The following is a 143,842-nucleotide window of genomic DNA, read 5'->3' on the forward strand; positions in this document are numbered from 1 at the left end:
CTCAGCTGTTACCTTTCCCACCTTGTCTTTCACTTACAGAGTCAACATAACTGGGTCCCCATGTGATCCTGGATGATGGGAACATGGACCGTCCTCTGTAGGGTCAAGGAGCCATTCAGTAGCTCTTTGTGGGGTGAGGTGGGAGTTTAACAAGGGTGGGTATCTCTTAAAGAGAGCCTGACCTGAAGGGACTGAATCTCCCATTTCTGTGGCCCCATAATTGGCTTTGGGGGGTGCCAGGGGGGCAATTAAAAAGCCCATGAGAAACAAGCACAAGGCCTTTTGGATTATTCAGCTGCTGCTTTAGAAGAATGTGACTAGGCCTCACACCCGTGCATTTGTAATTGGGATGGGGGGCGGGGAGATATCTTGATGATGTTCCCTTCCCGCGCCCTGCCCCGCCCCAGCAGCTGAAGGTCTCTGGGCTTCCCCCCTCAGCTGACATTTGTGTGGGGCTATACCCCATGGTGCAGCAGAGATGGGAAGTAGGGGAGGGACAGAGAAAGGGGAGCAGGGAACAAATGGAAGGACATACAGCAAAGGTGGGGAAAGGCCGGGTGGATGGGTGAGATTAACAGGCCCAAGTCTTTCTGTCATCCCTAGGGCCCAGCGTCTTCTTGGCGGGGCTGGAAATTCGATTGTTCCCCAGCCACGAAGCACAAGGTCACAACTGCCCAACTGGGAGGTAGCCCAAGGAGCCAGGAAAGGCCTGTAACCTCCACAGTCCAGGCCCCTGGTTTGCTCCATAGTCCTGACACCATATCCCGTAAGCCCCAACCGCACCCCCAGCTTCTGCTTGTTTTCTTTCCGTTCCCTTCCCAAGCTTCTCCTGCGAATGACATAATACTGACTACGCTCTAAGGAATTAACCCGGGACAAGAGCCTTTCTCTGAATCCTCTCCAGCCTCTGCTGAGGCCCTTGGAAAGGGCAAGACAGCAAGTGAAAAGGAGTGAGGCTAGGTGGCTTGTTGTAGAGGATGCTGCTGCTGCTTCAGATGCGCTAATCTCCTCGCTAGTCTGCTGTGTCTTTACCTCCGTACAGCCGTATCCCAGGCCTTTCGCAAAAGGCCACGATACAAGCCAGAGACCTCATTCCTCGTGTGCCCAGGGCTCCCATTAAACCCCATGGAAGCATTGGGCACCTGGGGGGTGGGGGAGGAGACAGGGATGGGACGCGGTATAAAGGGCCAGCATGGCTGGTTTCGACAGACAGTTGCGGCAAATATATTTTTCCCATGGCACATCCTACATCCCAAACCTTTATCCCCTGGGGGAAGCTGCTCTTTCTTGCATTGGCTGGTGTCGGTGAGTCCTGTTTATTTGGTGCATGAAGGATATGATTTTGGACTTTGTACTTGTATTATTGTATTATTTATTGTCAATAAAAGACACTACGGGTTAATCCTGAAAGCACAGTTGCCCCAGTGGCTGATCATTTTTGTTCCATGATGTGTTGCACTAACCCCAGGCAGCACCCCTACTAGGCTCTATTAAGCCCATTTTGCAGATGGGGAAATTGAGGTACAGCCGTGGGTTAACTTCCAGGGGAATTGTGGGCACTCAGCCCCTCTGCAAATTAGGTCCAAGGTGTGTCTTGGGGGTAACTAAAAAAAAAGAAACTGGGACTGGAATTCTAAATGTGCTAAAAGGAATCTGATGTTGTGCTAGGCCTGCTCGCTCCATGACGAGATTTCAGAGCTGGCTTTGAGGGTGCTGGCTTTGATGCCAGGGGATTATTTATATGCATGTTTTGTGGGGCATTTATTAAGGGAGCTAAGAGGAAGAGCACAAGTACAGTTGCCAATGCTCCAGGATTGTCCAGGAGTTGCCAGAGAATTAAAGAGGAATCTTTAATTAAAGAAGAGGTCATGTGATGAAACCTCCAGGAAGACGTCCAACCAAAACTGGCAACCCTAAGCACAAATAAATATTGGACAAGGGCCTTCGAGAGCTCTCGCAGTTTGACTCAGTTCTGAGCAGCCGGACTCTTTGCTGTTCCAGCCCTGGCCTCAGACACACTCAACTCGGCCAAATACACACCTTATTCCTAACCCACAATTCCTATCCTCTTGCTGTGCAAGTCCTGAGCTCATACACATCGCAGCTTAGCCAAATACACACCTTAATCCGGACCTTCCGCTGTTTGCTTGCTTTTCCAGTTCTGCCACTCGCATTTGCCAATATGCCTCATTCCTGACCTGGAATACCCCCCCGCTATCCCATTCCTGGGCTTTCACCACAACAGCTTTGCCAATGCCCCTCCATCCTGACCCACAGCCCCTCTGCTATTCCAGCCCCCCCCACACACACACAACTGTGCCACTGCCCCTCAATCCTAACCCACAATTCCCTCCTGCCCCCACTAGCCCACATGGCTCTGCCAATGCCTCTCCATCCTGACCCACAGCCCCTCTGCTATTCCAGCCCCTCCCACACACACACACACAACTGTGCCACTGCCCCTCAATCCTATCCCACAATTCCCTCCTGCCCCCACTAGCCCACATGGCTCTGCAAATATCCCTCCATCCTGACCCACAGCCCCTCTGCTATTCCAGCTCCACACACACAGCTATGCCACTGACCCTCAGTCCTGACCTAGAATTCCCTCCTGCCCCTGCTTGTCCACACAGCTATGCCAATGCCTCTCCATCCTGACCCACAATTCCCTCCTGCCCCCGCTAGCCCACACAGCTCTGCCAACGTCCCTCCATCCTGACCCACAGCCCTTCTGCTATTCCAGACCTGTGTTGACCAATATATGATGGGCTAATTATATATATATCTCACATTATCAATATGCATTAGTCACACCATGTATACTAATATGCATTAAGCATACAATATTAATATAACATTATATTGTATATATATTTCTAGCAGTTGCATGGCCTATGTCTTTCTATAATCCTATGCAGTTTAGTTGTAGCCATGTCGGTCCCGGGCTATTTAAAAGAGAAAGGGGGTGAGATAATCTCTTTTATTGGACCAGCTTCTGCTGGTGAGAGAGACAAGCTTTCAAGCCACATGGGGCCAAGTTCTTCTTCTATAATCCTTTTCACTTATACTCTCTAGCTCATAACACTTTGCAAAGCTGAAGGCAATAATGGCATTAGAAAATAAGAAACATATCAAAGACAAAAGACATGAATGTTCTATCCCGATACAAGATGGGGAGGTACCTTCACAAAATTAGTACCTGGAGTGCTGGTCTCCAAAACAAAAGTAAACAAAGGTACAGAACAAGTTTAGGAAATGGTCCAAACTGATGGGCTAGATTTTATGGGATGTTCAAAGAGTTTTGTAACTTGTAAAACCATCCACTCAATACTCCAAGCTGAAATGTGGAACTCCGGCAGCATGGCTTCCATGTGTGGTGAATTTAACAACACTGCATGAGATGGCTTTCCAGAAACTGGTGTCATACTGCTTTCTTCCTGGACCGCACTATCATTGACTTTGATACAGATTATTTGGCCTCTGGAGACTGTATATTTCATATATCGGGGGTAGCCGTGTTAGTCTGTATCCACAAAAACAACAAGGAGTCCAGTGGAACTTAAAAACTAACAGATTTATTTGGGCGAAAGTTTTGCGTCTGAAGAAGTAAGGTTTTTTGCCCACGAAAGCCTAGGCCCAAATAAATCTGCTAGCCTTTAAGGTGCCACCGAGCTCCTTGTTGGTTTTGTATATTTCATAATGAACCAAAGTGCAGTCACACAGTTCACTATGCAATTTACCAGCACCTGGCTACCCACACACACACAGATCTGCCACTGTACTTCATTGCTGATTTTCAGCAACTCCTGCTGTTCCAGTCCAAGGCTCCCTAACACACAACTGAGCTGATCTGTCTCCATCCTCGCCACAAGCAAACCCCTCCTGCTATTCAGGCTTCACAGCATACCCCATTCTGATACCAGATACCTGTACATTTCCAAGGCCTCACTGGGCTGATCATGACAGGGCCATGGATATGATGCTCAATCAGGGTTAGACTGGTGGTGGGCAGATTTCCGGATGGAAGGCGCAAAATGTGGACAATGCTAATGTTCTGCTCATCACAAGAGCTTCTCCTCACGGCTCTAGTGAATTACACTGACCAGAAGGGGCCAGATCCCCTTTGTGTGGGTCTTTCACACCAGTGCAAATCATGACCATTCTGATCCAGCAGCGCTTTATACCCACTGGTGGAAGTGACTACGTCAAGGCGCAGGGCACCGTGACCCACAGGCCAGGCAATTCTGAGATGTTTGACAAGTGCTCACCATGAGGAGCAGCATGGTCCAGCATTAGGAGAGCTGGATTCTGTTCTTGTACAGGAGGGGAAACTGAGGCACAGTGACTGGCCCAAGGTCAAGGCAGTAGCGGAGGTGAGAATCATAGACTATAAAGCCAGGAGGGGCCATTGTGATCACCTTGTCTGCTCCCTGTATAACACAGACCACAGGACTTCCCTGAATTAATTCCTGTTTGAACTATTGAAGTGGTTCCCAAACTCTCCTCTGCTAAGGACCCCTTTCACATCTAAATAAATGTCCCAGACCCCTTTCATTTCTGGTACTACTAGAATACCAGCCCCACCCCACTCTACCAGCACAGAATATCAGGGTTGGAAGGGTCATCAGGAGATCATCTAGTCCAACCTCTTGTGCAAAGTAGGACAATCCCCAGACAGATTTTTGCCCCATATCCCTAAATGACCCTCTCAAGGACTGAACTCACAACCCTGAGTTTAAGCAGGCCAATGCTCAAACCATTGAGCTATCCCTCCCCCTGCATGGTGTGGAGGCGACCATTTTGAGAAAATGGCGTCCTCCATGTGGCAAAACTGCCAGAACACCCTTTTGGGTGGATGCTGGCCCTGGCTCAAGGCCATGACCTCCACGTAACCATGGCAGACCCCCCACGGATCCACTGAACTCGAGCCCTCACTGAGGAGAGCCTACACCGCCAGCAACAATGAACTAATTAGCTCCTCTGGTTCCTGAGCAAGCCCTAGTCGTGTGGGCTGTGCTCATAAACCACATGGAGGGGTCAACCATGCCACACACTGGTGCCAGCTTGCAGTGTGGTCAAGGACTAACGCCGCCTTCTGACCTGAAGGCCTCATCTACCATATAGCTAGAACCATGGTAAATGTAACAAGGCAACGGGTCTTTCTGCAGCCTGGCAACTCCCATGCTGGCATTTGGGGGGGGGTGCAGCTCCCCAACTTAGTTAAAACCATTGTGCCTGGAGACAGGACCAAGCGGCGGTCCGATTGTGCTCCTTGCTTTGCTAGAGCACTATTAATGCACAGGGGTGGAGCGAGGCTGTGAACGTAGCCTCCGGGACTCAAAACACGGATGGTCTAGTCCCAGCTCTGCTCCTATACTACTGCATGACTTTGTGTAGGTCACGGCCCTGCTCTGTGCCTCAGTTTTCCCTGTCTGTAAAATGGGGATAATGATGCTGATCTCCTAGAGTAAAGTGCTTTGAGAGCTACTGATGCAAAATCCAACATAAGAACCAGCTGTTGCTATTAATATAACCAGGTTGCCCAACAGGGTACTTATTACAGGGTTGATTAAACTCAGAGCCGTGACCCAAAAGTGAAAGATCAACCATCACTATCCTGAGAAATCACCTGTCACCCCCCAGCACAGAAACTGATATAGCTAAATTCTATCTCCCGGGCCACATGATCTTCCTTCAGTTAAGCCACTGGGGTAATATTAAAATGTGGGTGCTGATGTTTATGAGGATGGCTACGCACACCCTAGAATTCAGCCAATGGGAGGGACAGACTGCAACCCACACAGTCTTGCTACGTGACTGTGGGCAGGTCGCGTCCTCTCTCTGTGACTCAGTTTCCCTATCTCTGTAATGATATTCTCCCTTTCGGCAAAGCACTTTGAGCTCAATGGATGGAGAACGTGACCGTGATCAGCAGCATTACAATACCCAACCACGATCAAGGCGTCATTGTGCTGGGCACCGTACAGACAAGGTGAGAGACAGTCCCTGCCCCTCAGAGCTGACAATCGAAATAGATAAAACAGGAAAGGGATGGGAGAAAAAGCGACTTGCTCAGGTAACCCCACAGGTCAGAGAGAGAGCTGGGACCAGCACTGAGATCTTCTGAGTCCCAGTATGGTGTCAGCCATTAGACCCACCCCGCCTCGCTGTACAAACGCTAAGCGGTATTATGATGAGACTCACCAAATTTTGATTACGCCCGTGACGTCAGAGCTTGTTTACATGGGAGACAAAGTGAATTAACCTAAACCCAATGGAGGCCGTTTTGATTCTGAACGACGGCATCCGCAGCCACACCAGGGTTTAACGGCTCTGCTGTAAAGGCATCTCTTTAGTTAATTCAGACCACACTGGATCTTTGTCTCTGCGGCTTCAGAATCAAAGTAGCTCCATAGAGCCACTCAGAAAAATTACTGCAGTCCTTCAGGTCTGTCTGTTGAACGCAGCCTCGCTCCCTTCTGGGCAATAGGGCTCGACATGTCCTTTATTCGCATACCATTGTGCAAATGGCTCTGGCAATTTAGCAATTAGGCAGCAGAGCCAGTTCCAGGGCCAAATCTAGCAGCTGGGAGAATGACTGTGGGCGAGGTAGGGGCCTGGAATTCATCAGTCAGCCGGGGGGGGGGGGGGGGGGAAAGCTGGAGGAAGCATGCATCCCCTACCATTTTATCAGCTAGCCTCCCAGAATGGCTGCTTAAAGTCCCCCTGCCTCGGGGGAGTTGTCTGCACTTCCAAAGCCGCCTAGGGCACCCTCTAGGCCGCACAGTGGCAACAGACACAGCCCTGTCTGGGGTTTGTAGCCCATGCTAATGGAATACCTAGTGCAGTGGGCCTCAGGTTGAGAACCACAGAGCATCCCTCCAATCCACACACAGACCCCTATGCCCAGCGCCTCCCACCACAGAGTGGGGTCAAGAGTAGAGCCCTGGGTGGGGCCAGGTAGCAGCACCCACCCCACAGGCCGGCCAGTCTGGACCCCAGAGCCCTGCCACACAGGGCGAGCCAGCCTGGACCCCACAGCCAGGCAGCCAGGAACCTGCGGCCCGGTGGCCTTTAGCATGTAGCTGGTATCTACAATGCGGGGGCACAAACCGCATGTAGATCGGGCTATCTCCCCCCAACCCCCCAAAAAGTCATCCTCTTTTCTAGGCGTTAACCCTGTGCCTTCCCATTAACACACATAATAAAAGGAGGCTGATCCACCAATCCCATGATCTCATCACACACATATGGATGAAAGGGTTGCCACATCCTCCTCATCTCTGCTTCTCCCTTGCGCCTTTCAGAAACAAGGGTGGACGGGCTGGTTTTCTAACCATTCCTTCAGAGCTTTGTTCGGGCGCTGCTCAGTTCCTAGTTACCGTGCTGCCCCTGTGGGCGGTTTTCGATTCTGGTGAATGACAGACGGATAATGAACCCAAGGCAGCTGTCGGGAGGTAAGCACCTGAAGTAGTTACAGCACCTTCCTCATCTGAAATCTCTTTACATAAGTGGAATCAACACCTGGAACGATACTTAATACCGTGCATTTCTACAGAGCTTTTCAGAGGAGGAGACCACATGGAATAGGGTGGCCTTGAAGGTAAAGGCACTGCTCTAATCACTGGACTCCCTTTCCCCTCCTGGAGCCAGGAATCCTGACTCCCAGACCCCTGCTCTAGCCAGTAGAACCGACTCCCCTCCCAGAGCAAGGCATGAAATGCAAGATTCCTGAGTCACCAGCTCAGCCTCTCTCACCACTTATCCCTCGCAGAACCGGGAACAGAACCCAGGAGTCCTGACCCCAGTCCTATGATTTACCATGCTGTGGAAATACCAAATGCGATCCCAACTCCACCTTCTAGAGACAGCTGCTGTCAAAGAAACACCAAGTGGTGAAGTGGGGGTGGAGAAAGCCCTCCGTCCTACATTTGCAGCAGCATGCTCCAAATATCAAAGCCAAAACCTCCATCCTGGGTGTGAGCCGTACTCAGCGATGATTCAAATAATCCCACGATAAGAGCCAGTAGCTTGCGTCAGCAGAATATAAACCAGAACCTGGAATGGAAACATGTAGGCAAAGCCAAGTACTTGGGAGCCTCCGTGGAGATGAGTAAGGAAATCAACCCCCTTGGGGGCGACGAGTCTCATCGCCCCCAAGTCATGGGTGAAGCAGGACTCACTATCTCCTGTTTAATCTGCGTGGGCCAGGAGCTGCCAGGTCTCTCAAGCTCAGAATTTGGGAAAGCAGAGTCTGGTCTGTCCCGACATGCTGGAGAAATGATAGAGATACAGGATGGAGGGAGAAGCCTTTGCCAGCTCATCCTGAAGAAAAGGGGAGACAGTTGCCCTCCACAAAACAAAACAAAACAAAAAAAACACCCCACACAACAGATCTCCAGGACAGCTTTTAATCCACTCATAAAACGCCACCTTCTTGCCTACACATCTGCTATCTGCTGGAGGTGGGCCCCCACAGCTGCAACAGTACGATCAACCTCCTGGCCTTCCCCAAAAGGCTGGGGCATAGTATCCTGAGTGGAGCTAGAGAAAGTCAGGTTTGAGGAGGGACCTAGGCTGCTGGGCACTAAGGGCCAGGCTGCAGAATGTCCTTCCTGTACTGTTAACTCAAAGTGGCCCACCCTCTTCCCCAGCACAAGGGAGATCAGCTGCACTGCAATTGGGTGCTGCAAAGGGTGTTGTGTGTGTTTTCACTGCATAGCTAACTCTCAGCATGTAACCCTGACCTCAGCAGGTTTAATGAAGATGTCTCTCTTCCCAATGACCCTGCTTAGATTAGACAAATAGAGCTTTTCATAGAATATCAGCATTGGAAGGGACCTCAGAAGGTCATCTAGTCCAACCCCCTGCTCTAAACAGGACCAATCCCCAGACACATTTTTTACCCCAGATCCCTAAACAGCCCCCTCAAGGATTGAGCTCACAACCCTAGGTTTAGCAGGCCAATATTCAAACCACTGAGCTATCCCTTCCCCCAATGGAAGCCACATGCCTAATTCCCATAGGTCCATTTGAGAATCCCATCCCTAGCTCAGACCATATCATTCTTCTACAGGGCCTGCAACAAGGGGTTACCTTTGGGAAGGTACTTCCCACCTTCCCAAAGCATCTGGCACCAGCTGTTGCCAGCTCTGGTGATTTTATTGCAAGACTTGCAATATTTGGTCCTTTCCTTAAAGTCCCAGTTACCGGAGTAGGGCTGCCAACTTGCCTGTATCATCCTGGAGTCTCCAAGAATTAAAGATGAATCTTTAATTAAAGAGGATATGTGACAAAACCTCCAGGAATACGCCCAACCAAAATTGGCAACTCTATGGACAGACCTGGAGTCGTTTGCATACCTGAGCATCTCAGCTGTCGTTTTAAATGAAAAAACAGGGTTCCCAACCTTCACAGTTGGGAGAGATCAGTCTGAAAATGTGACCTCCATGGGCTATGACACCAGAAGACAAGAACACCACTGTTGTTGGGTTTTTTTAAACTCATGACTGTTAAGCCAATCCTGTGATTTTTTGGAGGCCTGACTGATGATTTTTCAATGCTAAGGGCCGGCAATGTTGCACCCCTGCCAGCAGAGGTGCTCAGACCTGCAACCAGCCAGGAATCTCCCTGGCACACGAAACCACCAACGCAGTCTTGACCTGTTATTTGGGGATTGTGGGCTGGGTGACACTCCGCTCCCATTGTTACCTTCCAGTCTCATAAAACTCTGCTCCTAGCTGGGTTGCTAGGAGGAAGGAGCAGTGGAGTGAGCCCCGTGATGGGTGTTGTCATGGTTCATACCACAGACGGTCTTAGCACCTGTTTCTCTTAGAGCCTGTTGTCTCAGTAGCCTACCCTCCCACTCTCCTCCTACCAGGCCTAAAGCTACTGCTGTGTCATTTGCTTATGAGCTACCCAGGAAACAGCTCACATGCTGTCATTTGCACCTCAACAGACACACTTCCTGTTATTAGAGTAGATTACACTGCAAAGCTAGAGCACTCTGTGTGTGCCTATTGAATGCGTAATTTGTATTAGGGTAGCACTTACAGGTCACCAACCCCAGTATGGCTAGAGGACCACATTCTCACCGATGCAGAAACATTCACATACTTGGGCAGCATCATCAGCCAGGACGGTGGAACAAGCCAGGACATCCGGAACCAAATCAATAAAGCCAGGAACACCTTCAGGAGCTTAAACTCCATCTGGAAATCATCAAAATACAACATCGAAACCAAACTCTAGATTAATCAGAGCTGTGTACTTTCAACACTACTTTATAGTGCAGAATGCTGGGGAATGAGAAAGTATGACATGTCCAAACTGTCTTCAGTTCATACAACCCACCTCAGAAAAATCCTCAGTATCTTTTGGTCCAGAACAATCTCAGCCCAAGAACTATTGACACAGTGCAGCCAAGAGGATCTCAGTACCATCATTGCCAGGAGGCATTGGAGATGGTCATGTGCTTCAGATGGAACCTGATTTCATCACCAGAGTAGCAATAAGATGGACACCTGAAGGCAAGCGAAAACGAGGCCGCCCGAAAACAACAAGGCGAAGAGCTGTGGAAGCCGAGCTGAAAAACCTGGGGCATAGATAGGGAACCATTGAAAGACTTGCCAGAAACAGACAGGAGTGGAGGAGCTTCATTGCTGCCCTAAACACCAGATGCATAATAGGAACATGATGATGATATAGTGCAGACCAAGATTAGGGCTCCATGGGGCTGGGTACTGTACAGACACACAGGGAACCATCTTCACTAAAGAGATAACTCGGGTGATCGACCCCCAGGTTAGCCTAGCCCTGGTATGAACAGCCACATTGCAAAGCCCTACCTGAGTCACTGGGGCTACTTCCGGGGTCATAGCCCTGGGGTCTTTGGGCTGAAGTGAACTGAGCCATGCTATATTTTTTTCCAGTGAATTATGGGAAAATTTATCTGTCCTTCTGTACACACAGTGGATTTGGGGGAATGCACTGGAGAGCTAGCAGCCCTGGCATGGTTTGTTAGCCTATGTCCACACTGCAAAATGGATGGGTTACCAGCCCAAATGAAAGCCTCGCTCGGGATTTAGCCAGGAAGGACCAGCTAGGTCAGGTGTAAAGCACCATTAAACTCGGATGACAGGGTTGTATGTGTGGACAGGAGGGGGAGTTAAGGGCAACACCCAGTTTAAATGTGCAGTGAACACATGGCCATGGGAAGAGCAAGTCCCTGTCCCAAAGACCTTGGAATCTAGGAGACAAAGCATGAGTGGGGAAACAGAGGCACAGAGACTGATCATAGGCCTCACAGCAGGCTAGGTAAACCCAGGAATAGAATGCAGGTCTCCCAATTCCCAGCTTAGTGCCCTATGGACTGTGCCATCCAGCCTGCGCATTTAGCACTTTGTCCTGCTAGCTGGATTAGTAGAACTTCTTAAATTCATGTCTGGTTACTGGACACTGGACACAGAAATCCAGAAACAACCCCCCCCCCATGCCACTGCTCAGAGCTGAGATCTTAGTTTAACCGGAGGGAAGGATGGTACAGAAGGCTATCTTTGGGTGTACACTCCCGCCCTCTGCTGTGACGAATGCACGAGTAGAGAAGTCAGCATTAATAAAAGCAAAGTAAACTAAGAAAACTATTGCCACAACAGTGGATTTAGCATTCATGGCGCCGATATAAAAAGGGACCCCCCAGTGCCTGGTCTGTGACAGCTGTCTTCCCTTTACCATCAATGCTGAAGTCACATCTCAGCCACTTCAGGGATGGATGGTGGCCTAGATGAGCTCCCCAGTGCACGTCTTCTGTCCACACGCTGGGCACATGTTAGCATCATGGGTGCTGTCACTCCCCTGCAATGATCAGAAAGGCAAAGCCCTGAGTCTTACGTTTTCCTATGTTCTAAAATTGTTGGTGTTTTGATTTACTTACAGCCTGGCCCTGCGTGTCTCCCAGCAGATGCTTGGTTCCTTTGACACCCACTGAGCTCAAAGGGCCCAGAGAGCACCCAGCACAGTGCTGGATCAAACCCTTAATCTTTGAGCTAAAACCTACTCTGCTAACACCCCTGCCACTGTCCTCCAGGACCCAAGCCCTCTGCTGCCCATTTGTGGCTAATCCTGCTTGACAATGACTTGCACACAGCCCTGGTGCAGCTCTAGGGTTACATAATGGACCCTTGTGTAGCCAGGAGGTATCAGCAATAAAAAGAGGAAAACAATCACAGCTCCTACTGACAAGGAACGTATTGTTCTACAAAGGTGAGTCAAAAGCCATTGAGTTTTTCCAAGGTATTGTACTTCCTGGCACGATTACTGTAAACAGCAAGCTAGCTACTAGCTTGATGCCAAGCAGACAGGGGCCAGGACGGATGCAGGATGCCAAGTCATATAGTTAAATAGGTGGGGAGTCCAAATATCCTGTAACTAATCCAGGGCTTCCTAGATGTCCTGTTGTGGATATTTGTAACTTCATGGGAGCGGCAGGGACAGAACTTGGACCCTTCTACCCCAAAGAGCAAGAACCATAGAGAGGGCGAACCAGGGCTTAAATTCTCATAGAGCATTTAGTAGAGCCACCCACAGGAGGCACCAGGGCTTGGAGCTTCTGCCACACAGCTTTGAAAATATTTACCAGAGCTCCACTCTGAACAGCTCCGGCTGAATGTAAGCCCTGGGGTGAACCAGGGGCCAGGACACTACTCTGAAAGGTCTGGCCCCAACAGTGCACTTTATGGCAGTGCTCAGGGGCGAGGGCAGAGTCGCCTCTTGCCTCAACCCCCAAAATGGGGAGGGATGCTGGAGGTGGAAGTACCAGGAGAACCCCCTACTGTGATGAGGAAGCACCCAAAGAGTTGTCAAAGGGATCAATGGCATGCAGGTGACTGCGCTGGGCTGTTACCCAGCTGGGAACCTTGGAGGTAATTTGACTAATGAAGCTGCAGCCTGGTTACAACCCACACCACATGTCCTTGCCTTCTTCCATGCAGTGAGCACACGCCCCTGCTAACTGAGGTGGGGAAAAGCAGCACTAGCCAGCTAGCAGGGGCCTAACTCTGCTTCCATTGGAAGCAAGTATTGACTTCCATGGGAGATGAGGTAGGCTAATGTTGACCACTTTAGGTAGCCCATCCCACAGGATGTATGACAAGAGGTGGTTGGGAAATGCTGGGAGGGGAAGTGACAAAGAACAGCGTATGTAAGTACATGTGTGAGAGAGAGAGAAAAAAAACCAAGACTGCAATGGAAAGACCAGAACATTTCAATATTTTCAGTTTAGGCTTGGGAGATTTGGCCTTTTGATGAAAACCCCAAAAGTTATTAAAAGCTTTAAAAAAAAAAAAACACAACACCAACTTCCCTAGCTCCATTTCTGCCCTCTGAAATGTCCCAATTTCTCATTTCATCCATCAAAAAGTTTGTTATGTTCTTAAAAATTAAGAAAGGCCACACTGGGTCAGACAGATGGCCGATCTAGGCCAGTATTCCGTCTCTGACAACGGCTGGTATCAGATTCTTCAGAGGGAGTGAATAGAACAGGGCAATTATTGAGTGATCCATCCCCTGTCAGCCAGTCCCAGCTTCTGACAGTGAGAAGTTTAGTGCCATCTGGATCATGGGCTTGCATCCCTGCCCATTGCGGCTAATAACCATTGATGGACCTAGCCTCCATGAACTTACCTAATTCTTTTTTTAATCCAATTGTACTTTTGGCCTTCCCAACAGCCCCCGGCAATGAGTTCCACAAGTTGACTGCACACTGAGTGAAGAAGTACTTCCTTTTGTTTTAAACCTGCTGCCTATTAATTTCATCTGGTGACCCCTGGTTCTTGTGTTATGTGAAGAAGTAAACAAACACTTCCTCCTTCACTTTCTCAACACCACTCATGATTTTATAGAGTTCTATCACATGCCCCCGTAGTTCTCTCTTTTCTAAGACGAGCAGTCCCAGTCTTTTCAATTGCTCCTCCTATGGAAGTTGTTCCATACCTCTAATCATGGTAGTTGCCTCTCTCTGTACTTTTTCCAATTCTAATAGATCTTCTTTGAGATGGAGTGAAGAGCCCTGCCCGTGGTATTCAATCTGTGGGCCTACCATGGATTTATATTGTGGCATGATGATATTTTCTCTTATTGTCTATCCCTTTCCTAACATTAGCAGCTTTTTTGGGACTAGTGCCGCATATTGAGCAGATGTTTTCAGAGAACTATTCACAATAACTCCAAGACCAGCTCATATAGACCCCATCATCTTAGATGTATAGTTGGGATTAAATTTTCCGAAGTACATTACTTTGTATTTGTCACATTCAATTTCAAACCATCAGGAATATGTTCCAAGCAGGCTGGAAGAGTGAGTGCATGCACATTGTATCACAACAGGCAAAGCATTGCACAATATTTGTAACCACCTAGGACTTCTCTGCACATAGTGACTGTCCCTATGGAATTTAGATCCTCCTGCTCCAAAAGCACTGTTAACAGAGCTAAAGGAGACTCTCCATTCTTAGTCATACAGGGCATATGATACCCACATCTGAACAGCTCAGATGCTGTTCAGCAGAGGGCAGTGAGGCACAATTAACATTCTCAAAGTGCTTTAAGAGAGAAGGTACTACAGCGAGCCAATCAGAAGGAGTTATTTGAATCTCTATTGTTTAATGCTGGTTTAAAAAAAAATTATGCGTGATAAACGTTGTTGTCTCAAGTGGCTAGTCAAAGTTCAGGGCTTTGGTGGTGGTGGTCCAGATGGGAGCAAACATTGATGGTAGCCAGCTATTTCTTTTGAAGCAGTGTTGTTTGTTTAAAAGGAATGTACAAAGTCCCATGCCTCTGAATGCAGAAGGAAGAAAGAACAATTTTTTAGACCCAAAAGCTCCGCTGTTCTTACAGGCAGGTTGCTGTTGGCTTTTCTTACCTCTCTCTCTGTTCTTGTCTATACAGATAATGAAGTCAGACTACCGGACATTACCCAAGCTGTTCTTTTACTGAAAACAAAATTATAAACAGTGTCTTGTAATCAACTCCTTCAGAACGCTAAGTTGTCGGATGAGATTCCGACCTCCAAGAAATATGCACACTTTATACAGATATTTTACATACACACACAAAAGCTAGCTAAGCGACACATTTAAAAAAATATATATTGTTTGTTGTCTTTTGTTTAACGATTTGGTAGCTCTGAAAAACGTTGCCATAAAAGTGTCCCAAATTTTGACTTTGAAAATATGGCCCCCTTACCTGTCTACTTAAAGAGAACTTGTAAGATTATTTGTAATTGCACCATCTAGTGGCTTCTAATATTCAAAATTTTTATTAACGCCAATGTTAAAAATTATATTAGTACACAGGTTAAGAAAAAAGCGACAGAGTCCTGTGGCACCTTATAGGCTAACAGATGTATTGGAGCATAAGCTTTTGTGGGTGAATACATGCGTCTGACGAAGTGGGTAGTGGAAATTTCCAGAGGCAGGTATAAATATACAAGCAAGAATCAGTCTAGAGATAATGAGGTTAGTTCAATGTGTTTGTACATCTGGGTACATCTGGGTCTTAGATTATCCAATAAAGTCATAAGATACATACACTGCATGATCAGCAATAACCCAAATTTAGGTGAATAAATTTAAGAATACAATTTAGATATCAGCATCCAAGCATTCGGGTATATCACTCACGAAAAGGTATACAGAGAGTTGGTCATGGAAAGCGAATATAGCAATGAGTGAAGATTGTCCCTCGGTAATTGAGAATTTAGGGTAAGTTGTCCATTTCGAAAATACAATCCACAAGGAAAGAATTTCAGTTACTTTCCCCAGCTGCACTACCAGCTCCTTCCTCCTGGTATTGCCAATGTCCAGTGATGTGTTCTATGTAGATGTCCCTAGACTGCCTGATGGTATCTGACACCATGAGTTGTGGCATCAGCTGAGCGTAGCGTTGACCGATTCCACATTCCCGCAACACTCACTCATTACTGGGGTCCCATGCGCCCAGGGCTCCAATGATCAACATGTGTGTCTGAACCTGGTAACCCTTAGCTCTCAAGGTGTCAGCCAGAGGGGTGTGTTTCTCCACCTTTCGAGTTTGGGTGTTGCGGAAGGCCAGGGTCCTGTTCTCGAAGGGCACTGTCGTGTCCACCATCATGATCTTCTTCAGGTCCTTGTTGGTGATGACAATGTCCAGTCACAGTTGGCTGTCAGTTCCAGGGATAGTGGAGTTCACAGCAACCTTCCCTATTGGTGGTGGGATGGCTCTGACCAGGCAATCTCGGATGTCATTGTATTGCAGCTGCCAGCTCTGGAATGGGACTTCCAGTACACAGGGCGTGGGGCAAACACCCAGCTGCATGGAATTCAGTTCATCTCCCTAATTACAAATTAGCTAACGATGGCAGGGCTGAATCAACTCTGCCAGAATGCAAACATGGGGCACAAAAAGGTAGCATATTTCAAAACTGCTGTTTCCTAGTTAGCCTCCCCAAAGGTTCACAAAAAAGGCAGATGCAGAAGCCCCTAGCTGAAGCAAAAATGGCTTCATAACAAGGCAACGGAACCTAAAAGCATAAATTATTGCCTAATTGCAGGAGTACAACCACACCTAATTGCTGTATTTGCATGTCTGAGGAATTACGATTTATCTCTGCAGAGATAAATCATACGTCTCCTTTTACTGAGGGTTGGACCAGAACTAGAAACCAGTTCAAACTCTTAAAAATGTCTTTGCTAGGTAATTTTCTACAATTCTAAAAAAAAAAAATGATAATCACTAGGACATCCTGGCAAAAAGTGGAATATTATAAGGACAAAAGTTAAACAAGAGTGCCACAGTTTTTGATCTAGAGACAGAGAATTTTTACCCCTGCTATAAAATTCTACAGTAGAAGTAGATTCTATAAGTAGGCCAGGCAGAATTTGATTATTATAATTATGATTGATAGTAGCAATGTTTATTTTTAAAGCCTTTTTTCTGGCTTTGTCTATTTCGGTGTTCACAGTAGCAGGAACTTATGGGGGGTTGGACAATTATTTAATGACAGTAGTCGTTGAGATGCAAAAAGTTAAAGCTTTATCACCATTATAACACAAATTGTCAACGTCACAGGTCAAACTATCCAAAGTCAGTAGCCTTAAAAATCAAACGCCAATAAGCTCTCAAGTAGCATCTTTCTTTCTTTGCCTATCTGAATTTTGATTACTGTTGAAGGGAAAAAAAATCTCCTTTCATTGGTTTCTGTGTGTAGTCAAATCAATATTTACTGACATTAACCAATAAAAATCTAAACCTTCAAAACCTACCTCTAAATGGATTCTGGACAGGATATGTCAAAAGGAGCTGGTCAAAATTTTCCAAATTTTAATCGTGGGATGAAATTTTTCATTGAAATTTCATCAGAAGGGGGTGGGGTTGGAGCAGAAAACCAGGGAAAGATTTCAGCTATTATTTTTTTCTCCCTTGTTTTTCAGTCAGCTATCAAGCTGGGGTAAATTTTTTAAAGGCTTCAGGGCCAGATTTTCAAAGGCACCTAAAGATGCAGAGTGATGGCTTGTGAGTTTTACAGAAGCACTTAAGTTATATACCTAACTCCTATTGACTTTTAACGGGAATTAGGTGCCTAACCTACTTAGGTGCTTTTGTGACTCCTACTGGACACCAGCTGCATCTTTAGGTGCCTAAATACTTTTAGTATCCTAAGTCACTTGGGGCCCAATTTCCAATCTCATTTTCAAAAAGTGAGTTTAGGCACTTATTTTTCTCCATGGGGGAAAACTGACAAGAATCGCATTTGCAGAATAAATTGTTTAGCAATGGCTGTTTCAACTAAACAGCAGAAGGCTGTGCTGGATCTTCTTTAGAAGGTTTTAAAAACATCTGATGTGCCAGAACATGACAGAACTCAGACAACACTTTTTTGTTGCTCAAAGTGATGTCACTTTTGAAAATTTTAACCTCTAATTAAAACAAAATATTGAAATTATGGTGAACATTTTTGCTGACTTTTTTGGATTTTGGCCAGAACAAAGAAAGGAAGGCGAAATTTTCAACAATGTTAACTCTCCCCCCCCCTCCTCCCCCATTTTTCTACTAGATCTTCTGTCAGCCTCCCACAAATAATTGTTATGAGCTGGGTAAAACCTTGTTGTGGGTTGGCTTAAAGCCTCACTGAGCTTGGAGTAACATCTATCGAGGTTGATGGGTGTGAACTCACCTGTCAATTAACATAGATGGGGCTTATGTTTACAGTTAAGGTAAAAGGTATGTGTGAACTCGCCCAGGAGCTTTTGGGCTGGGTATTATTTTGGGTACAGCTGTGGGGGAGTGTGAAAGAACACACGTTCTTTTCACTCCACACACTGGATTCTGTTCTCAGTAAACACAAAGCAAATACTATCTGGTTTAGTGACCTGTCATCCCAGGAGATGTCCCCCAACATACATAATGTCATTTTCTTAAAATAGCCTATTAAAATCTCCCAGATTGCTTTCAATAGTCACCGGGGGAATCAATGCCAATTCCAGCAGCCTCCAGGCCAATCCCAGAGGGTTGGCTACCCTATCAAAAACAAACAGCTCATTGTCAATCCTGTCCAGGAACCAGCAGGTTTTGATTTATGATGAAGAGACTGGTGTAATTCCCACACATGTAGACATAGTGAAGCTAGCTTTACTCTAGATAACTCGGGTACCAAGAGCAGCGAAGCTGTGGCATCCTGGGCTAGCTACCCATGCACAAGCCCACCAAGGAGCCTGGGGACACAAATGAGTGGCTAATTCATGCTTCAGAATCTTCACTGCTATTGGTCCCTTAGCTAGCCAGATCCATCTACCCCTGCTGCCACCACGGCTCCAATTACAGTTTAGACATAGCCTAAGTGATAAGATAGTACCCTAACCACTAGACCATCCTTCCTCACTACCTTCTACTGCCAATCCCCATCACCTGCTCTCATCTGAGGATCGTGGGTGGGTGGGGAGGTTCCTCTCCTATACCAGTCACGGAGACCAAGCTGTTAAAGGCAGTACGGCCCCTAAAGGGAAAGGCACAGATTAAGCACACAGGATGAACTAGTGCTGACAGAATCTACATACATCAGTCATAATATTCACCACACAACCCCTCCTCTGGCTGAAGAGGTCACCGCTGAAAGGCTTTGCTGCTGAAGAGACTATCAGGGATACACATAGCAACCAGAGCCTGCAACAGGGCAGCCTAGAGGATTCAGGGGGCCTGGGGTAAAGAAGGGAGCTGCGACACTTATACTCACCCGGTGGCGGTCCAGGTCTTCGGAGACATTTCAGCAGCAGGGGGCCCTTCAGTCGCTCCGCGTCTTCTGCAGCACTGAAGGGCCCCTCTGCTGCTGAAATGCTGCCCAAGACACGGAGCAACTGAATGGCCCCCAGCCGCCGAAATACGGGCCAAAGACCCGGACCGCTGCGGGGCCAAAGACCCGGACCGCTGCAGGGACTGTGGAGTGGGGCAAATTGCCCCACTTGCCCCCCACACCCCCCCGGGCAGCCCTGGCCTGCAACGAAACGAGGAAGCCAAGAACCACAATCATGTGTCTGGGTGACCAGATGTCCCGATTTCATAGGGATAGTCCTGATTTTGGGGGCTTTTTCTTATATAGGCTCCTATTACCCCCCAATCACTGTTCCAATGTTTCACACTTGCTGTCTGGTCACTCCAGCTCCACCTGCTGCAAATGCTCTGCAATGAATGTGACTCAGTTCCTTACAGCGGCTGGGCAGGTGAGATCTGGGCTGAACTGTCAGCTCTGATCTGTTCAAACAAGACAGGCTGGGAGAAGGTCCAGTTTAAATCCCAACTGGTACATGTGCTGACCCCTCTGAAGGCCAGCTTACCTAGTTACGCCTGCTCTGGGGTATACCATAAGAGGCACAAGCAGGGGTTGTGTGCTCTAATGGTTATGGGGGAATTAGGAATCTGGATTCCATTCCCAGGTTTGGGATCTAGTATTTAGAGCAGGAATCAGGATCCCTGGCTCTGAAAGGGAGTGTTTCTCCCAGTGTTTAGAACCAATCTATGTCTGCTCAGTATTACTGCTGTGCTGGGGAGACACCCAGTGGTGAAAGAAGATGGCACCATAACCCTCCAAAAATTAGACTACATGTGGAGTGGAAAAAGGATCTTCTCCAAGGAAACATGTAGTACCTGTGAAATAGCTCCTCCCCTCCCATAAGTGTCTCTCTCCCCAGTGTTGCTAACTTTCACAATTTGCTCATGATTCTCACAATATTTGGTGTTTTACTTAAAGCTCCAGCTCCCAGAGCCATGGGATTTGGTGGGACTCGCAGCTTTCCTCTGAAAAAACTAAAGGCTAGTTTCTAGCCCCAGCAATGGCAAAGACTGAAAACAAGACCTGAGTACACCTTATTATTATGATTTACCTTCAAGTGTCAGAAACCAGCCACAAAACAAATTGAACCCCTGAAATATATGTATTCAAATCTAAAGATTTGTTTAAAGCAAACTCATGATTTTTTAATGTTTGGGGTTAGCGATACCACATGACACTCCACGTCATGATCTCACTGCCCTGACTCCTTTCCAACCATGCATGTGCCAGGGTTTCTTACTGTTCTAGCCAGCAGAGGTGACAACATCTATAGTTAAGTTAGTCTAACATTTTCCACCCTAAGACCCTATTTTCAGTTGTTTATAACTTTGTCACATTTTAATCAGTTTAGCCGAAGTTTTCCAGGCTGGGTGTCTGCCTCAGGCTGAATTATTTTATCTTTTAAAAAAAAGTTTCAAACTACCACATTCCAGATGTTTCCCAGGATGAGGTCAGGGAAAGTTACATTATTTCACCCATGGCAATAAAAAAAGATTTTCACAACTGTTGTGTGGAGAAGCTCCAGCCCCTCCATGCAATACAATGAGAGAAGTCACCACCTGAGCGCCCCCTGGCAGCAGAATGCAGTATTACAACTCCCCTCCCCTCCCACCATCTCCCTCCTTTGGCTCCCCATGGCCTGTTCTGGCAACTTGGCCGTCCAGCCAAATCACTATCAGTTTGCTCCCCATCCTGGAGTTTAGGGGCGGTAAATAAAAAGGTCCACAAAAAAATCTTCATGTCCAGCATAAACCAAAATAATCTCCTGCCCTGCCTGGGCTCAATGAAAAGTCAGTGACTGCTGACTCGCTGGTTTCTTCCCCATGGAGAGTCCAAACTGAGTCAATGTGGAATGGACACCCATTGCTTCCAGCCAGTCATAGTCCAGCGGCTCTCAAGGGCTGCCCTCGCCCAGTCCGTCTGGCTTCCTGGAGCACACGTTGCTCCCCTGACTTGTCTTAGGGCCCTTTGCAGCTCTCTGCTACTTCCTTCCTTGCTACTGTGCAAAGAACGCTCAATCCACCCAGCATCCTTTTACCTGAGCCAATTAATTCATGCAACCTAGCGAACTGATATCATCTAAGGAATTGGCTGCTGAGCCAGCAAAGATGTGGCTGGCCGAGCCTGGCCATCTTTAAAGGCCTAACCAACCTCTGACAGGCAAGGGAGCACCCTCCGTGTCAGGAATGTGTTTTTTGCTGTTCCCCTTGGAAAGCTGCTCAAATTGGACCAAGGGATAAGACGCTGAGGGAAAAAATATTCAGTTTGCACATGCTCAGTAGAAAATTGTTGGAGCTCAGCAGCTACATTTTCTGAAGTTTCCATCTGCACAGAGCATGCGCCATTCCCTCACAGCTCCTATATGCCAACCAGCTTGCACGTGAACTGCCATCGCAGGGCGGCTGGGCTGGACTTCCTCTACAATTGCTATTCTTGGCACCAGTACAATGGTCCCTCACCGCCCCAGCAGAAGCATGCATAGTCAGTTGTGCCCGAATGTCAAATCCAGAGCTTGGCAGACGACTTAGAAGAGCAAAATGCTTCCCTGCCAGGAAAGGAAGGGCTGAGATTTCAGACTCAACTGTGTTAAAAGCCACCCATTTTGACCCAGGGCTAACTATTCATTTTGGATCCAAGCCATTTTTTTTTCATTGATTGATGCCTTTCAGGAAATTTAAAACACTGCACCTCTTGGACAATATACGCCCTAAATCAGTATTTCCCGACCGGTTGGATGAGGCGTTCTTATAGTTCATGAAAATCTTTTTTGTTACAGTAAAATTCACATTTTTGATCATTACTAGAGCATCCGTCTCATTCTGCAGCTAGAAGAATCATGAGGAACCCTCATATTTTTAGAAATACTGGCTGAAACTGGATTTGGTCCCCATACCTAGTAACTGACACAGCTGATGTCTGGAGTTCCTTACAAGGTCGTGAGATCATTACATTATGTCATAACAATGTCCCTGCAAACTAAATTGGGTAGCATTAATATGGAGTGACGTGCTAGAGATCAGTACAATTTGGACCTGTTTTCCAAAGGTTGAGCTAATTAATCTATTATTGCCTTGCTTTTGTGATGTCAAAAGCTTTCTTTTAAAACCATGATTATACCTAATTAGCAGACGACTCTTCTAGTCCGGCACCCATTTGAACCACAGTGATATTTGGACAGTGATATTAAAAAAACCCTCTTTGGTGGAAAGATAATTACTTGGCTGCAATAGGACTGTTCCGAGACTGAAGAATGGGAACGGCAGAGAAGTTAAAAATTGGAGCCATAGTATCTGTGTCGATACCAAAAGTTATAGGAATCAGACTGGGTTGAGCAGTCTGAGAAGAATGAATGAATGAAGCAATTCTGCAACAGAACAGGAAGTAGGAGATTTTCATAAGTGCTGAGGGCTGTTCCCAGCGAAGTAAATGGTCAAACTCCCACAGCCGGATTCTAATCTCATTTATACTAAGAAGTTGTCTACATGACAAGTTACTCTCAGCAAGCTATTGTATAAATCTATTGTAACATCCTGTGTGGAAACTGCAACAGTGCACATAAAGTCCCGGAGCGCACCTTGATGCATATAGCAGATTCACATCCTGGCTTGCCACGCAGTGACTTGCCATGTAAACAAGTCCTAAGGCCCCTTTATACCTCTCTGGTATTGTGAAGGGGCTTCAGTATTGCTGTAGTGGGTGTGGCTGCCCCATAGCACCACCTACTGGCCAAGCATGGTGGGCACTCCCTTGCCTCAGTTTCCCTCCCCTAGGTGAGTCTCCTCAGCTCTCAACAACCCAATCTGTGCTGGAACTATGGCTTAGCCCTCTGGCACCAGACTAGAAAGTGAGATTATATGGCCTGCATTGTGCAGGAGGTCAGACTAGATGATCATAATGGTCCCTTATGACCTTAAGATCTATGAGTCTATGAGTCCCAACAAGCAAAAATAGTTCTTCTGCTCTTTGGAGCTTCTCTTCAGCTCATCCCCTGGCCCTGCTCCCAGCCCCTTCCTGGTCTACCTTTGAAAGTATTTATGGCTGGGACAGAGCACGCAGCCTGGTTCCCCAGCGTATTATTCTCAGTCCCTTTCTGTGCTCTGTATCCTTCCCCACTCCAGTTAGAGCCCTATCTGCAACTCCACTCTCAGATGACTTCTTATGCTTTATGGGGAAGCATCCTCTCCCGTATACCTTCACGCCACTTCACACTTACCCTGCTCTATATCCTTAGAAAACACAAACCTCAACCAAGCTTTTCTAGTGTGACTCTACCTTCCTGATACACCCACTAAACCCCTCATAGTACATTCCGTCACCTTAAAGCCTCTAAATTCTTCACAAAGAATCTGCCTTTCCTGGAAACACTCCCTACATTCCCACAGCAAGTGGGCAGCTGTTGCTTTAACCTTACACGCATTCCACAACCCACTGTGGTGTCTAGTCAACAGCTAGAAATGATTCTTCACAACACAGTGGCCAGTTAGCAAGTCTATATAGGAGTCCTTCACTCCTCCTGTCAGAGCTTTAGAGTTGCACGTTACCCTCTATTTTGGGGGGCATACTTCATAGAATTTTCTTCCTCTTCCCTCCTTAGTTCGTAATTCTTGCCGTTTCTCTTTTAACTCTTTCCTTGCTAAACTTTGAAATTCCTGCTTATCCAGAGGAATCAGTTTGTTTGGCAATTTTGAGTAGTCGGGGGGAAAAATAATTGATTTAGAGTCAGACCAAAAAGGGAAATATTGAAATTTCTGGCAAGTCAAAGACAAGAAAAAAAAATCATTTCTGGTCAAATGAAATGTTTTGTTATAGCAATATCAAACCATTTTGTTTTGATTTTGGACATTTGTAGTTTATTAAATTTAAATTCAAGTTCATTTTAAAACAAAAATCAAAAAGTTTCATTTTCAAATATTTAGACGAAACATTCTGATGTTTTTGTTTGTTTTTCCTGCAATGAACAATCGTTCCCCCCCCGTCCCCGCAAGTAAACAAATTCCAGCAATTTGGCAAAAGTCAACAGAAATGTCTCGTGAATTTTTGTATTGCTGAATCTTGCATTTTGATGGGGGAGGGAGAAGGGGGGAAAAGGAAAGTTCCAGCCAAAATTTCTAGCCATTTCCACACATGATTACATGCCGGTAGTTTATATAAAGAGCACCATCTACTGGTAAAAAAAGGTATGTAACCCAGTCCATAGATTTGGAGGACCAATAAAGTTGGACTCCAGTTTACACAGCTCTAAAGAGGTGGTGAAAATTCTAATTCCCATTGGAGTTCTACCATTCAAATATTTGCTCCAGAACAGCATTGTAATCAACATGGGACTGGGAGATCAGGGAAATGAGACAAAAAGGGCCTCCGACGGGCCCAGATCTTAGGGAAAGAGGGTGTAGAGTCGAGTCCCAGGCTGACCTAGGTCGCAGGGGCTAATGGGAAATCTCCAGCAGTTCCAGGCAACAGAAATTCTCCATCAGTGTTTAATGCTAGAGCTGAAAACTCTCAGACAGAGGTCTCTCCGCCCTTGCTTTCCCCAAGAGGAAACCTACAGCTGCCTCACTCCCTTCAAAGCCAGGGGACAGCTCCTTCAAATGGCAACAAGGAAGAGCATTCCAGGATGCAATGCAGGCACCGACACCTACTTTCTGCCTAGGGTATTGGTATCTCCCAGCAGCTCCCTTGACTCACAGGGGGAGGGATAGCTCATTGAGGGGAGCATTTGGCCTGCTAAACCCAGGGTTATACATTCAATCCTTGAGGGGGCCATTTAGGGATGGGGGGCGGAAATGTGTCTGGGGATTGGTCCTGCTTGGAGCAGGAGGTTGGACTAGATGACCTCCCGAGGTCCCTTCCAACCCTGATATTCTTCGATTCCTGGATAGGGGATGAATAACCTGACAGCATAAAGGGCTGCAGAGGGGGTGTAAAGTTGCTCCCAGTTACCCCACCACCTGAACAGGTTTCCTGCTGGAGGAGGTTAAAAGGATTTGCAGCAAATGTTGCCTGTGCAGAATTTTTCACTGCAAAGACTAGTGCAGCATTCACACATCGGCAGGGAGCCCTGGGGCAGAGGCCATATGACATAATAGTGCCCTGGCAGGGGGCTGGACTGGATGACTCTAGCAGTTGTCCTTCTCTAGCTTCACTGATATAGAAATTATTAGAACAATTTTCACAGAAGGAATTTGAATCAGCATCGTTCCATCAAAATCCGAGTGATGCCAGTTTACACCAGCCAAGCATCTAGCCTGTTGTTTCAGGGGAAGTTAGAGGTGGCCAAAATAGGGCTTGGGGTGGAAGGTCCATCCTCAACAGACAAGTTCAGTCCAGGACTTTAATTTAAGCAAGTCATTGTAAGACAGTGAGATTCCTCATTCCTTCATATATAAACTCATGAGCCAGGAAGGACCCCTACACGTTGTGTCAAATCCATCTTACAATTATTTGAGATTCATGGCTGATCTTCCAGAGATCAAGGAAGATTGTCAATTTAAGTATTTTTGGCCCACAATGGGGCAGGTTTCTTTGGCACCCTGGCTCTTTTCTTTTCACTTGAGCAGAAAGGTGTTTGGAACAGAAACCCTGCAGGCTCAGAAATCATGTCTCCACATAAGATGTGTTGTGACAATAAGGGATTGGTTAACTACAAGGGAAAAATTGATAGGTAGCTTGATTGGTCCGAGCACTGTGAAAAACACGTTGCTGAAGGCGTACGTAAAAAAAAAAAAAAAAAAAAGCGGCAACAGATCCACTTAAAAAAAAAACACCATGTAATGATTCATAATGACCCATGCAACTAAAAACAGGAGTACCAGTGACCCACCTGTCATCTTTTAGCATCCTGCTAACAAGCTTAAAAGCACCTGTGAGAAGCAGAGTTTAGCCACAACCGGTTTGTACAAGGAAAACAAGATTCTGATTTTAGGAGAACATTGGTTCTTGTGCAAGGTAAGCCTTTTCCCTCTTCTCAGTATCCAGTTTCAGCACTTTGAAGAAGTAAAGTGAGGGTGATGTATCTGATGGTAGGGAAAAGATTAAAAATTCTAAATTATTCATGAAACTAGGGAGTTTTTAACTATATAGCAAATAATCATTTGGATTTTGACTAACCTTCTCAGGAAGTGGTCTGATTTACTTCAGTGATGTGTTATTGTCCTAGAAGTGACCAGCTAAAGGAAGATATGGGGATAATAAGCAATTTCAAACGTTTGGGGCTGGAAGTACGGGTCCAAGGGGTGCTGCTACACCCCCTGGCTTGAAGTGGATTCCATCATATATAGGGTTTATAATTTGGTTCATTGACTCTCAGCAACTCCCCCACCCATAAAAATTGTTCCAGCACCCCAGTTTCAAATCTTTGAACCATTATTATTTAGATCTTCTAAAGGGGGTGTGTGTGTGTGTGTGTGTGTGTATTATATATGTAAAAAAAATACACTAAAGATTGAGGTGCTCAGCTGGCTGCTATGGTAATGAGGACCATATAGACAGGAGTGCAGGGTAAGATTTATTACCTTAAAAACAAGTCTTTGAAATATACAGCTGTTTTCTTGTAATCATGTACTTTTGATTAACCATTATATATGCCTATAGGTAATCAGGTCCTAGGATCTAATTTTCCACCCATCAAAATGCTGGAAATGCATTGTTAAATTACTTGTGTTGTTATTCATCCAGCTAAGGCTGGATGTAGTCTGTTGGCAAATTGTAACCTTGGGTGTTATTGTCTTGTACAGAAGGCCAAATGAAAAGCATACAGTGGCTCTACCTATATGGACTAGTAATCGTGGTGTTGATCCCAGCCAGCTGGCAGATTGTCCTCAACGATTTGTCCAATGAGTCTAGGTAAGGTACATTTGAGACTGACAAGTACACTGTGGGTTGGTGGTACTGGGCTGAAGCAGGTGGAGAGATCACAAATGCGACCCATCAGATACAGCTTAATAATGTTAATTACTCTGTTTTATTTGGCTTTGCTGCCAGGCGATGGTACAGCATATTTCGATGTGCAGCAGATGAAAACGAGAATAAGATGATGAGGTATATTAGGAAAGGAACAGAGAATATGCACCATATTATTAGGCGCTGCAGTATCATCTAGGAGCCCTAGTGATCATAGGATGGGAAAGGACCTCGCAAAGTCATCTAGTCCAGTCCCCTGCACTCATGGCATGGGGTTAAGTATTATCTAGATCATTTTTGACAAGTGTTGGTCCCATCTGCTCTTAAAAATCTCCAGTTACAGATATTCCACAACCTCCGTAGACAAATTTATTCCAGTGTTCAACAATCCTGACAGTTAGGACATTTTTCCTAACGTCTGAACCTAAACCTCCCTTGCTGCAATTTAAGCCCGTTGCTTCTTGTTCTAGACTCAGAGGTTAAGGAAAACTCTCTCTCTCTCTCCCTCCTCCTTGTAACAATCTTTAATGTACCTGAAAACTGTTCTCATGTCCTCCTACAGTCACCTCCAGACTAAACAAACCCATTTGTTTCAATCTTCCCTCACAGATTATGTTTTCTAGACCTTTAATCATTTTGGTTGCTCTTCTCTGGACTTTCTCCAGTTTGTCCACCTCTTTTCTGAAATACGTCACCCAGAACTGGACACAATACTCCAGCTGAGGCCTAATCAGAGCGGAAGAATTACTTTTCGTGTCTTGCTTACAACACTCCTGTCCTGCTAATACATCCCAGAACGATGTTTGCTTTTTTCACAACCGTGTTACCCTGACTCATTTAGCTTGTGATCTTCTATGACCCACAGATTCTCTTCTGCAATACTCCTTCCTAGGTAGTTATTTCCCATTTTGTATGTGCACAGCTGATTGTTCCTTCTGAAGTGGAGTACTTTACATTTGTCCTTATTGAATTCCATCCTATTTACTTCAGACCATTTCAAAATTTTAATCCTATCCTCCAAAAGGACTTGCAACCCCTCCACAGCTTGATATTGTCCTGATGAACCAGGGCCACGTTGTGCTAGCACTGTATAGATTTGGTCCTGTAAGACACTGAGCATACAGTGCCGGGTCCTGTTGTAGATTATGTGGGTAACTTTAAGAGGCAGTGGGTCCTAGTGGGTAGAGCACTGGACAGGGATTTAGGAGAGCTGGGTTGCTCCTAGCTCTGCCACTGGGGTACCTTGGGCAAATCACTTCACTTCCCCGTATCTCAGTTTCCCCATCTGTAAAATGTGGATATGATGCTGCCCCCCCCTTTATAAAGCACTTTGAGATCTACAGTAGACACATGCTAAAGAAAAGCAATGTATTATTATTAATGGTATATAGTGTAGCTCTGCATAAGCAATGCATGTTTTGGTATTATGGCAGCACCTACAGGCTCAGGCCAAGATCAGGGCCTTGTTACACTAGATCAGGGGTCGGCAACCTTTCAGAAGTGCTGTGCCAAGTCTTCATTTATTCACTCTAATTTAAGGTTTCGCTTGCCAGTAATACATTTTAACATTTTTAGAATGTCTCTTTCTCTAAGTCTATAATATATAACTAAACTATTGTTGTATGTAAAATAAATAAGGTTTTTAAAGTGTTTAAGAAGCTTAATTTAAAATTAAATTAAAATGCAGTGCTCCCCGGACCAGTGGGCAGGACCTGGGCAGTGTGAGTGCCGCTGAAAATCAGCTTGTGTGCCGCCTTCAGCACATGTGCCATAGGTTGCCTACCCCTGCACTAGATACTGTCCAGATAGGGATTGCCTGGGCCCTGGAGAATTTGGGCCTAGTCTACACTGGGGGAGGAGGAGGTGCGCAAATCGATCTAAGATCTCGTAGCTGAAGTCGATGCATCTTAGATTGACTTATTTCGTGTCCTCGCGGCGCGGGATCGACGGCTGCCGCTCCCCCGTCAACTCTGCTTCCACTTCTCATCCTGGTGGAGTTCCGGAGTTATCGGGGGAGCGCATTCGAGGATCGATGTAGACACGATACATCGATCCCCAATGGATTGATCTGGAGGGTGGTGTAGACATACCTTTAGTCTAAACACACACACAGGACAAAAGGGATGGGACTTACCTACAGTTACATTGTCATAGCAAGTCAGTGGCAAGGCAGGGAACAGAATTCATGCCTGCCGACACAGCGTGCTATCCACAGGACCCTGTATCCATCCCACTGCAGCACCCTCCTTCACGTTTCCCATCCCTCTCTCTCAAACAGATGGCAATCTTTTGAATCGAAAAGTGCTCAGAGTTTTACTTCCAACATCAAGCGGCATTCTGAAGGCACCTTCACCAGCGATTTTACCAGATATTTGGACAAGATGAAGGCCAAGGATTTTGTGCACTGGCTTATCAACACGAAACGTTACAGGTAGACAAGTGGAATATGGCTGAACTAGTAGAACAGAGACATGGTTCTAGGCAGACTCCTGAGAACTTAGCAACTTAAGGATCGTAAGAAGGCGGCCTATGACTACTAGAAAGATTTCGGTCGAGGCCATTTCATAGTGGAAAATTGTAGGTTTTGACAAAATGAATTTTTTCATGCAAGTATTGGCTCTCTGTGGGAAATTCTGATCTTTTGTCAAAAAGCCAAAACACCCAACTACTGAAATAATTTGGCCAAAAAACAAAATATTTTGGCCCAAACCAGAAAAATGGGTCAGTTGGTGGCCGAAAGTTGTTCAGGATTCAAAATTTCCACCCAACAAAATTTGAAAATTTTCTGTGGAAATGTTTAGACAGGGGCAGGGGGGAAAATCTACATGCTTGTTTGTCAACCTTTTCTGTGGAAATTTTCTAGTGGGATGGGGAGTGGGTCAGATTCCCACAGAGAGGAGTCAAGGCTGGATTCTTTAGGACAAACTCTGGGATATGTACTCTGCAGCTGGAAGCATGCCTCCTAGGCCAGGCAGACAAGACTAGTTCTGTTCAAACTACTGCACTAAAAATAGGAACAGGGACATTGCAGCAAGGGCTGTGGCATGGACTAGCCACTCAACTACAAGCTCACCTGACCCCCTGCGTGTATTTTGGGTGGCTATCCCACGCCATAATCTCCACACTAGCTCGAGCAGAGGTAGCACAACCATCTACCCAGGCTGAAAGACCTGCGTCAAGCTGCAGTGTAGACCTACCGTGAAGACAGGGCCTCTGAGGGTACCAGAATCCCTCTCTGATCACCCAAATGGCAACAGCCCAGGCCAAGCCAACCCAAAGTGGTCTGGGCAGCTCTGGGAGGCAGGCACATGGGCACAGGTGTCTTGGGCGAAAGAATGAGAACAGAAGTCAATGAGGGGCAGTTTTTAAGGGGGGGGGTGGGAGAGTTTCCAAGAGATCAGGTAGAAGATGAGGCATAAATGAAAAAATAATGTCTTTTGCTCTTTAATGATGCAGTATACCAAGGAATGAGGGTTGAATGGTTTTTTTGCACAGCTAGTACATTCACAGATGGGTTTTCCTTATTTTTTACAGCTCTACAAAGAGGTCCATAAAAGGAGACCACGACACCATCTCCTTCCCTTCTGACCACTCACTATTTAGGTAATTCAGATACACTTTGAATTTCCAAACGTCTACTTTTCACAAACTGCTCCTATAGCTAGGTTGTCCTGATGTCTGGATCTGACAACATGAGCTAAAGAACCAGTACATGAGCTCCAGATCAGTAGCAAAGGGATGGGGCAGAGAACATTGTGTAATCAAAGTCAAAATGTTTCATGCGACCGTATCAATTCCAAAGATATTTTCCCCAGTAATTGACATGATTCAAAATTGCAATGGCCTATTTTGTTGGGACTGTCCTGGTTTGTTGCTCTCTGATTAATTTTAATATTGTAGCTAATAACAGAGTTCTACATTATCAAAGCAAAAATGTTTCAATGAGGGGTTTCGGTGTTTCCAAACTGAAATTATTTGGCATTTCTGTTCTGCAGAAAAAATATGACATTTCAATTTTTCCATCCCAATTTGGGACCAAACAAGTGTCAGAAATGCCATTTGTGAGCAGCTCCCATACCAAGCAATTCTATTCAAATCAGCAGCAGATACTGAACTAGGGAACATGAGAACATAAGAATGGCCATACTGGGTCAGACCAAAGGTCTATCTAGCCCAGTATCTGTCTACCCCATTCCTTACCCATCCTGGCTAATAGCCATTAACGGACTTAACCTCCATGAATTTGTCCAGTTCTCTTTTAAACGCTGTTATAGTCCTAGCATTCACAACCTCCTCAGGCAAGGAATTCCACAAGTTGACTGTGCTGTGTGAAGAAGAACTTCCTTATATTTGTTTTAAACCTGCTGCCTATTAATCTCATTTGGTGGCCCCTAGTTCTTGTATTATGGGAACAAGTAAATAACTTTTCCTTATCCACTTTCTCCACATCACTCATGATTTTATATACCTCTATCATATCCCCCCTCAGTCTCCTCTTTTCCAAGCTGAAGAGTCCTAGCCTCTTTAATTTTTCCTCATATGGGACCCTCTCCAAACCCCTAATCATTTTAGTTGCCCTTTTCTGAACCTTTTCTAGTGCCAGTATATCTTTTTTGAGACGAGGAGTCCACATCTGCACGCAGTATTCGAGATGTGGGCGTACTATAGATTTATATAAGGGCAAATATACTCAATCTTATTCTCTACCCCCTTTTTATTGATTCCTAACATCCTGTTTGCTTTTTTGACCACCTCTGACACTGCGTGGACATCTTCAGAGAACTATCCACGATGACTCCAAGATCTTTTTCCTGACTCGTTGTAGCTAAATTAGCCCCCATCATATTGTATGTATAGCTGGAGTTATTTTTTCCCCAACGTGCATTACTTTACATTTATCCACATTAAATTTCATTTGCCATTTTGTTGCCCAATCACTTAGTTTTGGGAGATCTTTTTGAAGTTCTTCACAGTCTGCTTTGGTCTTGACTGTCTTGAGCAGTTTAGTATCATCTGCAAACTTTGCCACCTTGCAGAGCAGAAAGCATGGGCTCCTACCTTCTGAGCTAGAAGACCCACTGCCTAGCAGCCCCATAGACCTATGTATGTGGTCTAACCAGTAGAGCTGGACATGGTGTTAATGTTGGACAGTCAATCTACCAAGTCAAAACCATTCATGAAACTAATTCAGTGCTAGACTGTGGTAAGGGTGTAGACAGACTGCCCAGAGCAGAGCCGGACTCAGTATTACTTTAGTCTGTGGTGTCTCCTGGCTGGCTGGCTGAGTGGGGAAAGTCATACATGGCACAGAGCATTTTCCCCTCTGTGTTGGCCAACGTGTTTGATGGGGCAGAGTCAAAGCTCCATTGCTTCCTGCCCTTGCCAAGCCGATTGCTGCCCACTGGCAAAGGAAGGGTAGTAGAAGGCTGACAACACTGCTCTATGGGTAGCAACACCAACAGGCTGCACAGGAGAAAAAGAGGGAGCTTTATGCACCGTTACTCCCCTGTGCTGATGCATGTGGAGGGGCAGCATCTCCACGAATAAAGACAAAAACCAAAACAGTTGTGAGTTGATTGTGAACAGTTTGCAAACAGAAAGAGAAGATGACTTGTCTTTCTATCCCAGTGAATAGATTGGTAGCAAACAGTACATGTTAACCAGACCATGCCTAATGCATTGACCCAGCAACTACTGATTTAGGAGGAAATCTATACCTATTTTAATCCCAACAGTACAGCCATCCATTGCAGTCCCAGGAATCGCTGAATAGCAGCGGCTAACATGACTGGCAATATAAACCTGTTTCACTGCCCTATATTCCTGAGCTCCCATGGTGTTCTGTGTGTTTGTTTCTTAGGTCCGATTAGCCACCAGACCAAGAAATCAGCCTTGTGGAAGGATATTCCCACAGCTGTCTAGTGGATCTAGTCACCTCTGACAACGATCAAAGGATTCCTCAATGAAACTGAATTATACTACGTGTTCATTGCTCCCCAGCTATTGTCATGACAAGGTAGAGTGAAATATCCAACCTCTGTGACTAATGAGGTCAGCACGCCCTGTTAAAAAATGGATTCGTTTCGACCCTTTACGCCGCGGTTTTAGTGTTGTCTGTGGGCTGCTTCTCTGGCACCAGCATTTTTGTATGTTCTCATAAATGACAATAAAGCCGTGGTAAATGAAGCTTTTTGTTTTCCCCAAGACAAGATCTGCCATATTTTAGAGAAAGTCATCCTGATCATTTTCCAATTCGCACCATTAGTGAAAAATCTACCAAACAGCATCCAAGGGCCCAGGATAGTTAAGGTTCCAACTCACAAACACATTGAAGCTTGTGCTAAACAGTAACACAGGCCTGTGTGAGAAAGGACTTTGATCTGAGACATCCATTGCTCTATAGAACAGCTGGGGTCTTGGTCTGTGATGGGTGCTTCATATAACGCGAACAGGAAAAGGCTGGCAGTTCTAAGTATAACTCAGCCTGTCGGACTCAGATTAGAAAGGACACCTGCAAGCCCCGAAGCATGCAGTTAGAGAAAATTAAATAGCCAGGCCTTGCTCTTATACAAGATGACTTTTCACTCAAAGCACTTTACAGAGGTGGTAAGTATCATTCTCTCTATTGGGAAACTGAGGCAGAGGCAGGTTGAGTTACCCATGATTACCCAACGGCCTAGCCAGGAACAGAACACAGTTCTCAGGGATCCCTATGCCAGGTTCTAGCCACAAAACCAGGGCTGTGCTCTGCCCTAAAACCAGTGTTTGAGCACATTCTTAACTTTAAGCAGCTGCTTGAGTCCCATTTAAGCCCATTGGATTTCAGCAAGCACTTCACCAAGTCAAGGCATTAGCTCAATTTGGACATCTCTTTGGACTTCACTGGGGTCAGGGACACGTGGTCAAAGGTGGAGCACAGCTGTTTGCTTTATGCATTTCAAAGCCAATTTAGTTGTTCCTATTTCCACCCCCCTCCCAGGGTACACTCACCCCAGATAGCACCTCCTCCTGGCCACTCTAGGGATTAGCTCTTTCCAGGTCCAAGTCCCCATTCCACTGTTCGTAGCATTCCCTGCTGCTGACTCAACCGGTTCACTCTTCAGGACTTGATCCTCCAGTCAAGTCACTATGAGTTTCCCCTTCCAGGGGACCAAAGTCTTTTCTTACCAGCAGTCTTCTCATTCATTACCCCTATGGAGCCACTTCCCCAGGGCTGGTAGAGGAGCCCAGGCTCACTCTCAGCTCCAGGTTCCAGGCCAGGGACCCTATGATTGGCAACTCTAGGATCCTGCTGCTCTTTTCCTGGACTTCCTCCTACAGCTTCTGGCTTCCCCCTTCCCTAGGTGCTTCTGCTCCAGCCCCCACCTCTCAGCACGTAACTGCAAATCATTCAATTCTCCCACACCACCTAACTCCCAGGGAATAACTGCAGGCTACTTCCCTACAGACCCTTTCTTCTGCTAGCCTTTTCCTCCTCAGCTGAGCACCTTCAGCCTTACTTTGGCCACCTAATTCCCCTCAGCTGTGGCCTTGGCTGGTTAATAGGCCTCTTCTCAGCCTCATTAACCCCTTCCAGGCACAGGTGCTGGAACTCGGGGTGCTGCCGCACCCCCTGGTTTGACATGGTTTCCATCCTATCCAGGGTTTACAGTTTGGTCTAATGGTTCTCAGCACCCCCACTATACAAATTGTTCCAGCCTCTTGCTTCTGGGCTGTTGTGGGGTGAACACCCTCCCCACACACACACACAAAAAAAACCGGCTGGATCTGCATTAGGGTTTGTAGAACTGTTAGTTGTTTGGTAGCACTCGCTGGCAAAGAAAGGAGATTCTCATCACTGAATCTTGACTCCATTAAAGGTGGCTCGCCCCTTTCTGAAGGGGAGGGAAAAGAAGGGAATATAAAATTGAAATAAAATGCCTCTCCTGAGCGGCTCCATAGAATAAAATGCAGGAATGTTGCTATTAGAACTCAACAGCCATGCTCTGTAGCTGTCATCAGCACATTTGTCGATTCCAACGTCTTCTTTTGTTTTTAATCCATTAGAAGTTGGAGGAATTCGCTGCCATCTGAGAGTCAGGCATCCAACTCCCCAACAGGAGTTGGACTCCTTTCTTGCATTGCTGAGAAAACTTTAAGTGCATGGGGGAAGGTTAAGCCCATTGAGAGGCTTCCTAAAGACTTGGGTGATAAGGTCACTCTGTGTCTATACCAGGGTGGGCACGCTGCAGCCCATGGGCTCCTGCTGGGGAACAGGGTCTAGGGCTTGCCCCACTCCAGCTGGGGAGCAGGGTCTGGAGCTTGCCCCATCCCGGCACTCCAGCTGGGGAGCAGGGTCTGGGGCTTGCCCCACTCCGGTACTCCAGCTGGGGAGCAGGGTCTGGGGCTTGCCCCACTCTGGCACTCCAGCTGGGGAGCAGGGTCTGGAGCTTGCCCCACTCTGGCACTCCAGCTGGGGAGCAGGGTCTGGGGCTTGCCCCACTCCGGCACTCCAGCTGGGGAGCAGGGTCTGGAGCTTGCCCCACTCCGGCACTCCAGCTGGGGAGCAGGATCAGGGGCTGCTCCATGCAGCTCCCAGAAGCTGCAGCATGGCCCCCCTCCAGCTCCTACGCATTCCAATGGCCCCACTCCAATAGCCTGCTCTGGTGCTCCAATGGGAGCTGCAGGGGCGGTGCCTGCAGATGGTGCAGCGTGCAGAGCCTCCTGGCCGTACCTCCATGTAAGAGCCGGAGAAGTGACATGCAACTGCTTCTGGGAGCTGCTTGAGGTAAGCGCCGCTCAGAGCTTGCACCACTAGCCTCTCCCCATGCCCCAACTCCCTGCGCCAGCCCTGATCCCCCTCCTGCTCTCCAAATCCCTCGATCCCAGCCCAAAGCCCTCTCCTGCACCCTGAACTCCTCATTTCTGGCCCCACCCTGGAGCCCACACCCCCAGTCAGAGCCCTCACCCACTCCTGCATCCCAACCCCAATTTTGTGAGCATTCATGCCCCACCCGATGTGGCCCTTGGGCCAAAAAGTTTGCCCACCCCTGGTCTGTACAGTAGGGTGCTGGGAAGCTGGGCATGAGAGGAAAAGGGGAAAACATGAATAAATCTTGTTAGAAAAGCTGGGAGAGCTGGGGAGGGTGTTGATGGAAATCGGTGAGGAGAGGCTGGCCTAGCCCATGGCATCAGATTAGTGTCTATGTCTCTAGCTTTTATTGTGCTACACGGACACTGCCCAATTTAGAATCAGCTAGTGGCTTCTTTCACTAACCCTCCCCAGCTCCCCCACCCCCCCAAGCTAAATGACAAAAGATCTTGTCCTCTTTCGCAATAATTAGGGGCAAAGCTTTCTCTCTACTGTTATGACACCCTTCCCTGCCACTGTCCTTTTTTCACCCCAAGTTATATACACTCTTCCTACAGACACAATACATCAGCTACTCTCTGCCACGTCTCTTGTACCCAGGAAAATCAGCAAAACAGGCTGTATTCATGGTGCATTTTAATTTGGATCTCTGTTACAACCTTCAGGCCTTGACTCAGCCCAGTTGTTTGCCCAATGCTAAGCAAGCAAGACATCCCCTCGATTTCAGCGACCCCTCACAAGCTTAAGGTTGATTTCCATGAGTTTAATGTTTGCTTCTTGCTGAATAAAGGCTGAAGGCTGCAGAGTTTGGTGAGTAACGTGCAGCAAACGATATTTGTGGTGGATTTGGGTAAGGTTTTCAAAAGTGCCAAAGGGTAAAATTTTCAAAAGTGCCCACGGGCCAGTTTTTTTTAAAGGTAACTAGCAGCATCAAAAGGCACCTAAATCTCATTCATTTCAATGGGTGCCAGGCTTTCGAAAACCCCTTTAGGGACCCAAATACCTTTTAAAAGCTGGTCCTGAGGCTCTAGGAGTAGAACTGGGATATATATTTTTTATCAAAATTTATTTTTGGTCCAAAAAATTGCAGATTTGGTGACACCAAAATATTTCACAAATTCGTATCAGTTTCACCAAATTGTTTTAGTTGGGGGAAAAAAATCCATGCTTAAGGGCTTATCTGGATCAGGGTCAGAGTGCACTGCCACCCCCTACTCCCCCAGCAAAACTGAGTCCCTTGGTACAGTGTTTTTCCTCCTTTGGCTATGTCCTAGGGTGACCAGACGTCCTGATATTTCGCTCCGCCGGCAGCACTCACCTTTTGGGTTTTTTTCAGCTTCTCGCTTTTTTTTTTCCTTGCTGCTTCACCAGCAGCACTCGACTTTTTTTAATTTATTTTTTGCTCCCCATGTGTCCCGATATTTTCCCCCTCTCATCTCGTCACCCTACTACATCTGCAAAGCCACCCCAGCACTGTTTACTCACTATTCCCTTCTCCCCCAACCCCTGCTGCTTCTTACTCAAAAATATATCTGAAAAGCCCCTTCAGATTCCCACATCTCTCAATGTGCAGCGGCAGTCGAAAGAGTAAACAGAATGTTGGGAATCGTTAAGAAAGGGATAGATTATAAGACAGAAAATATCATGTTGCCTCTATATAAACCCATGATAACGTGCACATCATCAATACTGCGTGCAGATGTGGTTGCCCCATCTCAAAAAAAAATAAATTGGACTTGGGAAAGGTTCAGAAAAGAGCAACAAAAATGATTGGGGGTATGCAACGGCTACTGCATGAGGAAAGATTAATAAGACTGGGAAGATTAATAAAAAGAAATGGAGGGATATGATAGAGGTCTATAAAATCTTGACTCATGTGGAGTAAGCAAATAAGGAAGCGTTATTTACTCCTGACCATAACACAAGAACTAGGGGTCACTCAATGAAATTAATAGGTAGCAGGTTAAAACAAAGGGAAGTATTTTTTCACATAACACAGAGTCAGTCTGTGGAACTCTTTGCCAGAGGATGCTGTGAAGGCCAAGACAATAACAGGGATCAAAAAGAAACTAGATAAATTCATGGAGGACAGGTCCATCAATGGCTATTAGCCAGGATGGGCAGGGATGGTATCCCTAGCCTCTGTTTGCTAGAAACTGGGAATGGGCGACAGGGGATGGATCATTTGATGATTCCCTGTTCTGTTCATTCCCTCTGAAGCACCTGACACTGGCCACTGTCAGAAGACAGGATACTGGGCTAGATGGACCTTTGATCTGACCCAGTATGGCCGTTCTGATGTTCTCTCCAACAGCAGGATTTTTCTCTTTCAAATACACTGAAGGTGGCATTCAGAGTCAAACATATTTTTTTTATTATTTTTTTCCATTATTTTCGATGAGCTACAGATCAATCAAAGACAGGCACAGTTCTGACTGTTGAGGTACCACAATCACCAAGCAACATTTCACAGACATGAACCACAGGACAACAACGTTTTTTTACATAACAAACTCAACCAAAACCCCCAACCCTGAAATAAAATCAATCAAATCACATGTCGGACTTTTAGCAAACAGTTTAATTTGTAAATAACACACAGTTCAATTCTGTTTTCCAGTTTTATTTACAACGTGGAGCGTTTTCAAACTACATCATCTCTTACAACAAAATAAATATATTTCAGTATCTCTAGAAAGAAAATAAATTTCTCCATTTCTACATGTGGCGTACGAGGAGGAAAAAAATATACTAGAAAAAATGTGCCAGCACCTTTTAAAATTTTTTTCCTTCCGTGTTTAGGGAATATTATGCACATCATTTTAGCTACTATTTTCAATGGGACCAAAGGGAACTAGGCATCAGATTCCCTTCGCAAAATTTGGTGTCTAACTCCTCCCAGCCTTCGTCATTCTCTGAACTAAAAATACCAGACAAATTAGACCCATCAGATTTACAGGGGACTATTCAAAAATGCCTTACAAGAGTGAGCAAAGACATGAACTTATGTGAATGTAAAAGAATCCACCCATTAGAAATCATCTCTGTTTATTGGTACTATAGGTGTTTAAAAAAAAAACGATGCCAATTTAAAACACCTTGAGGTGATGGTACATTTTGCTCCAGGGGGACATTTTCAAAGGCACACATGGGAATTAGGAGCCTAATCTCTAGTTAAAGTCGAAGGAGTTAGGTACCAACCAGCCACATGTACCTTTGAAAATCTTTCCATGGTGTATTACAGCATTGCCAACCTCGAGCAGTCAAAAATCCTAAATCTGACCCTCCCAAAATCACAAGTATTAAAATCATGAGATTTTTTAAAATGAAAAATCTGGGGTGAGGGGGACTCCTGCTGTTTTTTTGAATGTTAGGGTTTTTGTTTTGTTTTGTTTTCCCTGCAACCATGAAAGCTAATTTTTTTTAATAAAAGCTGAGATTTTCATGTCATCACCTGACTCCAGGAGCTGGCCTTCAAATCAAAACACCAACATAACATTTGTGAGACTATCAAGGGAGCTGGCAACACTGTGGGATTCTGACTTCATCATAGTGCCAAGGCAGAATGTAAGAATAATCTTCGAAGGAGAGCTATGAAATGATTACAGCGATGCTTGAAACGAATGAAAACAAAGAATTTATTTTAAAGGAAAGGAATGGCTAATAATGATGCACAGGTAGAGGGAGCAAATTTTCTCCTGAGATGCAAAGAGTTTCCATTTTCCTTAAGGTGGAACTAATCCAGACTAGTTTTAGCAGGATTTTTCATCTTCAGACGTTGGTGGAAGTATTACCTTCCAAGTCACCAAGATCATCTAGGTCTTTGACCTCTCTGGCTGAGGCTGCTGTATTGTGCTCTGTCCTGAATACACCAGATTATGTCTACACTGCAAAGAAAAACCCACAGCACCGAGTCTCAGAACCCAGGTCAGTTGACTCAGGCTCACAAGGATTAGGCTGTGGGGCTAAAAATAGCAGTGTAAACGTTTCTGTTCAGGCTGGAGCCCCAGCTCCAAGACCATCCCACTCCGCCAGGTTTCAGAGCCCCAGCTCCAGCCCAAGCAGGACTGTCTACACTGCTATTTTTAGCCCTGTAAACCTGAGTCAATTGACCCCACGTCAACATCCCCAAAGAGACACCAAGTGGTGAGAACACAATCGTTTGCTGGGTGATGCTACTATGAACCCCAGAACACGCACTTGTATTATCTCTGCCTTCAGAACTGGTTCCAATTCACGCTGCTGCTTCTGCCCCTGGTGGTCTTACGGGGCTGGCAGCTGCATTTAAGAACAGAGGGGTTCTCTTTACCATAGACTGTCCATCACTGTGGGTGGAACACAGTCATAAAGATTCCATGGTGCTAGGGTGACCAGATGTCCCCATTTTATAGGGACAGTCCCGATTTTTGGGTCTTTTTCTTAAATAGATGCCTATTACCCCTACCACTGTCCGGATGTTTCACATTTGCTGTCTGGTCACCCTACATAGTGCAGTTCCTGGAACCAGCCCCAGAGGAGCCCTGACTTTGGAGCTCACCTTGTTGGTATCAGGAGTTGTCAGGGTTAATCACAGGCTGCACTCTTCTTCAGCCAGCTACTCTACCTTTCTTCTTCGTTTGCTCTGACTCTGGATAATTTAGCCTGTTGTTGAGATTTGCTGCAGCTCTGCTTAGTGCTGCCCTCTAGGGGCAGCTTTGAGCACCTTTCTCGACGCACTTTGTTGCCGCAAAGAGTAGAACCGGGCAAAAATTGTTGACAGTTTTTGGGGGGTGAAAAAAAATACAGATTTGGTGACCTCTAAACACTAATTTGTGAGGACTGGAGAAAAAACAACCTAAAAAACTCCCACCCCCTCCTCCAAATTCTATTTGCAAGAAGACACATTTTGATTTTTCGACTTGAAATGACTTTTGGTGTCCAATTTTCCTTTAGTTTGATTTTAAAATAACAAAATGGCTCAAAATCTAACTGAATTTTTCCCATTCACCGAAAAAAAAAATTGAGAAAAAAATCTTTCATTTCCTGAATCTGTGGTGGCAGTCGGTGTTCAATTTTTCAATAATTGCCAGAGACCTGAAAAAACTATTATAGCATCACAGAATCATGGAAGAGACCTCAGGAGATCATCTCATCCAGTCCCCTGTACTCAAAGCAGGACTAAGTAATAACTAGACTATTCCTGACAGAGGTTTTTCTAACCTGTTCTTAAAAATCTGTAAGGACAGAGATTCCACAACTTCCCTAGTTAATCTGTTTCGGTGCTTAACCACCCTGACAGGAAGTTTTTCCTAATATCCAACCTAAACCTTCCTTGCTGCAGTTTAAGCCCATTGCTTCTTGTCCCCTTCTCAGAGGATGAAGAGAACAATTTTTCACCCTCCTCCTTGTAACAATCTTTTATGCACAGCACCACCCCAGCGTCATGTCACATCTCCATCTGCACGTTTCTCAGCACAGCATCATGTCCCACAGCACAACATCTCCCATGCACCCCAGTACCTTCCCCAGCCCAGCCCCCCTGCCCCTTCATTCTCCACTAAGAGCAGACTGTCATCAGGCCCCCATGAGGCCTTAGGCATGTACATAGAAGAGGAGACATAGCTGGGGGACTGGCCACTGATGTCTTTGTAGAGACACTGCCCTACATCCTTCGGGGAGCTGCACAATCTGACTGTGCTCAGTGGAGAAAGAAGGGGACTCGCACATTTCTATTTGTTATCAATCTAGTGTGAAATCAGTGACGGGCCAGATTCTCCATCATTGACACCAGTGCCCAGTGTAAAATGCAAGGCTCTGAAACACACGAGGCCAATCAGAATAGCAGCCCTTCGCATTGGTATAAATGACTGCACAAGACAGCGGAGAACCAAGGTCCAGTGCCTTCCTATGGGATGTTTTTAGCTGACGGATTACAAAGTAATTAGATTCTTTGGTGTTTGCAACCTGCTTCTGCATGTCCTGTTCTAGAAACAGGTCAGCTATCTAGTCATTACCGTTAGGTAACGAGTCAACCAATCATGATACGTGGTAGGAAACAGAGGCATGCTCAAATCATAGGCCACAAAGATGGCAGCTAAACATTGACATTGATCCTTGGAATCTTTGGTGTTTTCCTTAAAGCTCCTGCTCCTGGAGTCATATTGTTATGCAAGAGCCTCAGCTTTCATCAAACAAAAAAAGCTTCTAGCCCTGGTGGTTGCAGAGAAAAACTTGAAATTATGACCTGAGAGCACCCTATAGGCTCAGAAACAAAGCCAAAATGAACCCAAAATGTGATTGTTTTTCCCCCGTTTGTTAATTTTTGGTTTTCTTGATCTCATGGTTTTTAAGTCAATCTCATGATTTCTGAACAGTTTGGGGATTGGCCATACTGGTTACATCTCTGTTCTGGAACTATTTTGATTCTAACTGAGGGCCCAGTCCCTGGCAAAGCTTTGCAGTTTTATTGTAGGTTGGGTTTTACTTATTTAAAAGGAGGGGATGTGGTACTGCAGCAAGCTGGGTTTGTGCTGTAAACAGTTCCACACTGTGCATCATTTTACTCCATCCTTAATACAATTAAAAGTAGGCCGCTTTTAAAGATACGGCCAGCTCTCCCTGGGCAATGTCATCACTTTCAACCACTCCATAGTGCTATCATTTTTAAAGTAAAAAAAAAATTGTTGCTAAAGTCACTTAGAGGGACCCAGTAATTATTTTTTATAGAAAGCATATAGAAGAAAGTGTTCTCCTGTCCAGTAGAAACAATTGTAACCATTGCATAAACAAGCCATTTTATTATTTAACAGAACTAATATTTCTTTTTAAAATGGCAGGAAAATCCTGGATTTTCTCCATGCGTTTCTCCGTGCTATATTTTTCTTCCCTGGAGTGGTCAGCGGGAGCAAACAATCGAACTCGTTTGAACACAGAGCTTTATACGTTTATGAACAGAGTTACATGATGGGGTGACCGGAGGCTGGATTATAGCATTATATGGAATAATGATATAAATGATTATATGCGATAACAGGAGACTGGACTCAATGATCCCTTCAGGCCTATTTAATGAGGGAGAGGATATGCTTGTTTCAGACACCGACGGGTCAGTTACTGCGGTCTGAAACCTACAAGTGCTGCTGGATCTGAATGCAAAGAACCTGCCCTCCTTCTCAGCTCAAAGGCTGTAGCTGACTCTAACCACTCGAGGGACACAGACAGCCTCACTGCGCAAGGATGGGTTACACTGGCACAGACGGCCAGGATAAAATAGCATGTTATATTAATGCAGCCAAGCAGAGGATTCAGGGGGCCTGGGGCAAAGCAATTTCGGGGGCTCCTTCCATAAAAAAAAAGTTGCAATACTATAGAACACTATATTCTAGTGGGGGCCCCTGCAGGTCCCGGGGTCTGGGGCAAATTGCCTTACTTGCCCCTCACCACCACCCCGGGCGGCCCTGCAGCCACGCCGCCATGAGTTCTGTGCAGACACAGCCGGGCAGGAGTGAGAATAAAACCCAAGCTGTCTTTTCTTATCCAGGAAGCGAAAGCAGAGCTGGAACAAGAGGTCTGACCTTTTTCTTCCTCAAGCTGACACGTTTTCAGCTCCCAGGGCTGTTGACCTGAAGGTCCCTCCCCACCAGTGGTCATTAGCAGAGAAGATGACTGGAAAATCTTCAATGCTTCAGTGGGCCCTTGGTGGATGACTGGGTCAGGAACCCCATCCCTTTATCAGCCTGAGTTATGCAGCAGGAGGCCAGACTGGGGATCAAAATGGACCCTTCTGGTCTATCAATCTGTAAATTCTGAGCTGGGGGAGATTCCCAGCTTTTGACAAGGGGCCTTAGATCTCTCAGACTCTAGTCCTTACTGCGGCAGCCCTATAGTTTGTGGGATTAAATCAAGCCTATTAGCATCTTTATCATTCAACAGCTGAAGGGAGGGCATTATGCAAGTGCACAAAGCAACCAGGCAGCCCTTGCCGATGGGGGCAGCCAGTAAATATGTGGCCGACATCTTCTTATTGGTCACAGTAGCAAAGGCAGGAATCATGAAGGGTGTGATGCAGCCACGTTCCCAATGTAGACCCTGTGAGGCCCCTGCTTCATCAGGGGAAACCAAAGCTGCAACCAGCAGGCCAACTCTTTTAGATCCTGGCCAGCATGGACTTCCAAGCTGCAGCCATGCATAAGAGCTACTGAAGGTTCCTAGCTGTAATTACTATAGGTAGTGGGTGTGAGAGAACAGGGACTAGTAAACGGTATTCTAGGTCAGTTTGTCACCCCAGTTCATCACTCCTGCGCAGGGAACTTCCTTTCCTGCCCCGCCTCCCCCATGCATGTATCACATCTACCATCTGTAGAAGTTTTCTGGGTTCCCTCACCATCTTTTCTCATGAGCTGTTTGTATTTTCATGATCCCCACTCACCCGCCAAACTTACTGGCTGCGAGCTAGGAACTTTTTCTCAAATCCGTCTATTCTTAGGTCATTGGGCTACTCTGAATTGATCATGCAAGCCTTGGAGAAAATCAATTTTCACAGAAACAGGAGTCCTAGAAAAAAATCCTTTCCAAAGCTTTCGCGCCACTAGCTATGGAGAGTCTGATATAAACAAGAGGCGGGTAAAAGACCGTTCTAGAGTTTCCATCTCACAAGGATAGGTGTAAAGATCAAGGAGTTACAACAAAGCTGTACTGTGATGCAAGAAAATGATATAAAGCTCTGGCCCAAAAATACTGCCCAACACATTCGTCTTCAACCAAATCTGCTGGGGTAGCAAAAATAATTCAATCATTACCTCGCCACCCTCCGTTCTTATGTTCAATTTAGAAGATCTGATTCTGATCTCACTTCCACCCAGGGGTGGCTCTAGCTTTTTTGCCGCCCCAAGCACGGCAGGTAGGCTGCCTTTGGGAGGTCCCCGGTCCCGCGGATTTGGCTGCTTGCCTGTGGGTCGTCCACCGGTCCCGCGGCTTCATCGGCTTGCCTGCGGGAGGTCCGCCGGTCCCACGGCTTCATCAGCTTGCCTGCAGGAGGTCCGCCGGTCCCGCGGCTCCGTCGGCTTGCCTGCGGGAGGTCCGCCGGTCCCGCAGCTTCGGCGTACCTGCCGCCGAATTCCTGCCAAATCAATGGGACCAGCGGGCCTTCCATAGGCAAGCCATCAAAGGTTGCCTGACTGCCGCTCTCACAGGGACCGGCAGGATGCCCCCACGTGGCTTGCCATCCCAGGCACGCGCTTGGAGAGCTGGTGCCTGGGGCCGCCGCTGCTTCCACCATTCAGATGCCAGCCTAATGATGGCGTTAAGCCCGATTTACACCAGCGAGGCTGGAACGAGGCTTGGCCCCTGTGTAATGCTTTCCACAGGTGCTTAGTAATATAGTAAATCAGGCAACTGTATTCAAAGAAGAAACTACCACTGAGACTATTCCTTTAAGAGAATGAGCGATGTACACTGACATAATGGATGCTGAAAAAGCAATCTACAAAGCAAATAACTCAAAGTCTATTCATTTTATAATTCGGGCCACCACATCCAGCCCTCTGGATGATCATAATCAGTCAGCTCAATAATTCTGGAAGGAATAAATGAATGCATTTGAAAAGAAAGGAGATCTATGTTTGGAGTGAGTTTCACTGCAGGGGTTAGCATTTACAGCAAACAATCAAGTACTGTTCGGGTGAGTGCTACCATAACACCTATCCACGCTGCAGGACAGGCGGTAACCTTGGAAAGCTCCTAATCGGAGACTAGTCAGATTTGCTTGCAATAAGCATAAAAGATTCCACCGATCGAGAAATCTATGTGCTTTTTAAAAACATAGGCCCTGATCTTGAAACTCTAACCTTTGGGGACTCTCTTCCTGAATTCGATGGGAACTGAGTTTTGGCTGAGTAAGAAAAGCAGAATGAAGCCCTGATTCAGCAAGGTCTGTAAGCACCTGGTTGAATTTTAAGCATCTGAGTCGGCCCATGAGAGTCAACAGATGAGATTCTGAGTTGTGCCTCTAAGAGGCACAGCACAGAGGAGGGTGGCGCCTTTCTGAGCCTGGGCTGCACCAGGGACTACAGTGGCCCCTGCTGTGATTTAGAAACCCCTATGGGCCGGTAAAAGGAGGAATAGCTCAGTGGTTTGAGGATTGGCCTGCTAAACCCAGGGTTGTGAACAGGGCTGGCTTCCACTAGGCGACCCTAAGCTGTCACCTAGGGTGGCAGGATTTGCGGGGTGGCATTTTGCCGCCTTTGGAGGAAATTTGGCAGCAGAGGGTCCTTCTGCTCCGGGTCTTCGGCAGAAATTCGGTGGCGGATCTCGGAGCGAGTGAAGGGCCTGCCACCGAAGTGCCCCAAAGATGCGGAGTGGAAGGACCCTCCACTGCCGAACGCTCAGAGAAGGAGCGCTGCCACCTAGAGTGGCAAAAACCCTGGCACTGCTTCTGGTTGTGAGTTCAATCCTTGAGGGGGCCACTTAGGGATCTGGGGCAAAATCAGTACTTGGTCCTGCTAATGAAGGCAGGGGGCTGGACTCAATGACCCTTCGGGGTCCCTTCCTAGTCTATGAGATAGGTATATCTCCATATATTTATTATAAAGTCACGGCAGCCTCTCAGGCAGGGCCGGCTCCAGGTTTTCTGCCACCCCAAGCAGCACAAAAAAAAAAAAAGCGGTAGCAGCATGATCGCGCTGCTCCACACTTCAGCAGCAATTTGACGGCTGGTCCTTCGCTCCGAGAGAGAGTGAGGGACCCGCCGCCGAATTGCCGCTGAAGACTCGGACCGGCTGGAATGCCGCCTCTTGGTATTGGCCAACTTTAGCTGGTGCCTGGAGCCGGCCCTGCTCCCAGGGCTGACCTATAGGCCATGGCACCCTCTGACGCAGCCTTCACAGCTCTGGCATGCCCTCTACCGCAGAGATGTACGGAGGGTTCCTCAAAGGATAGTCTTATGGCGCTGCTGGTGGAACCCATCCCAGCTGGATCTGGGGCTTCTACTGCTCTAGCTGAAAGGGAGGGAGAGTTCTGCCCCAGACTAGGATGAAGGACTGGACAACCCCTTGAGATCCCTTCCAGCCATCCAAATTTATGATTCCCTCATGCACAGAACTAGATGTATTTAAAGTTACATACCTAAGTGCTTTGCTGAACGTGGACCTCAGATGAACACTGATTTCTGAAAAGGGATTCGATAACTGATCAGATTGTGATACTCTGCCAAGCAGTATAACAAAGAGAAAGTCCCCAGACTATGATACAGCTAGACAATGTGACAGTCGTCTGACAGCTCTTGTTTTCAGATGACATATTAATTAGTTTTGCCTCTTTCCGCCCAAGAAGCGAGCGCCACGAGATTGCAGTTTTCTCCAACTCGTGCATGGTTGGAAGCTATTCGCTGAAGAGCTGGTGTGAATAAATCTTGGTCTGACGTTTGCATGGGAGTGCATCATTGCAGCATCCAAGCTATTCTGATTGGTCTCTGAGATCGCAACTAATGTTTCTGTCCCATTATGGGAGGAGGGTGACTCTTTGGAGCAGGCTTATGCCGTGAATACTCACCATTATGAATCATCTGCAATATTCTCTATTCCCACGCACAGCATGAGTTAAGATAGGCACCGATTCAGCAAAGTGCTCAGGCACATGCTCAGGCAAAGCAGGTGAACAAGCAAGAAAGAAGCATTGTCTAATGGACAGAACACAGGACTGGGCCATAGGTGCATCCAAACCTTCCAATGGGGGGAAAGAAAAGTACTGGGGGGGAGAAAGGAGACACCCAAAGCTCCTGACATGGAGCAGGAAGAATGGGAGACCCTGGCATAGGGGGAGGGCAAAAGGGGGTACACAGAGCCCCAGGCATAGGGGAAAGGAGGAAATGGGGGTACACAGAGACCCAGGCATGTGGGTTGAATGGGGGTCTCGTATGAGGGGTTGGGGGAGGGAGTACACAAACCCCTGGCACAGGGGGTTTAACGGAGGATCCTGGTCTGGAGGGGAAAGGGGGTATGTGGGTACACAAAACTCCTTGCATGAGGGAGGTGGGGGTTGCAGGGACTTCCTAAAAGACAGAGGGTTGGGAGGGGGTACTCAGGGAGCTTGTGGGGGAAGAATGGAGAGATGCAAGAAGCCCAGGTGTGCGCACAGAGCTCAGCTGACAGAAGCAGCAATGCCTGCATGACCCTTCTGTCCAGACAGTCTGCAAGCTCTTTGGGGCAGGGACAGTCTTTCAGCACAATGGAGCCCCGACCTTAGTCAGCGCCACTTATGGGCCACCATAACACACAGGACTCATTTACATAATCAGCAGAGCTTTTAATTTTAAGCAAGTTCCATTAACTTCAGCGGGACTTAGCATCATAGAATATCAGGGTTGGAAGGGACCTCAGGAGGTCATCAAGTCCAGCCCCCTGCTCAAAGCAGGACCAACGCCAACTCAATCAAGAATGTGCTTATAGCCCAGATTTTTAAAGGTATTTGGAGGCGTCGCTGTGCTCAGCTGTGCAATGCCAAACTGATTTAGGAGCTTAAGTATCATTGCCAAAAGGGATTTAGGCACTTAGAAACCTCAATCCCGCCGACCATCCACCCTAAATTAGGCATTGCACGGCTGAGCACAGATGGCACGCTTTGCTGAGTCCAGGCCTTAGGCACTAGAACGTGTGCAAAATAGCAAAAACTAGAATGAACAAGCACTGAAAAACCAGTTTGCAGCTTTGGTCCAGGTCTGCTGAAGATATTCCCATTACACTGGCCTGCCGTGGACTGTCCCAAGATGGACCTGTGACAACTATTAACATACACGCAAAAGCACTGCAGAAACTTAACTGAGAACCCAACCAACCCAACAGCCAGCTAGGGAAGAACAGTAAATGGACAGTGGCCCAGAAAGATCAGAAAAGTGAATTTTGTACATTCAGAGTTTATATTTTTAAAGGAAAATCAGATGGAAAATCTATACCACTCAATGGCTGTGTGGTAGCAATCTCTCTACCATGAAGAGAACAGAACACACGCACGCACTCACAGAGAGAGAGGCTTAACAGCATTGAACTGTCATCGATTGCAATGGCCACCTCAGCTTGCTGGTCTGAAGAGAATAAATGCCCACCGAAGCACACCAAAGATCACTGAAAATGTCTGAATGGCTTTAATGTGAATCCAGTTACTTGAATGAAAAAAGTACCAGAGGAGAGCGGTGGGTTTTTTCGCCCCTTTCTCCATTTTTAAGAGTATTTTCTCCCCGTGTCTGTACATCTTGGCTCATCCCTGAGTCATCTTCACATTCTCCTCCCCCGCCGCCAAAGTCAAGGTCCCTAAATGGAAAAACTAAGCATAGAGAGAGAGCCTCATTGGCAAGAGAAGGTAACATCTGCCGTCAGATGCTGAATCATTCCTGCCCATAGGAAAACCACAGGGGCTGGGGGCGAGGGATTTCTGCCAGGGGCGACTTGTGGGAGGCGCATAAAGGGTCAAGTGACCCTCGCCAGGGTGAAGTGCCCCCAGCAGCCAGCCTGAGCGGGGAGGGGAAGTAGGGGCAGAGATGGAAGGGAAGGGGTGGAGCCAGAACCTCTCCTGGGACACTGCCCGGTGCACTGAAGCAGCTGCCTGGGATAGCACCTGGCTGCAGCTGCAGCAGGCTGCCCCCAGGTCGAGCAAGCCGGACACACACACACACCCCGTAGGATCAGAATTGGCTCCTGTCCCCAGAAGCTGAGCCTGGGCAGATCAGGTCTCAAAGAGAACCCCCAAGCTAGCTCTGTGTCTGACACACACACGCTCACACCCATCCAGCTGGCACACATACAAACACATGCAGAGGAGGACCGTGGCTCAGTTAACTCAGATCATGCCGTCCTTTTACCTCTTCTCCTGGGATTTAGAGATTTTCTGTATTCATGCTGAGAGCTTTCCATACAGTTGTCTTAGACATTTCATCTGAGATGTTTATCTCTGAAGGATCATCCCTGAAACAAATATTATAGGTGTTGATCGCCGTGATCGCTATCGGTTCCGGTCCAGCAAAGCACTTAAGCACGTGCTTATCTTTAAGCAGGTGAAGAGTCTGAAGTCAACAAGACTGTCCATGTGGTTAAAGTGAAGTCTGGGCTTAATGCCCTGCTGGATCATTGACCTTAGGAACCAACTCACACAAGCGCTGAGCATCTACTGGGTGCACTGAGAGTTGTGGGCTCCTAAGCCATGCATGGTGATAAAAACACTTCTGCACATCATTCTAAATGGCTGGCGTCAATATGCCAGAATTGCAGCCAGCTGTTTGTTGAGAAAGCTCCTGTGCAAAATGTGCGGTCGAGAAAGCTTTTGTGCAAAAATGTGCAGTCTCACACACTGTTTGCTCACAGTTTCATTACTAACTTGGAGTCCTCAACTTGGGAGTCCTCAACACAAAGGACAAATGGATTGTTTCTTCGGACTGCGTTTGTCTGATAGTCCCAGTCTGGGAGGACCAGAAAGAGGGCAGGTCTTGACATTATTTGAAACAGTCTCTTAAAACTAGCACAAAGGAATGTCGGTTATGCTCGGAAGAAGCCAAGTCTGGAGCTTTTAATCTCATATGAGTTTCCAGTAAGATTAAAAGCAACAGATCAGCATCCAAGTGGTGAAGTAACAGCAACATCCTTTAAAGCAGAGGACAAGGGTGCAAGATGCACGTCTTGGCTGCTGATGCTGCTAGCGCTGTTCATAACACCTGGGCTGACGGAGCCCAGGGGAGTAGCAGGTAGGATCCACAATAACATTACCTGGCTCACTCATCATGCTTTCCCTCTGCAGATCTCACAGCACTTGACAAAAGGAGATAATCACCATTACCCCATTTCCCAGATGGTGAATGGAATCAGTTCACCCAAGGTCAACCAGCAGGCCAATGGCAGAGTCAGGCATAGAATTCAGGGGTCCTGCATCCCAAGTTCAGTGCCCTAACCACGAGCACCACTTCCTCACAAAATTTAAAGGTATCTTAGTTTTCACATCCACCACCAGGTCTTCGCTTCAATAGGTTTTCCCATGAGGAAGGGGTGAGAAACCTCACGTCACTTTCATTTCAGGACATGTCAGCCACTTGATTCTGCCTAACGGGGTTGCCAACAAGGATCAGTGGGAAGTCTGGCTATTAAGACTCATGAAAATCCCCTTTCACACCCTTTTTATTCTCCTTATGAATAGAGCCGGTCAGAAAATAGTCAGCAACACATTTTTCTGTCAGAAAATGCCATTTTGGCGAAACTGAACTTTTCCACAAAATCACATCGATTTTTAGGGGGAAAAAAGGAGGTTGGAAATGTTGAGTGTTCCCATTTTGACATTTTCAGAACACAAAGTTGCCATTTTCATTTCAAAATTACTTTTTGTTTTGAAATTGACTTTATTTTAAAAACATTTTTAAAAATAAAAAATTGTTTCAAAATTGAAACAAAACATTTTGACTGTTCCAACCCTATTATTTTAAATATTTCATTTCACAGGTTGGGCATTTCGTCCCAATGAGGGCTGGAAAAAAATGTGAAATCTTGAAATTTTTCACAGGATGGAAAATCTGTTTTCCAACCAACTCTATTTTATTAACACATCTGCACTCACGAGTGGTTATGAGGGAGGGGAGTGGAATCAGTTCATGTTAGGAACACCACCACAGATGTCTGGAGATTTCTCTCTACAGATCTGCCTGGGGAGCGCAAAGCTGTGTAACAGCCTCTGTATTTATTGGAATATGAAGGACATTTTAATATGTGGCACTAGAAGAAAGTCAACCTGGTTTGTTTTTTTTAATATTCAGATTACAATAACTAAGGCTTGGATGTTCAAAGTGCCCAAATCTCATTGAAATTCAACTCCCTTAGCCTGCTGTGAAAATGCCAGCCTAGATCACTAATGCTGAGAAAAGCCGGGACTGATGGAAATACATCACATCCATGATGATACTAGTGGAGCAAAGAACGTGACAACTAAATATTCATGCTGGGTTTTTCCTTAGTGAATTGTACCTGAAATTGTTATTTCGTCCTGGAACAGTCAAATATTTTGTGTTCCCCAATGGTAACTGCATGACATTTGCTTCAGCAGCTTCGATCATTTTCTGAGACTCCTGTTTTTAAAAAAAACAAAACAAGTTCTCTCTGTCGAGGAAGAAATTAAGGGCAGTCTCACTTGGTTAATTCTGCTGGCCAGGGTACAGATGAAGTAGAACCGTGAGAGCAAAAGCTATTGGATCTTCCGCTCCAAGTGCAAGTGGATTTTTTTTGACCTTGCCTTCTCTGACATAAATAAATAGCAACATGTATATTTAAAAAAAAAACCCTACCCAAACAAAACACTCTACGGAACACACAGGATGAGAGACTGAACCACACATTGGTATGTAAAGCCTCCGCTCAATCCAGTAGAATGCTATTGTAAGATTTGTAACTTTTCAGTCATTGCTAGTATGATCATTAATTCTGTAACCTTCTGCAAACTTTGTAACTTTAGTTATTGTTAGTATAGCCTGTTAAGTTTTGTAACTTTTGCAAGCTTTGTAACCTTTTCAGTTACCACTTGTATAAACCTCCAAGCTTTGCAATATTCCATCACTGCAATCAGAGAGAGTGTGAACAAGGGAGTGTGTGTGGGAGATAAGGGAGTGTGAACAAGGGAGTGTATGTGGGACTGGGCAGAGAAGAACTGCAAGGAGAATAGCGCCTAGAGACAGGAGTCAGCTCTGTCCGATGTAATCTGCCCTGAGAAGGCAATCATGGGGTGCTGTAAAGAGAAGAATTTGGTATGCCTGAAAGGAACGGGGGCTGGAAATGCCTCGGTGATGGACACAGAAGGGAAACTCAGGGTACGTGACAGGAGCTGCCCAGTTCCATAAAAGGAAGAAGGCATGCACACAAGCCAGCTCCTTCTTGACCTGCTCGCTGGCCCGGATCCGTGACCACAGGCGGACACACCAGATCTACCATGCTTCGGCTCCTTGGCTTCCTCTGCTGTCTCCGGTAACTCTCCGCCTGTGTGAGTGTGTGGGTGAAGAGGGTATGAATGCGATGAATGTGTGTGTGCATGAATTAGCCCCATCCCTTTTCTGTTTGATCCAACAGCGGCATTTCATAAAAATATACGTGTAACCCTGGGCTGGTTTCTAGGGAAACTGAGGTAACACACGTGACCAGATGTTAGCCACATCGCTTAATGCACGACTGGAAGGCACTGAGCTATGACAGTGACATGTGTGGTACAAGAACCTGTACAGTTTAGTACAGTAATACTCAGGAGCCATAAGTTACTCTTCACTGTGTGTCCTGTGGCTCTTTGCAGCACATGATATTAAAACACTGCGCAATTTAACTATTATCCAATCTAAGCAGCAAAGAGGCCTGTGGCACCTTATAGACTAACAGACGTATTGGAGCATGAGCTTTCGTGGGTGAATACCCACTTCATTGGATGCATGTGTCTGTACTTGTGCAAGTTTCGTCATGAGATTGACGGCATGCATCCGATGAAGTGGGTATTCACCCACGAAAGCTCATGCTCCGATATGTCTGTTAGTCTATAAGGCGCCACAGGATTCTTTGCTGCTTTTACAGATCCAGACTAACATGGCGACCCCTCTGATACTATCCAATCTAAGTTATTCATGAATCAGGATCCTTTTGCTAGGTTATTAACCAATTGTACTCGGTCAATCATTTTGCTGATATATATGAATTCATACTACTGTGGCTCCTCTGGGTAATGTTGATCATTAATTTGGTTCCTGAACCAGTGAGGTCTGGATATAACTGGTATAGTATATAATATAGCATAGTTCTGGCCCACCTAGTATGTTGTATATCCTGCAAAACATTTCAATTTCAATGCAACTGCATTTTCGAAAGGAAAAAACTGTTTCTTTGAAAATTACCAGCCCTGACCCTCCTGCTTCCAAATACATTACATTGCTCTTTATTTATGGTCCTCCAGCCAGATTTCAGTCTATAAACAAAGGGTTATACTGGCCAGTGGAAGTGTTATGAGTTCACAGGCGCTGTCTAGCCCAGGACATTCAATGGATATTACCTCTTCTTCCTTGGCTTTATTTTTGGCATCATCCAGTTTTTTCTTCTTGCTTTCTGGCATGAGGTCATCGAGCCAGCTGAGCTCCCGCTTTGAGAAACAGAAATCCATGACTTGCCGGACAAAGACCAGAGCCAAGACCTACGTGGATACAAATGAACAGCTAATCAGTTCAAAGATGGCTCCGAGCCAATTAGAGTTCACCAGTGAAGTCAATTTGGGTATAAAAGGGTGAAATGGACCAAGGTGATTATGGTTTCACTCAATTTTCAGATTCGGAACATCTTTTGTTTTCGGGTATGCATTAATCAACATTCTGCAAACACACTGGGCCCGATCCTCATGTACAGTGAGGCCCCTTAACAATGCTCAGGCAATGCACAGGGGCCTTGTCTTCATTAGGGAAAGGTGTGTTTTTAAAATATGGTAAAATCCTAGTGTAGACAAGGCAAACTATCATTTTAGCAGGCGTTAGCTGGTTGAGTTCAACCCTGGACTCCTGTTCTGGGTTGTCCTCAATCAGCTAACCACATCTGCCTCGTCAACAAGGGGATTTTGACATGGTTAGTTCACACGTTAAAAATGCATCTTTTTTCCCAGTTTGGACATGGACGCAGAAGCAGGCCCAATACCTGTCCAGTTAACCTAGCAAGCATAACAAAAATGCTGCCTCAACTCATTCCTAATGGCAGACTTCAATGAGACCGCTCATGTGAGTAAGGGATATAGACGAGGCCTTTAGGGATCTCTTCTCGTTTGCACTGCACAAAAGAGCCTGAATAGGGAGTTATATTGACACTCATTTTACTTTGGCATTGGAGGCCGTAGGGGAAATGAGATTAAGACTAACCCTTACTCATTTTTTAACAAAACCGTCAATCACACCCTAAAGCAGATGACTGGTGTCTATTGATACAAACCATCCAGCTAGAAAAGAACAAGGGCTTTACCATCATGGGAAAGACGATGGCAGCAGGAGAAACTTTGATGGCCCAGAGTGAAACGAGGCACATCAGCTGGATCACGGTGAAGAGATGTACTTTTCGCAAGGGGACATGCCGTAAGTAGATAAAGTCGGGCTGGTGTTTTGCTGGCATTCCAAACAGCTTCAGGCGATCGAAGAACTGAAAAGACCATGTACAGAAGAGATTCTGATTACGCAGGATTTCAAATGCTGGCCAAGATTTGCATTCAGTAGTTTAAGTTATTAACAGGAAGAGAAATGAGAGAGTCTCCTTTAAAATAACAGGCTAGTAGGCTGTTGAAAATTACCATATGCAAACTAGCATGAGTCTTTGTCCCCCCACCGCAGTGGCTAGATCACGTGTAGAGGTTTGTAATTCTACTACTTCCTGTAAGCTAATGGACCAGGTCCTTTAGTTCAAGGAGTAATAACACCACCACACACTTATACACCACTTTCCATCAGCAGATCTCAGACCACTTTACACATGGGGAAACTGAGGCTTAGGGTGGGCAATAACTTGCCTCATCATCCAGAAGGCCAGCGCCAGAAATAGAACCTAGGTCTTGGGAGTCCTAATTCAATGCGCCATGCATTGCCACACTATCTAGCACACAGCCTTGCGTTACAAAATCACATACCTGAATTCCTCTGAGTGAAGAAACACCCATGTAAAGGAACACCCCATAAAGCACCGGCATCGGGATAAACTGCAAAGATAACATAAGTATTAAAGATAAACCCATATACTGTAAATAAGAGCCATTTATATAAGGCTTGCCCATCGTTAAGGCTGGCATTTTCCATGCTTCAGCTCTGTTTTGGAATGACATTTGGGGGAAAGCTACATCAAAAACAGTTCGATCGTTTCCGAGAACGAGGTTAGAGGAAAGTAGGTTCTTTCGCCAATGTTCAAAAGTACTTACCTCAGTGCTGCTGTACTCTGTGACATTAAAGAAAAGCCATCCCCATAGTTCACTGTGATTACATATAAGGCTAGCATGCTTCATCTTAGCCTACAGGTGACGTTTTGGGGTGAAAACTTGTAAGAAAGCCACTATGGAACGGTTAGCCTTTACGAAAGCAGTGCATGCTGGGAATCACAGTCAATTGTAACTGGAAGACCAGCGACTGGATGTGATACTGGTCTGAATACTCTCGATTTCGTCTAGATTTAAAAACTCAGAAATGGATGAGCCTGGCTCTGGCTGGAAGAAAAAAGGAGTTTGTGACACATGCTCATGTGCTCCAGGATGATGGCTTAGACATGACCCAAGTCCAGACTCTGCCTCCATGTCTTCATTCAGTTTTAAATCAGTTCCATAGAGGGGAATCCACCCAGGCAGGCTTTCCCCTCCTCAGCATTCTGGGTCTTATGGCTTGCACACACATCCCCGTCATCGACACATGCAAATGGGAAGGCTCCTGCGAGCAAAACCCACAGCCAGGCACATGAATCATAGAATATCAGGGCTGCAAGGGACCTCAGGTGGTCATCTACTCCAACCTCCTGCTTAAAGCAGGACCAATCCCCAGACAATTAAATTCACATGCATATGTGGCATGGGATGAAAAACACAGGCATAGAAATATACACGCATAAACAGAGGGCCCGTTTGGACAACCCGGCTAAATGGGTCTGCAACTTTGTCCATTAACCCTCTTTAAGGGCATGTCTTCACTGCACAAAGCGATGTGTTCTTAATTCGGGTTAGCTCACTCAGGTTAAAACAGCAGCGAAGACACAGCAACTTGGCTTTTCACTCAGGTTAGTAGCTCAAGATAAAGTCTATGGGAAGACTGAGGTTGAATGCAAGCTACTAACGTGAATTAACAGCTGAGCAGACATGTCTTCACTGCTGTTTTAACCAGGGATAGCTAACCTGAATTAAGAACATAGCTTTTTTTTTTCTTCGGTGAAGACATATTCTAAGATGGAAGCCAGTATTGAGGAAGTGAGCCGGGTAAGCTGCCACCTCTTACGGTAATAGGCTGACCAGATAGCAAGTGTGAAAAATCGAGACAGGGAGTGGCGGGGAGGGGTAATAGGAGTCTATACAAGAAAAAGCCCCATATATCGGGACTGTCCCTATCAAATCGGGACCCTATATGGTAATGTTCCTTGTAATATTTCTTATCATATTATCCCTGGAAATAGGAACCGGGGAGTGGCCAGACTGGATCAGACCCGAGGTCCATCTAATCGGTACCAGATGCACCAGAGGAAGTGCAAGAACCCAGCAATAGGCAAATGTGGGATAATCTGCCCTTCCCTGAAGTCTCACCTTGATAATTAATAGTTAGAGATTGGCTTAAACCCTGCAGCACAAGAATCTCTCTCTTTTTTCCCCTTGAATTATCTGTTATAACTATAGATATTATTGTTATCCATATAAATGTCCAATCCCCCTTTGAATCTTAAGTTCTTGGCCTCAGCAACATCATGTGGCAGTGAGTTCCACAGTCCAATCACAAACACAATATCTGTCCATATATTTATTGTCCCAATGAACTTTGGGTACTTTGTGTCCTGTTACCTTTAACACAGCAGTCATGAAGACGGAACAGCCCATAAGCACAAAGATCATGAGGCCAGTGACTCTTTGCTCTCGTATCCCAAGAAATTTCGGTTGTTCTCCAGGAGCTGAGCAGCCAGACTCTAGTTTAAGGCTGTTCACGTGGGTGATGGATAGAACAGTCGCAGCGACAAACCAGGGCAGCCCCATCACGGAGCAAACACCAAGCATTATTGCTACCATCAGAAGGTCCAGGTGGTAGCCACATCCTTTCTGCAAGAAAACAGAATCCAGTGAGACATGACACAAGCTTCACCCAAAGGGATGATCTTTGAAAACAAATTCATGGGTTGAAATCCTGGTTCACGTTAATGGCAGTTTTGCCACTGACTTCAATAGACTCAGGATTTCACCCATAGATTTTAAGGCCAAAAGTGACTGTTATGATTAGCTAGTCTAATCTCCTGCACAACATAGGCTATTCGCAGAATTTCACTCAGTTATTCCATATCTTGCAGTTGAGCTGGAGCACAGATTTCAGAAACACAGACTAAACCTTGATGTACAATGCACAAGTTATGTTTTTTAATTAAATGCCATGTAACGATCTGAAAAACACCAATATTAATACAAGAAATAAAGAAACTCTGAGTTATTTGTGCTCATAAGAATTCTTTCAAAAACAGAATTCCTAATTTTTATTCAGAAAAGTTCCAGCAGGAAGATTTTATGCTTTAATAAAGAGCCTTGGAAAACTAACATCCTTCAAGTCTATAATTGTCCAGTCATGTATAAATTAACTTTTAAGCAGAGTTTGGTGGGAAAACATTTTAATTTTTGTTCTTGCAAAAAAATTGATAAAAATGAAAAACACTCAAGTCTGTTGACATTTTTCTTGAAAAACTGTCAAAAAAATCCCTTAAAAACCAATTTAAAAATTAAGCTTTTTTAATATGAAAACCTGGAATTTATCAGCAAAACCAGATTTTTTTGTAGAAATTTCCATTTAATCAGAAATCTATTTTTCCATCAGAAAAATTTCAACTGGTTTTATTTTTAAGCAACTAAGATGAAGCTATACTATGAGTTGCTTTGTGGTGTGTCAAACTAATTAATTCCCCTGTCACCGATCGTAATACAAACCTCTCCTTGATATTTTGGTTTTAGGCTCATTTATTTGTTAGGAAGATTATTGACCGAATTCTCTGTTGCTCTGCCCCATGTGTAGTCATTTAGGGCCTAATTCAGGAAAGCATCTTTATTTAGGACGGCAATTAAGCAATTGCTTAAAGTTAAGCATGTGCTTAAGTCAGGGCCTTGCAAAGTGAGCACAAAGCTGATATAAACTGCTATCATTCCCATGTGGAAGCGTGTCACGCTCACTTGCCATGGGGGGTAAATGACACAAGGTTCAGAGTAATGGAGAATCAGGTCTCTTCATCCACTCCTAAAACACTGTTACCTTGAGTTTATGCTCTTTTCTGTTTATGATAACAGCAGTGATTTGCTGGTCCATGAATATCAAGATGGTGCAGAGGAGAGCTGGGATGAGAGCTGCTAACACCGTCCACCAGGGATTGGGTCCTATCGGGCTAATAATCCACCCACGGTCATCTCTTGTCGGCTACGGCAAAATACACACACACAGAGCATCATAAAAGCCATTTATTGAAGCAATTGTGCCATCCATTCTCAGTCATTTTTCTATCTATGTACTTATCCAGCTCCCATCTCCACAATACCCGAGGGCCTCACAGTCTTGAATGTACTTATCCTCACAACATCCTTGCAAGTTAGGGCTATTGGCCTCATTTTACAGATGAGGAACATGTTACTAAAGAGAATATTTTCTAAAGCTTTCAAAGGATTTAGGAGCCTATGTCCCATTTTTTTCAAAGTCATTTATGCAAAGTAATTTATCCCATTGATTTTAGGCTCCTAAGGCCAGATCCTTGAAGGTATGCCTTACTCTCATTGATTTCAATGGGAGTTAAGTGCCTAAATATCTTTAAGGATCTAGGCCTAAGTGCCTAAATCACTTCTAAAAACAGAACAATCCCCAAGCCACTTGGGTGCTTTTGAAAATTCCACCCTGAGAGCTGAAGAGGCTTTCCAAGGTCACCCAGGGATTCTGTGACAAAACCAGGACAGAGCTCACAGTACCTGAGTCTCACTCCTTTCTACCAACCACTAGATCTCACAGCTAGGAATTGTATCCAGGAGTCCAGCCTCTTAGTTGCCCTTGCTTTAATCACTCATTCATAGTCCCCATCAAGAAATGGGAACGGAACCCAGAGTCCTGACTTCTAGTCTGCCATCCTCCATCCACTAAACCATACTGCCTTTCACAACATATAGCTCATTTTAAAATGTCATTACAAATGTGGATTGTTCCGTGAACCCAAATCTGTTACACCCACTTGATTACCTTGAAGACACTGGGAACTTGTAGCTTTGGTGATGGGACTCCAATTAAGAAATCAAAAGTCACCATAGTGACGATAGTTAAGAAAACAGCAAAGTCACTTATCGTGGCTCGTACCTGGTATGAAAAATTAAAGAAGCATTTTGCATTAGTAAGGCTGAAAGTTTGGCACGGAGGTCACGTGACTTTCTGGGACCTCCGTGACTTCTGCTGCGGCCAGTTCAGCTGGCCCAGGGCCAGCCGCACTGGCTGCTGCTGGGGTAGTCTCGGACCACATGCCCCCCAGCAGCAGCAGGAGTTTGGGTGCATGTGGGAGCAGGCTAAGGGTTGAGGTGTGGGAGGGGGTGAGGGCTCTGTGCGGCACTTACCTTGGGGGGCTCCCCAGAAGCGGTGACATGTCCCTCCCTCAGCTCCTACCTCCACATGCAGCCTCTGCCCACAGGCACTGCCCTCGCAGCTTCCATTAGCTGTGGTTCCTGGCCAATGGGAGCTGCGGAGCCGGCGCTAGGGGCAGTGTGCAGAGCTAGGAAGGACATGTTACCACATCTGGGGAGCCGCGAGGAGCAGGGTGGGAAGCCTGCCAGCCCTGCCTACCCTCCACCCAGCTCCAACAGGGGTTCCGGGGCACACACTGTCGCCCACCCCCTCAGCACCAGGCTGCTATCCCCTGAGCACCTGTGGGGCCCCCCAGACCACCCCCCTAAGCACCCGCAGTGTCCCCTGGCCACCCTCCCACGCACCCATGGCACCCCCGGGCTGCCCCTCCATAAGCACCCACAGCGCCCCTGGGCCTCCCCCCCGACTAAGATTTAGTCAGGGATATACAGTACAAGTCATGGACAGGTCATGGGCTGTGAATTTTCGTTTACTGTCCGTGACCCATTCATGACTTTTACTTAAAATACTCGTGACTAAAACGAAGCATTAGGCATTAGTAAACTGTCAAAACAAAGCAACAGACAGTACAATCAAAGGCAAATGATCTTCCAGTTAAAATTCTTTCCCTTTTTATTGTTAAACATAATGTTAATTTTTAGCAAACAGTCAGATTCAAACATACTTTTTAATAAAAGATTCTACCATTCAGAGTTGTTTTTAAATCCCTGGATTCTTCCCTTTAGCAACATATCAATACCCACAGTCAGTTCCAATAGTTCTGTTACTTTATCCATATTACTGAATTCTCAATTTAGCAATATTGGTGTCAGTCCAAATTGTTCAGGTGCCTTGGAGTGCATGCAATGGGGTTTGTGGGCACTGGATAGATTTCACTGGACAAGGATCATTCTAAATATATCACATATATACCCTGATGTGCCGCAATCACGCCACGACATCTGCTTCAATACATGGAGAATTTGGTAAGATTTCCAATACAGCTGTTTGAAAAATATTTTGGGGTTTTGTTTTATTTTTTGCCCTCAGGGAAAATGTTGGTTGTCAGACAAAATATTTCAGGCAAAACCCAAAATATTTCAATTTGGAAATACTGCCATGATGCTTCATGGGAGATGTAGTTCAGGTGCCTCAAGCTCTCATTCTCCTCTATAGGCTGGGCTCCCAGCTCAAACTACATCTCCCAAGATGCACTCTGATCTGCCCTCTTGTAAGGGGAGGCAGTGTATCATGGGAGTCCAGGGCCATATTGCATCATGAGTGATGTAGTCTACCTGGGAAACCCAGACCACAGTGGAGGATGGGAACATGAGAGCAATGTCCTATAGTTTTCATATGGGACCATGGCAAAATTTATGACCAGTCCTAATGTCCCCTCAGCCTTGGAATTTATAGCAATATACACTAATGAGAGCTACCATGAAATACTGGTGTTTCAGGAAAGAGAGGGTTGGCAGTTAGCCACCATCTTCTACTTACTTTTGTTGGGAAATAGTGGCTGGTTTTAAACATCTTCAGTGCACCGGACATGATGAAGGTGGTGAAGAAAAGAATGCAAGACCAGAAGAGGACATCTGGCGTGTAGGGGCCGTGGTGCCCACAGGCGGGTCCAGTAAATTCTCCATGCATTTTCTGACATTCCTGGAGAAACAGGTAATCAAGACACCACCATAAACACACATGATATCCGTGATACACCACAAATGTGATGGTACATCTCAATGAAGTAGCTCTATAAAGATCTTAGTATCTGCATAGTCTGAAAACAGCATTCAGAGCTAAATCCTGCTATTCTTACATAGGCCAAACTCCCAATGACTACAATTCACCTTTGGCTGACAGCATGTGGCTTTAATATGCATTAGGTAGCAACATGTAGGAACGATCAGAAGGGTTGTAATGATTCATGGATATTAACACCCTCTTGTTACAAGTGTTGGTTGCTAACTTTTTTCATTCATAGATTTGAAGCCCTGAAGGGACAGTTAGATCATCTAGTAAGACCTCTGATCCTCTAACTCTGAACTTGACAGGAGTAAACTATTAGGTACCTAAAGGCTCCATCCTGCAAACACTTAACAGATGAGAGTCGTCGCTTGGGGTCATGTTTTCAAAAGTGTTCATTACTCTACAGTTCCTGTCATGACAAGTAGGGCCAGATTTTCAAAACAGCTCAGCACACAATCTGCTGACTAGAACTGGTCAGAAAATCGATTTTCTGTTTTGTGAAACATTTTTGAATGTTGAAAAAAAAAATTGTTCCAAATCATGACAAAATGAAATTCTTAAAAAATTTATTTTGTGGGGGTCATTCAAAACGGTCAGTAAATTTGAAATGTTTTGTTTCAATTTTCTCTTTTTTTTTTCAAAGTGAAATTTTACTGCAAATATAATTTCGCAGAAAATTTAAGTTGCATCAAAGTGGAATTTTCAGATGGAAAACTGTTTGGACAAAATTTTTCGGATCAGCTGTAGTGTTCACCTCTTTTGACAATCTGTTCCTAATCATTGACGTGCTTATACCTTGTCACTTATTAACTTTGGGTAACCAAGAACTCATCTAGCATGACACTTACCTGAATCGTTGCACTAATGACATAATTTGTGCAAACATTGTAAGACGAGCTGTTTACTAATGGAAAAACAGTAATGGAAATGTAATGGAAAAACAGCTAAGACCATTACAGCCCTGCCAAAGTGCACATGATCTTAACAGAGTGGAAACGACACCGGTTTTATTTAAAAACTACCCCCTAAAAAAATAAAATGCACTAATGCTTTACACATTACAAATGTCTTGCAGAATACGGGCTATGCTGTGGTCGCCCTGTAGGGTGCGCTAGAGTGCTGAAAGGGCAGGGAGTGCTCATGCACGGAGCTGCTGCAATCTGTCACCTAGTGCTTCAAGGAAATTGGGAGTAGGCAAAAAGAAACAAAATTGCTCCAGGTCCCACAGGAAGCTAGCTAGGAATCATCCCCTGCTAGCAGCAGCAGGCTACCGAGCCAACATTAGAGAAAGTGCAGGCTGCATAGCTACAGAACAGTCGTAGTCCTTGCTGCTCCTGGCCATGGGGCAGTGTTGCCAACTCTTATGATTTTATTGCAATTCTTGTGATTAATTTTGCTCACGGTTTTTAAGCCCAGCTCATGATTTCAGGGGACTGGACTCACGATTGTTCACCATTTGGGGTTGGCTGTATGGGCACTATTCCTCCTGATGCATTATGCCTGCCCAGGGCAGTCATACTTTTCAGATTCGCCTCCTCTCCCAGCTCTGACCTGGCTCACAGAGTCAAATCCTCATAGGCGCGGGCTTTGACATTACCAGTAAAATGCATTTAAACTGGCAGCTACCAATGGCGATGCCTGTTCGCTGCACAGTGGCCGTCGAACAAGCATGGGGTAAGGTAGGGTGCATTAAGGCAGGAACAGGCAGCAGGTTTAAAACAAACAAAAGGAAGTATTACTTTACACAATGCACAGTCAACCTGTAGAACTCGCTGCCAGGGGATGTTGTGAAGGCCAAAAGTGTAACGAGGCTCAAAACAGAATTAGGTAAATTCATGAAGGATAGGTCCATCAGTGGCTATTAGCCAAGATGATCAGGATACAATCCCTAGCCTTTGAGTGCCAGAAGCTGGGACGGAACAACAGGGGATGGATCACTTGATGATTCCCTGTTCTGTTCATTCCCTCTGGGGCATCTGGCATTGGCCACTGTCAGAAGCCAGGACACAGGGCTAGAGGGACCACGGGTCTCACCCAGCATGGCCGTTCTTATGAAGAGAACAAAACCCAACGTTCCACTGAACTGTAAATCAACGGCACATCCTCAGCTTAAACTGCGAGTGCTGCTTTCATCTAGTGAGACCTCACAGAAAAAGGAAGAGTTCAGGGAAGGCAGGAGAGGGATGGAAAGGAAGGTTAAATCAATGATAATGGTGGAAGGAGAAGTAAGTTCTCATGGAAAAACCCACAGGAAGTGATCGAGAGATTTTGGGGAAAGACCTCTTTATGTTCCACACAGGGTCTCTGATTCCATTAAGAGACTTAAGCATACATCTAGCTTTAAGCAGTTCCCCAACTCACATGCTTAAAGTTAGGCACATCCTTAAGCACCTTACTGAATCCGAGTTCCAGGTTTGGAGTAATTAGGCCCCAAATCAGGAAAGCACTTGTGCACGTTCTTAACTTTAAGCATGAGCTTACGTCACGCTGACGTCAATCAGACATAAGTGTGGACTTAGAGACGAGCACAGGATTGCTTTCCTGCACAGAGATGCTTTCCTAAACCAGAGGCATAGGCAGGCTGCATTTACTACTTGGGTCTTTGCAGATGATCCCCTCCCCCAGCCAAGAGAAATGCTGGTCCCAGGCATTTAAACTAGGGCTGGTCAGGAAATTTCTGACAAAATGTTTTTTCATCAGAAAATGCCAACTCATCAAAACTGTAATTTTTGGTAGGAAGGGGTTAGTTTTGGCAATATTTTCACAGAACCTGGGTGGGATGTCTGAGGGGTGACCCCTGAATAGCCTGGGGCACTCAGCTGAGTGATAAACAGAGGAAGGATTTGAACCTGTATCTCCCACATGCTAGTGAAGCAGCTGAGCCACCAGGCTAGAGTCAGTCTCCCTCTGCCCCATTACTTTCTGGTGGAATGTTTTATTTATACAAAGTGCAGCTGCCCAGCAGAGATTCTCACTATATATTCCAACTATTATGACACTCACCTGGAGACCCAGGTTCAAGTCTCTCCTCCATATCAGGTAGGACAAGTCTCCCATAGGCCAGGTGAGTGCTCTAACCACCAAGCTATTCAGGGCAGGCCTTAGCCTCTCTCTCTCTCCTCTTGTATTCACAGGAAATGGTGAAAAGGTTTCCATTTCATTGCACATCGCAGTGAAAACAAGGGCTGAAACTTTGACATTTTTTGCAAAACAGAATTCCTGTTTCCTGGCCAGCCCTAATCTTAAACTCACAAGAATCTGAACTGCATTATTTCTATTACAGAAGTTCTACTACAGTTTGAGGCCTGGGATAATTTAGGGGCCTTAAGTAGCAATTAGAAGCATGAAAAGGCCAAGCTAACATTAGCAGGAGTGTGACATGATGGTTATTTTGACCATGATGCCCTTCTGCTCCATTTTGATCTGTATAAGGAGACTAGACTGCAAGTGTGAAAAATCAGGACAGAGGATGAGAGGTAATAGGCATCTATAGAAAACAAAGCCCCAAATATCAGGATTGTCCCTATAAAATCTGGACATCTGGTCACCCTAGATCCGTAATATACCACAGATAAGAGCACAGAGGCCCGAGCACTTACTCTGACAGTGAGGTTCGCCCACTCAATCGCAGAAGGGACAATCTTCCTGTCACTCCAGAACTGCAGGGTTTGATTGCTGGGATTGTCAGGAGCGGCACACTTACAGCTAAGAGCAAAGAAAACACATTAGGGTTAAAGTATCAGAAGAGGGGAACTCCTCAGCGATAACAGAGCCTCGTTGGGCAAAAATTATACTTAGCTTTTAATTTTGGGGGAGGATATGCTGTATTCTTCAGATTAAGCACAAAACCAAAAAGATTTAAGAGCAAAATTGAGGTCAGCCTGAGTTACAGAGGCACAACCAGCACCTCCAAAGCAAAATATGTACCATTATCCACACTGTGCAGATGGGGAAACTGAGGCAGAAAGCAGTGAAGGGACTTGTTCAAGGGCTCCTGAACGCAGATGTCCTGACTCCCTGCCCAGTGCCCGAACCACTAGATTGGAATGTTCTCGAAGTACATAGCAAAATGCCAGTGATTTCTAGGTGTTGATGGATTCCCTGTTCAAAAGTTCCCACATCTTTGTGGCACATCTCTCTGCTTTACCACTAAACAGTCACACATTACGTTAGCTGGAGTTCAAGAAGCTTAGTCCCTGCATTAAGACCCGATTCAGCAAAGCACTTCAGCGTGTGCTTAAATTTGACTCCTGACACTTCTATGGCCTTCACCATCATATCTGAGCATCTTACAATCACTGGTAGATTTGATCCTCCCAACTCCCCCGTGAGACAGAAGAGAATTCTTACAGGCACATTAAGTGATTTGCCCAGGGTCACACAGAAAGCCTGACGCAGAGGGCTTGTCGACAGCTATTGCAGAAAAAGACAGGATGTGTCTTCAAAGCAGAATAGCTATTCCTGAATAACACCATGTGTGGACACTTGTTCTGGAATGTTCTTAATCCACTTCCAAAGTGGATTCTGAAATAAGAATGTCCACACGGGGAGCTATTAAGGAATAGATGGCAAGTAAAGTTGGGTCTCAGGAACCCTAGCCCATTGTCCTTTCCACTAGATTCTAGTTTTTATTTAACAGTAATAAGTCACTAGGACCAGATGGGAATCACCAAAGAGTTCTGAAGGAACTCAAATGTGAAATTGCAGAACTACTAATTGTCATTTGTAACTTATCATTTAAATCAGCTTCTGTATCAAATGACTGGAGGATAGCTAATGTGACGCTAATTTTTAAAAAGGCTCCAGAGGTGATCCTGGCAATTACAGGCCAGTAGGCCTGACTTTAGTACTGGGCAAACTGGTTTAAACTATAGTAAAGAACAAAATTGTCAGACACATAGATGAACATAATTTGTTGGGGAATAGTCAACATGGTTTTTCAAAGGGAAATCATGCCTCGCCAATCTACTAGAATTCTTTGAGGGGGTCAGTAAACATGTGGACAAGGGGTATCCAGTGGATATAGTGCATTTAGATTTTTAGAAAGCCTTTGACAAGTTCCCTCACCAAAGGCTCTGAAGCAAAATAAGCAGTCATGGGATAAGAGGGAAGGTCCTCTCATGCACTGGTAACTGGTTAAAAGATAGGAAACAAAGGGTAGGAATAAATGGTCAGGTTTCAGAATGGAGAGAGGTAAATAGTGGTATCCCCCAGGGTCTGTACTAGGCCCAGCCCTGTTTAACATATTCATAAATGATCTGGAGAAAGGGGTAAAAACAGTGAGGTGGCAAAATTTGCAGATGATACAAAAGTACTCAAGACAGTTAAGTCCCAGGCAGACTGCGAAGAGCTACAAAAGGATCTCTCAGAATGGAGTGAACAGGCAACAAAATGGCAGATGAAATTCAATGCTGATAAATGCAAAGTAATGCACATTAATGAAAACATAATCCCAACTATACATACAAAATGATGGGGTCTAAATTAGCTGTTACCACTGAAGAAAGAGCTCTTGGAGTCATTGTGGATAGTTTTCTGAAAACATCCACTCAATGTGCAGTGGCAGTCAAAAAGCAAACAGAATGTTGGGAATCATTAAGAAGGGTAGATAATAAGACAAAAAAAAATCATACTGCCTCTAAATAAATCCGTGGTACGCCCACATCTTGAATACTGCATGCAGATGTGGTTGCACCATCTCAAAAAAGATATATTGGAACTGGAAAAGGTTCAGAAAAGGGCAAAAAAAATGATTGGGGTATGGAATGGCTTCCGTATGAGGAGAGTTTAATGAGACTGGGACTTTTCAGCTCGGAAAAGAGACGACTAAGGGGGGATAAGATAGAGGTCTATAAAATCATGACTGGTGTGAAGAAAGTAAATAAGGAAGTGTTAGTTACTTCTTCTCATAACACAAGGACTAGGGGCCACCAAATGAAATTAATAAACAGCAGGTTTAAAACAAACAAAAAGGAAGTATTTTTTCACACAACGCAGAGTCAACCTGTGGAACTCCTTGCCACAGGATATTGTGAAGGCCAAGACTATAACAGGGTTCAAAAAAGAACTAGATAAATTCATGGAGAACAGGTCCATCAATGGCTATTAGCCATGATGGGCAGGGATAGTGTCCCTAGCCTCTGTTTGCCAGAAACCGGGAATGGGCGACAGGGAATGGATCACTTGATGATTACCTGCATTGGCTGCTGATACTGGGCTAGATGGACCTTTGGTCTGACCCAGTATGGTCGTTGTTATGTTCTTAACCATGGAACAATCCAGTCCCCGAGATCTCCCTGACAGAGCTTAGGAAGGCAACAAGCTGGTCCCTGTTATCAAAAAGGCTGAAAACCACTGTGGTAGATCACCTCCCTCTAAGCACGTGTTTAAACCCACTCTTATTCAGCAAGGTGCTGTAATCCTGCTGACGTCAAAGGGAATTAAACATGTGCTTAAGTGCTTTGCTAAACAGGGATGGGCTTAGGCGCATACTTTGCTGAATCAGCATCTTACTGTCCTGTTTGACGATAGCAGCTTTAGAAAAGGGGGGAAAAAAAAAGACGAACTCACTAGTAGAAGGTAAGGTGGTCGAGCTGGCTGTGCATGTGGATGGGGTAGGTTGCCCCTAGCTTAATCAGTTTCTCTAGAGCTTCGTAGATGAAAATGATACAGATCAGAGAAGCAAATGCTTCTTCAGTAAAGCGAGTGATGTAGCGTACGAGGGAGCTGGAGTCTGTTGCCACAAGGACGATGCACAGGAAAGCGGTCCACAGTCCAATGCTGGTTCTCAGGGAAAGGTAGGAGAGCGAGTAGTCTCTGCAAGCGCCAAAGGTCAGAATAAGCCAACAGGTGCACAGTGAATGGCACAGGAAATTGGGAAGGATTTTATTCATTCATTAAGACTCTTATGAGGACCAATTAAATGCAACACTGCTCTTCAGGCGAACTACCACCAATCCAGGGTATAGACCAGGCAGAGAACAGCTCAAATCTATTATTATTATTATCATTATTAATCGGCCTAGCAACGGCCCAATTAAGCCAGGCACGGTACACATCTGTATTAAAATTTCAGTCCTTGCCCTTAAGAGCTCACAGTCTTCAAACACACACATGCATAACATTAAGAATGTATAATCCTTAAATTCAATGGGACTAGTTACAATGGCTGGTAGGAAATTTTCCATCCAAAAAAAAAATTTTTCATTGATAGAAAAACTGAATTCCCAATGAATTATTTTTTTTAATGAAAGTGTCTCCTTTCTGCAGAAAAACTAAATGCTTGGAAACCAAAATATTTCAGGCAAAAATGAAATATTTCACTTTTTCGGTTTTCAAATTTCTACCCCAAAATCAATATTCTCTACGGGGAGGGGGACACTTTTCCATCAGCTCTAATGGTTATGTGCTTAAAGTTACGCATGTGCATAAGTGTTTCCAGGATCCAGACCTAAAAGACAGGACATAAGAAGTGGAGGAGACAAGCATTTGGGGATGGGGGCTAGGAACTTGAGAATATGCGTAACTTTAAGCATACGAGCAACACATTCATGGCTGATGAAAGTCAGTGTATTGTTCACCGTTCCAGTTTTTATTAAATCTACTCAAACTATTCCAGTCTTACACCATCACTCACGAAAGCAGCAATGTTTTATTTGCAAGGAGGAAATAAAACTGAATCTTACATTTGCTCTTTTTTTTTTTTTAATACATATTTTCCCTGTTGTTCTTTTAATCTGCCACCTGGCCCATATGCATCAATTCTGTACATTCTAAAGCGCACATGGCCTTACTTGCAGAACTTGAATAAAATCTTTTCAAACACCAACACCGGTCCAGTGCTTCCTAGGATAGTGAGGGGTTGTCCAGCGAACAGAGAGTACACAACTCCAGTCATCGAGGCACCAAATAAGGATTCTATTGCACTCTGAAGTTAAAAACAAACAAGCAGGCAACAGATAAATATTCTTCCATCTTTAAGTTTTATACATATTGGGTCTGAATCTCATTTACACTTAATCCACTTTACACTGTTCTGTCAGTGCATAAGGGTGGGCGTAAACAATATTCACACCATTTTAAGCTGAGTGTATGCTGCCAGAGCGCTGTACAGGACCTTAATGGAGAATTCATGTGATTATTTGCAAAAGACACTAACATCTGGCTAGATTCTTAATGTGAATCTGACACCCAAATCCCTTAGTTGGTTTGAAAATCCCAATTTGCATCTCTTTGCTTGCATTTTATATGACCAAACAGCAATAAACATATGGGTGTAGTACTAAGGGACTTCAGTCGGTGACCAAGCAGTTCCTTCCCAGTCCTATATTCCTTTGGATGGAACTAAATATGCTGCCTCAGTTTTCCCATCTGTACAATGGAGATAATGATAACGCCCTCTTTTGTAAAGCGCTTTGAGACCTACTGATGAAAAGTGCCAGATAAGAGCTAGGGATGAGTATTGTTTATGGATTGCAATGCATTGGATTTAGTGAATAAAATCTGCAAATGCCTCTTCCTTCCTTAAGATTTGATGCCATTTTGGGGGTTCTGGACTCCAGCCCATGACTGCAAAATGCTGCCATATAAAAGAGCACATGCACAGGGCTGAATGAAAGTGGTGTGGGCTCATGGCACACTCTTGCCAACCTTTACATAAATACACAACCTGCGGGGGTGTGGGGAGATAGTAACACTGGCAAAGACAAGATGAGGAGTTGTGTGACGCAGCGCAATGGGAAATCAAATTACTAGACACTTTGGACTCGTGCTCACAGCGGCTAGCCCCTGCTGCCCCTCCTATTGCAACAGCTACACTCGATTTTTAGCACACTAGCCCAAATGGCGCTAGCACGGATATACCGCCTCCAGCTAGAATCTACACCTCCAGCTCCAAATAAGTGTAGATGTACCCTGAGACTTTTACACAGACACCCATCACCTTCCATCTATGCCTCCCATCCTACCTACGGCAGGATCTTAATTTTAAAAAGCAATCACTCTGCCAGGTTAGTGTTATTCACCTATCCAAACTGAGAGCGCTGCCCCATGGAATAACAGCTTTGAAAATGTAACATTGAAAGCTGCACTTTATTAGCACGCCCGAAGCATATGCAGCACACGCTATGGAATTCCATGGGGCAGAGGCTTTGCGGATGGGAATTAATATAGTTCCATGAAATCAGTCAGTGTTGCCAACTCTCATGAGTTTATCACGAGCCTCGTGACATTTGGTGGGGTTTCTTAAAGCCCCAGCTCCCGGAATCAAGTGATCACACCAGAATCTCAGCTTTCATTTTTTAAAAAATTTAATTTCTAGACTGCTTGGCTGTGGAGAAAACCTGCCCCCTAAAGGCTCAACTAGCAGAAGGCAAGTCAATAGAACTCAAAACATATTAGCAGCAGTGAAATTCAATGCCTATTGCTCTTGGTGTTCTCTGATGTAGCTTGTTCTCCTGGGAATCATACCTTATGAATTAGAAAAAAAAATTCTTACTATTTGTCCATCGGTTGCTTCCCCAAGCAGCCCCCCAAAGGTAATCACGGGGGACATGCAGGCACAGTATAGGAAGAGGAAAGACGCCAAGCACTGCAAGCTCAGAGCGTCCCTGAAGTCACTCCAGAACCAAGGAGCTTTTCGTTTCACATCCATGATCAAACCACCAAAGAGCCTGCAAAAAAAGAAAAGAAAATGATATTTTTCCCCCTATCGGAGCCAACAATGGCAGATTTTCTTTTTTAAACAAGAGACAAGCAATGGTGTCTTGTAAATTCTCTATGTTGCAAGTCACCCTACACCTTGCTCTGACACTATTCATAATGAAATGATGCCTCACTCCAATGCTTTCCATCAGATCTTAAAGTGCTTTACACAGGAGGTAAGTGTAAATAATAAAATTATTATTATTTATTTGTATTATCTTAGCATGTCAGAGCCCCTGTTGCGCAAGGTGCTGTACAAACACAACAAAAAGACAGGTGACAGCCAACCAAAAACAAAAAAATCCATTACTTGCAAAGGTCTCGGGTGAACTTTAAGGAGAGGCAGATGAATGTTAAATCTGGTCACACTAACCTTCCTGTTCGTTCAAGTTCGGGTCCACTGTGCTGTTCTGGCTCAGTATGGCAAGCAATGCCATTAGGGACACCTGGCATCTTCCTCTTGTCCTGTTATAACAGAAACACAAGAGCGAGATCTTCGTGGTGTTCACCTCTAGATCCCAGGTATCTGATTGCAAGACACTCTTCCGTGCTTAGTAGAATTAAACAGCCCCGAACTCCCGCTGCACAGATCAACCCCTACCTGCCTTTGAAGGTTGTACTAACAGATACACTTTTCACCAGGCACAAAAGATGAACACACCCAGTTTATTTTGGACTGGACGGACACAGCTGGATCCAGAGCTGAGGGTCTCTCACACAGAACAGTGTTCCACCAGCCCCTCTCTTTGAAATTCAGCCTGGCCATCTCTGCTATCTAAGTACTTATATGGCCAACATTACTGTAGTATCTACATGTTTCACAGTCTTTGATGTATGTATCCTCACAACCCCTGTGTGAGCTAGTAAAGTGTTCTGATTAGGGCTTGACTTCCACAACCTCCGTGACTTCTGCAGCAGCCAGTGTGGCTGACCCCAGGGCTGCCCAAGCAGCTGGCCCCGGGGACCACCCGAGCAACCACCTGAGCAGCAGTCCCGGGGCGGCCAAAGCAGCCACAGCTTGATGGCTCCCGGCAGTGGTCCCAGGGCGGCCGGAGCAGCGGCTGGTCCTGGGACTTTATCCCTCTGGTGACAACCAGAGCAGCTGCTGGTCCCCCGGGGGGCTCCCCTCACGGTGGTGGCTAGAGCAGCCGCTGGCTACCCCTGGCAGTGGGCCCCAGGGGCTCCCCCATGCAGATGGTGCTGTGTGCTCCTTCCTGGCAGCGACCCCCCCAAGATTCAATTAAGGATATTTATGGTATAAGTCATGGACAAGTCACAGGCTGTGATTTTTTGTTTACTAAAAATACTCATGATTAAGTCATAACCTTAGCTATGATACCCATTTTAGAGATGGGGAAACTGAGGCAGAGAGAGGGGAAGTGACTTGCCACAAGCATGGGTGACAGTTGCCGAGCCATGAATAAAACCCAGGTCTCAAGTTCCATCCTGTGCTCTGTCCAGTATGACACACTGTTTCACAGGGGTCTCGTGTACAGTTCCTGCTCATACATCCCCGTCAGCCATTATAGTCTCTCTCTCATTCTGGAAGTGAAAAATGTTACCTACCTGGGAAGGTACATTTTTCGGTGGTTCAATTCTAATCGACGGATCCCATTCTCCAGGAGGCAATACTGTCACCTGATCCAGGAACTCATCAATACCAGCTACAAGGTCACCACGGTCTTTGGCTTTATAAGCAACGTCATGGAAAATCTACAAATAAGAGAGTAAGGTTTAGGCATGCTTAGCTTAGGAAGGGGAAACCAAGGCACAGAAAGATGGCATGGCCTGCCCTTTGGGGGATTAGACTAGATGACCTTTGCATTCCCTTCTAACTCTATGATTCTATGTTGCACAGCAGGTCAGAGACCAAGCAGGGAACTAAAAACAGTTCTCCTGAATCCCAGTTGAGTGCTTTATCCACTAGATTGCACTGCCTCGCTTGAGTAATAACAAAACGATAACAATAATGGGCCAGACTGTCAAGTGCTAGTTGACTAGAGCTGGCCAGGGAATGAGGTTTATTCCCAGAGAAAATTTCAATAGCTCAGTGAAAAATAAAAAATAAAGAATATTTTGATTCTGAAATGCCACTGATTTGCCTCATGGGAATTACAGTTTGGTGACCTCATGCTCCCACTGTCCCGTAAAAGCCAGGGTCTCTGGTCAGACTACATCTCCCATGATGCACCATGGCCTCGCCTCTTGGACAGTCACTGTCCATGGTGCATCATGGGAGATGTAGTCTGCCTGGGGAACCCAGCACATAGAGGAGAATGGGAGCCTGAGGTTCTTGAACTACAAGTCCCATAAGGCATTGGGGTGGCCTTTCAGAGTCCAAATATTTCAGAATATGGCTGCTTTATTTCAGCTTTTAACTAAAATATTTCAACTTTCAGACATTCAGTTTTCCAACAAAATCTCAGAATTTTCCATAGAACACACTTTTTGCAAAACATTTTGTTTTGCTGAAATTAAACTCAACCTTCCGTCAAAAAACAGTTTCAATCGAAAATTTTCAGACAGCCTATTTGTCACCCACAATCAGGGCAATTATGCAGACTTGTTGAAAAGCCGGGTGCTTATTTTGATGCCTAAATGGGGGCTGAGCTATTTTGCAAATGTGGATTTCGGCTGCCATGGGGAAGAGAACAAACTTCCCTAGTGTTACACAGCCATCCTGATCTCATTCTTCATCTTATCAGTCTGGAAACAAACAGTACATGCCCTTAAATCCTGGTCTGGAAGAGAGAATGATTTAGAAGAGGGCAGAAAACAAAGAAATGCAAAGGAGAAGAGCTGAAATTGTCACTTGTGCCATACCGTACCTCATCTGTCATGAGAGTGGCCATTGACCTGCCAATCTCATGGTACTGATGTGCTTTCCCTTCTGGTCCCAACAAGATAAATAAGAACCTGGCCACAGAAAACAGAGAAAAAAATGCTTTTATTAAATGGTAGTAAAGAGCAAAAAGAAACCACCTGAAGTTTCCAATGGGATCCGCACAGTAAATTTGCTTCAACGGGAGTTAGCACACAATGCTCATGAACTTGCAATGGGAGTTAGGCACATTAAAGCCTCTGAAAAGCTCTCCCTTTAAGTGTATTGCTTCTGTAAAAACGTCACTTCACCCACTGGCTGGAGTTCATTCGGAATCCGTACCTGTGCACTCAGCTGATAAAAGGCATAAGAGAAAAGCTGGCCTGAGTTTACTGGGACTTTCCATAGAATTTTTTTAATCTGATTTGAATATATATACATAATTTAATTTAATGTTTAAACATTTTTTAATTTTTTAAAAAAAAAGATAAAGTGTTTTTTAACACCCTTACCTTGTTGGGATCGGCACTTCCGTCATGCCTGAGAGAAGGACGGCTGGCGTCAGACGCACGAATGCCACCACGGGACGAAGGAGGAAATCCAACTCTCCCACTAGAACGTTGGAAGCTTCTGCTCCGGTGGGAATTTTCTTCATGAAATGAAGCTCCGCCTAGTTATGAAGAAATAATTTTCAGACAATTAGGAGTCACGCCTCCAGATCCACAACTGCACCTTCGAGGCCTGCTCTCTACACAGGTGTTATAGCGGTTTAATTATTCTGGTTGGAGGGGTGATTTTCTACTGAAATTGTTAAATCGATACAACCGTAGCATGGATGCAGTTGTACTGTCATAAAGGTGCCTTAGGACTTTTACATGGGAAAGTTTTTTCTGTATAATCTAAGGAGAAGAGATGAGCTAATATTTGATATTATGTTCTGGGTGAGGAGGGGAGGCAAACCAAAAAAATCTGAAACAAAATTCAGTTCAGTTCCAATCAAAAACTGAACGTTTTTTATATTTTTTAATCAAACATAGAAAAAACGGAAGAAAAAAAATCGTTTCGGTCCAAGAAAACGTTTTGGTTGATCTGAAACTGATTGTTTCATTTCATTTTGGGTCAACCAAAAATGTTTTGTTCAACCCACAATGAAATGTCTTTGGGGTACTTTTCTTTTGGGACATTTTGGGGTATTTTGACTTTAAAAAAATTTTTTTTTCTGTTTCTGTTGAAACTATTTGTCAAATTCAACCCAAATTTGTGAAGAGCGTCACCACCTGGAAAAATGTATTTTTTGGGCAAATTTACTATTTTTCAAAAAAACTTCGCCCGGCTCTAGCAACCAGTGAATTTAAATCTATATAGTTATTCCAGTATAACCTCCCATGCAGAATAAGCATCACATGTCAATGGTTGATCTCAGTGGACAAATGGTTAAGGCAGTATGACCCAGCCCAAGGGCCAAACCAAGTTATAAGAACTCATGAACAGATTTTCAAGTTCTCAGTACCCACAATTAGGATCTGACTTTCAAAAATGCTCAGCTCCCATTTAGGCACCTAAATAAGGACGTATGTCAAAGCACTCAGCACTAGGCCTGTGCAAATAATTAATTTTTTGGTTTGCTGGCCAAACTAGAAAAAAATCTGGGGCAAATAATTGTTTCGGGTCACATGAAATATTTTGTTCAACCTGAAAGAAACTTTTTGTTTCATTTTTGGGGCGAGGGTATTTTTTTTTAATGGAACTGAGGTAAAATTCAAAAGGAAAAGTTGTTTCCAATCAAAATGAATCAGTCAGAAAATGTTAAAACCAAACAATATGATTTTTTTTACCATTTTTTCCCCAACTGAAGCATTTCAGCAAATTCAACACAAATACACAAAAGGTTTCAGACAACCCAAATCTGTATTTTTTAGCCAAAAAAAGTTTTGGCTAAAAAATGTCACCAATCTCTACTTTGCCCCCATTACGAAATTTATAGCCAGTTTTTTCAAGCAGGCTCCTCATCCAGCATGCTGAGCTCTAGAAACATCTGGCCCCATCAAATTATCCACATTTCTTGTATTTACCTTGACTGACACAGCCACACATAGCATCTCACCTTGCTTAAATCCATAGGACTAGTGTCGTGGGTCACTCCATTTTTAACTTCTAGACTGGTGGTGCCAGGTTGAGGACACTGCGCGTGCATTGCTAAAGGAAAAAGAGATCAGAAAGCCCAAGGAAGCATGTTTCCTCTGTACCATTTGTGGCAAACACACACTGTTGCAGGACAGCAGTTAGTACTATGTGATGTACTGATCAGCACTGTATTTGCATGAATGCTAAGTAATCACACACAGCTCCCATTAGCTGAAAGGATACTAGAGCAAAAAGCTTTTGAGCTGCCCAACACCAGCTCCTTCTCCCACGAAAAAACAAAGTAACTAAAGAGAAATAAAGAAAAGAAAACCCTTACAGAAACGTCCTCCCAATTTCCCTGAGTCCCATTACAAGAAGTCTTCTTATTTTGGGGCATCTTGATAAGTGATAGCTTCATGCATTTTACAGAATCACCTCTCATTTCTAATATGTGTTAAAGGCTATAGCTTCACTGCAAAAAAAGGTGTATTTTTTACAAGGCCTGGGTAGTTTTAACCTCAGAGTAACTATTTGAGGTTAACTGTATACCCCTCACCTAAAGTGCATTGTCTCCACTAAGATTTTACATTGATACTTATCAGGGGGTAGCCGTGTTAGTCTGTATCCACAAAAACAACAAGAAGTCCAGCGGCACCTTAAAGACTAACGGATTTATTTGGGCGTAAGCTTTTCGTGGGTTGCATCTGAAGAACTGGGTTTTTTACCCACCAAAACTTATGCCAAAATAAATCTGTTAGTCTTTACTGATACTCGGGACACATGCGGGGGGAGGTGTCGCCGGTGGAGCAAATAAAAAAAAGAAAAAAAGGAGTACCATGAAATATCAGGACAGATGCTTAAATATCAGGACGTCAGGTCACCCTACACAGCGATCAGTATGAATGCTAAGGAGTCAAAACTACCAGTCATCTGGCTTCATGATTAGAGCTAAGCACAATTTTTTGACTTAAGCTTTTTCCGGTAAAAAAAGGCAGATGCAGCAACACTGAAACATTTCATGGATTCGTGTCAGATTTGCCAAATTGTTCGTCTTAAGAAAAACAAACTACCACAAGAAAAATCCAAGAATGCTGAAATGTTTCATTTTGACATTTTCAAAACAAAATATTTTGATTCTTTCAGGTGACAACACACGGCAGAGAAATTTCCTTTAATGTTATTTTTGAAATGCTTGAAATTGAAACAGAGCATTTTGTTTGACCTGAAATAAGGTGGATTTATTTTTTAACTTTTTTACTTGGCAAAAATTGCAAAATATTTCATTTTGCAGTCAACCCGCAATGATTTTTTTTCAGTTTTTCAGAACTACGGGCAAACTATATAATCAGTTATTCCCTCAGCTTTCCAGCTTTAATCATCATGTAAAAAACCAACACCGTTTTTTTTCCAGTGAAGTCATAGATAACTTAGCTGGGATTTGTGCTCCTTGGTGATTCAGGCCTTTTGGAAAATCCCACCTCAAAGGGTCAGGCTGTCTGAAGGCGCGACCCAGAAATCCTCACCCGTTTTATCCAATAAGTGTGGATCTGACTGTTTCTTGCTGACATCAGTGAAAGAGCGGACAATCGGAAGGAGGTTGTTCCTCTTCTTCTCATTCTGGTGGTGATGCTTTTTTAAGAGGGCATCCCGGATATTCTCTCTCATGCTTTCATCAAACTCACTGCTTGGTTCTTGCTGATCCAGGATCATATCTGGGGGAGGAGAAAATCAGTTCTCTAGCGTGCAGATTGTGTCACCGATGAATGTCCATGTGCTCAATGTACAAGCCAATAGGAAGTGAGGAACAGTGATTACAGAGCTCTTCTAGGACTGAATTTGTGTCCCTGCTCTGCCACACACTTCCTGTGTGACCTTGGGCAAGTCTCCCTATGTCTCAGTTACACCTGTAAAGTCGGATAATAGCATCACTCTACCTCCCAGGGCGAGTTCTGAGGATAAATGCATTAAGGAACGGGAGGTGCTCAGAAAAAAGCAGTATAAGTACTGTTGACAGAACTAAACATGCCCTCAAACTATTCTTATTTAGCTCTGTGCTTAGAAAGACTTCATGGCCACAGCAATCCCTGAATTGCACCTCCACAGTGTCCCCATATGATGGGGAGGTGGTGGAATCTCCTTCCTTAGAGGTGTTTAAGGTCAGGCTTGACAAAGCCCTGACTGGGATGATTTAGTTGGTGTTGGTCCTGCTTTGAGCAGGGCGTTGGACTAGATACCTCCTGAGGTCCCTTCCATTCCTGATATTCTATGATTCTATGAAAGACTATCCCTATCTTACACATGGAGAAAACTGAGGTACCACACAGATTAAGTGCCACCATCAAGCCCTTGCCTGATCTGAGAATTAAACATTTCCCCTTTGTTTCTTGGTGAAGATTCCGCGGATCATCCTTTCCCCCTGCAAACCACCCCCTCGTTTTCGTATTGCAGTCATGCTGACAGTGGGTTACATGCTTTCCAAACACCGAGGAAGAGAGAGGGCGAGGTTGTAACTGCAGTGGAGCCAGGACTCACTCCAAGAATCACTATAGCCCCAGCCAGCCAGCAAAGAGCAGTGGGACAAAACCCGTGACAGTTTCAACCCACGATGAGCTGGGAATAAGGTCGCACGCCTCATAGGAGAGCGTTACTACCGCCAGACGGAAAAGACAACCAATGCCGACGCGATCTTATTTAGGGAGACATTGTAGCATTGTTAATACGTCTTTGGGCATGCCTGCGCAGCTGCTGGGAACGTATTTCCCAGCATGGATAGACAGACACACACTGGTTCTGCTCGAGCTAACGTGCTAAAAGTAGCAGCGTGGCCATGGTGGCATGCACAGTGACTCTGACTAGCCAACTGAGTACATACCTAGGGGATCAGGTTTTTACTTAGACAGCTAACTCAAGCAGAGCTAGCACACGTCTGTCTAACCATGCAGAGAAGCACACTCCCACATGCTGCGTACACATATCCTTTGTCTTCCAACGAAGGCAGGGAGTTTTCTTTGCTAAAAAGTCTCTGCGAAATGATTATTCACTGCTTAGCTAATGCAGTTATTATTCCCCGTTCTCAGTAATGCAGTTTTCTTTCCTAATTGCATTGCTCTACACATTTAGCCAAATTATAACCAGTCTATAACTGGCTTCCCTGAGATTTCTTGGATAATTGACTGTAACTGGCAGTGCTCGAGGAGGAACGTGCTAAGAACGGATCTGACATCACTAGACCTTGAAAGAGTTTGAATGGAGATCTGCCAGTCAAAAATAATTTCTACAAAGCTGCTTTCTCAATTACCCTCAATTATCTCAACAGAAATGTATTACTTGGCCCTCTGCCAAAGGAACCCTGGCTTTGAAAGTTAGGTCTTGTCTACATATTGCAAAATAAAGTAGGTACTGAATATGAAGTGAAATAGCTATTCTGTATGGACATGCCTATTCCACTAACTTGCTGTATGGACTCGCCTATTCCACAGTAAGGTTTTATCTACATGGGGAGTTATTCCCAACTGACTATTCTGATTTATTCTGAATTGTCTCAATCCACTTTAGAAATGGATTAAGTTAATGCGGAATTAGGATTTGTCCACATATGAAAACCAATCCAAAATAAGATTGGGGCATGAATTTAAAGAGGATTAACTATTCCTGATTCTCTCCATGTGTGGATGCTCTTACCCCAGAGTAAGAATGCAACATTCTGAATTATTTATAATGTACTTATCTTAATCCAAACTATTTGGATTAAACTAATAGAAGTGTCTACTCATGGCATCAAACAGGAATAGTTATTACACTTTAAATTTATACCTTACTTTATTCCGGATTAATTTTCATGTGTACGCAAATGCTAAGAGTGCCTTTTTGCAGTTTAGCTTAATCCACTTTCAAAGATGACTAAATTAAACCAGATACAAGCACCCTTGGTGTGGAATAAAAGTGTCCGCATGGGGAGTTAGAATAGCTAGCCTGCCATAGCTATTCTGGACTGTTTTCCTATGTAAATAACCCCTTAAAGAATTTGCATAGTTCACACAGATTCCCACGTCTTAAAACAGAATAAATTAAGGTGAGATATTTGTAACAAATAGTTTATTCAATGGATTTTACCTCTTTTTCTGACCCCAAATGGTCCAGACATACACCTCTAGAACAACAATAGCATGTTAATCTATTAGACTCATTTCTGTTATCTGAAGTTATTCTCCAAATTATTTCTCTGAATAATTGTAGGTCTGTAAAACATGAGAAAATTTGATATTTGAAAGGTGCGCTCTTTTGATTGTCACATGGTCTGTTTCTGGACCTTGATTGGATGAATGTAATCAGGATTTCACGGTGGAAAAATCATGGTTCCAAATCTAAAGTTCGGTTTCTGTGCATATTCTAATATGTTTGCTTAACATTTGCTGTTTTGATGGCATCCCTACCGAGGATTTTGCAGGAACAAACATGATGCAGAGGGAAGTTACTTCGTTCAGAAATGCACAAGGATATTGCCCAAAGCTTTTTTCTCTGACATGACCCAACTGATCACTCAGTAAAACAGTACCTGCAATTTCCTCGATGCTGTTGGCACACATATCCAGAAGGACAGTCCCGTTCATGATACAACTCCTCAGCTCAAAGAGGCTGTGTAATGAAAGTGTCGCTACATAGGGCTTGCTCCAGCGTTCTCCTCCGTCCTCCACATCTTCTTCGAACTTCAGCCACCTGGAAGCATGGCAAACCAAACACAAATAAATACCGGCAGCAACCAGTTGTGGTGAAAAGACTCTCAAGCAGGTGTTGCAAAGATACAAAGCTGTGTATGAAATCTACCCCATAGACATTCGGTAACTCAATTAACGGTTCAAAGTTGGAAAAGGGAAGAGGATCAAGGGCACATTTTGGTTTTTAAGCAGCTGACGCAAAAAATTCCACCAGCTCTAATAATGCGCTGAAGGGTCTATTTTATATTTATTTTACATAGGGCACAGCAGCTGCTGGGATTGGACGACGGGGGATGGGTCACTTGATGGTTGCCCTGTTCTGTTCATTTCCTTTGAAGCATCAGGCATTAGCCCCTATCAAATGAAAGGATGCTGGGCTAGATGGACCATTGGTCTGATCTAGTATGGCTGTTCTCATCATCTTAGTATAGTGCACAAACGCCTCATAATCTTTAAAGCATTTGTCCTCGCAACATCCATGCCTTTCTATCTTATATGGTGCCCATTATCCTAGTATGTAAGCACCTCTCAGTCTTTAATGTATTTAGCCTCACAAGCCCCTGTGATGCAGGGCATCGCTACCATCCCCATTTTACACATGGGAAACTGAGGCAGAAAGAGACTAAGTGATTTGCCTAAGGTCACACAGCAAGCCTGTCTCAGAGCAGGGACATGAACCTGGGTCTCCCATGTGCCTAGGCTAACACATTGATCACTGGACCGTCTCGCCTCCCCATGTCTGTACATCAACATGCCTGCCTTCGATTCTTCCACATGCTGTTATTACATAGGAGGTGCCTGAAAAAGCAGAGGTGCTGTGCTATATACAAGGGATCCGCATCATATCTTCCTCCCCCACCTCTTTACCAAGTCACACTCTGGAAGTGACAGACTATGAAAGCCCTGTCTAGCAGCAGCATCTCTTCTTCCAGCAGGTGGTATCATTGGGCAGCACTTCAAGGAAATGGTACCAAAAACATAGCCTGATGGGAGGTCAGGAAAACACATTCAGTTTCATTGAGCCAGTGGAGTATATAGCTATGTGTCACCTGGCTGTTTCCTTCCATTCGGCATCTTCTCCTTCTTTCACACAGATTTCATCCAGCTCTGTGAACAAATCGTGGGGAACGTGCTCCTCGTCCTCCTCCATACCAAGGATAAACTGAACTCGCTGAGACGGGGTGTCTAATTAACAAACAGTTAAAGAGGCATCTGCTGTGACCAGGTTACACCATTAAAGAAATGCCACATTTAAGAGGAAGAGGTTGCTCATTGTTATATGTATCGAATAGAAACATCATGCCAAAGATGCTTGGTTTCAAACCGACCCACATGTCAGAAGCCAAATATAAAATTCATAGGCACCCACCGGTGGCCCAGCCAATCAGCTCCTCTCTCCGCCCCCACCCCCCAGCGCCTCCCGCCCACTGCGGATCAGCTGTTCAGCGGTGTGCAGAAGGTGCTGAGGGCAGGAGGTTTTTAAGAACAGGTTAGACAAACACCTGACAGGGTATATGTGGTCCTGCCTCAGTACGAGGGCCTGGACTTCATGACCTCTCGAGGTCCCTTCAAGTCCTACCTTTCTGTGATTCTATTATTTATAAATGTATTTAGCAGATTAAAAATCCCCCAAAGAAAAAGAACAGAGCTAAAAAGTAAAAACGAATCATGAAATAACACGACCGTTCCCAGCTTTCGCTCGGATAACTTTGTTTGTATGCTGCATATTTCTCGTCCACCTTTCCTCTGTCTTGTCTGTTTCAACCGAAAGCTCCTTTATGACGGGGATCATTGCTTGCTATGTGTCTGCATCATACCTAGCATAATGGGGCCCCGATCCTAGCAGGGGGCTTCTGGGTGCTTCCTCTACAAATAATAAATGCTGATTATAAACTGAATTACTAGGAGTAAATTCTTGGCCCTCATGAAGCGAATGGCAAAAGCTCCCAGTCACTTTAGCGGAGCCAGAATTTCCCCTCTTAATTTCGTACACGCTAACTAGCACAAGTTTGGCTCTAACTATTTCAGAGCGAATAAAAAAACTCAGATGTTGCTTTCACTGGGGTGAGATTGGGCAATGAACTTTCCATGTCCAGTGCCCCATGTTATCCCAGGAAGAGCAATGCCAGGCAATTTACCAACACTTGTGGTAGATACTCTATCCCTGATAACTTTTAAATCAAGACTCTAGGTTTTTCTAACTAATCTTCTCTAAGAATTCTTTTGGAGAAGGTCTCTCGCCTGTGTTATTATAATAATAATTGGAGATATACCTATCACTGGAAGGGACCTTGAAAGGTCATTGAGTCCAGCCCCCTGCCTTCACTAGCAGGACCAATTTTTGCCCCAGATCCCTAAGTGGCCCCCTCAAGGATTGAACTCACAACCCTGGGTTTAGCAGGCTAATGCTCAAACCAGGTCACGCTAGATCATCATGGTCTCTTCTGGCATTGGAATCGATGGATCTATTAAAAAATATTGATTCCCATTACTTATATAAGTTCTGCTTCCATCATTAAACGCACGCTATGTTCCCATTGTACATTAGCCTGAGATGTTATTTACCATGAGATTCCTGCTCATCTTCTTGAATGGCTCCCTTCGCCCGGTCTCGTTTCCGATGTTTCTGGCCATGATTCCTGTGATGCCTGTGGCTTTGTCTCACCAAAGGCATCCGTACCCCAACGTATAGCGTTCTGTGCCCTGCAACAAAGCAGAAGCATATCAGTCTGTGTCACTCTTAGCCCCACAGTGCCTGTCAAGATGAATGGTGCCCACGGTGCAACATTGCTGTTCATATAGCTGTGCTTCATAACGTATAATGTTCAAAGTCAGTAAAAAAAAAACAAAACACTTAGGTCAGCATTTCTCAAACTGGGGTATGCGAGGGTACGCCAGGTGGTCTGCAGGCCCCACTGATCAACTCCTTCCCCTCCCTCCCAGAGCCTCCTGCATGCTCAGGAACAGGCCCTGCTGATCAACTCCTTCCCCTCCCTCTCAGAGCCTCCTGCATGCTCGGGAACAGCTGTTCGACAGTGATCAGGAGGCACGGGGAAGGAGGGAGAGGAGCGGGGACCAGACCTGCTTGGGAGAGGGGGAAGAAAGAGGCGGGGAAGAGGAGGGGCAAGGGTGGAGTGGGGGTGGGAAGAGGTGGGGCAGCGGTGGGGACTTGGGAGAAGGGATAGAGTGGGGGCAGGGCCTGGGATTGAGCAGGGAGTTTGAGGCTCCACAAAATAATTTAAATCAAAATGGGGGTCCTCGGGTTGCTAACGTGTGAGAACCGCTGACTTGGGTCACACAATGACAGAGTTAAGCAAAACGTCAAAATTCCATTCCAAGGGAAAATTCCAATATTTCAGCTTCTGTTTTTATCCTGAATCAGGAAAGAAAAAGTGAAATATCAAAAGTTTTCATGGACCAAAACTTTCAGGAACATTTTGATTTGGAAACATCAGAGCATTTTGTTCCAAGTCGGTTCAGCATTCGTCACTGATAGAGATGGCAGATGACTCAAAAATTGGCAGGCTGGTAAATAATTTAGAGAAAGGGCCACTGATCTAAAGTAGGGTGACCAGATGTCCTGATTTTATAGGGACAGTCCTGATATTTGGTGCTTTTTCTTATATAGATGTCTATTACCACCACCCCCGTCCCGATTTTTCACCCTTGTTATCTGGTCACCCTAATTCAAAGAGATTGCGTGATAAACTGCATTTTCACACAGCTACGTGCACATTTATATACCTGGGGACAAAGAACGGAGGCCGTGCTTACAGGATGGGTGACTCTATCCTGGGAAGCAGTGACTCTGAAAAAGATTTGGGGGTCGTGGTGGATAATCAGCTGCACATGAGTTCCCAGTGTGACTCTGTGGCCAGAAGAGCTAATGCAAACTTGGGACGCATAAACAGGGGAATCTCAAGTAGGCGGAGAGAGGTTATTTTACCTCTGTATTTGGCAGTGGTGCAACCACTGCTGGAATCCTGTGTCCAGTTCTGGTGCCCACAATTCAACAAAGATGTTGATAAATTGGAGAGGGTTCAGAAAAGAATGACTAGAAAACAAGCCTTATAGTGACAGACTTAAAAAGCTTGATCTATTTAGCGTTTAGCATAACAAAGAGAAGGTTAAGGGGTGATTACAGACTAAAAGTACCTCCCTGGGGAACCAATATTTAATAATGGGCTTTTCAATCTAGCAGAGAAAGGTAGAACATGATCCAGCAGCTGGAGGTTAAATCTAGACAAATTCAGAGTGGGAACATTTTTAATGGGTAGAATAATTAACTTTGGAACAACTGACCAAGACTCATGATGGATGCTCCATCACTGACTATTTTTAAAATCAAGATTGGGTGTTTTTCTAAAAGATCTGCTCTAGAAATTGTTTCGGGGGAAGTTCTCTGTAGGGTTGCCAGGTGTCCAGTTTTCAACCTGAATGCCAGGTCAAAAAGGGACCCTGGCAGCTCCGGTCAGCACCTCCGACCGGGCCATTAAAAGTCCGATCAGCGGTACTGAAGGTCTAAGTCCCTACCTGTCCTGGCACTGCGCTGTGCCCCAGAAGCAGCTAGCAGATCCGGCTCCTAGGCGGGGGGGACTACAGGGCTCCGTGTGCTGTCTCCTCCCCGAGCACCAGCTGGCCAATGGGAGCTAGGGGAGCGGTGCTCGAGGAGGAGACAGCACACAGTTTAAAAACCAATTTAAGTAAAACCAGTGCAACTTTCTCATGTAGACAAGAACTCAGTCTACAGTCTCAGGGCTGGCCCACAACACTTTAGTACCTGAGGCAGGGAGCTCAAATGACGCCCTCATGCCCTCTCACTTGGGCCAAAACTTTGAAAGGTCTCAACTCTGCCTTTTTCCTGTTCTGCTCCTCTCATGGTACTGCTCTGCTACCTACTCCAATAAAGGAGAACTGACAACTTAAAATGCCTTGTTCAAAAATTTTAAGTAACACTTAACTTTCAAACACCTGAACAGCAAATGTAACTTTTCTTGTCTGCATAGTAAACACTGGCATTTTTATCTGAATAATCAAAGTGGTGCTTTCCGTGCCTTCTTGGCTGCAAAGATTTGAACTAATTCCTGAAGGTCCACAGTCTGGGCCAGCTCATGCTCTCTTGAGATGGTTGCAAGGCCGACCAGCCTCTCCTGTGTCATTGTGAAGCACAGGTGTGTTTTTATTAACTTCACCTTGGAGAAGCTGCATTCTCCACTGGCAATTGTTACAGGAAGTGTTGGAAGTATGTGCAGAGCAACAAAAGCATTTGGAAAGAGGGTGGTCATCTTACTTGTGCACATATATTCCAGAACAGCTTTTGGAGTTGATCCTGCTGAAATGTATCTTGAAAGGGATTTCAGTTCATCACCTAAATCACTCGCATCAATATCGCACGTCATCTGTGTCAGCACTGTCTTTAGTGCCCTGCACTGCTGGTGTAGGTCTTCTTCAGGTATAGTGAGGAGTTTTAGAATATCATACAACATTCCAAATATATTGATGTGTTCCTTGAGCTGCATGAAACATTCTTCAACTGACTGTACTGCATGATTTATCACCTGGTTAAAGAATTCAACTTTGAATTGTTGTGTAGGGTCTTTTATGGGATTATCCCTTGCCTCGTAATCAAAATGTCTTCTTCTTCGGTGACCCTTGTGTTCCTGAATGGATGGGAAAATAGCTTCAGTGTTAAGTTCCTCTGCCAATTTCTCTGCACTCTTCAGAACATTTTGAAATCCCTCATCTGACCTGTAAGACTGTAGGTATGACTTTGCTTTGTCCGGTTGTTCCATTGCTCCAGATATATCAAGGTCAACACCTTGGAGTCTCTTGCTTACAACATTTATTTCAAACAGGATGTCATGCCGCAACACCAAGCAACACAGAAATGTGAAGTTATGTATGTTTCTGGCGATTCCATTTCCCTCTGCCACTGTTGTCCCATGAACAGTTCCTGTCATAGCATTATCCTCCATAATGGCAACTATGGCATCATCTGTCTTCCCAATTTGGTGTTTGATAGGCTTTATCGCCTCCACTCGACTTTCCCATCGTGTGGCACTCAGTGGTTTCAGTGTCAGAGAGGATGTTCTCAGATCTTGCTTCAAAATCTGCCATCGAGGAGTTGTTGCAGAGAAAAATACATAGATGCTTTGAACTACATTAAAAAATTCAGCAGCCAGTGATGCTGCATCACTGACCACCAAGTTCAATGAATGAGAACTGCATGGGACAAAAAAAACTCAAGAGTTTAACTCTCAGGTCCGTGTCTGCACTCCTGTTCTTTCCTCTCATGTTGGCACCAATATCATAGCCCTGACCTCTCATGTCAGCTATCACAATTTCCCTATCTTCAGCTTTTTAAGAAGCACATTTGTCATACCAGCTCCTGTAGTATCATCAGTGTCAATAAATTCTAGAAGATGCTCTCTGACAGTCACCATTGCAGGAACATTTTCACTAGGTTGTGTTGTTGTTACAAAACGCACCATTAAAGTCATTTGTTCCATATGGCTGATGTCAGGTGTGCACTCCAGAATAAGAGAGTAATAGCATGCTGATTTCAGATCTGCCACCATTTTCTGTTTGACTTTTGTTGCCAGTAACTGTGTGATCTCATTTTGAATGGTTTTTCCAAGGTTGTGGTGTGTATACATTTCTTCGGTGTTGACTCTTCTTAGATGCTCCTGAAATATAGCATCAAACTCAGCCATCAGCTTCACAATTTTAAGAGTTTCCATTGTTTGGCATATACAGCTGATCTGATGTTCCACACAGTGCTAGGTTTTGGGTAGCAAGCATTCTCACAATGGCAATGAGCCTTTTCAGAACATTTTGCCAGTAAAGAGACTCTGATGCAATCTTCTCTTGATGCTGATCATCCATGGTGGCCTTTAACCTTAGTCTCATCTCAAGCTCTTTCCACCTATGGAATGCTCTCTGGTGATTTGCTGCCTTCTCGTGGCATGCCAGATTTCTAGACAGATTTTTCCAGTCCTCTGTTCCTGTAGAACACAATGTGGCTGGAACATTAGACTGGAAGAGTTTGCAACAAAAACAGTAATGCAGCATTCTGGGTTTTTGAGTACATAAGCCACGGCCTCTCCACTTAGTCACCATTGGGGATTTCACACCAGTGATGTGTTAGACGGAAACTTCTGTTTTCATTGTCTTTGGGGAACGTGAAGTTTTTCACTTGCTGTGGCCCATGCAGTACAAGGAAGTCCCTCAGGCTATTGCTCAAGTGGGTCCACAGCCCTGGATCATCCAGACTTAAGGAACTAAACTCAGAAGCAGCTGCTTCTTGCGCCTCCACCACACTCTTGTCTGATCTACACTTTTCTTCAGGAATGTGCATGGTTACATCCACTGGATATGGATGTTCCAGTAGCTGCCGGGTCACCTGCACTCTGACTAACTGGAAAATCAGGCATCTCCTTGCCCTCACATCCTCACTGAGCCCGGAAGGCTCACCGTGGACATTTGTGTCTATGTATCTCAGGAGAGCTCCTTCCTGCTTAGACAGAAAAGCTTCCTTTGCTTTCTTTCTTTTTCTGAATGCTGCCCCAGAGGGGCGTTTTCTTCTTTCACTCACGACTGCTGTTCTGTGCCAGCCACAGTGGCTCTCAACACTCCGTTGAAGGGGACAAATGAGCAGGCTGGTAGCAGGGCCTGAGTGAGGGATGACATCAGCGTCTTAAGGGCCTAACTGGCTCTGACTACTTCAGTTGACTGCCTGTTCTCCTCAAGTGGGTTCAGAGAAGCAGCAGGAAACAGGAAGCTCCCTGAGAAGCTGGTGTGAATCAGTCCAGACTCCTGGGAGTGCTGGAGAGGTACCTAAGAGGCTCCTCCTCCTCTCTCTCCCTGCATCTTCTGCTGCTTTCTGTTATTCCCTCTCACCTTTTCTCCTGCCTGCCTGTTATGTCTCTTGTGCCCTCCTTCCTCCAGCACAGCACTCCACCATCTCTGTGCATCTAGAGCAGAGAGATTACATATGCACCAGTGGCAGACACAATTTTCTACACTCTAGGTCCTAGTGGCGCCCTCCACACACAGTTTGGCACCTGAAGCGGTCGCCTCAGTTCACCTTATGGTAAGGCCAGCCCTGTATTCTCTCAACTGTCAGTCAGATATCTGCAAAGGAGCCATTTTTGCAGGGCCCCTTAAAGGTCATGGACTTGTTCTATTTTAGATCTGACATATCTGGTTTATTTTATTATTATAAAGTTTCAAAAACAAGGCAGCGGCTTGATTTAAAAAGCCCTTAAGAAGGAAACAAACCTCTTTGTAATTTACAACTTTAATAGGACAATGTTCCCGACAGCTCATTAAGCAGAGGCAGAAGGTAATTATTTTCAAAGATTGCATAAGGCACAGCACAAGAGGAGATTAAGCCAATCTCCTGATAATGAACTATTAGACAAATCATAGTCAGACACCTTAAGCATTCAGATCATTCCAGTGGCCTATCAAAGCTGGGTTTTTCTACCTGCTAGACTGAGAAAATATGCTGATGAGTCATCCCACCCGTCTCCTGTATCTAATGTTGTTTCCTCTGGAGTTTTCTTTTGTTCCTTTATTTATAATTTTTATTTTAAATAAGAAAAATGTCTGCTGCCTCTCTTATTACTCATTTAAGCCCATTTGGCCAGAATTGAACCTGAAATTTAATGAGATTCTCTGGCCTCTGTAAGGCAGGCCGTCAGATTTGGTCATCATAGTGGTCCCTCTTCTGGCTTTGAAATCTGTAAAAGCGGGGACAGAAGATGAAGCAAGAATCAAAAAGCTGGGTTATATGTTGCTCTGTATTTTGTGTCATCACCGGCACCAGTGCAAGGCAAATCTTTAGGCCAGGCATGTTGAAGACACAGCCTGTATGATGTATCTCCTTGGCCTGAACAATGCAGGCAGAGTCAGCAGAACCTACATGCTCTCTCTCTTCTTTTCTAAATATGTTTTGAGCCCTCACAAGGGTTAGTCTTTACTCAAAACACTCGGCTGTGTTAGGACACGGCATGGAGGCAGTGCAGTACATGGAGCAATGTCGTCGGAGATTTGTCCACTTTGTCAGCTGGATATTGTCTCCCTTTGGCTGCTTGCTTCACATTCTTGGCTGGTTTTCCCCACATTCTTTCTCCTTTCCCTCTTCCACCCGGCCCTATTCCTCTCTGCATCCCCTCTCCCTTCCCTCGTCTCTCTATTAGGTAATCCCCTCCAAAAAACTCCCCACCCCTTAAAAATCAAAATTCATGGTATTAACATGCCGTACGCAACCCATCCCGTGATCACTCCCACCAGGCCTACCCTATAAATGTGCGTCAGTATAAGTACTTTGCTCAAGGGTGTGAAAAATCCGTGCCCCTGAATGACGCAATTGTACCAACCTAACCCACAGTGTAGACAGAGCCATGTCACGGAGGTGGATTAGCTACGCTGACGGGAGAAGCTCTTCCATCTGCATACTAACGTTTTCACTGAGGCAGTGTTTTAAGTGTAGACATGCTCTTATACCCTTTTCTCCTCTCTTTAGCAGGTCTCTGCACCTCCGTCCATTGCTCTAAGCTCGTATAGGACTTAACACAATGGGCCCGCATGCTCAGTTGATCCCTACGCACGACCAAAATAATCATCACAGTCAAAAACTCACAGCAATTAACGGACTGTCCGATACAATGTGGCATTCCATGCAAACAGGAACTGCTCAGCATTGGGTCAGCTAATTTCTGGGTAAACTAACTGGGTTCCTATTTGTTGCTTTCCTTTGGGAGCGTCTCAGCAGAAGGTTCCCCGGCAGGGTTTGCACACCACGTCTGAACAGGTTGTGAGAAGGACACATTTTATTCATGGATAACTGGCCAACAAAAACAGGGCTCAGTTTGTCAAATGACAAATCACGGACTATACACATATTGCCCAGATCTGCTCTCAAGTCCCACTGCTTCTCTTTAGCACGAGGCCAGTTAATGAGCAGGAGTCTCATGTACACTAACACCCCTTTGCACGGCCCGACCGATGGGAATGAGACTCTTTTACAGCCCAGGCAGTGGCTCTTTGTGCATTTTGTCTTCCAACTCATACAAAAATGTAACCCTGCTGAATGAGCAATGCAAAGTTCAGCTGTATCCAAAGGGCCTGATTCTCTGTTGTTCTGTCCTTGTGCTGCCATTCACGACAGTGAGTGTAAGATGCTGCCAAGCCCGAACGGCAACAATTTACACCTCGCTTTGCACTGGTGTAAACAACTGCACCATGGAACACCAGGCCCCAGGTGTGTAAGGAGTGTAAGTCACGGCGCTAATGGGTGGGCAATCCAATCGCAAAGAGACTGATGGAAGTTGTGTTATGGCCAATCATTTATCTGATCTGGAACTTTATTAGCCAAGAAGTACATTTACTCCAGGTTCCATCTAGCTAGACGTTAATGATGTACTAGAAAAACTGAAAAATATAGTTATCAGCTGCAGCCTTTGACCTTACCTTCCAGCTCTTCTTTCTCATAATGAATATTAACGACATTACTGGTCCCACCTTGATCCACCACCGCCTCTTCGTCGACTCTCTGTTTAAAAACAAAACAAAAATGGGCAACTAGATAGAAGCAATTTCCTATTTTACTCACTGTGCACAAGATTTTCAAAGTGACTTAGGAGGAGAGCGGGGTACTATTTATCAACCAAAATTCTTTGTGGGTGAAAAATGCAGATTTGGCGACATCGAAACATTTCATGAATACATGGCAATTCTGCAAAAAAAAATTCAGTCGAAAACTAAAAAAAAGAAAATTCCAAAAAAATCAAAGTATTTCCATTTCAAAATGTCCTTTCTTTTTTTTTTTTTACAACTGAAACATTTAAAAAAGGCTCAAATTAGAAACGAAACATTTTGTTCCATCCAAAATGATTTTTTCAACTTTTATCTTACCCAACATTTTGTTTTCAGTTCAACCCCAAATCTTTCTTTCTTTTTTTTTTAATTTTTCAGAATTGCCAATGCATCAAAAGATCCACTATTGGCACAGGTCCACTTAGGAGCACAGCAGGTGATTCTCAAAAGCAGTGTTGGCCTAACTCTGCTCACACTGGTAAAACTTCAACCACGTGTCTTCGTATGTGTTTGTACAGCACCTAACACAATGCAACCCCAGTCCTGACTGGGACCAGCAGAAATCTTGAAGAAGCAAGGAGCTCAGTGAAAGGCTGTTATTTAAATATCAACAACATAACGGATCGCATTATTGTCAACTCTCATGATTTTGTTGCGAGTCTTGAGATATTTGGTGGTTTTCTTAAAGCCCTAGCGCAGGGGTAGGCAACCTATGGCACGCGTGCCGAAGGCGGCACACAAGCTGATTTTCAGTGGCACTCACACTGCCCAGGTCCTGGCCACTGGTTGGGGGGGCTCTGCATTTTAATTTAATTTTAAATGAAGCTTCTTAAACATTTTAAAAACCTTATTTATTTTACATACAACAATAGTTTAGTTCTATATTATAGACTTATAGAAAGAGACCTTCTAAAAATGTATTACTGGTACGCGAAACCTTAAATTAGAGTGAATAAATGAAGACTCGGCCCACCACTTCTGAAAGGTTGCCGACCCCTGTCCTAGCGACCGGAGTCATGAGATTCCCATGCAATCACAGCTTTCTTTTTTTAAAAGCCCTTATAGTTACAAAGAAAAGCTCAAAAATGGGAGGCAATTGTACCCTAAAAGTTAAGAAAAACACAAGATAAATAAATTGATCCCAATCCTTTGGAGGCGAAGGGGTAAAGCTCATGATTTTTAACCCAACCTCAAGCCTTGTCTATACACAAAAGTTGTACCACTTTAACTATACCGTATAGTTAAAGCAATAAAGCTCCTCTAGTGTGGAAGCAGGCATACCGGTATGAGTGAGCTTATACTGGTATAGTTTATTCCCACAGGGGAAGGGGAATAAATTATGCTGGTATAAAGCACCTTTAAATTGATATAACTGTGTCCACACTAGGACCATATTGGTAAAAACAAACAAACAAACAAACAAAAAACACACAGAAGGGGACACGACACACACTGACCAGCGGGTTACACATGCAGTAATTCCCAAAATGATTCAGGCCAGAGAAAAGGTTTATTTCTCAATATCACAGGAGACAAGCTACAGAACTGAAGCTTAGCAGCAACCGGTAAGTACACACAAGAGTCCTTCTTGCTTCTCCCTATCATCAGTGTGGCGGAACGGGGTTATCCCCTTCTGACCAAAGAAGCAAAGACCGTCTGCATTTCAGACCTATGCTGCAGTTGTGGCTTAACACCAGCGCCTTCTGGAAAAACTTGATAATGTTTTGTCCCTCTCTTCATGATACATTTCTGCTATTGATAGTTAAGACTCTTTCAACAGGGAAAAAATACACCACAGTATCCTTATTTTTTCTCTCTAGGAAGGTCACTTGTGCAAACGCATGGAGTAAAAACCTGCTGTAAACAGAATTTCCCAGAAGAAAAGCAAAACCTTTTCACCTGTAAAGAGCAAAGAAAGACTCTGTGGTGCAATAGTGCTCACTCTTTATTTTGCATTTGTTTCAGAATTTGTCGAATTCCCTTAGCTTACAAGACATTGAGGATCTTTCATAGCTGCCTTCTGGTGTTCTTGCGTTTTTAGGGTTTATGTTTACAAGTTCTTGGCTCAATTTTTTAAAAAAGAGCTGAGATTTTCACATAATCACATGGTTCCAGGAGCTGAAGCTTTAAGAAAAAATATTGAAAATCAATACAATTGCAAGAGTTGGTAATGCTGCTTTATGGAAGCAGGAAAACTACAATGAACGCTGCTTATACATATTAATTGGCTCGAATCAAACAAGAACACTTAGCTTGATTTAAAAGCGTATGTTATGTCAACATCCATAGTGCACTACCTTGTAAATGGAGAAGTAATTAACACCTCCATCTGCTTCCAAAGGGATACACAGAAGCAGCTCCTTTCATTTTCACACACTCCCACCACACTCCTCCACCCTTTTATCCCTGAATTGGAATTTTTTTCCTGCATGCCTTTCTGGGTGGCTAGCCCTTTAAAACTGGCAGCGGCAAACAAATCACTCAGCTCTGAACCGGCCAGTCTGGCTGATGTTTGCTGCATTTCACTCTCTATCAGAAGATAGGGGAGCACATTCTCCCAGTCCAGTCTGGACATGCAGGTGCAGCACACTGGGCATGCATGGATTCTGTTACAAAATACACTCTGTAATTGGGACCCTTGGAAAGAACAAAGTCTAGAGACTCCTGCAACTTGCGTGTGGTGCCCCAAACAGATTTGCAACATCTAACAAGTGACAGGCAGCTGGAACAATTCAACTTTTTACCATAAAAATCCTCGCCAGATCCTTAGACCACAAGCTCTTTGGGGCAAGGATGGTCCCTTACTGGACTAGCACAATGGGGCCTAAATCTTGGTTAGGGCCTCTGGATGCAACCGTATTAACAAGAAGGAGAAGAGGGGAGGATTGAGAGATCCAGAAGCAAACAGCTGAACAGAGAGGGTGTGACAGAGGGAAGGATAGTTCAGTGGTTTGAGCTTTAGCTTACTAAACCCAGGGTTGTGAGTTCAATCCTTGAAAAGGCTATTTGAGGATCTTGGCCAAAATCAGCACTTGGTCCTACTAGTGAAGGTAGGGGACTAGATTCAATGACCTTTCAAGGGTCCCTTCCAGCTCTATGAGCTAGGTATAGCTCTGTATTATAAGGTAAGCAAGAGCTGTGCTGTCTGGGGCATTACCTGAGAACAGAGGGGCTATTGTAACCCAGTGGTGATCGTGTGTTACAGGCTCCCTTCTGTGTCTGATCCACAGAGCATATAAGCCTGCAATAGCCCTAGCTTTAGCTCAAGTTATAATAGCTGATGCTTTTTTAAGTTCAGGAGGTCTCCAGTTCAAACCCAGTCAAAATGGAGGCTAACACGTTATGCTTAAATTTGGCATATTAACAGGGCCCCGAGTCATGTTGATGTTTTGAACGTGCCAGAGTTTCATTAAAAAGAGAATTAGAACTCCACAGAAAAAGACGTTAAATTGGAATCGTCAGCGTTGGTGGTGTTGGGGGGGTTGTTTGTTTCTCTTTTGCATTATTATTTCAAACGAGCAATGTTGCTTGTAAATAAGCAACATTAATTCCTAGGAGAATCCTAGCTATGGCGACTAAAAATAAAAGGAAACAGCTGAAATATCAGAGGTGGTTCCAGTCCGGGAACGAGAATTAATGCTTTGTAGCCCCACAAGTTCCAATTTCAGAGTAAACTTGTTACTACTTTGTTGCAAGAAAGCAAATTGGTCCTATTCTGCAGAATTAATTAACGTTACCTAGCAGCAGGCTTATTATTACAAGACCTGTTGGCTTTCCATTTCCTGATTACTCCTGTAACTATCTCTGCCTCTGTCTGTCCCTTCTTAGCAACAGTCACCCAGATTGCCTCTGGCAAGGTTTCAGACAGGCATGGAACCACCCTAGACAGTAAGCGGCTTTATTTCTGAGACATCATACAGATCCTGATTAGCATGTGTCTTATCTGGCCCTTCTTAAAGGCAGCAAATAAAAGCAGTAGCTCCATACCACTGCTGAAAAACTATATGTAATGCAAATTTAAACTCTTCAGCGCAGATTGTTTTTCATAGAAGGCCTTTCAGTGGCATTGCCTGCCCTTTGTATTCCTGCCTGAGCTAGCATTTGGGAAGATGCAAGGTGAGAGAGGCTTACTGTGCTCAAGACTGTGGATATCACGTTTATGTAGCCCGTTCAGTTACATCACCCACATATTCAAGTATCAGGGGGGTAACAGAAACACATATTCAGGGATGTCTATTGCATGCTGACCAAAACATGCCAGCTTTGAAAGCATAAAGTGGATGAAATAATCCATGTGACATACACTACACATCAGCCGATCATGGAAATACTACAGTGACCTGCACATCACACCTCAATGCATTGCACCCTTTTATGAATCCAGTGCAACTTAACTAACGAAGCAGATACAGTGCAACAGCCACTTAGGCTGCTAAAATAGTCTGCATGAACGCTGCATCGTGTAGCTTTGGTGAACCCTTTGCCCTATATTTGCTAATTAAAAAAAAAACACTATTTCTGGGAGTTAAAACAACAGTGGTTGCCATTTAAAAATCAATATTTGCCACCTTATACCACAGGGTCAATATATGTATTTACTTTCTCAGTTCTAAGAGGAAACTGGTAATGTAGGAATCTACAGTGTGGTAGCTGTTGGCAAATATTGACTTGGGGCCAACTCAGAGGTGAGTCAAAGGGAATCTAACTGGATATAATTCGCACTTTTTTCCAACCCCTTCCATGTGTAACTTAGATCAGTTTGGACCCCATTATACTGAGGTAGACTAAATGTGTGAAATTCAGAGGTGATGCGTAAAACATTGGTAAGTGAGTGTGAATCTAAAGCCAGATCTACACTAGAAATTTTTGCTGGTAAGTAATGTCAACAAGGGTGTGATTTGTGAGTGGGTAGGTCTTTTGGTTCGGGGTAGGGAGGTTGCCACATTTCTATACCGGCAAAAGTCTTACTGTAGATGCAGTTATACCAGCATAAAAGTGCTTTGGTCCATATAGCACACCACCAGTCTAATAATTGTCAGGTGTTTTTGTGGGTATCACGGCAGAGGAGAGTTAAGCTAAGTCTGCACTAGCAGGCTTTGCTGGTATAGCTATACCAACAAAGCTTTTCTAGCTTGGACCTGGGCTAAGTAACGAGAAAGATCAGCTTGAGTTTAAATTCTGCAACAGCTCACAGAGATAGACAGAAAGCTGCAGAGCATAAGCGCTTTGGCTGCAATTTTGTCATTTCTTTTCCACCCTACTGATTGATGAGTCGTAGCTGAGAAAACGGAACAGTGATAAAAATATAAACTCTCCAGGGATTCTTCAAGACACAGTGATAACTTCCCACCAGCAACAACGGCAGAGTGTGTTCACAAGGCCCTGCTTGGATTTCTCCGACACCGCAGATCAGGCACTAGGTCTCTGCGATTATTGTTTTAAAATCTAGCACATGAGGAACAGAACAAATGGGAAACCCAGACTAGAGCTTTAGCACGAAGCGAGTCAGGAGCTGTCATTTTGAGGCCCCCTAATGCTTATACCCCGGGGACAGCTGCAGTATAAACAACCTGATCCTGTTCCAAACTTTGGGCCAGATTCTACCATTAATGCCCAGACTTGAGTAAGTGGGAGACCAGCTGTTGTGCACACCATCCCCACCACATAACATGGCTCATCTTCTGCTCACTCTGCAGCCCAACCAGCTCCATCAGATGGCCCCTGGCTCTATCTCCTCCCTGCCCCTTTTAGGGTCTGATCCTACTGCACTGCTGAAGTCAACAGGAGCTTCTCAGCTGATTCTAAAGGGCACAGATTAGACTCTTGAGAGGGGCCCAAGCCCTGATAAGCCCTTGTGACTGGGAGAATATAAGCACCCAGTTGGATAAGTAGAGACATTTCATCTGACAGGGCTGTCACTCCTGGCTCCTTTCACCAGCACTTTGGCCCAGATCTGTAACCGATTTCTATGGTAATTAGAAGCCTAAATACCTTTGAGGGTCTGGGTCTAAATTCCCATAAAGAGAAAAATTCCAAGATTCCCTAGGAGGTAAATCCCATTTGGAAAAGTTACCAGCCCTAACCGACGGCTATTGCCAAAATACAAAAGCCAATATTCCTGATCAGTCAAGGACAGTCTTGAAGGGTAGAGTCATAGCTAGAGGGGAGAAAGTTACCTACAGTGCAGGAATAACCATCATGAGCAGGGAAGTGTTTTTGTAGCCTCCACCCCACTCTGAGAAGCAGTAGCAGCAGGGTACTGAAGCGAGAACAGGAGTTCTGAGTTCCCATGGGGCAGCAGAGGAAAGCTGAGGCACATGTAACATTTCTCCAGCAGTAACAAAGGACCTAATCACCTGCTCCCCTGGAGAAATCCCAGGGAATGGCAAGAAACCTACACAGTTCTTTCCATAGTCTCCTACTGAGCATGCCCTAAAGGGGGAAGTTTGGTCAGGACGCTACACCTTTTCTAGGTGGCAAAGCCACTCAACTGCAACCGAAGTTTGTCGACACTGAATCTTATCATATTAGAGTTATGAAGGTGCATAAGCCTGACCTGAATCAGAGACTGGGACCTGGAAATGTCAGAACCCGCACATAAATGTACCCCCTTTATTATTCTCAGCGAGCCTCTGCTTTCTAGCAGCTGTCAGACACACACCTGTCTAGTACATCCTCTATTCAGGATATTCATATTCACGATTCTAGCCGCACAAACTAACTGCATACTTTCATTGGTCCTTATTCTTTTAACATCCCCTTTGCTGTACTAAACTGCAGCACCCTTTCGTTTTTCTATTCTCCTAACACCCACTCCTGTCTATATCCCTTTGAAATGTTCTCAGACATTTTGCTTCCAATGCAACACCTCTCTCTTTCTTCCCCACTCCTGCTGAGAACCTAGCGCATTTCACTTCCGAGAGTGATAATGAGGTTTGCCACTGTTTTTTTATATTTTATTATTATCCTTATTCTTTTTTAAATCCCCATTCTTTTTAGCAGCAGCCCAAGCATCTATTACCTGCAGTTTCTCCGATGTCATGGTGGTTTTCAAGTCTGCCACCAGGCTGCGAAGTTAGTCAATACCTTTCTTATCTAATCCAGTGTCCAGATCAGATTTAGGACCAAATTCACCACAGATAGCGCTGAATTCAACCCCAAGTTTGCCGCATGCTCCATTCAAGCCACAGGGATAGAGAGAAACTTTACAGCAATAGCTTTTGATTAAAAAAGAAAAAAGAAGTCAACTTAAAACTTGATTAGCCCTGAAATACTTCAATCCTAGTCTTTGAGCCAAAGGGTGGGGGGGAGACAATGGTCACTTAAATACTACTCTAGTTAGTCCATCTGGTAACCCCTAAGAGGCATATGACTCTCAGCTCTGATGACAAACGGGACAGCGCGGCACATACCAACAGCAAGTGGGGGTTGATTCTACTGGCTTCTGAAAATACGCATCACAGGCAGAAAGGTTCTATGCGGTTTTTAAAAGATATTGCACCTGAATCAGAGAGATCTGTGGACTGGGTCAGTCCCAGCTGGCATTTACATGGATGCTATATCCTTCGGAGCAAGCAGGGCCATCACCACTACAAAATTCAAGGGAGTTTTTCTTTCCATTTAGTTTAAAAGATCTTTGATAAATAGGCTTCTTGAACTTGGTTCCTATGACATGAGCTTTTGCGTAGGGTCAGCCTGTAGAAAGGCGTCTGGGCTAAGGGATAGTCTTGACTGAAAGTTTTCAATCAAACGTAAGACTGAAAAATAAAGCCGCAAACTTGTGGACCTACCAAAGAACTTGCGTCGCATGCAGGGAGGAAGATGTTGGGGGCATGGCCAGAGCATATAGCACTCCACCCATCCTGAACTGGTATAGATCAGAACAACCACCAGGCTGCTCTAATTATCCTGGAGGCACAGATCTGTTCTAAAAACCAGGGAGCCATAAATGGCATTGTCCACTACGGCACATAGCAGAAAGTTTAGAATAAGCGTTAAAGGCCCCAGCGTGCCAGGGGTAAGAGGCACATTCAGCACAGATACATTTAAAGAAAGAAGTGATCAACAAAAATTCTGATAGAACAGTTTTCTGTCGGAAAGTGCTGATCTGACAAAAATCAAAATATTTTGCATGAACATCTCGATTTCGTTAACATTTTCAACCAAAAATGATCAAACCGTTCGGTTTCGATAAGGTTGAAGTGGTTCATTTTGATACAGTGTCTCCACTAACCAGTGTGCCAGGCTGCCTGGCCCCTCTGGGTTGTCGCACTCACAACAGACACAGTCCATTTCTTTTCCTCATGTGGATCTTTAATCTTTAGAGTCTCAAGATTGCAGAACACAGTACAGGCATGTGTCAAGAAAAGTCTTCCACCCAACTTTCTCTACCACATCTAGCTCTCTCTGCTCTTCCGCCTTACTTCCTGTTCGCCAATTATATAGCTTCCCTTACTGAGCTAATCACCCATGAGCCCAATCATTGCCCCCCAAGTATCAACAATCTCCACATAACCGGTTAATTGTCTGCAATCATCTCTGTTAGCAACTCCCTAAGTGACTAGGGTACTACAGCTACCATTCTGTCACATACAGTCAAAGTATTTCATTTTGTGCATCATATTACATATAATATTTTATTTACTGTATATGATATGAGATTGAATTGATAAAGTCCAAATGAAATACTTCACCCTCTATCCAAATGAAATGTTCCAAGAAGGTTGTTTCAATACTTCCAAAATGACATTTTTCTAAATTTTCATTTCAAAGGGAAAATTTGAAATTTCAATTTTTTTGATTCAGGACAAAAAGAAAAATTTCTAAATGTCAGAATTTCCCGTGGAACAGAAATTCTGAGTTTCACCCATCTCTATTTCAAATCCATCCTTTCTTTTCAGATTTCCTGAAGTCAGAATGATGCTTCCTACTTCACTGAATTTCCCAGCATGCACTGTGCTGGAGATGCAATAGCTTCCACAGAACCCCAGTGGAATATGAACCTGGCATATATAGGGATAATCCAATCACTTATTTATACTGTGCTCATCACCTGCCTCTCACAAGTGACAAACTACTTTTTTTTTTTAAAGCATGGCTAATTAGTTATATGCTGCAAATTCATTCCTTGTAATGGACTGGCTTACTCCTACTCAGAACCAAGATTAACTGCCCAGCTTTAAAGGAAATGTGACACTTGGTGTAAAATGACCTGGTACATGAAAATGACACCAAGGTCTAATCAATTAAAATCAGGTCACAATTCAGTCTCAGAACCCAGCTGCCTTCTTATTATTGGACAATAAAACCGCAAAAGCAAACAACAGAAGAAATGGAGGAGGCAGTCTGCAAGAAGTAATAAAGAGAGATAAAGTATTATGGTCAACTGTTATGTTTCACGGCATACACACAAACAAGTTAGATAAAAATATGAAAATCTCTTGTTGGAAGGTTGCAACATAAACATGATTTCCTTAGAATTCAGACTGATAACACACAAGAATCCACAAACATAGACCAGGCAGGCAAGAGAGAGACAACGCAACACACCTTACTCTAGCTAGAGTCTGCAGAACTGACTCTGATGCATGCTTACTTCCCTTCAGAGCCCCTCACCATGCAAGCAGGATCAGGAAAGCCCTTACACAGTAAAGTGACAGCCTACAATCCCAGCACAGTCTTCAAATATACCACACCAACTTTTTCAAATTTAGGAGCCTAAATGTAATCACGTAGGGCCCCACAATTGGAGCTAGATTTCCAAAAGAAGACAAATCCCGTCTAGGCACCTAAATAGAGTTTTTCATACAACAGCGTTATTATTATGACTTTTTGCCCTGGTTTGGGATGAAAAATTTTGAAGCACCAGAATTTCCCATGAGACGGAAATTCTGATATTGGATCAGCTCTCTTATAAACAGAAAGGGAAACAGGCCAGTTTACACTCATTATTCAAGCCGGGCAAAAAGTTCTAGCATCATAAATACTGAACAATTGCAATAAGATGGTTAAAATAATTTAACAATAAATTAAGGCGAGATTACTAGGGCTGGTTGAAAATTTTCCATCAACTTTTTTTGATGGGAAATTGGGTTTTCAGCTAAACAAACAGTTTTGCATAAAGTGTCTGCTTTCCTCAAAAAAAATCAGTTTTTCATTGGGACACTGGCCATTTTGACAAGTATCAGGGGATAGCCGTGTTAGTCTGTAACCACAAAAACAACGAGGAATCCGGTGGCACTTTAAAGACTAACAGATTTATTTGGGCATAAGCTTTTGTGGGTAAAAAAACCCACTTCTTCAGATGCATTCAGATGGCCATTTTGAAACATTTGGGGGGTTAGGTTGGTTTCAACAAAAAGTCATAATTTTCTGCCAAAAGTTCTGACGACATATTTTTTAGCTTTGAATCAAAATTTTCAAGGGAAGCTGGAGGGGAAACATTTTCCAATCACTTATAATCATTAGTAAGACCTGGAAATAATTATTTTAATGTAAGATTTTAATCCTGACTTTAAAATGAAGATCGGGTTGTGGTGATGCTTAGTTGCATAAAATTTGCTATGAAAGACGGCTGCCGTTTGGAACATATTTCTCTCTCCTACTATAAATACTTTCCTATGAGCTACAGCTTTTAAAAATCAATGCAATCGCTTTCACAAAGTGCCTGGAGGTACAATAGGCAATTCTCAGAAAGAATCCTGGCAGACGAAGGGAAATGTGTATGCATTATTCCAGATACAATAAAGCTGGGCTAAACAGGGACTTTCTCCTGAGTGACCTCAGGCTTTCCCAGATCTGAGAGGAACTCAATAAATCATCCTCTTTATCAATAGGAAGCTAATAAAAGAGGACTGAATCGAAACTGGATGCAAGCAGCGTGTTAGGATAAATACATTAAAGATTGTGAGATGCTCAGATACTACAGTAATGGAGGCTAGATAAGTATATTAGATTCCTTGGTCACTGTCAGTCTGGTTTTATATCTGGAAATCTAAGTTCTAGGTTCCCAGTCACCTTGGTATATAGTGCTGGATGTCTGATACAGAGAAGACACTGGCTAGTGATTTATTCTTAGCAATGTACTAGAATCAGAGATCCACATTGATTTTTTTTTAAAAAGACTTAGCAGCTGCCTTGGCTACTATTGGACATAAGGTAGCATAGCTTCAACTGCAAACTCTGGAAGGTGTAGATGAGACTCTGCTTGCCTCCAGGAGAAATCCCAGGGGGCAGCAATGGGCATATTTTCATCTGCCTTGAAGGGTCTCTTGTCTCAGCATTTCACAATGTTCTACTGTCACTTGTCACTATGCAGTTCTCTGTCCTTTATCTAACCTTGACAATGTCCCACCCATGCTACCCTAGTGTCTTGTTGAGTATCTGGTTTAGTCCAGATTAAGATGGAGGTGATATTAGCTAAGGGAAGCAACCACAGAATATAGCAGGATTGGGGCCCACTTCCATGACTGAAGGGTATGGCTATAATTTGCCAAAAAAAAAAAAAAAAAAAAAAGGGTCACACTCCTGGAGAGGAGGGTGGATTAGAGAGTCAAGGTGGTCCATTGGACAGTGCACTGGACTGGAAGCCAGGAGATGTTGACTCTGTTCCCAACTCTGCTGATGACCTGCTGTGTGATGTAGGGGAGATCACCCCGTTTCCCCTCCCACCCTTTGTCTGTCTTGTCTAAGTTCTGCAGAAAAAGGACAGTCTCTTGCTGTGTGGATGTATGGTGCTTGGTATAATGGGATTCTGATCTCAGGGCTTCCAGGTGGTACTCTAATACAAACAATAAATAATATTAAGTGACTGCATGCATCAAACTTAGAGGCCATTAAAAAAAACATAGCCCTAAAAGTGGGTGCACTCTCTCCTGAGCAGACTTTTGACTAGGCTATGACTGGTTATTATATTGAGGAATTCAGCAATCTAATAAAGCTGCAATATTATAACCTTTGCAACCACACAGCCTATTCAGAAATCTATTATCCTGCCTCCACTTCCTGACAGATGCAAACAGTTTTTGTCATCTTCCCTTGATCTCCCTTGGATATCTTCAGTTTGTGTAATTCTCTCTCAGGCTGTATGGCTGAGAATTCAGACTCCCTCAGCGGGCGTCCAGGACTTGAAGCCTTGATTCCTAGAGCAATGTAAGTTGGTCTTTGAATAGCAGTCAGCCAGGGAATTTGCTATTATCCAAACAGAATGGATTTTTTTTTGCTTTTTGGCTCTGTGCCTGCTGCTTTCACAAGTTTGTCATCCTTCTGATTCCCTAAAATAAACGTTTGATACTAAAGTTTCCATAAAACAGAATATTAAACTTGCTAAACCTTTGGAAAATACCAGAGTGCAGCTGATCCTATTAACTCTTTAAGCAACTTTATGTTGGTTTCATAAGACGCTAGCCAAAATTTTTCACCCAGGAGTGCCTAAGTAAGGCTTCTGAATTCATAGCTGGGCATCTAAATACAAGCAGCCTGATTTTCAAAAGTTCTCGGCACCCACAAATCCAGCCGAAGTCCATGGAGTTTGCCGATGCTCCACACCTCTGAAAATCAGGCTGTTTTTATCTAGGTGCCCATGTACGAATTTCGGAGCCTAATTTCAGACACTCGCTTTTGAAAACATTGCCCATTCTAGCCAGTCATTTGCAACACAGTGCACTAGATGCAGAAAAATGCTGAGCCTCAACCGTTATGGCTAATCAAATTAAAAATGAGGCTTCTCTCCCAGGCACCATGTTGCAATACCTTTGGATGCTCACTGCTGCAGCATAGCTTGTCTATCTACTATAAAACTGCTATAATCTTTGGATATCCTTGTTGCACAGTCCAGTTGCCATGCCGCAGCAGGCTCAGAGGAGCACAATGGCTGACTGCTGTTCCCTGTTGGAATGACCTTTTCCAACCTGCCTTGCAAGGCCAGAGTTGCCTGAACTGCCGACTGGTATGCACAGCTTTTCTTCATCAGACATCTCCTTTTGCCCAGGAGGCCAGTTACGCAAGCAGATCTACTCAGTCTTTTCTAACAGAATGGACAACATAATGTATAACCTTAAATTAAACAATATACCCATGTGGACACATGAAACTGACTTGAACGACAGCCTGACTTGCTTCTTCACAGGGGTAACTTCGGCAATCAACAGGCAGAGAAGAAAGCAAAGAAACCATTAGAGAAGATGTAATTGATATTCCAGCTTGGCCATCTGTGGGGGATGGAACCACTTCTCTCGCTTATACAACATCAAAAGCTTTCAGGGAAAAGGAAGAAAGAGCAGGATCAATCAAATAAGGAAAGAGTTTACCCAGAAATCTCTCCCAACATCAACCGTGATGTGATGTCTGAATATTGAGTCTGAAGAAGAGAAGAATGCGGGGGGGGATTTGATAGCTGCTTTCAACTACCTGAAAGGGGGTTCCAAAGAGGATGGATCTAGGCTGTTCTCAGTGGTACCAGATGACAGAACAAGGAGTAACGGTCTCAAGTTGCAGTGGGGGAGGTCTAGGTTGGATATTAAGAAACACTATTTCACTAGGAGGGTGGTGAAGCACTGGAACGGGTTACCTAGAAAGGTGGTGGAATCTCCATCCTTAGAAGTTTTTAAGGTCAGGCTTGACAAAGCCCTGGCTGGGATGATTTAGTTGGTGATTGGTCCTTCTTTGAGCAGTGGGTTGGACTAGATGACCTCCTGAGGTCTCTTCCAACCCTGATATTCTATTAATATTGTTATTGAATAAGGATATTATGGTCATGCTCTGGAGTAGGTCCCCAATCCTGATCTGCTGGGCACTATACAGACACTGGAAAGTGTCCTGCTCCAAACAATTTATAATCTAAGAACATAGGCTATTCTGCCCCACTCACTAAAACACATGGAAAGATAAAGTAAACTGACAATATTCCAACTGTCCATTCCCACAGGCCATCTTCTGTGTTACTGGAAGCTTTCAAAAACCTCAAGTAAGCGGCAGAATTTTAAGGATTACAGCAACAGATGAGGTACACAAGAGGCCTAATTTCTTTCCTGGCTCCGCCGCTGCACTACTGTGGGCAAGTCACTTTATTTCTCTGTGCCTCAGTTTCCCATTATCAGTAGTACTGAAAGCACTTTACAAAGGTCAGCATCATTACACTCATTTTACACATGGGGAAACTAAGGCAGAGGAAGGGAAAGTACCCATCTGGCAGTAGAGCCAGGAACAGAACCCAGGACTCCTACAATCTAGTCTATGTCTCCAGCCACTAGGCTACACCACTCAATGTACTAATGGTGGGTGCTTAGATACTGCAGTGGTCATATAAGAAGCTGTGTAGAAAAGAATTCAGGCAAAGGACTGTCCCTTATTATGTTTGTACAGGGCCTGGCACAATACAGCCCCAGTACTAATTGGGGGAAATAAAGTAATATAAATAACTGCTAATAGGAGAGATATTAACTCGAGTTTTGGTACAGCCAATATTGAGAAAAAGAGAGATCTTTTCTCAAAAAAAGCCACAACACTTATACAGAATACCAAGAATCCAACTCATTTCAATGCAGCTGCTAGTGCCAACACCCCCTTCTTGGCTGGATACAGGCTCTTTCCATTTTCTAAAACGGTACCTGCAGTCGAGGCACCGACGATAAGCCTCTGAGCCAACCCACCAGCCAGTGCATCAAATAATATTCCCAACAGAAGCAAGCTTTCAGACCCTTTCCTTCAAGGGTGAGTTTCATTTCTCCAAACCAAAGGAGTTCAAGATAAACCAAGTTCTACCTCCTACAGGAACCAACCCACTCCCTACAGACCTCACCTGCCAACTGAGTTCAGGCTGCCCTTTATATCTCCCAGCATGCCTAGTTCTGAGTCACATGCTCCCATCACATGACCTCTAAACTCAGTCTCTTTATGGGAAATGTAGTCTCCTCCGGGGGCCCTGGCCAATACTGGAGAATGAGGGCATGAGTCACCCAGACTACAGTTCCCATGTGGCACCATAATGGCATTTCCAAATTGAAATTTTGGGAAGTTCGGATGTTCAGTTTTTCAATTAAAAGTCCATTTTTTTCTGCAGAAAAAACAAATCTTGAAAAATTGTTTTGTCCAAAACCCAATTTTCCACCAAAAAACAGTTTCATTGGAAACATTTCAACCAATTCTCATTTTGACCCATTGTCTTCCTATATGGTTGCACAATACAATGGTCCCTGTGTCAATATTTTTATTACTGATTATGCGTATTCCAATAGTGCCTATGAGCCCCCATCAGGGACCAGGATGCCATTGCGCCAGGCGATGTACAAAGACAGAGCAAAAAGACAGTCCCCGCCCCCTGGCTGTTGCAATCTATCATGTCACTGCTGTTGATGCTGCCAGAAGCAGCTGCTAATTAGATTTTATTTTCTTACATGCAATGTTATAAAATCACGGCACCACTTTCTTTTTAATGCCACTGCTTAGGATTTACATCTCAGAATGTGATCCATTTCTGCATTCAGTACTGACGGTAGGTTGGATCTGATGTGCCTGCTCACTGAATGCAAAGGAGTAGATAACACAGGTGGGACAGGATACAGGAAAAATCTGGGTGAGCATGTACAGTATTCGCATGTGGTGATCCACTGTACTCCTGGGGAATCACTCAGTTATCCACAGCCCAGTTAAATGCCCAACTAGTGTTTCACCACCTACTTAATCATGGCCCTCAGAGATACTAAGACTCAGAAAGAGCTGATGCGGGTCTGGGAGCTAATGTATCCGCCTCTTTCTCCCGTGTATAATCTGCAACCTTTAGTTAGCATTTCTCAAGAACGCCCCAAAGTTAGAGAAGAGGATTGGGAGTCAGGACTCCTGGGCCCCTATTACTCAGTTCTGGCTGGCTGCTTTGTGCAAGCCTTCAGGCTGCACTAACTGAAGCCCTGTCTATATTGTGGTTTTGTGTTTGGTTCCTTGCTTGCATGCTCTGGTGTAGCTACACTAGTAGAACTCGCTCTGGGAGATAGGGCTCCGGTATGATGTGACCACGGCCTATCATATGCTGACCAATATTGTCTCATTGTTTCCTTGTACTCCTCTGTCTGTCTGTATCCATCTGTTGATCTCTTCACTCATATCTACACTGTAAGCTCTTTGGGCAGGGAATGTCTTTTGTTCTGTCTTTGTACAGCGCCAAGCACAAGGGGGTCCTGGTCCATGACTCCAACTCCCAGGCGCCACAGTAATACAAATAATAATAACAGATACACAGCAACTGTGTAAATCAGTTTTTTCCCCAGTGAAACTTACTGGGGTAAGTTTCAGTCCCGTTTGTACTGTTGCAATGCCTCTGTGTTAGGCGTTTGCATTGGTGTAATGGCAACAATGGCAGAGGGCTCATTTTGAATCTCCCAGGGGCTAGAGGCCTTTAATACCTGAGTCATGGTACACCTGGTACTGAGGGTGTATAGCAAGGATGGATGGATGCCAGCAGGACCTCCCCGGGGGAGGGCAAGTGGGGCAATTTGCCCCAGGCCCCGGGCCCCGCAGGGGCCCCCACGAGAGTTTTTCGGGGGCGCTGGAGCAGGGTCCTTCACTCGGTTTCTGCTCCAGGTTTTCGGCAGCGGGGGGGGTCCTTCTGCCCTGGGGCGGAAGGCTCCCCCCGCTGCCAACTTACCACCGAAGACCTGGCACTTCGGCGGAGGTCCCGCTTCGGTGGTAATTCGGCGGCAGGGGGTCCCCGCTGCGGGTCTTCAGGGCACTTTGGCAGCAGGTCCCGGAGCGGAAGGACCCCCTGCTGCCGAATTACTGCCAAAGTGGGGACCTCCCACCACCGAAGACCCTAGGCCCCCCGAATCCTCTGGTCAGCCCTGGATGCCAGCACAGGGGGCAATGATCCTGTGATTAGGATATTCGCCTAGAACTTATGAAGCATAGGTTCAAGTCCCTACTCTGCTAGAAACCTTTGGCATGTCCTTTAGCCCTCAGTTACTCATTTGGTATATAACAGGTACTTCACTATCTCCTAGGAGTGTTGTGAGGATATAGACATTAAATGTTCAAGGTACTACAGTAGAACCTCAGAGTTACAAACACCCTGGGAATGGAGGTTGTCCGTAACTCTGAACAAAATGTTCAGGTTGTTCTTTTCTAAAGTTTAGCACTGAACATTGACTTAATGCAGGTTTGAAACTTTACTATGCAGAAGAAAATTGCTGCTTTCCCTTTATTTTTGTAGTAGTTTACATTTAACACAGCACTGTGCTGCATTTGCCTTTTCTTTTTCTTTTTTTTTCCGTCTCTGCTGCTGCATTATTGCATACTTCCGGTTCCAAATGAGGTGTGTGGTTGACTGGTCAGCTTGTGACTCTGGTGTTCAGAACTCTTGAGGTTCTACTGTACACTATTAGGGTGATGGGGACATGTAAGCACCTCAGATACAACTAACACATGTGTGAACCAGTTGAGTGGGATGATTTTTTTGAGGTCCTGGAAGAGAGGTGCTCTCTACAGCAGTGGTTCTCAAACTTTTGTATTGGTGACCCCTTTCACACAACAAGCCTATGAGTGCAACCCCACCCTTATAAATTAAAAACACATTATATATATATATATATATATATATATATATATATATATATATATATATATATATATATAACACTATTATAAATGCTGGAAAAAAGTGGGGTTTGGGGTAGAGGCTTACAGCTTGCGACCACCGAGTAAAAACCTTGTCACCCCCTGAGAGGTCACAACCCCCAGTTCTACAGCAAGGGCAGAATTTAGTGTAATCCTCATCTGTCCAAATCCACACTTATCCAAACCTCCCTTTCTAATCCATTATCTCTTCTATTCTAGACTCTCAGTTTGCTTGATTCCTGATCATTCTTGCTCCCAGGCATCGAGAGCTGGTCAGTGATTTTTCAGCACAACCTTTTTTTCCAATCAGACAGTGCCAGTTTGTCAAAACCAAAAGGTTTGGTGTGAAAGGGCCACTTCTGATTAATTTTTTCAGCCTGAAAAAAAACCGTGAAAAAATACATTTCAAAATTGTTAAGACATTTTGTTTCGGCATGTTCCAAAGGAAAACATTCCGGTTTTCTGGTTCAAAATGACTTTTTTTGGCTCTGAAATTTAAACTAATCACAGCCCCAAAAAATGGATTCAGAATGGTGGACATTGAAATAAACCCTTTCAAACTGATCCAAATGAAATCGTTTGAGGGACCCAAGCAATTTTCTTTTCCAGATTTTCAGTCTGCAAAAATTTTCAAGGTTTCGACTTTCTGTCCTGTGTGACAAAGTTCCTCCTCTACCTTGGTGGGTCCTGCGCTTATTGGCGGATTTGCTCACTTCAGAGATCTTCCCTTCTGGTGGAACCCATAGTCCAGATCAACTCCTCCTGTGTCTGATCAGGAGTTGGGAGGTTTAGGGGGAACCCAGGCCCGCCTTCGACTCCGGGTTCCAGCCCAGGGCCCTGTGGATTGCAGCTGTCTAGAGTGCCTCCTGGTACAGCTGCGCGACAGCTACAACTCCATGGGCTACTTCCCCATAGCCTCCTCCAAACACCTTCTTTATCCTCACCACAGGACCTTCCTCCTGGTGTGTGATAACACTTGTACTCTTCAATCCTCCAGCAGCACAGCCTCTCACTCTCAGCTCCTTGTGCCTCTTGCTCCCAGCCCCTATTCCGGCTCCTCTTGGATCTCTTATTGCATTTTTGGTTGCACTTTTCCCCTCACCTGTTTATCTATGCACTCCCCATCCGTTGCCCCACAAAGTCGCGGGATCTCCTTATCAGCCTCTTCTTGGCCCTGGCCAAACTAGCCATCTGCAAAACCAGGGAGAGGAGGTTGGCTGATGGGATTTCCTGCGACTGTGGGGCCTATTTCCATTCCTCCGTCCGTTCACGCATCCAGGCAGAGTTCCTCTGGGCAGCGTCCGCTGGCTCCCTTGACGCCTTCTAGGAGCAGTGGGCGCTGTCCAGGGTTCTCAGCTTGGTATCCCCATCAGGATCCCTTCGTTTAGCCCTATGACCTCACTCCCGATCCTGTTTTTTTCATTGGTTGTCCCACGTAATTATTTGGATCCTCCCCTTAGGCTGGGGGGAGGTCCTTTAGCAGTGGATCACTCTCCTGTAGCCATCTGGCCTGACCCTGTCACACCTGATGAGAGACAGGCAAATTTTTGCAAACCTTGACAAATGTTGCACAACAGAAAAGCCATTTACTGCTCATTTCTACCTAAAAGTGAGCCAGACTCTACAGAGGAGCAAGGAGGCATAAGGTGACACCCTACTCTGTTGCATGATCTGCCACGATTGCATATCACAGTATACTGGGCTCCGGAAGAGCAGCTGCCACTGCACTGCGATTCACCCTCATGCACAGTGAATGGGAAGCAGGCAAACTTTGGCTCTCTCCCCTCCAGCGCACTAGCCACTGCCGCTGAGCTGGCAAACAGGGGGAAGTAAACTGCACCAGGAAGAGGGTCACGATTCAGTCCCTTCCTGGGGCACTGCAACTCCACACTGCCCATCACTCAGGGCAGACTGCAAAGTACCAGACTTAAACCACATGTGGTGCTGTCCAAGTGGATGACACAATTCGGAGCCCATCGCATTATTGTCACTATTAACCAGGACTAATGTGTTCTTTATGCTGCGCTTTGGCCTCCTAATGGCATTTTTGGAATCCCATGAGTAGATACCACTTAAAAAGGTACAGGATCAAATTGTCAAGAGTATCATCCTAGGAGCTATAAAAATATCTTGCAAGCCAGCCTGTTTGAAAGTTGAACTGGGGCCAGCTGTAAGGTCCTTCTTAGACCTTTCAAGCAAAAATCACATCTTCAGGCAGTGATGATGTATAATAGACATCCAAGTGAGAAATGATGAGATACAATAAGAGCCTCCAGAATGGGGACTGTTCGTCGCTTTAAGGGTCTCTGTATTTTATTTTCAACATACTGTGACAAAGTTCTCCTCTACCTTGGTGGGTCCTGCGCTTATTGGCGGATTGGCTCGCCTCACAAATTCACCCTGTGGGTCGGGAAACAGCCCAGAGACCTTCCCCTCTGGTAGAAGCCACAGTCCAGGTCAATTCCTCCTGTGTTTGATCAGGAGTTGGGAGGTTTGGGAGGAACCCAGGCCTCTCCTCGACTCCAGGTTCCAGCCCAGGGCCCTGTGGACTGCAGCTGTCTAGAGTGCCTCCTGGTACAGTTGCACGACAGCTACAACTCCTTGGGCTACTTCCCCAAGGCCTCCTCCCAACACCTTTATCCTCACCACCGGACCTTCCTCCTGACGTCTGATAACACTTGTACTTCTCAGTCCTCCAGCAGTGTGCCTACTCACTCTCCGCTTCTTGCACACCTCTTGCTCCCAGTTCCTTGCATGCATTTCCTCTCCTCTGGCTCCACTGGGCTGACTGGAGTGAGCCCTTTTATAGCATCAGAGGGGCCTTAATTAGAGTCAGGTGCTTAACAGCCTCACCAGACTCTTAGCAGGTTAATTGGAGTCAGGTGTTCTCATTAGCCTGCAGCAGCCCCTGCTCTGGTCACTCAGGGAACAGAAAACTGCTTAGCTAGTGGCCAGCGTATCTCCCTTCGACTACACTGCTGTTCCCAACTGGCCTGGGTCTACCACAATACACAGTCCACTATTGATACTAATGAATTCAGCCGTTGATGAGACCAAGGGGTATGGAAAGATGTTGGACAATGGGGTTACAATCAACCAAAAAAAAAAAAAGACAAACATGTTGGAACTGAGTGTCATTTCCTTATTCCTGCTTTATTTATTTCTTTATTTGATTGTTTTCACTAACCATAGATGTCTTCCCTTGCTAATCTATCTGCTACCTGTTTATTCTGCTAACCCCTGGACCACTTCCCCGCTTTAATGCCAGTTGATGAAATTAAGGGCCGTGTTTGGCGCTTCAGCACAAAGCAGAGGCAAAGATTTGGCTCTCCTTGCATAGGCAAATATCTCCAGGTGGTACAGAACCAACTTAGCATGCTCAGCAGCCTCTTCATCCCATTCATGAGACATTCCCAGAGGAAAGGGGGCATGGGCAGAGAGGTATTTGGGGTAGGGATTGTCTACTACTGTGGGTTAGTACAGCACCTAACACAATGGAGCCCCTGTTTTCAGACTGCCCCTAGGTCAGGGATCCCCAACACGGTGGCTGCGGGCACCATGGTGCCCGCTGGGGTGTCTAAGTGCACCCGCATACTGGCCGGCGGACGAGCATCCGCTGAAATGCCGCTGAAATTCGGCGGCGACACCTCTGGATGACACCACTTGTCGGCAGCATTTCAGCAGATTCTTGTCCACTGCCACGGTCCTCCATGGCTCATCCAGACAAACATGGTTGAGGACCACTGCCCTAGGTGATACTGTAATAAACATGGCTAAAAATGATCTCTGCACCCCATGGGCCACAACTACTGGAAGGGACGGTTGAGCCAGGCAGACCCCAGGATTGGGGAGTGCAAAAGTAGTTTAAAACCAGTCCCTGTCCCACCCTCCAATTCTGTCCTCGGTACCGTGTGCCTGGCCTACCAAATGGCCGTAGGTTACTTTTCTGATACTCACGGAGAGTTGGGGGGAAACCAGTCACAAGATGTGAAAAATGTAGCTGATTCACAGATAATTGTAATGGGGGGAGGCAAACAGGACAATTATAACTGAAACTACTATAACCAGGGCTAAATCCCTAGCTTGGGAAAGGGAAAAGGAAAACAGCCTCCTTGTTACTTTGCATAGGGGTAAATATCACTTATTGTGTGTAACCCAAGCAAACGCAATGGATGAACAGTTCGTGCTGAAGTACAAAATACTGCAAGCTGAAGGATGCTTCTCTGCCTTTTAAGGGTGAGGCAAGCGGCCATTTGGTTACCTCTTTCGTTTTTGCATTTGTAGGACAGTATGGTTTGTTCGAGGTTTTCCCGTCTGCTCCTGCGCTGGAATTTTTATCTGCCTTTTATCGCCTTTGCAGAGGTAAGTCAAGACTTCAGCTGATGTGTGTTAAGGTGACCAGAGGCCCACAAACACAGTGGCTTGCACATTAAAAATTGTCACTTTATTATACATTGTGAGGGATAGAATCATAGATATGAAGTGCTGGAATCGACTTCAGGTCATCACATCCATCCCCCATGCTGATAAAGGACCAGTATATCTGGACCATCCTTGACAGGTGTTTGTCCACCAGTCCTTAAAAAGCTCCAGTGATGGGGATTCCACAACCTTCCTCGAGAACCAGTTCCACCCCTACACTACCCTTACAGTTTTTCCTACTTTCCTGCATCCTCCGTTTTACCCTGGGTGGGACATGGTGAACGATGGTGTCAGCACAGTCACAGGACTAAGCAACAACACCGGGGCTCAGAAGAACTAGCTTGTATTTGCTGGCTCAGCCTCCGTGTGACCTTGACCAGATCAGTTCACCTATCCGTGCTTCTGTTTCCCCTCTCACTGTTTGTCTGTTCAGGCTGCAAGTTCTACGGGGCAGGGTTTGCTTCTTACTATGCATTGGTACGTCGCCTAGTGATCTGGGGCCTTTGGGTGCTACGGTAAGACAAAACATCACAATGATATTGAGTCGTTATTATAACGCCAACAGCCACTATGTTCCCACCCCTTCAATATACATCACTAAAAACCTGATAACTAATAGAAAAATCTGGTGGGAATTAGGTGCCAAACTCCCCTAAACTGCATTGAAAATCCCACCTCTAATATCATTAAGATACGGGGCTGGGGGGGTGGGAGAAGCTTATTGCAAATCTACATCTCCCATTCTCTCTTCCTCCATCCTCCCTCACGCATGTGCACACGCACACACATTGTGCAAGAGAGAAATAAGACAGCAGTGATCTTTCAATTGTTATAGTAAATTGCAGTTTCAGGGAGTCTGAGTCCCCTGCCCCCACACACCACTCCCAGCTGACACTGAGCCTGCTGCTGGCAATCCTTCGGCCTGTTGTCCATACCAGACTGCCGCTTTGTATTGTGGAAGCTCATTCAGCATTGACCCGTATGGCTCCCAAAAACTCAGCCGCTGCACATAAAGCCACCTGTTTAGTTACAAAAGGAAGCCAGGTGCCAACTGGTGAGTGTTTGGATTCCACTCGGCTGCCTCAAAGGAGTGGGGGGGGGGAATATACCTCAGTGGCCGTGGCTGTTTTCCCTCACCCCAAAGGTCTGTGTGTCCGGACAGTTCTATGCTGCTGGGGGTAGGACAGGGCCCCTCGGATTCCCCTGGGGCATTGTCTGTGCATTGGCCCCACTCCCAGAGGTAAGTGAGTTTGAACAGTTCTCAGCTCTCTGAGGGGGAGAGGGGGAACTGCTCTCCCCTTACCTCTGAGGGGCAGTAACCCTCCCTCCCAAGGTGAGGGCATCTGGACCGCTCTCTGCATGGGGACAGGAGGAAGAGGAGGAGTGGGATTCAGTCTCCCTTTTCTCCCGGGGGCAGTAGCTATGCAATTCCCCCCCCCCCCATGTTTGCATCGGGACAGCTCTCTGCAAAAGGAAAGGGGGAAATTAGTCTCCCTTTTCAACCAGGAGCAGTAGCTGCTTATCCCCCCCCCCAACCCCCCCCTCAAGGTGAGAGTATCTGGAGAGCTCTGTGCAGTAGGGAAGGGGTGGGCTGTGGGCAGGGAGGGGAGGAAGGATTTGTGGACAGCTCCCTGCAGATGGGGGCAGGGAGGGGAGGGAGGAATTTGGTTTCCCCTTATTTCCCAGGGGGAGTAACTGTGTCTATCCCCTTCCTCCAAGGTGAGCGCATCTGGACAGCTCCCTGCAGGCAGGGAGAGGCGAGGAGGGGTCGGGGGGCTGGAACAATGTGTATAATGGGGGTGCTGATGAGAGCCAGTGAGTTAAACTGTAAACCCTGTCTATAGTGGAATCCATTTCAAGCTATGTAACCCCCCGCCCCCCAAGATAAGTGCATCTGGACAGCTGTCTGCAGAGGGGGGTGGCAGAAAAGGGAGGGGGGAATTTGGTCTCCTTTTAACGCCCCCCCGGGAGCAGTAGCTGTGTATATCCCCCACCCCCGCAAGGTGAGCGTACCTGGACAGCTCCGTGCAATGGGGGGAGGGGGGTGCGTGCCGGGACGGGAGCGGTGGGGATTGTGTCTCCCCTTACCCGCCCCCGCACCCCCTCCTCCTACAAGCCACCCATTTGGAAGTCAGACCCCCCCCCGCAAACTCCCACACTCCGGAGTCAGACCCCGTCCCCACAAACCACCCATTCCGGAGTCCACCCGCCCCGCAAGCCCCTCACTCCGGAGTCAGACTCCCCCCCTCCTGCAATCCACCCACTCCGGAGTCAGACCCCCAACCCCTGGCAAGCCCTTCACTCCGAAGTCAGACACACACACACACACGCACCCCGCATGCTCCTCACTCCGGAGTCAGACCCCCCTTCCCTCCATCCAGCGCTAGGAAATGGCTCTGCCGCAGTGAGCAGCCGCCGCAGCTCCCCGGCTCGGCTCGCAAGCTGGGCTCAGCCCCTGGCGCCGGGCACCGAGCATCCCCCCGCCCATCCCGGGCCCGGTACCTGGTAGCTCAGGACGATGCCGTCCGGCTCGTTGCTCCCCGCGGGCATGGCTGGGGCAGGCGGCTCCGCCGCGCCGAGCTCCGCTGCACCAGCCCCGCCCCCACCGCCTGCGGGGCGGGCGGCTCCCCGCTACCGAGCCACCGGCGGCCGCTGCCTCCCCCCGGCTCCCCGCAGCCTGGCAGCCAATCCCGGCCCGGCCCGGGGTAGCGGGGATGGAGAGGAGGGGTACCAGGAGGGGAGGAGGCGGCAGGGGGAGGGGAGAGATGGGGATGCAGGGAGGGGGCACAGGGGGAGCGTGGAGGTGGGAGATGAAAGGGGAGGGGACAGGTGGGGAGTATGGGTTGGGGAGAGGTGGGGTTTCAGGGGGAGGGGGTACAGGGAAGGGGAGAGATGGAGGTTGCAGGGGGAGGGGAGAGATGGGGATACAGGGAGAGGACACGGGAAGCGCAGAGGTGGGAGAGGAAAGGAGAGGGGACAGGTGGGGAGTATGGGTTGGGGGAGAGGTGGGGTTTCGGGGGAGGGGATACAGGGAAGGGGAGCGCCGGGGGTTGCAGGGGGAGGGGAGAGATGGGGATGCAGGGAGGGGGCACAGGGGGAGCGTGGAGGTGGGAGGTGCAAGGGGAGGGGACAGGTGGGGAGTATGGGTTAGGGGAGAGGTGGGGTTTCGGGGAGGGGGTACAGGGAAGGGGAGCGCTGGGAGTTGCAGGGAGGAGGGGAGAGGTGGGGATGCAGGAAGGGGACACAGGAAGCGCAGAGGTGGGAGATGAAAGGGGAGGGGACAGGTGGGGAGTATGAATTGGGGAGAGGTGGGGTTTCAGGGGGAGGGGGTACAGGGAAGGGGAGAGAGAGGGGTTGTGGGGGGGAGGGGAGAGGTGGGGTTGTAGGGGAGGGGGCACAGAAGGATCCCGGAGCTGGGAGGTGCAAGGAGAGGGGACAGGTGGGCAGTATGGGGGAGGCGACAGGTGGGTTTGCAGAGGGAGGGATACAGGGGAAGGAAGAGGTGAGGTTACAGGGGGTGGAGGTACAAGAGGAGAGTATGTGGGGGTTGGGGATAAAGGGCAGAGGGTATGGGGGAGATGGTACAGGGCAGAGTTGAAAAGAGGTGGGAATGCAGGGGATGGAGAGTAGAGACAAAGGTACAGGGGAAGGGGAGTAGAGAAGATAGAGAGGTTGTGGAGGAGGGATAAGCAGGAGAGGGATGAGGAAGGGGCTAATGGAAGTATAAGGAGGCAATGGCAAATCAAGGAAGAGAGAGGAGTGGAGGGCGAGGGAAATGAGGAAGAAGAAAGAAATCCTGGTCTGGTTCCTACAAGGAGGAGCAGGGGAATGTGTTGGGTTGAGACAGTCAGGACAGGAGTGCCCTAAAGTTCTCTACTAAAATTTTGCCTCCATACTGGAAGGAGAGATGAGGCACTTTTCCTGCCTCTGATGGAGTCCATGGCTTTCCTCCCGCCCACCCCGGCACTTCCCGGAATGCTAAACCCTACCTGACAGAGATTATTTTATTCCTTTATTTATTGGCAAAGAGCAAATCCAAATTCTTTGCCTATGGACTGGACAAGGTTGTACCAAAGGATGCAAATTTCCAGGTAACCTTACTTGAGGGACGAAGATCAGGAGACACCCACCCCTCCGAACTCCCCCCAACCTTCATATTGCATATGCTGACCCCTGTGTTATATCAGTGCAGCCTGTGTATTTTTTCAGGAACAAAGGCTAAACATTCCAGCACCATGCATCTTAGGAGAAATTTGTTTGCCCAGCAGCACTGCGTCCTTCTTCCACTAAGGAGGAAAAAGCTAAAAAGTTGCTGGTTTAGGGCAACTGAAACTATTAGTGAATTCAGGTCAGATTTGGCAAATAATTCCAGATGATAAAGAAGTGGGGTAGAAAATGAAATGTCGTGGCATTTTATTTCAAAGTAACATTTTGTTTTGAAATGTAGCTAGATTTCTTTTTAAAGAAAAAATTTAAAAGGTTTAAAAACACCAGAAAATTTAACTAAACAAAACCAACAACCAACCAAAAAATAGTTTGGGTCAAACACAATGTTTTGTTCGACCCAAAGCAAATCATTTTTCTGGTTGGTTGGCTGAAAAACACAAACATTTCAATTTTAGTATGACCCCAAAAAAATTTTTTGTTTACCTTTTTCAGTTCGGCCAACAGCGCCCCCTCCAAAAAAAAATAAAAATAAAAAACCTATTCACTCAGCCCTAATTGTAACTCAGATTCATATTCACAATTATTCATTTAGGACCTGCATCATCTCCCATTAAAATTAATGGCGGTTGGCTCGAGCCTTGAGAAAAATATAATGAAATATAGCTCCTCTGAATGCAGACATGAAGAGCAAAGTCTATTTTGTGTAAACCACATGGCAACAAATTTTCTTTTTTAGAGATGTGAATCACAGAATGATAACTTATGAGTTTCTCTGATTCATGATGGTGTGGGGAATGGACCTGTGCTCATGAAATCAAGAGAAAAACCATAAACCGATGTGTATGGGCCAGATGGCTTTTCTAATTTTGAAAATAGCTCAATAGATTCTCAGGTCAGAAGGCACCACTTTGATCATAGAATCATTGAAATGTAGGACTTGAAGTGAGTCCAGTCACCAGCACTGAGGCAGGACTTAAGTATTATCTAGACCAGTGGTTCTCAATCAGGGGTACATATACCCCTGAGGGTATGCAGAGGTCTTCCGGGGGTACATCAACTCGTCTAGATATTTGCCTAGTTTTACAACAGGCTACATCAAAAACACTAGCGAAGTCAGTACCAACTAAAATTTCTTACACACAATGACTTGTTTATATTGCTCTATATACTATACACTGAAATGTATGTACAATATTTATATTCCATTTGATTTATTTTATAATGATATGGTAAAGGTGAGAAAGGAAGCAATTTTTCAGGAATAGTGCGCTGTGACACTTCTGTATTTGTACGTCTGGTTTTGTAAGCAAGTAGGTTTTTAAGTGAGGTGAAACTTGAGGTCCTCAAGACTGAGAAATCAGACTCCTGAAAGGGGAACAGTCATCTGGAAAAATTGAAAACTACTCATCTAGACCATCCCTGACTGGTGTTTCTCTAACCTATTCTTTTAAAAACCTCCAATGAGAGATATTCCACAACCTCCCTAGGCAATTTGTTCCAAGTGCTTAACTACCTTGACAGGAAGTTTTTCCTAATGTTTAACCTAAATCTCCTGTACTGCAATTTAAACCCATTCCTTCTTCTGTCCTCAGTGGATAAAGAACAATTTATCACTCTCCCTTTTATAACAACCTTTTACTTGCTTGAAGACTTTTATCATGTCCCCTTCAGTCTTCTCATCCCCAGACTAAACAAACCCAATTTTTTCAGTCTTTCCATGTAGGTCATGTTTTCTAGCCATTTAATCATCATTTTTGTTGCTCTCAGCTGGACTGTCTCCAATGTGTCCACAGTTTTCCCGAAGTGTGGTGCCCAGAATTGGACGCAGTACTCCAGTTGAGACTGTTTCAGTGCTGAGTATGGAGGAAGAATAACATCTCATGTCTTGCTTACAACACTCTGTTAATACATCCCAGAATGATATTTGCTTTTTTTGCAACAGTGTTACACTGTTGACTGTCATTTAATTTTTGATCCACTGTAACCCCAGATGCTTTTCTGCCCTCCTGCTTCCTATGTATTTAACAGTGACACTTTGAGTTAGTTTCCCAGACCTGAAGAAGAGCTCTGTGTAAGCTCAAAAGCGTGTCTCTCTCATCAACAGAAGTTGATCCAATAAAAGAGATTAATTCATCCACCTTGTCTCTCTGTACTCCTTCCTCAGCAGACATTTCCCGTTTTGTTTTTGTGCAAATGATTATTCCTTCCTAAATATACTACTTTGCATTTGTCCTGACTGAATTGCCTCTCATTTATTTCAGACCATTTCTCTAGTTTGTCAAAATCATTTTGAATTCTAATCCTGTCCTCCAAAGCGCTTGCAACCCCTCCCAGCTTGGTATCATCCACTGACGTTATAAGTGTACTCTCTATGCCATTATCTAAATCATTTATGAAGGTATTGACTAGAACTGGACCCAGGACAGATCCCCGTGGGACCCAGCTTGATATGACCTTCCAGCTTGTGAACCATTAAAACTATTATCTGAGTATGGTTTGCACTCCCCTTGGAGTAGGATCATTGTGGCCACATTTCCCTAGTTTGCTTAAGAGAAGGTCATGCAAGACAGTATCAAAAACTTTATTAAAGTTGAGATATATCACATCTACTGCTTCTTCCTTATCCACAATGTCTGTTACCCTGCCAAAGAAAGATGTGATCCTGTCATCTAGTCTCACTTTGTGTATGTCACAGGCCATAGAATTTCTCTTCTTATTCAGGCTAGAACTTTGGAGCTTTCAAAAATAACTTTTAAAAACATATGCCGAGAGCAATGCTCCCATCTTCTATGGCTTTAGCTGTAATTCTTCTAATTGCAGTGATTATTTTTAGTTATTAAATAGATTCAAATGGGCATTTTCTGTTTATGTACGAGTTTCATATTCATTTACTAAAAGTATAAGGAAACATTCATCTTCCCCATGTCTTACTGGAAGCTGAAAATGGAAGTGTAACTTGTTAAATTAGTAATCAACAGTGTCATTACTGATTTCCTGTAACTGGTGGATGACCAGATGGGATTACATTATAGGTGGTGATAAACTGAATTGAAAGAATTCCTGGAACCAATCAAAGGTGTTTTTATCACAGCTAGGAGAGGATTTGTGGTTTCTCCAAGAAATATTTGTTCCGTACATGCTGTAAGAAAAGATTTCATGAACCCATCATTAAGACCCATTTCAGTGGGATCTAAGAGCCCACTTCCCTTAGTACTTCTTTGAAAATGCCAGTCTAAAATATGTGTGTGTGTGTGTGCGCCCTTGACATTTTGCAATTGAACTGATGCAATTTTCAAAAGTGATCGTGTTACACCCAGCCACACAAAGGGAGACATGACAGGAAGTTGAGTGTGAAGCACTGTTTGTGAATGAGTCATTAATGCTGATTTCTAAGATTCTAGCCAATGAGAATGCAGAGATGGTCAGTGTCTGATTGTTACTGCCCGATTAGCACAAAACCAAGAGGGGAAATTTCAACTCTCAGTTATAGGCATAACGCTCATTGGCTTTAATGGATTTACTACAGATTGATACCAGTGTCACTAACAGAGAACAGACTTTGGCCCATTTTGGGTCACCGTATCTGTATAATGAGTCTCAATTGCCCTGGTTCAAAGAATCATGGAATGTATTTATCTATTTTTCCCCCTCAGACACCAAAATAAAACCATACACCAGTGTTTAATATGAGTAATGTACACCAGCTATTGGGCAGTTATATTACCATTTAGTCTTCGGTCTCCGAATGCACACAAGGTGTACTATTATGTTTGTGTCATGTAAGGCCTATCATGTGTTATCCCTAAATTAACACACTTCCAGCTGATATCAGGAATAGGTCTGAGACAGTGCAGTAAGCAGGCATCATGTCTATTGAGATGGACAGCAACTGTAGCAACCCGAAGGATTCATATTCTAAGGCCATTGTGATCATCTCTAGCCTGACTTCCTCCTGTATAACACAGGCCATAGATCATCCCAAAAAGAATTCCTAGAGCATGTATATATAGGATGTAATTCAGCCTATCGATTTGTATGAAAGCAGGAAAAAAATGTTACTCTCTCTAACGGTTTGATCCTGCACTAGTCAAATCAATGGTTTTTTCTCCATGGACTTGAATGGGAGTCTAGGATCAAGCCCTCAGAGAAGACACTTAACTCAGTTGGAATCTTAACAGATGCGGATTATAATAAACAAAAAAAATTCCCTCAACCCTGCAGGAGTCTAGTCCCAGATGGAGCTCTGAGAAGCTCCTGCATTCTGCCACCATTGCAGGCTTGGCAACCATCATTTGGTTAAGGGGAACACAATCAAATAAGTTTGATGGCCTTGGTCCATAGGGCCTGATTCAGCCAAGACCTTAACCACGTGCTTTGCTGAACAGTGTTGGGATCAGGGCCATATTCAGCAAGAGATCCTTGTTCATGTCACAAAAAACACACCAGATGTTTGAGACCTGGCTGCAGGAGCAGACTGGTGCGGGCCCAGGATGTTTGAGGTGCCGAAAGCATCCTAATCTATCTAATAAATAGTTACATTATTGTCTGAGCCAAGTGACCAGTGACCATTTCAAGGCACATCTTGTGAACCAGCAAGGATATAAACTGGGCTGATCAAAAATTTTCCTTTGACATTTTTTTTACCGACAGAAAAATGGGGGTTTTGAGCAAACAAAAAAATGTTGCATAAAGTGTCCCTGTTCCTTGAAACATTTTGACTTTTTGTTGGAAAGCTGAGAAAACAAACATTTTCAGCCAAAAAAAATCCCCAAATCTTTTGAGACTTTTTCAGCTGAATTTTTTTCATTTCTCATCAGAAAACTGGCAAAAAATGAAAAACAAATTAAGTTTCACTTTGCTGAGGAAAAGTTGAAATATTCCACTGCAAATTTCAGTGACTTTTTTTGATTAATATTTTCTGTGGGGGGAAAAAAACGGCATTTTCTGGCCAGCTCTAATATAAATTATATGCTATGGTAGGTTTACCAGATAACACCAGTGAAAAAACGGGACGGGGGTGGTGGGTAATAGGCACCTATATAAGAAAAAGTCACAGAAAACGGGACTGTCCCTTTAAAAACAGGATAGCTGGTTACCCTATGCTATGGGAAAGCCGAGAATCTCACCTTCCCACTAAGACCAAGACCTGAGAAATGCATCCACAACAACATTCCCAGTTGGTCAGACGATTGCCAGGGAGTGCACATGCTTGTTTCTGTAATAGCCCATGTAGGCAACAGGATCCATAATAAATTGAGTAGTAAAAATAAAACCTTCTGGGAGCTACTGCACATCCTATGCAGCGTCTGCACTTGCGAACATCAGCCAACACATGCTTATTCAGAAGTGACACCGCATCCATTTCGGTGAGCTCAACCCAGCCCACTAGACTGAGATGTCACCTACTCCCTCTGCAGTTAAGACAAACAAGCTGAGTTTAAGGTTATTTGAGGAGGAAAGGAATCGTCATGCCAATGAAAAGCACTAGATTAAAAAAAAAGTTTTTATGTCAGTGTGGACCATCTGTCTAGTTGGGGTGACTAACGGCTCCTTATAACATGACATTTTAAAATGTAACAAAGTATGATCAAAAAGTAAAACTAGTTTTTATGGCACTTGGGGGCCGGAGGAGGGGAGGGTTAGGCTGTGACTCAGTTAGGCAGGTGAGCATATGACTAACTATAAACCTGTGAGTAATGCTGTTGAAGTCAATGGGGCTATTCACATGCTTAAAGTTAGGAACATGCTTAAGTAGCTTGCTGGATCAGAGACCCAGAAAGGAGAGAAATGTGCGGTTTGTGCCCAAAGATTCACTCAGTGCAACTACCCATGTGGTGCCACCCCCCACCAATGCAATGCAGCCCCACACAGACACACACACTGGTATTGACTCATACACAACACAAATGCTCCAAGCACTCCTCACCATTTTAGTATCATATACTATTACTTTATGTAAAAGAGACTGTCAATCAGCAATATACCGAAGACGTGTTTAGTTCCTGAGAAAATCCATCTGTGCTTTATTTATTTTTTTAATAAAATTTGCTACACTGGCTTTCAAAGCAGAAAAGATCTGGCCTTTTTCTTTTGGCAAACTCTCAGCATCCTAATGCCAGCTAGAACTTCATACCGACCAAATTTATGGCCATTCTCCCTACGCTGGTTTTCTGATACACTGCTTCCAGTAACTCAGCATGGGGTGAATATTCTCTGGACCACAAAGGAGAATAATTAAAAGCTGTCCTCTCATTATTATCTGGAGTAGCCTAGCTGCAGAGTGAGAGAGAGAGAGAGAGAGAGAGAGAGAGAGAGAGAGTGTGTGTGTGTGTGTGTGTGTGTGTGTGTGCGCGCGCGCGCACCGGGGGCGGAGGGAGATTGAAGCCATTTCTTCTGGATGTGGTTATGAACAGGAAGGGGAAAAATTATAAGACTTTTGTCTGAACGCTTCTGAGTGAACACCTGAGGCTTAGCACCGTCCTCAAAACTGGAATATTCATTGGCTTTCAGCAAAATAATCAGTCTGATTCACTGCTGTGAAACAATAGTAACTCCACCCAAGTCAGAGGCGTCGCACCTTTATCAAGGCACGATGTCGTGATGTACATTAAGCTGTCAGTCTCTGCGTGGAAAAAGCTCCTGTGATCAATGACTCACACCCAAAAAATACCCGAAACTGTCATTAATCTCCCCAAAGAAAAGTCTGGGTATTTTGATAAATAACTTGGCATTTGTATAAGTCACAGTGGCACTAATGTCATCTATTACCGTATACACCCGCTTTCACCCAGAATCAATGCTGCATTCACATTTGGTGCCAGATGTCAGAGCCTTAATGGCACATCAGAGCAGGAGGAAAGGTGAGACGTTTTATGTCCAATGAATATCCAATTTAATTAGCGCCCTTTATATTGGTGACTTAGAAGTCCAGCTCAGTATAAGTTCTTCCTTTCTTTTTCTTTTTCTTTCTTTTTTTTTTTTAAGTTACAAGGGTGATTAAGAGGCTGGTTGCCACCAACGCTTGACAGAACATGGTTTAGGAGAATTAACAAGCTTGGACATTCCTTTATTGGAGAGGTTACATTTCTGGGAGGAGAAGCAGATATTATTTTCTCTTTGTCAGCACAAACATCTGAGCCACAACTGCCTGAGCTAAAAGATCCAGCTCAAAGCCGACAGAGCTCGACAATCTATTTTTCGCGTGATTCATTTTCGCTGCCGCCCCAAAAAATGCAGATTTGGGCTGATCGAAACAATTCACAAATTTGGGTCAATATTAGTGAATATCAAATTGGGTCAAATATCAAAAAAATCAGAAATGTTGAAATGGTTCTTTTTTTTTTTTTTGTCATTTCCAAAATGAAACTTTTCATCTGAGAATTTCACGTCCTTTTCTCAAATTGCTATTTGAAAAAGATAAAAACTCAGAAATGAAATAAAATGTTTTGTTCAATTCAAACCAAATTCTTTTTTTACTTTTTGAGCTTTGCTGGAAAAATTGAACCATTTTCATTTCAGGTCAACCCAAACCAAAATTTTTTTTTTCACAATGCTTCAGTTCAGCCACTGCGTCAAGAATTCACGTATTCCAACAGCTCTACAGGAGGCTCATAAACCCTCATGTTGTCCAGCCACTAAAGGGGGGTGGAAAGCCATCCTCTGTAAGCTGGGTTACAAGTACATGATGATACCAACGCTATTCAGTATGAGCTATGAGTTGCTTTTAATAGTCGCCTTGCGCTGCTTCCCGCGCTGGGGAAATGACTTGACAAAAGTCACAGGTCTGTGTATGCAGAGTACCCTTGGAGTTCAAAATCCCCGCTGTAACCAAGTGGACTGTCTTCTACCACCCATCCTGGAGTCCAGGAACTCTAGAAAATTATTAAAGGGAAAGAGTGATGACTGGGTTAACCAAGATAGGGGTATTATTTGCGTTTGGCTTTTAAGTATGTTTATTTCCATGGGTCTTTAATTCCTATGGTCAATCTTGGCTTCTTGTTTAAAAATAGGCACTGCTTTCAGGAAACTCTGCTTCACCAGTGGCTGGCCTCTGCTGCAGATATAAAAAGAGATCACACTAGTCCCGGGGAATTCCCCTGTGCAGGACCACCCTAGAGCTAACCTCTATGCCCCTGTGCTTCTCCAATTGTTCCACAGTGTATGCTGGGGGCCGAGGCAGGAAGAGGGGTGGCTGTAGTGCTTAGCAATACAGCTGTCATTAAGACAGAGTAGCCCCAGGACTGCTCTAACTTATCCTCTGGCCATGTCAACCCTTGAGCAGCCAGAATGCAGAAGGCGCAAGTGTGGTTTAAAGCCAGCTTTTGCCCCTGCCCCTCCTCTAAGGTTGCACCTCCTGAGAGACCCAGTGCAGAATCTATCCAGCTATGTCTCAGGCTATAGTGTCAGATATGTCCTTGTCAGCAGCTCCTCTGTTTTGCATTTTAATTCCTTCAGACAAAACCCCTCGACAATCCCCTCCCATCCTCGTTATTTATGGCACTTGAGAGTCTCGAGTTGCCCATCACTTCCTCCTTGGAGACTCCAATCTCTGCAAAGCCACAGTGTGATAAACGGGCTTTTGTGAAAGGTCAGTTGGAAAGCTCTGTAATTTCCTTTTTGCTGCTTTATTATTAAGTGCTGATAAGGCACATTTGGATTTTACAAGACGTCCGTTTTTTTCCTTCTTGAAAAAAACAAAACCCAGCAACCCTCGGTTCAGTGCTGACTGTCCTTAGAGGTTACTATTAATAGCATAATTATAATGAAATCCCCATTTTTGGAAAAGTGACAGGAAATTATGCAAATACATGCTTGCATTACAATAAACTGTCCCCCCCCCACAGCCTCCCAACAACAACCTGCACACTCCTGGACCAGGACTCTATCGCACTAGGGCTATAACTGGACAAACACAGAACGAGGCGACGGTCCCTGCCCGCAAAGAGTTTACAACCTGACAAGAGACGTACTGACAGAAGGAGGAGCAGAAGGAAGCAATCAGATAATACTGGGCAGCGTGACAGGCAGCATCTCCGGAAACCAGTGGCCTTTCAGTGTCGCATCAAAGACAAGTCTTTGGAGGAGGGGCTTAAAGGAGGCTAATGAGGTAAGGTCTTCTTTTTTTTAACTCTGGACTTGAAGGGTGCCTTGCACAATGGAGCTGTGACAGCACGTGAATAGCCTAAGGCGGACTCCTCGAGCTGTGCACCTCTGCCAGCATTCCCACATGGGCCAAGGAAAGGCGATAAGCGGTTAAGGACTGGATGCTTAAACACCTCTCAGAATGATTTAGCTTGTCAGTGAGGGACAGTTAGAAAGAGAGACGGAGGGGAGGAATGGCAGGACCAGAGAGGCCTAGGAGAGATCTCGCCTCACGTCGGGAAAGAAGGTAAAAAACCTTCTGTTGTGAGAGACAGGCACTCGTACGGCACGTTGTAAAACAAGCATGTGGTGCTGGACCTACGCAGGAGTGTGTGAGGTCTGTTTGCATGTGGACTCTGGAGTAAGGGAACTCTACTCTGTGACAGAGCCCAGATTCTTGACTAGGGTCTCTAAATCTTACTGTTATACAAAATTAATTACGTGATAATGGCTGAGGTATTCAAAGGGGCTTCAGGAAGATGGATGTCTAACTCCCCTTGGCACCGTGGGTGCAATTTACCCATGCATCATGCTGGATTCTCCATCACTGACCATTTTTAAGTCAAGACTGGATATTTTTTTCTAAAAGATCTGCTCCGGGAAATATTAAGGGGAAGTTCTCTTGCCTGCATGATCCAGGAAGTCAGACTAGATGATCACAATGGTCCCTTCTGGCCTTGGAATCTATGAAAGGGGAAATGTTGCTTCCAACTTATTAGGGGTCTGTAACAGGGCTGCCCCTTTGAGGGCCCAGGGGGACTGGGGAGCAGCCAGCCCTGTTCTTGAGAAGAACCCAGAAAGCATGTGTTGGGACTCATCCAACCCAGCTGACAGCATCAAGGGACTGGGTCGGATGAGTCCCAGCTCGAGGATATAAAAGAGGGTTCGTGCTCTGTCAGGGAGCCTGGGACCAGGAGAGGACTGGGAGTCATATTCTCCTGGGGCTCTAGCAGAGAACTGCGAGAGGGCAAGCCGATCCTGCAGAATACCCTGGCCTGGGAAATATATAGGGCATTAAGCTGCTGGAGCCCAGTTGAGAACAGGACTAAGGCTACAGCCGCAGAGTCAGTGTAGATGCTCACAAAAGTGATGGGAAGGATTCTCCGGTCACTGAAGTTAATCCACCCATCATAAGCAGCAGTAGCTAGAATTCTTCCCTCAACCTAGCGCTCTCTACACCAGAAGTTAAGTTGTCTTAACTGTGTCACTCAGGAGTGTGGATTTTTCACACCCCTGAGGGACGTAGTTGGGTCAACCGAGCTTTTTTGATGTCAACCTGGCCTAGTATTTTGTGGTGGTCTGGTGTTCCACGTTTCTTTTAGAGTGTGTGTGTGCTGAAGGATAAACAGGGCCGTGAAGTAACTGGACTGCGGCAGAGTGTTTTCCCAGGCTGGTGATAGGGTGTCCCGGCCTTTGAAAAAGGTTAGTGGGGATATTACATGCATTTGCAGTAGGCCCAACAGAGCAGTGGCCGAGCACTTACCCTAGACGGCCCAAATCATCTATTTTTCAAAAGGGTTTGGATGAAGTCCTTTGGAGGAGGCTGTGAAGGAAAATATCAATACGGGGTAAGCGGCAAAGCCTTGCCAATGTATTAAATATGGCTTAGTTATAAGCAATGTGGAGTTAGAGTGCAAGGTTGGTCCCTCTAACGGGGAGAAATGGATGGCAGGGTCCCTTGGGATTTGCCGGGGTTTGGACAATATTCTAGACTATTCAGAGAAGGAGGCAGACAGTAGTTGAGAGTGTCAATGGCCCACAGAAGGGCAATGAAGGTGATCAGACCCTCCAAGAGTACTTACAAATGGGCTGTCACCTCAAAAGGGCTTGGTAAATTTATGAGCAAATACAACGTTTATGACGATGCGTTACAGCAAGGTTATCAGAGCTCATGCTCAGGGCATCAACTGGCTGCCCCGAGGTGCAGGGAAGAATTACTCCGCATGTGTACAACAGAGTTATACAACTAGCTAAGTATAGCATGTGAGGGGGGGTAATTTTGGGGGGGTGGATGAATCCAGCACTTCCCCCTTAAAAACATGATGCTAGAGCAGGTGAGCGAATGGTCAGATCCTGTAGGGCAACGCTTCCCAAATCGTGGGTCACAAATGAGGTTGTGCCATGAGCTGATGGTGTCATGGATCCCTAGCATGTGGAGGACACCATTTTGCTCCGTGCATCCTCGCAACCAGTACTTACTTTGTAATGAAAGAGGTGCGGGGGCTCAAGCAATTTTTTTACATTCATAACTGATGCAGGAAGCTCAGAGACGCCGGGACTAGGAACCGCCAAGCCAAGAGGTGCCAGGGCTCAGCCCTGGCACAAAATAAGCCATGCTCTATAGTGGGTCTCAGCACCCATCGGACAGAGCTGTTCAGTGGCACTGCCGCTGATCAGCTGTTTGGCAGCACCACCAACCAGCTCATCGGTGGCTCAGTCAGGGGTTTGGGGGAGGGTGGAGAGCAGCAAGCGGCTGGAGCCTCGAGGAGGAGGTGGAGCAGAAGTGGGAAGAGGTGGAGCGAGGGCGGGGTCTTGGGGAAGGGGGCAGAGCAGGGGCAAAAAGAGGCAGAGCAAGTGTGGGGCCTTGGGGGAATGGGTGGAGTGGGGGCAGGGCCTCAGGGCAGGGGTCGGTGCCTCTGGTCCCGGAAGGAAAAACATTCATTAAAATTGGGTCATGCTGGCAAAAATTTTGCGGAACTGCTGCTGTATGGCAAATCCTACAGTCTATCAGAGAAAGAGAATAGTCCCATGATTAGGGGGCTAGCTTAGGACTTGACAGACCTGGGTTTCCGCCTTTGCTCTCCACAGACTTTGTGGCATGTCACTTAGCTTTTCTGTCCCCATCTGTGGAATGGGTCTAATAAATAATTATTTCTTTCACCAGGCTGTGGTGGGGATAGCTAGGTTGGAAACTGTTATGTGCTCAGATACTACAGCAAAAGGAGCAATGAAACTACCTAAGCAGGGACTGTATTTTTGTTCTGTGTTTGTGCAGCTCCTAGCGCAATGAGGTTTGGTCCAGGGCTATAGTAATATAAATAATAGATACTGTTATGTAATCATATACTGTACCTGTGTGGGTCCTCGTATTTCTATAGGAACGTTAATTTCTGCTGCTTGAAGGGAAGTACTTTCTGTCTGTAAATCTTGTGGTGCTTCATAAAGATCCAAGAAACTGGGAAAGGAGCCTACATCCTCCGGATTTAGGGCAGCAAGCTCTGGAAGTATGGGAGGGGGTGTGGATTTCTCTTTGTCCACTTTCAAGGCAGGAAACGTCATATAATTTTTCAACAGCGTGTCACAAGCCGCCTTCTTGCCCATGTGTGGTTTGTGGTGGTTCTGGCTGGAAAGTGCTATTGCGAAATTTGCCTTCCCCTTGGCACTGCTTAACAAGCTGGCGTTTGCTGCATTCGGGGGGTACTTAATATCAAAACTAGAAACCATGTGTGCATCTCGTGGCTGGTCCCGAAGAACTGCGGAGTTGGGCCATGTAGGAACTGTTGGGTTGGAAAGGATAGAGCTGGGAACCTTTGGTAATTGCTGTTTGAAGATGAGTCGCTCTGATTGCACTAATCCCCCGTCGTCTGTGCACTGGATTGGCATCGAAATTGGCATGTCTTTAAAAGAAAACAGTGGGGCCACTTATTCATGGGCCTGAAAGGAGGTTATTGCTTTTGTTTGCATCTCCCCCCAGTGGTATCATTCTCCTTTTGTGAATCATAGCCCTATAAAACAAACACTAGCGACTGGGCACTGGCTATACAGCAGACATGGCCAGGACCGCCCGGGGAGGGGGAGGGCAAGTGGGGCAATTTGCCCCAGGCCCCGGGCCCCGCGGGGGCCTCCAAGAGAGTTTTTCAGGGCCCCTGGAGCAGGGTCCTTCACTCGCTCTGGGGGCCCTGGAAAACTCTCACGGGGACCGGACCCCTGGACCTTCTTCCGCTCTGGGTCTTTGGTGGCAGGGGGTCCTTCTGCTACGGAATCTACCGCCGAAGTGCTCCGAAGACCAGCGGTGGGGGGTCCTTCCGCCCCGAGACCCGCCGCCGAAGTGCCAGGTCTTTGACGGCAATTTGGCAGTGGGAAGCCCCCACTGCTGAAGACCCCAGGTCCCCTGAATCCTCTGGGCAGCCTTGGACATGGCTACCCACTCATCTCAACAGGCTGCTCCTGAGCAGGAAGGTAAAAGCAATTCCATCACCTTGCTTAATTATGGGACGATGGGAAGTGCTCTATACCAGGGCACGAATGCAAATAAGCCTGCCTGGTAGCTAACATCACAGATGAAAATAGCCTTGAATCTTAGTACATCCCTTCTTGCTCTGAATTCAGGAAAAATTACAAAACTCTACTAAAGTGAATTTGGGTGTTTTTTTTCTTTGCATCTTGTGGAACGAATGATGTCAATGATGTCACAGGTTGATGCATGCTGGGATTTCTCTAGCAAACCAGGAAGTGTCAGAGAGGGCAGAAAAGAATAATTTTAGATAGGTACGTTCTAGTCTATGCTATCTAGGTTCTTATACCACACTCATCACTGTAGTAATAAAAATAACAACCTAGCCCTTTCATCAGCAGATCTCAAAGCCGTTTACAAAGGAGGACAAAATCACTGGCCTCTCTGTGTCTCAGCTTGTCCAGCAGTAAAATGGGGAAGTGGCTTGCCCACAACGAGCCAGCAAGCCAGTGAATAAAACCCACATCTAGTGAGTCCCAGTCCCGTGTTCTGTGAGCTAAAACACACTGCTCTGAGTAGCTGAGCCCCTTTCAGTATTGCATTAAACAATCGGACTAGCTTCTCTCACAGGTGTGTTCTCTCGTCTTCTCCCCAGAGGGAGAAGTGTGTGCAGTGACTTGTTCCAGATGTTTTTTTAATCTAATATATAGAGACACACGTTGCTATATGCTTATGTTACAGAAAGCATGGTCAATATTTATTTGGTGTATTACGGTACCACCTGGGGCCCTAGTCATCGGCCAGGAACCTAGTGCTGGACAAAAACAAAACACAGAACAAAAAGACAGATCCTGCCCCTGACAGAGCTTACAACCTGGCTAGTGGGGCCATCCAGAAAGTATTTCTGATCTTCAATCAGCTCTCCTGGTAACTTTGTATCTTTAAAAAATATATAATCATAAGCTCTCGGGGAAAGACACTTTCATGGCCAGGCAGTGCCCAACCAGCACCATGGTGCTCTGGCTCTGATTGAGCCCCTCTCTAATACCAATAACAATGGATCGAAGTTTGGTTAACATAAGAACATCATAAGAACGGCCATACCGGGTCAGACCAAAGGTCCATCTAGCCCAGTATCTGTCTACCGACAGTGGCCAATGCCAGATGCCCCAGAGGGAGTGAAGCTAACAGGCAATGATCAAGTGAGCTCTCTCCTGCCATCCATCTCCATCCTCTGACGAACGGAGGCTAGGGACACCATTCTTCACCCATCCTGGCTAATAGCCATTTATGGACTTAGCCACCATGAATTTATCCGGTTCCCTTTTAAACATTGTTATAGTCCCAGCCTTCACAACCTCCTCAGGTAAGGAGTTCCACAAGTTGACTGTGCGCTGTGTGAAGAAGAACTTCCTTTTATTTGTTACAAAACTGTTTGGAAAAACTGGATTTTTCACTGGGGGGAAGGGAGAGGAGAAATTGCAAAAAGATGAATATTTGCACAGCTCCATTGCTAGTGTCCCTTGGTGAATATTTTGCTCCATAAATGAATCTCGTAGGGCGCATCTATGCTGGAGCTAGAGGTGTAATTTACAAACCTTGGGTAGATAGACCCACCCTGGCTCTGAGTCTACCAGTCATGGCGCAGCTGCAGTGACTTCAGGGGAAGGAGGGGCTACGCGTCTCAAATAGAATCCCACCTCAAATCATAGCTATGTACTCGGCTGGCTAGTCCATCTTGCCACTCGCAGGCTGAGACTACGCTGCTTTTTCTTTTCTTTTTCGTGCACTAACTCACTCAGAGCTAGCGCAGGCATGTGTACCTAGGCTGACCATAAGAACATAAGAACGGCCGTACTGGGTCAGACCAAAGGTCCATCTTGCCCAGTATCCTGTCCTCTGAATGGCAGGTGCCCCAAAGGGAATGAACAGACTGGTTATCATCAAGTGATCCATGCCCTGTCACCCAACCCCAGCTTCTGGCAAACAGAGGCTAGGGACTCCATTCCTGCCGATCCTTACTAATAGCCATTGATGGACCTATCTTCCCTGAATCTGTCTAGCTCTCTTTTGAACCCCGTTATAGTGTTGGCCTTCACAACACCCTCTGGCAAGGAGTTCCAGAGGTTGATAATGCATTGCATGAAAAATAATTTCTTGTGTTTGATTTAAACCTGCAACCTATTAATTTCATTGAGTGGCCCCTTGTTCTTGTATTATGAGAAGGAGTAAATAACACTTCCTTATTTACTTTCTCTATACCACTCATGATTTTATAGACCTCTATCATATCTCCCCTTAGTCGCCTCTTTTCCAAGCTGAAAAGTCCCAGTCTTATTAATCTCTCCTCATACGGAAGCCGTTCTATACTCCTAATCATTTTTGTTGCCCTTTTCTGAACCTTTTCCAATTCCAATATATCTTTTTTGAGATGGAGCGACCACATCTGCACGCAGTATTCAAGATGTGGACGCACCATGGATTTATATAGAGGCATTATGATATTTTCTGTCTTATTATCTATCCCTTTCTAAATGATTCCCAACATTCTGTTCACTTTTTTGATGGCCACTGCACATTGAGTGGATGTTTTCAGAGAACTATCCACAATGACTCCAAGATCTCTTCCTTGAGTGGTAACAGCTAATTTAGACCCCAACATTGTATATGTATAGTTAGGATTATGTTTTCCAATGTCCATTACTTTGCATTCATCAACTTACATTTCATCTGCCATTTTGTTGCCCAGTCACCCAGTTTTGCGAGATCCTTTTGTAGCTCTTCGCAGTCTGCCTGGGACTTAACTATCTTGAGTGGTTTTGTATCATCTGCAAATTTTGCCACCTCACTGTTGACCCCTTTTCCCAGATTGTTTATGAATATGTTAAATAGGACTGGGCCAAGTACAGACCTTGGGGGACACCACTATTTATCTCCCTTCATTCTGAATACTGACCATTTGTTCCTATCCTTTGTTTCTTAGCTTTTAACCAGTTACCAATCCAGGAGAGGACCTTCCCTCTTATCCCAAGACTGCTAATTTTGCCATATTTTCCCAAAGGGAAAACGGGACACTGCATAGGGCTGGCCCAAGTTCCCCCCTCCCTGCCATGTGCAGGGCCAGCCCGAGGCCTCCCTCTACCTTCACGTGCGGGCCTGCAAAAGATCTCCTGCTGCCCTCCCGTGCGGGGCTGGCCCAGCCCAAGCTGCTCTCCCGAGCCCTCCCTCCCACGCAAGGCTGGCGTAGCTGCTCCCCCACACCCCACATGTTCCTCTGTGCCCCATTAGTGGTTGCACTCCACTTTTTTTGGCAAAACTCTGCATTTGTCTCGTTTTCTCTTGCCAACTGATGATCTGTTGGCAAGACCAAATGGGACAAATGCCCAGTTTTGCCCAAAAAGTCAGGACAGCTGGGACAGGGCTTAAAAAAGGGACTGTCCCAGCCAAAACAAGACATAAGGTCACCCTATGTGGATGTAGAGTCCATAGAATCATAGAAGATTAGGGTTAGAAGAGACTTCAGAGGTCATCTAGGCCAATCCCCTGCTCAAAGCAGGACCAACACCCACTTTGTCAAGCCAGGCCTTAAAAACCTCTAAGGATGGAGATTCCACCACCCCCCTAGATAAGCCATTCCAGTGCTTCACCACCCTCCCAGTGAAATATTGTTTCCTGATATCCAACCTAGATCTCCCCCACTGCAACTTGAGACCACCATCAGCTCCAGAGTATGCATACTCTAAAAGACGCTGCATCTGCCATGAGTCCTCTGAGGATTCCAAGCATGATTCTTACCTTGACTGTCTGCTTGGTATTCAACATTCTTATTACGAGGTATAAGGTAGTTCCCATTTCCCATCCAACACAGCATAAGCAACTGCCACAACAAATTGTGCCCCCTCGGACAAGCTACGTGCATAATCCAATTATAAGGTATGTGAATTCCTGTTTGATTGAGCTTCACACCTCCTTTAGGGCACCAGAAATTGTAACCGGCACAAACCGAAGCAGTGTCCCTTACCAGTCATTGGTTCCTTCTTCACAATTAACTTCTGTAGCAGCTGAGCCTGCTTTGCACATAAATCCTGCAGCTGCGTGAATTCTTGGTAAAGCTGGCAAAACGCTTCTTCCATTTCTCTAGTGCCTGGCTAAGGGAAAACAAAAACTAACATAAAATGATTAGCCCTGAATGTTACTAAAGAAGAAACAGTAGCAAGGAGCCAGGCAGGCACTGTGATGCTGGAGGAGCTGTTGCAATTGATACAATTATTATTTATTTGAATTGCAACAGTGCCAACAGAGTTACACTGGACTCTGAATAAACACATAATAAGAAGCAGTTTCTTCCTCCAATGCATTGGCAATCTACCAGGGAAGGACAAAGAGTGGGAGAGGAAAGAAAGGGGAAGTGATTTGCTCAAAGTCACAGGGTCAGTGATTGGCAGCCGTGGGCCTAGAATGGAGGTCTTCTGACTCGTAGCTCAGCAGTCTAGCCACTAGGCCATGCTGCCTCTCAGGAATAAAAAGTGAGAAGTTTGTAATTACCCTTACAAAAGACAAACCTGGCAGGCCTGAGTTTCCTCATTGATTTGAAGAGGAAGCAGAATAAAGCCATAATTCAGATATGTTTAGAGCTGCTTCCTCTGTGAGGGGGAAGGCTTGCTTTTGCTTAGAATCATAGAAGATCAGGGTTGGAAGAGACTTCAGAAGGTCATCTAGTCCAAACCCCGCTCAAAGCAAGACCAACACCAACTAAATCATCCCAGCCAGGGCTTTGTCAAGCGGGGCCTTAAAAACCTCTAAGGATGGAGATTCCACCACCTCCCTAGGTAACCCATTCCAGTGCTTCACCATCCTCCTAGTGAAATAGTGTTTCCTAATATCCAGCCTAGACCTGCCCCACTGCAACTTGAGACCATTGCTCCTTGTTCTGTCATCTGCCACCACTGAAAACAGCCAAGCTCCATCCTCTTTGGAACCCCCCTTCAGGTAGCTTAAAGCAACTATCAAATCCCGCCTCGCTCTTCTCTTCTGCAGACTAAATAACCCCAGTTACCTCAGCCTCTCTTCGTAAATCATGTGCCCCAGCTCCCTAATCATTTTTGTTGCCTTCTGCTGGACTCTCTCCAATTTGTCCACATCCCTTCTGTAGTGGTGGGACCAAAACTGGACACAATACTCCAGGTGTGGTCCCACCAGTGCTGAGTAGAGGGGAATAATCACATCCCTCAATCTGCTGGCGATGTTCCTACTAATACAGTGCAATATGCCGTTGACCTTCTTAGCAACGAGGGCCCACTGCTGACTCATATCCAACTTCTTATCCACTGTAATCCCCAGGTCCATTTCTGCAGAACTGCTGCTTAGCCAGTCGGTCCCCAGCCTGTAGCGGTGCGTGGGTTTCTTTCTTCCTAAATTCAGGACTTTGCACTTGTCCTCCTTCAACCTCATCCGATTTCTTTTGGCCCAATCCTCCAATTTTGTCTAGGTCACTCTGGACCCTGTCCCTACCCTCCAGCATATCTACCTCTCCCCACAGCTTAGTGTCAATTGTGAACTTGCTCAGGGTGCAATTCATCTCATCATCCAGGTCATTAATAAAGATGTTGAACAAGGGGATCTTTATTAATGATCTAGATGATGGGATGAATCCTGCTTTGAGCAGGGGGTTGGACTAGATAACCTCTTGAGGTCCTTTCCAACCTTGATAAACTATGAAAGCCAGCCCCAGGACCGACCTCTGGGGCACTCCTCTTGATACCAGCTGTCAACTAGATATCACCCATGAAATATTACCATCAACCCATGGGAAGTCATGAATTTCATCCCACCTGTGATCACTAATGCCCTGCAGTAGCCAGGGAGACAGACATGAAAGGGGAAAATTGCCAAAGGCATATATGGGAACTAGGCCCATGATTTTTTTTTCCAGCGGGAATTGGGCCACAAACTTCCCTTCGTGTCTTTTGAAAATCTCCTCCTAAAATACCGTGCAAGTGGAAAGCTAGTTCATGGCTCACGAGTTACTCCATAGAAAAAATCTTTGTATTATATTTAGCACATTCCTTCTTGCCTTACCTGCCATACTGTGGATTTGACTTTGCTGTTTGCACCAATTATTATGGGGGGAGAGGAAAGGAAATAAACCCAGTGCTCAGAGGAAATCTGAGCCACCTACAAAGTAAATTGTCGTTTGCAGGACTCGTGCATCTCTATTAGCATAACTATGCAAATGAGCTTTGCTTCTTCTCATAATTTCCAGTTTTTTTCTGCAGCTCAGCTCTGAAAGTTTAAACTCTAATTCCATAATTAGGGGCTTGGTTAATCCGTCTGATGAAACCTCCCCTGCCTGTTAGGAAGATAGCGATGATTCTTTATGGGCTATTGCTGCAATTATTAGCAAACAAGGAGCAATACACACAGCACAAAGAGAACTTTTGACAAAACTGTAAAGTAAATTGCAGTGCGGGATGTTTATGACTCTGTCAGTCCATGAGCATGGCTTGGAAAAATTTTAGATCATATTTTCTGCTGTCTGGTTCCCAGTGATTCCTTTCACTTTTACAGAACACACCAAAGCTATTTTGGGCTCTTCATTAATTTTACAAGCCTAAGATGCACTAGCCAGCGCCTGATCTAATGTCTTGGGGAATCGACAGGAGCCTTTCCATTGATTTCTTGTTATTTATGTGTACCCAGCAAGCCCGGTTATGGCCCAGGGTTGCATTATGCTGGCCATTGTATAATTATAAACACATAACAAAATACTTCAGTAAACATTGCATTGGACTATAGAAGCATAAGCCAATCTCAGATGTACCATGCTACAAAGAAGTCACTGCAGAAATCTTGTGGGAAGCAAACACCAGGAATGTGGTACAGATCCTTAATACACATTTCATACAAAAGTTATAAATTAATATACCAGTGAATTATTAAAAAGTCCATGACTTGGGGGTTTAATTACTGAGTTTGCCTTCATTACATCGATTGCATTCAATAAATGCTTTAATAGTTATTGCTATTTAATTTCCAACAATTACCGTAGTGAAGATGAGATCGCTGTGGAGTTAAGAATTGTAATCTGATATGCAACCTGCCAGTTATTCACAGTTTAAGATCAAAGCAGTGATCCCAAAATGGCAAACCTTCCTGAACCTTGACCATCTGGCTGACTATTTCTGCTTTAACCTTTTACTCTGGTTCGGAAGACAAAGGAGCATGCTAGCATAACTTCTGAGACTTCAGTAGAATGGCATTGATACAACTGAGAGAAGCATATGACTCTGAATCTTCTGCCTATCCCTCAGTATATTAGCCGGGTGACACTCAGTTGCTTTAGATGTGAAGCAATCAGATATGTTGCTCATAACAATAAGTGGGGCCATGGTGACCCCCTGCTTTGCTGTCATGGCTCGTTAAAAGATGTAGGCCATATAGTTGTCGGCTGCAATCACCAGCAATGGCTGCCCGGTTCTCTCCTGGGCTTCCCTTAAACGCTCAAATCAAGTGAGTTACTCTAATCAAGCAGTCACCCTATACACCTGCTGAACACAAAAGGGCTAAATTTCCAGCGAGAACTTACTCGTGCTGGGTCTCCTCCTTTCGTTTGCCTCTCTGCTGTTGCGTGGCATTTGGGTCTGTGAGTTTCAGCTGAAAAAATTCATGGGGAGCACTCTGGGGGCAGGGAATTTCCCCTTCAATGTTGATGTTAATAGTGAAACCTCAGAACAGCGACAGAACAGGAAATAGAGTAGCAGTGCAGACAGTCTGTGCAGACTGCAGAGCAAGGCTTTCAAATTAGGTTCTGCAGGATGCTTTATATCCCTGAAGGAAGGCATCAGAGGGGACTGGTATTAGAGTTAGTGTTGCCCGGGGGTTGGGTCACTGGATTAGCACAGCTCTTCTGAACCCCCATACGTCTGGCTCATCCACTAACCTGCTGTGGGACCTCTGACAAGTTACTTCATCCGTCTCTGTTTCCCCTCCCACGCTGTGTCTGTCTCATCTGTTTATTGGGTGAGGTCTTTAAGGGAGGGGCTGTCTTTTTACTTGATGCTTGTGGAATGGTCACCCTCTTGGTCAACACAGCGGAGGCTGAACCTCTGAGCTAAAAAGCCTGAGCTGCTACGACATGAGCTACAGAACCAAGGCTCTATATCTAGGGATTTGAATAACTCAGATCTTCTGTGGATTGGCACAGAGTGGGGAAAACCTGTAACATGCTCTCATTGGTGGGTTACATTTGCCTAGCATGGGGTAGCCGTGGTCTTGGCTGAGGCCTTTAGGTACTACTCCAATTGCGTAATAATATGATTTACTCTTTATTACAGAAAGACATTCCTCGTGGTCAGGTCATCCTAGTCCATTGACTCCTATTCAATTAAGGTGAAAAATCAGGACGGGGTGGGGAGTATTAGGCGCCTATAGAAGACAAGGGCCCAAATATCGGCACTGTCTCTATAAAATCAGGACATCTGGTCACCCTATATTCAATGCAGGATCCAGGCCAAAACTGTTTGCCTTGGTTTTTAAAACTCTCCTTGGACTTACCCTTATGATTTCAAGAACCTTGTGTGTGGCTAGTTGGATTCTCATGCCCGCTGACGCAGCCTTTTTCTGCTCTTTCCCACCATCTCATCAGACAATTCCTGGGGTGTGGGTGCAAGGTTCAAATTCCTCAGCCCCTTTGTTGCAGAAATCAGAATTTCTTCCAGCAATCTAAAACAGATGGCTGTCCCAATAGGTCAGTGTTTCCTAGCACTGCATTTTTTGTGTATCATGTCCCAACGTAGCCGCATGCTTGCCACAGCTCCTTCTTGTGTTGCAAATATTAAAACTAGCTTTTGACAACACCCGCCATGGCAAGTTCAAAAAAGTTCCATTCCTTTGATGGTGCCTTTTCAACATTTTGTCCCCAGCCACAAGCAGCTGTTCACCATTGATCTCCTGCCATACTTCAGATGTCTTTTAGCTGGATAGCAATCCCAGCAGTACCAGATTTCTAGAAGCCACAGCTTCCTTGCAGTAATGGAAGCTAAAGTAACTGCATCTCCCTGGGTCTGAGATTTGTGAAGCTACCACCATCTAGTGTTAAAAATAAGTCTTCATGAAAAGGAAACCATTGCATTCCAGTCAAGTTGAAATACTGGGGCTGAATCTTCAGATACTGTAAATCAGTCCCACATAACATAGTTCCTCGGCGTCGGTGAAGCCAGGTCACTTTACACCAGCTGAGGATTTGACTCTTGCTTTTACCTGTAGATCAGAACAATCAGGATTGTATCAGACACCCTATAAAATGCACAAGATAAAACAATTCCTGCCCCCAAGAGTTTGTGTTAAAATTTAAGATAAAATGCAACAAGCTGGTGCAATAAGCATTCAGAGGGGATGAAAGAGGAAGGAAAGGAGTCACACAGTTGCATGGGCTAGCAGGTTTCGACTCACGAAATTTAAAGGTATAAATAAGAATTATTAATGTTCTCAGTTAACCCTGTGGTCAACTTGCCAAGCCACTGTAAACTGACAGCTGACTGTAATGTTGAAAATGGGCCTTGGGAGGGGATCTGAAGGAAGACAGGGGCTTCAAAAATTAGTTTGGGGAAGGCATTCTAAGAAGGCATGGACATGCCAGAAAGAGAAGTGGAGAATTAGATTCTTGTCCTGCCCATGTTGCACCAGAGCACATAATATTGATCCACTACAACACAAAACACACATTTTCTGTGAATACTTAAAATACTTTTAGATAAATGGGAAACAAGGACCCGTGTCCATAGTGAACCAGTGCCCTTAAGCAGTGAAGGTCAAGGGGCTTTTTATCTCCGCTGCAGTAAATATATATGGGCAATTAAAATACTGAAAGAGTTCAAATTCCTCCTAATTTCCGTGCTAATTCTTCAGGCCAAATCCTGTGGTCCTGAGTCAGGTCTTATCCCAGCAAAACTCTACCTGGAGTTGGACACTAGGAAGCAGAGGGTCAACTGATGTAAATTGATTTCAACGGTGCTGCGTTGGCTTAACTCGGCTCCCAGTGGAAGGCAAATAATGATAAAACTGCCATTGATTCCAATGGCAGCAGTGTTAGGCCAGTGCTAAGTGCTTTTGAAAACCTGGTGGAAACATGGTCATTTGTCTGACTGAGGCTTGGTCTACACAGGGAACATATATTGGTATAACTGTGTACATCCATGTCCCGATACCAATTTAAACCCCAGTGTAGACATTTATTGTAAAAGTCAGAGTAAAAAAATCTTCAACACTAACAATGATAAGCCTATATCAGGGGTCAGCAACCTTTCAGAAGTGGTGGGCTGAGTCTTCATTTATTCACTCTAATTTAAGGTTTCACATGCCAGTAATACATTTTAACATTTTTTGAAGGTCTCTTTCTATAAGTCTATAATATAGAACTAAACTATTGTTGTATGTAAAGTAAATAAGGTTTTTTAAATGTTTAAGAAGCTTTATTTAAAATTAAATTAATATGCAGAGCCCCCCTCCCCCGGACCAGTGGCCAGGATATGAGCAGTGTGAGTGCCACTGAAAAGCAGCTCGCGTGCCGTCTTCGGCACACGTGCCATAGGTTGCCTACCCCTGGCCTATATCATAGAAGAATCTTAGAAATGTTGGGCTGGAAGGAACATTGAGAAGTCATCAGGTCCAGCCACCTATGCTGAGGCAGGACCAAATAAACCTAGACCACCCCTGACCAGTGTTTGTCCAAACCAGGCCTGGACTCTGTGCGTGGTCCAAGACTAGAGCATCCATGGAAGAAAAAAAATGGGCACTCAAAACCCACCACCCACCCACCGATCAGCTGTTTGGCAGCAGGCTCAAGGCACTGTGGGAAGGGGGTGTGGCAGGCGTGGGAAGAGGCAGAGCGAGGGCAGGGCACTCGGGGATGGGGCAGAGCAGGGGCAGGAAGAGGCAGAGCAAGGGTGGGACCTTGGGGAAGGGGTGGATTGGGGGTGGGGCCTCAGTTCAGAGCAGGGGAGCAGCACGTACCCAGAAAAATGAAAGTCAGCGCCTGTGGTCCAACCTGTTCTTAAAAACCTCCAGTGACAGGGAGCGCCTTGGAAGCCTATCCCAGAGCTTAACTATCCTTAGAGTTAGAAAGGTTTTCTTAATATCTGACTTTAATTTCTCTTGTTGCAGATTAAGCTCATTACTTCTTTTCCTACCTTCAGGAGTTATGGAGAAGAACTGATTACAGGCCTCTCCATAACAGCCATTAACAGATTTGAAGACAACTCAGGTCCCCCCTCTGCTTTCTTTTCTCAAGACTAAACTCGCCCAGTTTTTTTAACCTTTCATCACAGGTCAAGTTTTTTAAACCTTTTATCATTCTGTTGCTCTCTTTTGGACTCTCTCCAATTTGTCCACATTTTTCTACACCGGTGGTTCTCAAACGTCTGTTTCACATAGCCCCTTTCACATAGCAAGTCTCTAAGTGCAACCCCCCCACTTTATAAATTGAAAACACTTTTTTATATATTTAACACCCTTATAAATGCTGGAGACAAAGGAGGGTTTGGGATGGAGACTGGCAGCTCACGACCCTGCATGTTATAACCTCATGACCCCCCCCCCCAATTTGAGAACCCCTGTTCGATAGTGTGTGGGTCTTGAGAGGGTAGCAGAGAATATTTGACCTCGAAGGGTAAGGATATCAGAGTGAGATTTTCTTGGCATTAGATTGTAGTAAAATTTTCAATGCCGTTGTGCCCGACAGTTGCTTTTCATTACCCCGCTGGGGGCCACAACCCAGTAGATGAGAAATGCTGACTAGAACAGCTGCATTAATTTAAACGGAGAATCCAAAGAACAATTTAGCAGGAGAACTAGGAAAGAGTGGAGGATAGAAAAGGAGAAGCTGCTGTGGCAAATTTACTGTGACATCTCTCCATATCCCTCCACCAGCATCTTTACTGTTTACATCCCTGACACTTTTGGCTGGGAGCCTACCAGCTCTCACATAATGAATCATTTTAGCTCTGGAAAGTAGTTGAATAGGAGATGGCCAGGGAAATATCTTGATGCTTCAAGGAGGAGTTGATAATTCAGCTGTGACATTCTTCCCTGTGAAGTATTATGAAGATAAAACTCTCGTATAGCGCTGTGGGGTGCTAGAGCAATGGAGGGGCCTGGCCCCTTGTGCTTTGGGATCCCCTGACCCTTTTCACGAGCATCTGAATGTTAAACCTGGCACGTTGA

At 45.1% G+C, this 143,842-nt stretch overlaps 4 protein-coding genes across 10 annotated transcripts in view; 2 read left to right on the top strand and 2 right to left on the bottom strand.

The window, feature by feature from the left end:
• LOC127035456 (aquaporin-5-like) overlaps window positions 1-1,418 on the top strand; it is a 5,183-nt gene extending 3,765 nt beyond the window's left edge. Inside the window, exon 4 of one of the 2 annotated variants that reach the window (XM_050925351.1) lies at window positions 1-1,418. This exon is cut by the window's left edge and continues 867 nt beyond it. Coding sequence is in view for 1 of the 2 variants with exons in the window: in XM_050925352.1 (XP_050781309.1) it covers window positions 604-715 (112 nt within the window). In the remaining variant the exon portion in view is untranslated. The other variant, XM_050925352.1, reaches the window with a different exon arrangement.
• A 25,680-nt stretch (window positions 1,419-27,098) lies between these two features.
• LOC127035458 (pro-glucagon-like) lies at window positions 27,099-33,209 on the top strand. 2 transcript variants are annotated; one of them, XM_050925355.1, is made up of 4 exons: window positions 27,099-27,199; window positions 29,535-29,687; window positions 30,791-30,859; window positions 33,117-33,209. In XM_050925355.1, exons 1-4 carry the CDS (start codon window positions 27,099-27,101, stop codon window positions 33,124-33,126), a joined length of 333 nt encoding a protein of 110 aa, XP_050781312.1. In that variant the 3' UTR covers window positions 33,127-33,209. The 2 variants fall into 2 exon arrangements, with proteins under 2 accessions (XP_050781312.1, XP_050781313.1); XM_050925356.1 differs by lacking the exon at window positions 30,791-30,859 and having other exon boundaries at window positions 33,117-33,146.
• A 5,292-nt stretch (window positions 33,210-38,501) lies between these two features.
• Window positions 38,502-116,729, bottom strand: SLC4A8 (solute carrier family 4 member 8). Of its 2 annotated transcripts, none has more exons than XM_050925330.1 (25): window positions 116,644-116,729; window positions 91,993-92,074; window positions 84,082-84,219; window positions 82,566-82,701; window positions 81,357-81,517; window positions 78,325-78,513; window positions 76,782-76,873; window positions 75,190-75,347; window positions 74,685-74,772; window positions 73,423-73,569; window positions 72,230-72,321; window positions 71,651-71,825; window positions 69,948-70,081; window positions 68,725-68,970; window positions 65,754-65,859; window positions 61,906-62,067; window positions 60,034-60,147; window positions 59,068-59,229; window positions 57,627-57,878; window positions 55,731-55,799; window positions 55,076-55,249; window positions 54,129-54,266; window positions 52,076-52,176; window positions 49,936-50,038; window positions 38,502-49,400 (listed from the first exon to the last, which is right to left on the bottom strand). In XM_050925330.1, the coding sequence occupies exons 1-24, from the start codon at window positions 116,689-116,691 to the stop codon at window positions 49,951-49,953; spliced, it is 3,252 nt and encodes a 1,083-aa protein (XP_050781287.1). In that variant the 5' UTR covers window positions 116,692-116,729; the 3' UTR covers window positions 38,502-49,400; window positions 49,936-49,950. The 2 variants fall into 2 exon arrangements, with proteins under 2 accessions (XP_050781287.1, XP_050781288.1); XM_050925331.1 differs by lacking the exon at window positions 116,644-116,729 and adding an exon at window positions 99,140-99,231.
• Window positions 116,730-125,353: 8,624 nt separating this feature from the next.
• Window positions 125,354-139,512, bottom strand: LOC127035142 (uncharacterized). 4 transcript variants are annotated; one of them, XM_050924635.1, is made up of 5 exons: window positions 139,209-139,512; window positions 135,645-135,767; window positions 130,522-131,066; window positions 128,933-128,992; window positions 125,354-126,179 (listed from the first exon to the last, which is right to left on the bottom strand). In XM_050924635.1, exons 1-4 carry the CDS (start codon window positions 139,255-139,257, stop codon window positions 128,948-128,950), a joined length of 762 nt encoding a protein of 253 aa, XP_050780592.1. In that variant the 5' UTR covers window positions 139,258-139,512; the 3' UTR covers window positions 125,354-126,179; window positions 128,933-128,947. The 4 variants fall into 4 exon arrangements, 3 of the variants coding, with proteins under 3 accessions (XP_050780592.1, XP_050780591.1, XP_050780593.1); XM_050924634.1 differs by lacking the exon at window positions 128,933-128,992 and having other exon boundaries at window positions 139,209-139,508; XM_050924636.1 differs by lacking the exon at window positions 128,933-128,992 and having other exon boundaries at window positions 135,645-135,771; window positions 139,209-139,506.
• Window positions 139,513-143,842: the final 4,330 nt, after the last annotated feature.

The sequence above is a fragment of the Gopherus flavomarginatus genome, chromosome 16 (genome assembly GCF_025201925.1).
Source record: "Gopherus flavomarginatus isolate rGopFla2 chromosome 16, rGopFla2.mat.asm, whole genome shotgun sequence".
NCBI classification, from domain to species: Eukaryota; Metazoa; Chordata; order Testudines; family Testudinidae; genus Gopherus; species Gopherus flavomarginatus.

Bases quoted from the DNA above. Each gene is read 5' to 3' on its own strand.
- SLC4A8 (XM_050925330.1), bottom strand. From the start codon at position 116,691: ATGCCCGCGGGGAGCAACGAGCCGGACGGCATCGTCCTGAGCTACCAG. The intron at 62,068-65,753 runs GTAAGTGCTCGG...CTGTTTCTCCAG, and splicing joins GGGCGAACCTCACTGTCAGA to GAATGTCAGAAAATGCATGG. The intron at 60,148-61,905 runs GTAAGTAGAAGA...TTTTCATACCAG, and splicing joins GCCACTATTTCCCAACAAAA to GTACGAGCCACGATAAGTGA.
- LOC127035142 (XM_050924634.1), bottom strand. From the start codon at position 139,257: ATGCCACGCAACAGCAGAGAGGCAAACGAAAGGAGGAGACCCAGCACG. The intron at 131,067-135,644 runs GTAAGGGACACT...TTTCTTTTAAAG, and splicing joins GAAGAAGGAACCAATGACTG to ACATGCCAATTTCGATGCCA. The intron at 126,180-130,521 runs GTACAGTATATG...ATAATTTTCTAG, and splicing joins AAATACGAGGACCCACACAG to AGTTCCTGGACTCCAGGATG.
- LOC127035458 (XM_050925355.1), top strand. From the start codon at position 27,099: ATGAAAAGCATACAGTGGCTCTACCTATATGGACTAGTAATCGTGGTG. The intron at 27,200-29,534 runs GTAAGGTACATT...TCTCTCAAACAG, and splicing joins GATTTGTCCAATGAGTCTAG to ATGGCAATCTTTTGAATCGA. The intron at 29,688-30,790 runs GTAGACAAGTGG...TATTTTTTACAG, and splicing joins ATCAACACGAAACGTTACAG to CTCTACAAAGAGGTCCATAA.